Raw genomic sequence first — 113121 nt, forward strand, 5'->3', positions numbered from 1 at the left:
CCACAGACTGGACTTTCAAACGCTATCTCTGCTGGAATTGGAGACCCTGTTAACACCTGCACCGCAGAGGCGGCCACCTGGCGTTCAGCCTCCATTGCTTTTAAAGTGTTAAACACCACACGCCAGGTCGGTCCGAGAGATCGGACCAGTTTCTCTTCTTCACCTCCCGTAACAAGGGCACCCCACATATGATCCCCGATCTCTTGCCATTCGGAGATGCTAAATATTAGTGCTACCTCCGTCAGATGTCCGGAGCGACGAGCCCATTTTATCAGCTCCGCTATGCCTTCTGGAGACACGTGCTCCTCTCTCTTAGAGAGAATACTAAGGAGCAGTTTCTCCGCAGCTTCCCACTCCATCGTGGATGCGGAGGACGGGGAGCGACCCCGCTTTTCCAGCTACCGCAACACTTACTTCTGTCAGCGGCGCCAGCCCATCTGCTGCAGCCTCTCTGAAGCGCTCCTCCTGCTCCGGCCCGGCTGCTGCAACCGTCTCTGTCACCTTCTTCCCGGTCCCTGGTCGTTCCCGGTCTTTGTCCGTCCGGGTCCCTTGTTCAGGCACCAATTGTTGCGAGTTCCCGTGTCCAAAATCCAGATCTTGGGAAATAATTTCTATCCAGCGGCTTTGGAAGCGCGGATCCGCGCTGGGAAGAGACTGCACACCAATACGGTTAAAAGCAATCAGTTCACTTTGTCCAAGGCGGCTGCTGCTTAAGTACATCTGAGGGTCACATAACTAGGGGCCAGGATAGAGTGGGGGGGGGGGGGGGGGGGGGGGGCGGGGGGAAGCCATCTGCACGCTATCTGGTCTTTATCACCACAATGGAATTTCTAAGTACTGTGTGATCTCATTACAGGTTCTCATTCCCAAGCTTTTCAGCCCCTTGTTAGTGAATTCTCAAGGCTGTTTGTTTAGCTGTGGCCTTGATCAGCTAGCCAGGCTCCCACTGTCAAGTCTTCAGCGGAGCTCCCACAGTACTTTAGAACCATGCACAGTATTGCTAACTAATGTTCAGGTACTACCAAGCTTTCAAGGAGGCAGTGCACAAGCAGTAAATCAGACTTTAATATATGTACCGAGTGTTCTGAGAAGGCAGGAAATAATGAGGGGACAGGAGAGGGTAAGTGTCTTGTACAAAGTGTCTGTGCTGAGGGACAAAAGCTGCAAGTGCCCCACCAATGGTTCCTGTCTGGGTCCAGTGCAGTCCCCATCTCCCTGGCAGTGTGAACACAGAGCAGCTCTGAAAGCAGAATTGTCTCTGTGCTTGTTCAAGGCGCTTCCCACTCCCGCCCTACAGACACAATCTCTCAGGAGTTGCCAAGGTTTAGTTTTATTTAGGATTAGAAATACTGAACACCAGAAAACTGTTAAAAGTAATGGAGGTTGAGTCAGGCCTGTAACAGGAGGGTGCACAGATGGGCACGGGGTGTAAAACTGGCAGCCAGCAGGAGGTATTGCTGCACCCAGGGAAAACACAGCACTGCTCAGAACTGCATGCTGTGCTTTTCCATCAAAGCTGGGGGGAAGAAGGGGGGAAGTGAAATGTTTACTATGTATCAAACCCTTTAGAAACAAACTTTTTTAAAAATCTAACCATCCCTGGAGAAGCTGTGGTCTAGCCCTGGGCACTCCCGGTGTTCCGCTGTGGCAGGGCAGGTTCATCTCCTTTGCTGTGTGGGAGGGCAGGGCAGCTTGCTGTTCACCTGCGGGGAGAAGCATTGTGAGCCTGACAGCGGCGGGCTCTGGGCAGTGGCCTCTGCACCGGACACATGTGCTGGGATGTCCCCGAGTTGCAGGGAGGAGGGGGATTCGCTCACCGCGGAGCTGAGGTACTTCTCCAGCATCAGGCTCAGCTCCGAATTCTGCTGCCGCAGGGTGGCTGTCTTGGCGAGCAGGCTGGCCCTGCGCTTGAGGACCTTGCTGCAGGAGGATGACAAGAGGGTTGAGGTGACCGGCCAGAGCCAGCCCTGCTGCGGTTCCCCCAGCCCCGCCAGCAGCCTGCCCTGTCCCCAAGCAACACTGCCAGGCACTCACTAATATTCCTCCAGTGCCGCCGCCAGCGCATCCCAGAGCTTCAGCCTTGGCTCAGGGATAACATTTGCCAGGGCTTCCCAGTATTCGCCATCCTTAGAGTTGTCCCTGTGTGGCAGCATCTCCTGTACTGATGGATCCTTCTCCCTGGGGACAGAGAACAAAGCCCTGGGGCTCAGGTCTTTGTCGGAGAGGCTCCAGTCAGGGACATACTCCCAGAACTACTCCCCGTACTGGTGGGGCTGGCAGGGACCTCTGGAGATCACCAGTCCAACCCCAGCTAAGCAGGAGCACCTCAAGCAGGTTGCACAGAATCATAGAATCATAGGGGTTGGAAGGGACCTCGAGAGATCATCGGGTCCAACCCCCCTGCCAAAGAAGGCTCCCTAGCTCATATTCCACAGATAGGCATCCATCCAGAGAAGGAGACTCCCCAACCACTCCAGGCAGCATGTCCCACTGTTTGGGCACCCATAGAGGGAAGAAGTTTTTCCTCATGATGGGGTGGACCTACCTGTCCTAGGGGAGGGACCCTGCACTTGCCCTGGCTGAACCTCATTGGGGTCCTCTCCACCCAGCTCTCCAGCCTGTCCAGGTCTCGCTGAACAGCAGCACAGCCTCCTGCTGCATCGCCCAGTGCTCCCAGTTTGGGCGCTCGGTGCACACTCTGTCCCCTGTGCAGGACACTGATGACTGCAGCCCTGCCTGCACACCCCCACAGCCCCTCTGTGCCCAGCCTGCCTTCCTCCCACTCCCCGCTCTCCCTGGGTCCTACCTCAGCACAAACGCTTTCAGGATTTTTAGGACATCATCAGCTTCGAAGTGCAGAGATGGAAGGGAGCCTGGTGAGCTCTGATGGGATTGGAGCCGATTCCCCTGTGCACTGGAGCCACTGTCCTCTCTGTCCTCTGCTATATCCATTGAATCTTCTTGACCCTGGCTCTGGAGGGAAGGCCAGCAAACTGGGCATTGTGCTTTCCACCATCTCCTCCTCCCCAAGAGCCACTTTCCCCCGGGAGCATCTTTGTCCCTTGGAAAATTTAGGGAGCTGAGACACCAATTAGTGCATGAGAGGCTCTGTTCTGCCATGGCTGCACAGATGATTACAAACCCTCATCCCTGGCACATTTCCCTCCCTTGTCCGCTCCCAGGGAAACAAATCAGGGTCAACGTGCTTGTGCCCCGCTCTGCCTTCCCTGGGTATTGAGGAGATGTTCTGCTCCCCCTTCCCTGGAGCCCCAGCTCTGCTGGGCTCTTCCCACTGCTGTCCCTGCTGTTTCCACCTGGCTGACAGCCACCTCCTGGCCTTTGGACTGGAGGAAAAATTCCAGAAGCTGGTATAGGTCATCCTCAGTTTCGATTCGGAGGGCCTGGGGAACAGCAGAACCAGGTTAGCATCCCTCAGAGACATTGCACGAGGGGGGCAAAGAAACAAAGAGCATTTCCCATGTGGCGCCTGGCCACCCTGCTTCACACCCTCCCACCATGCTCCTCCTGCCCCACAGTCCCGCCAGCAGCCCAGCCAGACCTCCTCAGGGTGGCTCAGCCCTACACCACGTGGACATGGGGCTGAGAGCTCTTCCTCATGACCGCCAGCCTTCCCTGCAGCCCCGGACGTGCCAAGCCACAACTCACCGCAAAGATGGAGCTGAGCTTCGCGAGGGTGTGCTCGTGCTTCCCGAGCGCGCACAGAGGCTGCAGCAGCTTGCTCTCCATGAGGAAACCCTTGGGAAACATGTAGAGGAGGTAGGGGGGTCAGAGAAGTAGGAAGTGTCTCTGTACCTGCGTGGAAGCCGAGCTGTGCCATGGCATGGCCATGCCATCCTGTGATGGAAGACTGCATGGGGAGGCTGGGCAGCGGGAGGCTGGCAGGGCCAAGAAGCTCTGGAGTAGCCACCCAGCAGGCAGGGAAGAGGGAGAACCCCGGACAAGTCATCAGCAGAGCGATGCCGGAAGGACCTCGTGACCTGAAACTCTTGCTGGCTGTCCCCAGAGATAGGGAACAGCCTGGAGCACCCGATGGATGGAGCTATTTGCCTTTGCTTATTCTGGCCTGGGGAGCTGTGGAGTTGGGCACTGGGGTTATGCCTGTCACTATCTTTCCTCAGCATCACGTGTGTGGCACACACAGTGGAAAGCCCTGGGCATACTCTCCTGGCCCCTGGGGCACGTTGCTGATAACGGGCTCTCTGGCACAGCAAGGCAGTGCCGTGCAGAAGCCGTCACCCCGAGAAAGAGAGCTCGGAAGACATTCACTACGAGCTGGAGCAAGCATGGCCCAGCACGCCTGCTACCCCATCAAGGGATGCGGTACAGCATCACACACCAACTCATCACTCAAGAGCTCCAGGATCCTCTTGGCAGTCTTCCTGGGCATATTGAGCAGAGGTCTGACGCCATCTCCACCCTTGGTTCTCCTTTCTTTGTCTCCTTCTCTACTAGACCCTTGTGAAAGAACAGCACAAAGATCCTCAGGTGGGGGACAGCCCTGGCCTGGGCTCTCAATGTCCCTCCTCCCTGGAAGACCCCACCTTACAAAAGCAAGGAAGGAAGCAACAGAAGGGGCTCTCAGGGAGGCAGGGGAGGGTCTCCCACCTGTCAGGACCTCTGCAGCCAGTTTGATTGCCCTCTTCTTTGCCACAGGATGCCCGAGGGGGCCGACGTTGTTCAGGCACCAAGAGCGAGGCTCTTCCCAGGGCAGGCCCAGCTGCTGGGTGTGAATGATGCGGTCTGCATCCAGCGCTTTCTTCAGAAGCGCTTTGGCTTCCTCCTCGTTCATCCTCCAGACCTCTTCAAATTTCTTGGCATCGCTGACAGCAAGGTGCCTGTGCAGAAGGGAGAGGGCTCGTGGCAGGTGGCTCCATGCCCCGAAACAAAGAGTAAGCTCCCCCTGCACCTCACTTTGGGTGCTGCGAAGCCGCATCGAGAGATGGATGCCCGTGCACAACCCACCTCATCCTCCTCTGCACCTCCTTGCACTGCCTGGTGATCTGCTCACAGTCGGCTGCCAGGCGCTGGTTCTCCTCCCTGAAGCGCTGCTCTTGCTGGGCCAGTTTTTTCCTGAGGCTGTTGAGCAAGCTGCGGAGCCTGGGGAGGGGGAGCAAAGCTGGGCATCCCTGAAGGGGCACCTTCAGGCACACCCAGCTTGGACAAAGGCTCTGGGACTAGGGGCTACTCAGAGCCAAGGCCTGGCTACTCATCCCGATGGCACAGCTTGGCTTCAGCCAGCTCTGGGCTAACCCCTGACCGGGGCTGGCGTGTGACAGAGCTCGTTGGCCTGTGCTAGGTGATGGGCTCCACAAAAACTGGCATAGACAAGGTGATGGCAGCTAAGGCAGAACCCAGCTTTCAGGGAGGGGTTTTTACCGGTTGAGTTTCCTCTTCTGCTGGGACAGGATGATGGTGTTCTCCTGGTCCCTCTTCTTAAGCACCTCAAGGTTGTAGGCCAGCTTCTCCTGGTTCAGCTGGTAGGCAGCTTTCATGTGCTGCAGCTGCCTCTGCAGGTTCTGGCATTTCAAAAAGCAGGAAAACAAGCCATGCTGTGAGCAAAGGCCATGCTGAAGGTGTGCAAAACATTCTAGGCACCCACCCTAGATCATATTTTCCCCAGCTCTTTAGGAGGACATCCCATGGGACAAACACTGGATCTCCACATAGTCCAAAAGCAATGTGTCCCGATTCTGCCAATGCAGCCTGGGAAACAGCACACAACAACTCGCAGGGGAAGTGTTGGTGGCTGAGCAGAGGAGGCTGAGTGACCCTGGGGTGGAGGGCCCAGGGAGAGGGAAGGGGAAAGGGAATAGGGGAGAGAGGAGAGGGGAGAGGAGAGGGGAGGAGAGGAGCTCCATCACCCTGGTGGCACAGGCTGCGACTGTGCCTGCTGGAGACCTGAGGTGGCCAGACACCAGCTGCACCTTTCATCCCGTCAGGCTGCTCCACAGAGCTGGCTACACACACAAAAGCCCCGGGAGGTCTGCTTCACTGCCTCCCCAGGTGGGACACACCAGGCTCTGCTGTACCTGCGCATCAGTCTTCAGCTGCATCTTCATGCTTTTATACTCTTCCTCATCCTGCACCCGCAGCCGTCTCAGTTCTTGTTCAAACTCATCCATCTTCCTCACTCGGGCATGCAGGTATTCCACCTGCAGGAAAAGGGAGAGCATCAGCCATCAATAGTGACTGACAGCTTCCTCTGGGGATCATGGCTCCTTTGGCCAGCCCAAAGCAAGGCCAGGCATGGATACTGGGAATTTCCCGGCAGAGCAGGCTGAAAAACCGCCCCTTTGCCCAGCGCTCCCAAAGACTCAGTTGCCTCCATGCCCATGGGTCTATCAAGGCTGCTGGACAGCAGTATCAGGCCTGGCAGCCTTTGGCCCCTCACTACAAGAAGGACATTGAGGTGCTGGATCATGGCCAGAGAAAGGCAAGAGGGGAGACCTGGTGGCTCTCTGCAGTTCCCTGTGAGGAGGCTGTTCCCAGAGTGTTCTGTCTCTTTTCCCAAGGAACAAGCAATAGGAAAGAGAAAACAGCCTCAAGTTATGCCAGGGGAGATTTATATGGATACCAGGAAACATGTCTTCCCCCAAAGGGCTGTCAGACACAGGACAGGCTGCCCAGGGCAGTGTTGTAGTCAACATCCATGGAGGGATGGAAAAGATATGGAGACACAGGGCTTGGGGACATGGGTTAGTGATGGGCTTGGCAGTGTTGGCTTAATGGTTGGACTCAATGACCTTAGGGGTCTTTTCCAATAGAACTGATTCTGTGACTCTAGGAGTCTGCTTTTCCCCTGGACCTTACCTCCCGCTTTCTGTGGGCTTGAATGGCTTCTTCCCACTTCCTCCTGTTCCCATCCAGCAGCTCTCGCCGTTCGCGCTCAAAAGCTTTCTGAGAAGGAGACAGAGCCCATCACCGTCACGTTGGCACCACTTGTTGCCAGCCTTACTCCAGGCCAGGCCATCAGTCTCCAGGAGAGGACTGGCTGTGGCTTGACATCACTGTGCCATGGACACAGCCCAGCCTGATCTCTTCTCTCCAGGCCAGGATGCTGCTAGCAGAGACCTCACGCTTGGACACTACGTGGACTGCTGCCATCAGCCACCCAGCACCACGAGGGACACTCATGGTGCTGAGCCTTGGCTCTGCCACTTCACTGCAAATCCTTGCTGGAGGGTTAGCAGTGAAGTTTGGCCACACAGCCACCTGAAGTCACCTCACCAGTCATGACACAGGGACAGATGCCCACACTAGGCAACAAATGCGGGTTTGATCCGCAAGCTGGGACTTCGGGCTCTGCAGAAGGTAAGGCTGAAGAACTACAACAGCCCTTCCTGGCCTTCAGAGATAAGAACAATCAGCCAGCCAGCAGCCACGGCTTTCACATGCCACCAAGTTGCTCTCTACTGACCCACAGTCATTCCCAGCAGGGTACAAACCAGCCCCTCAGCACCACTCCATGCTGTTGCTTGGCCAGATTTCAGCCTCATTCACCAAGACATCAGCCCTGCTGCTGCGGACAGGAGTCGAGCCAGACAGCACAACGGGCCTGAGGCCTTTTGGCCCTGGGTGGGAAGAATGCTGTGGGTTTTATCCTGGGTACTCTTCCTGGCTACCTCGATCTTGAGGAGTTTGCGGCGGTACGCCTTGAGCATGACCCGGATCTGTTCCTCCATTCTCTCTAAGAGCAGATGGATGTCCTCTGACTGTTTCTTAATGGCCTGCACATATTCCTCATCTTTGCATTTCAGCTCCTGGAAGAGAAGAGCAGATGCTGGAATCAGAGAGCGGTGTTGGAGCTGGAACCCTCATGGCTGACTGAGAGGGTCAGACCCATATGCTGCTTTTGCCAAAGGACAAGAAGTGGTGAGAGCAACAAGCTGGAAAGCCAAGAGGTGCTTAGGAGGGAAGATGGGAGGAGAGACACATCACACTGCCAAAAGGTGGTCCAGGAGAGATGGTCCTGCTGAGACAGAGTGTGCAGACACACCGCTCATTCTGTGGGTGGCAGGGGTCCTGATGTGGGGAAGGCTTCCTTGCCTCATCAAAACCACCCCCCCTCTCTACTCGGTTGCCTTTGTGCTTTGTTTCTTTTCCTGGGCCACTTTTCCTTAGAACAGCATCCCCCAGAGCTTGAACCCCCCTTGTCCTTCCCGGTTCTACCAGCCTGTTCCTCATCCTACCTGCTGCAGTTCAGTGATGAGCCTGTTCTTCTGCTGCAGAAGCAGCGTGCACCGCTGCTGCTGTTCATTTAGCAGCTGCCACAGCTCCTTTGGGATTGTCATCTCCTCAGCAGAGGCCCATTTGGAGGTGATCTCCTCAAACTGCTGCATGCTAGACTTGGCTTCTCTCTCCAGCTTCTCCACCCTGCCAGCAATAATCAGTCACTCTTAGAGTTTGGAAAAGACCTCTAAGATCATCAAGCCTGGCAATCATCATGTCTGCTAAAGCGTGTCCCCAAGTGCCATGTCTACACAGGTTCTGAACCCCTCCAGGGACTGTCCCTGCTCTGGTCCTGCTGGCCACAGCACTGCTGACACAAAGAGGGAGGACAGGGCAAATGGGAAGCTGGGACTGGGCAACAAGTGCTTCAGACGTGGCTCTGTGGCTCAGCACCTGGTTCTTTCACGAGATTCCCACTGGGAACCCCTCTGAGCAAGGGACTTGCAGCCTTCTACAGCCAGCCTCCCAATATCTGTTCCTGCAGTGCCCTGCAAAGGCAGCAGGAGCAAGGACTCTATGATTCCTAGCTCATCTTACAGTTCTGGAGACGCAGGCCCGTGGAGACTGCCCATCTCTGTGCCCCAAGCAGGACAGCTTTGCCCAGGAAGGCACACAGAGAGGATCAGAGAATAACTGAGGCTGTAAGGCCTTTGGGCAGTCTCTGGCTCCTGGTCACAGCGGGATTGACTTTCTGCATGAGGGCATCTCTGCCCACACTTCTGGAGAACAGGGACCATGAGCAGACATGGTCCAGCCTCGTGGTGGGAAGCTGAGAACCAGCTGCGTCTCTCACAGCCTGGAGCAGAGGTGGTGGTGGCTCTGGAGGAGATGGGTGACCAGACAGTCCCCAGTACTGCTGCTGTGCCACCTGGGGAAGCCACCAGCCTAGGCCTGTGGAGCTCTGGAAAGACCCAGCTGTGGCAGGTAGGATCTGGAGTCTCGTGTGCCCACATTTTCCTCTGGAACAGAAAGTCAGAGCTGCTGTAACCACTGGATTAGCATTCCTTGGATGAGCAGGCTTGGGACATCCCTGGAAAGCTGCACCACGTGTCCCACTCCTTCCCAGCAGCGCAGTCCCACCCTGCAATCTCTTACCTCTGCAGCTTCAGGTCTGCCTCCTCTGCCCTCCTCCGCGCTTCCCTCATGTCAGCAGCCACCTGGATGTTGCTCACCATCTGGGTGCCCTCGCAGAGCAGCTTGGCCAACCTCTGTGAAGCCAGTGGTACACAGCTCAGCCCCAGAGCCTGGAGGAGCTCTGGGCCTGACTTCCTGGAGGAACTCTGGCTCTGCCTGCCCAGCACTTGGCTCCTGTCCTCGTGCCTGAATGGCCCCATAATCCCTGCCAGTGGCAGGACTGATGAGCACCGCAAGGACCTCAGTGCACTCGTGGGTCGCCTCTCTCATCAAAAGCCCCGCAGACCAGCAGCACCAAGAGGAACGTGCTCAGAGCCCCTTCTTGTTTTGCTTGCCCTCCATGTGCTTGTAGGGCTAGGGGCTTGGCTTGGGCTTTGGATGCAAGGTGCCAGTCCCAGAACCTTCCAGTCCAGGGGCTGTTTGTCCCAGGGACATGGTCTCCCTGGGAGCCAGGCCAAGAATCGCAGCCTCCTCCAGGCCTGAGGAGTTCCTGTCACTGCTGTTTCTCACAGAAATGCTGTGGTGTGACACTGAGCACCACACACAGACCAAAGGAGGGCAATGGCAAACTTGTCAATGTCAGGGACCCGGGAGGACTTTCCTGTCCTACTGCCTCACCTGCCTGCTCTCCTCAATCTGCTGGCGAGTCCTCCTCCGCCATTCTTCCTCCTCAGTCTCCTTTGGCTCCACATCTTCTCCAAGAGCCTCCCTGGGCAGAAAAGGGGAAAGGAGAGATCCTTTTACACCCCAGCATTTTCCCAAAGCTTGGAATTTGGATCTGGGATGCCAGCCCAGATCGCGGGGTTCAGCACAGCACCCTTTGCTCTCCCTTCCCACTTTACCCCACGGGTCGGTAACAGGATGCACAGGCATCTGCCTGGGGTTTCCTCACACTTTGGGGAGGAGCCGACGTCTGCCCCAGTTTTCCCCGGGCTCGGGGGAAAGATGGGGCCCCTGAGCCAGCCAGCTGGAAGGGACAGCCAAGGCTCGGGAGAGAGAGGAGCTCGCTTTGGGAAGGTGTGCTCCATTCCCGGCGAGTCCCAGCCTGGGCCCGGGCTGCCCGTAGCCAGCGGGGCCGGGGCCGGCACGCACGGACAGACAGACAGACAGACAGACAGGCGCAGAGTAAGGAGCCCCGCTTCTCACCGGCGCTCCGCTTCCAGGCGGTCGGCTATGCGCCGGCGCCGGGCTGCGATCCGCTCCTCGGCAGCGGCACGGGCGTCGCTGAGGGCCGTGAGCGAGGCCCGGCAGCCCGCAGCCTCCATGCCCGCTCTTCGCCTCACGCAGCCCGCAGAGACGACCGAAGCGCGGCCATAGCGCAGCCGGCACCGGAGCTGCAGCGTCCAGGCGTCGCCTGGCAACGCCGCGCCCGCGCATGCGCCCTTAGCACGCCGAACGCCCTGCCAGCGGCTCCTGGCACGACCGCGCATGCGCCGCTGCTTCCCGCCGCTGAGCGGGAAGCGCGTGAGGCAGTCTGGCCGCGGGGCTGGGCCCGAGGGGAAGGGGCGGGACGGGCGGAAAAGGGGGGGAACGGCCCGATCCCGGTGCTGACACAGGGGCACGGGGTGCTGTGCGATGCCGTGGAGGTCCTGTCTCACGGAATCCCGCAAGGGACCTCTGGAGCTCACCCAGTCCAAGCCCTGCCAGAGCAGGGTCACCCGGGGCAGGTCCCACAGTAGCTCACCCAGGCTGATGGGGTGTGACAGTGTCCACACAGAGAGACGCCGCAGCCTCTCTGGGCAGCTGGTTCCAGTCTCCGTCACCCTCCCAATAAAGAACTTTGGCCCCGTGTTGAGGTGGAAAAGGATTTGGGAGAGATTTTTACCAGTTGAGCTTCCTCTTCTGCTGGGAGCCCATGATTGTTTTTTCCTGGTCCTGCTTCCGAAGTACCTGAAGGTTGCAAGAAAGACCTCGAGTCCCTGGCATGTGTCCAGAGAGGGGCAATGGAGCTGGTGGAGGGGTCTGGAACGCAAGTGTGATGAGGAGTGGCTGAGGGCACTGGGACTGTTTAGCCTGAAGAAGAGGAGGCTCCAGGGAGAGCCCTCTCTGGAATGGAACAGGTGACCCAGTTACCTGGGATATGGAGAAGGCTGAAGTACTTAGTGACTTTTTTGCCTCAGGCTCCAGGGAGACCTTCTTGGTCTCTCCAATTACCTGAAAGGAGGTTGTGGTGAGCTGGGGGTCAGCCTATGTCAAGCGCTTTCCTCAGTAGCTCCTTGGCTTCTGAAAGAAGAGCCTTTAGAAGATGCTCAAGATTCCTGGTTCACAGATGGTAGTAGTTTTGTCCAGCAAGTTATCCATAAGGCTGGATATGCAGTGACCACTAACAACCAGGTAATAGAATCAAATCCTTTGCCTGTTGGAACTTCAGCTCAAAAGGCAGAAATTATTGCCTTGACCAGAGCATTAGGACTTGCAGCAGGAAGAAAGGATAAATGTACAGAGAGATACTAAGTATGTTTCTGGAGTTGTGCAATTTGGAAAGAGCGTGGAGTTTCAATGTGCAGTGCAAATAGCTCAGAGACTCCCTGACTACTAAGATTTACATGTCCAAGATCTGTGAGGGAACATGATCAGCAAAGGCCTTGGCAGGTGAGCGGCCCTCAACATTCCTTCAGCTGTAGATGTGACTGTGAATAGCCGAAGTTCAGTGAAAACAGTGTCTGTAACTGGGATGCCAGGATATTTGTGTGTCATTGAGCTTCTGTCTTAGAAGTAGCCACCTGATAGCATGGGAGTTCTGGATGGTGATCTGGTCTGTCAGTCTGCATTCCAGGACTGCTGTCCCTAGAATTCATCTGGGAACTTTGTACTTTAGTCACCTAGGCACACTCAGACATGTGTATTACAGGACAATGTGCGTGCTGTGTCCTTCCTGTCAGCTCCTGTTGCTCTCTTCCCTGCTGTTAGGCTTCTCCTTGTCTTTTTTCCCAGATCTCAGTCACCCATGTCTTTGTCACCAGGCCATCACCCCTTTCCATATCTATTATTCTTCCTCCTTTCTCCCTCTCTGTCTCTTTCCCCCCATCCCCTCAAACCAACCCTTTTACTCCAGTCCCAAGCCTTCCACCGTTTTGCACTTCTTTCTTCTGTTGGACTCCCCAGTACTGTGTCTCCCTCTCCTTGTTCTGATTTTTCCTTCAAGTTCTCCGTTGTCTTTTGCTTTTCCGAGCTACTTCCCCCCCCGCTTTCTTCCATTCCCCTCGTTCTGGTTAACATTCCCTGTCATCACTGTCCTTACAGGTTCCTCCATCTGCCTGCTCACTTTTCTGCCTCCTTTTCCATGCCATCTGAACCTTCCTTCTTTAGCTCCCTTCCTTGACTCTATTGTTCCAGTGACAGGCCTGTACGTAGGTTTTTTACCTTAAATCAGCCTCCTTTTCACCCCCATTGTCACCCTCTCTGTGCCCAGGCTCAGGGACACTGCCTGCAGACACATGATCAGACGGTTGGCAGGGCTCAGCACGGGCAGAATTGCCTCGCTGCAGCCTGCAAGGAGGGGGAAGTTTCCCTGGCCTGGCTCGCTGCTGTGTTAGCCACGACTCAGTTCCTCACAGTCCGGGATGTTGAGGGCACTGTGTGCTTGAAGCACTGAAGTGGGAGATACCCTTCCAACTCGGCTTTAAGAGCAGGCTGTTACTCTGCTTTCTGTTGAGGGGGTGTGTGTTAGTAAACGACCTGTGTGAAGGGATCAGACAGGCACACAGCACGATGGGCTGAGGGCTCGGTAATGGGGTGACACGTAATACTAACCCAAGGGGTGGCACTACAACTCTGCAAACTGGGGAACATTAGGGCTTAAAGCTTTCCAGGGACAGGCACAGGAGGTGGTGAGTGGGGCTGCTGCTTGCTGTCTGGAGAAGTGCCAGATCCTGGGGAGCAGAGGCCCCTGCAGTTGCGCTGCAGGAGCTACACACCACTCCAGAGAGCTGCATCCTATAGCTAAGCTTCATAACAAAGTCAGGGTATTTTTTTGCCTATGGGCTGATTGGACTCAAAATGCAGAAGAGCTCACCAGTGGTGAACTGGACTAGAGCTGTGCTGCAGCTGCCTAAGCTGGGAGCACTTGAGAGCCCCCCTGACCTGCCCTGAGAGAGAAGCACTTGGGATCAGTGAGGAGTGGAAGGGTTTTTTTTAAAATTTGCTGCTGTTTTTTAAGTGCCAGGTGCTGTGATCAGCCCTTTTGAACACTCACAGGCTATGCCACTGCAGGCCACAACTCCTGCTTCCTCATGACAGAAATGCCAACGCTGTCCTGGGGTCCTGATGTCCTCCTGACCCAAGCCCACCCTCTTGCCCCCAGCCCCTGCCACTCACTGGACCAAGGCTTTACTGAGCACCTGCTAGGAGAAAACTGGTCCCAAAGAAAGACAAACATTTCAAGAGTGACTTGGTGTGGGAAGGAGGTAGCACAGGAAGCTGTGCAGGGTGACAGCAGCCTTTGTGTTGCATGGGCTGGCACTAGTTTTCACTTGTGTTTAAAGGATGAAAATCCTCTGCTGCCACAAAGATGGTGAGAGCCCCTAATGCCACCTGTCCTCCAGCTGGTGATAGGAACAAGTCCGTGCTCTACAGGCCAAACCCTCCTATGTCAGGAGGTTTGACTTAAGTTCAGCCCTACAAAGTGCTGCTGTTCTCTGGGTGATGGAGTCTTTGTGTTAGAGATGAACGTGTGAGAGAAGTCAAAGGTCTGCCAGGCTCCTCTTGGACGTCATGCAGAATGTATGTTATCCCCAGCTCTGGCTACAGCTACAGCTCAGAGCTTGCTATGTTTCATATTACACGCAGTGTGAATGTCAGCAGTGGGCAGAGGGAATGGCAAAGCTCGCACAGTTTTAGCTACAGCTGTTGCGATTGTGCATGAAGCTGAAAGAGGTCACTGAGATTTGAGAACAAACCCTCTCTGTGAATGAGAAGGAGGAGAAAGGGGTGCTCCTGGCTACATGCGTTGTTAGCTGATGGATACAGAAGGGTGGCTTAGAAAGCACTGATCAGAGAGTCACAGAATCGTAGGGGTTGGAAGGGGTCTCAAGAGATCATTGGGTTCATCATAGGGAACCTGTCAAAGCAGATTCCCTAGGACAGGTCACACAGGGAAGTGTCCAAACGGGTCTTTAATATCTCCAGAGAAGGAGACTCCACAACCCCCCTGGGCAGCCTGTCCCAGGGCTCTGTCACCCTCACTGTGAAAATGTTCTTCTGCATATCTTGTGCTCCAACTTGCAGCCATTGCCCCTTGTCCTGTCTCCACAGACCACTGAAAAGAGCCTGGCCATTTCCCTGTGTCCCACACTTGAGATATTTATAAACATTAATAAGATCCCATCTTTGCCTTCTTTTTTCAAGGCTGAACAGCCCCAGTTCATTCAGCCTGTCCTTGCAGGGGAGATGCTCCAGACCTTTAATCATCTTTGTAGCCCTTTGCTGGACTCTCTCCAGGAGATCACAGTCTTTTTTATACCAGGGAGCACAGAACTGGATAAGATACTCCAGGGGCAGCCTGACCAGGGCAGCATTCCTTTCCTGATAAGGAAAGAATGACTTGAGTTTGTTCAAGTCTTTAGCAGAGCTCCCACAGTACTTCAGAACCATGCACAGTCTGGCAAAAGCTGCAAGTGCCCCACAAATGGTTCCTGTCTGGTTCCAGTGCGGTCCCCATCTCCCTGCCAGTGTGAACACAGAGCAGCTCTGAAAGCAGAATTGTCTCTGTGCTTGTTCAAGGCGCTCCCCACTCCCACCCTACAGACACAATCTCTCAGGAGTTGCCAAGGTTTAGTTTTATTTAGGATTAGAAATACTGAACACCAGAAACTGTTAAAAGTAACAGAGGTTGAGTCAGGCCTGTAACAGGAGGGTGCACAGATGGGCACGGGGTGTGAAACCGGCAGCCAGGAGGAGGTATTGCTGCACCCAGGGAAAACACAGCACTGCTCAGAACTGCATGCTGTGCTTTTCCATCTGGGGGGGGGGGAAGTAAAATGTTTACAATGTATCAAACCCTTTAGAAACAAACTTTTTTTTCTTTTTTCTTTTCTTTTTTTTTTCTTTTAAATATAACCATCCCTGGTTTTGGTGCAAGGAGAAAGTGTTCGCTTAAAACCACTCTCATTTTACAGATTGGCGTCGGCATGTCAGTTCCCCCAAGCAAACCTTCTAAACTTGCAATAAACTCTTCTTGACTTTAACCCTAGAAGCTTTTTGCATTATTCCACATTCCCTATACAATAAAATAGACTTTTTAAAAAATCACTGTGCATCAATAAACATCTGTAGACAAATTACATTAATAAACTTATATTTTACTCTGTATATACATGTTGGCAATGTCAAAGCTTCAAGATTCACATGGAGGTCTGTAAGACCAAGGAAATGTACACAAATAACTTATATTTAGGAAAAAAAAAATGAAGCTGAAGAGCATTTTTCCACATTAGTGTGGGTCACAGTATTTAAAATATTTTTTTTTCTAGTTATTCTTCACCACCACATTGTCTCAGCAGAGAATGATGAATCAAACCAAAGCAGAAAGAAAAATCAAGTAGGAGCTACTGATTTCAGTGCAGAACTAAGTCAAGTAAAGAACTACGCTTGATTCTTAAGGGATATACAGTATGTCGGAGACTGGCTCTCCAGTGCTAAGGCTTCTTCAGCATTTTATCTTTAAAACTATCGTCCTGAGAGGGGAAGATTCCAGTGGATATCACTTTTCAGGTTTCAAATGGAATGATTCTAGTGCTGAGCTAAACCATTCCTCAGTCTATACATTAGACTAAGTGGTAAAATATGCAGACGCCTTGATGCCACATTTCTACTTCACACTCTCCACAGCCCTGAAAATGGAAACATTGGCATCTAAACCCAACGTGTTCCAACACAATAAAAAGGCACTGAGCTACAGTATTGAATATACAGTAACATTTGTCTTTGCATAGATCAACAACAACTTTGAACACCGCAAGGAAGTAAACGCAACCAGTAACTAAGAGGAAATATGTAAGCAGCAGGAACTCTTGCTTAATAACCAGCGTGGCCACAAGAAGTCTTTCACAAAAAAAAAAAAAGGTTCAGGCTGTTGGCTTCCATTTTCCTTCATAAATAAAGAATAAAGTTGTCTTAGAGGAGTGTTTTCTGGTCAAAGAGCTGCAGGTCAAAACGGACCCAGACTTCGCCTGTTGGAACTTCATGCAGCAGCAAGTGTTTCGTCGTGGGGCCTTTGCTTTCTTGTTCAGTTCTGATTTTTGCTACTGGAATTTCAGTGCGACCCAAAAAATCTGTTGGGAAGATTAGTAAGAAAGTTCATTAAGCAAAGAGATTAAGCTTAGAAAAAATCTGAAAGTGGCAGATGAAGCAGCAGTGCTGCACAGTGCGTATTCAGTTCCAGAGCGTTGCTCCCAAGCTTCCTGTTTGAGCAGCTCTCAGCCCTGTGTACATCAGCCAGCAGTGACAGAAAAGGGTCTTTTTAGAAGACAAAAAAATCCCACAGAATTAGGATGGAAAGCATGCTTTTATGTCACAGTTTGATCTAAGGGCTTTAAAAATACAGTTCCCTTTCAGAAACACAATTTCACAGAATCACAGAATCACAAGGTTGGAAAAGACCTTTAAGATCACCGAGTCCAACCATTCCTGTCTGCGATAAACCATACCCCTAAGTACCTCATCTACTCTTTTTGTAAACACATCCAGGGTTGGTGACTCAACCACCTCCCTGGGCAGCCTGTTTCAGACCCTGACAACTCTTTCAGTGAAGAATTTTATCCTAACACCTAATCTGACCCTGCCCTGGTGCAGCTTTGTGCCATTTCCCCTTGTCCCATCTCCTGTCACCTGTCTGAAGAGACCATCGCCCACCTCTCTACAACCTCCTGTTAGGTAACTGTAGGTGGTGATAAGGTCTCCCCTCAGCCTCCTCTTCTCCAGGCTAAACATCCCCAGCTCCCTCAGCTGCTCCTCATAGGATTTGCCCTCCAATTTCAAATGTTCTCCTGCCTTAGAGCTGGCAGGTCAGCGTTAAGTGATGGAACCTGTTTACAAGTCAGCTGCGGTGCTACAACAAGAAAAAAAAAATCAACTATTTGGGCTCAGCCAACTTTTAATTAGGCTTATGTGCCATCCTTTTCAGCAGAACAGTGCCCTTGAACAACAACTGGCACTCTGAGGGCTACAGTCACGTTTAGAAATTACACACCCTCTGTAGCCATTTCATAAACAAACATCTTTGTGTATGTGGGTGCTTTAAAAACTGACCATGAACTGAAAACAACCAGGCTCAGCTGTCCAGTGGGGAGATACAAAGTCACATTACCTCACAGGAGAAAAGACTGAGCTATAGTTACTCACAGGGCAACTCAGGCTGAGGCAGTACCATGCAAATCTGAAATCATCAACTGTGTGTCAGAGCCCTGAAAAAGCACTTCACCTTTTAAAGGGTACCAGAAGCTACTGACTGCCAAAATATGCTTGGTTTCCAGGTGAAAAATAAATGTGTACCAAGCTGTCACTGTGCAAATACAACCCAGCATCTTAATTTGGGGCATCACCTACAGTGAGAGAGAAAAACTTCTGCTTTTACTGTCCCTGTCTCAAAATAATCATTTTGGCTGCTACAAAAGCCAGAGTAGGATCAAATCTGACTGCCTGAGCTGCTGGCTCTGGAGGGCTACTGAGGGCATTGTTGTTACAACATTTTTTGGGAAGCAATCATCGCACCTACAGGCTCTTGGAACTGCTGGTGTGGAGCTCTGTACACCAAGTCCTAAAACCCCACTGTTTTCCTAAAACACGTGTTCACACTTACCATCGGGTGAGAACTGATCTCTGTCAAACATGGTGATACACAGGACATCCTGATAGAGGTCCTTAATGAAGAACTGGCAGTTGAAGTTCCACTTGGGGTTCAGGGTGTCCTGCAGGGTCCTTGTAGTGTAGCTCTGGGAGCCCATGCTGATTTCACAATATGGGTTGCTCTTCCCTAAGCACAGAACAAGTAGTGAAACACCTCTGCAGTGCATAAACCTTCCTCCCCATCTGGGGGCTGCCTGGACACCCATCAGTGCTGCAGTCCAGAAGACGTGGGTCAGGCAAGCCCTATATCCTAGAGCAGCACAGCTGGTTCTTCCCTCAGTCCTCTGAGACTGAGAAACAGCTGATTTTTCAGGAGCTGTAGCTGAATGCACAAAGCTACAAACCACCACAGTCCACAAGCCTTTCCAGAGGTGTAGAAAAAAGTGATATAAAAGGAATAAAAGTGATTCAACACCATTTCCTTCACTTACCATTGGGCTTACAGGCCTTGAGCTCTGTTGCTTCGATCACATGCACCATCAAGCGCCCTATTCCTGAGGTCTTCTGCGAGCGAGCTGGGAACAAAGAAGCCAGAAATTAACGGGTGGGTCGCAGCCATAAGAACTGGCAGTAGATCTGAAGGGGGAGATTGTACATAGACAACTGTGGTTGCTGCTGGGAAAGGCCCTGACCATGTGTCCAGGTGGATGAGAGGGAAATACAGAACTCAGCAGGTACCTTGATAAGCCTTTTCACGTTTCTTCTTCTCGGTTTCAATGTACTGCTCTGATGCTGCTTTGATTTTCTGGACCCAGGCAGTGCTGCAAAGAGTAAGCCCTATGGTCAGGGTCATACCACAGGCAGGAAATACCTCAATACCAGCAACTCTGCCCCAATCTCTTTTGCTATTTCTTTACCCACTGGGTTTCAGAGGCATCACAAATCCAGTTAGTTTAAGAACTGAAGTGATGGAGTCCTCGGATTTAGTCTTATGCCACATTTCCACATCAGCCTAAAAAAAATGACGGTGGAGCTGCTGTTTTATTAAAGGCTGCTGGGTCACATTAGGGGCTGGGGAATCACAGAATTGTAGGGGTTGGAAGGGACCTCAAGAGATCATCGAGTCCAACCCCCCTGCCAAAGCAGGTTCCTTAGGACAGGTTGCACAGGCAGGTGTCCAGATAGGTCTTGAATATCTCCAGAGTAGAAGACTCCACAGCCCCCCTAGGCAGCTTATAAAGGGAAAGACCTGTGGGATGCTGGAATTTGCAGCCCTGAACTGTTCTATACAACTGTAACATCGAGGAGCAGATGTGACTGGATTCCACTGCAGGAGCTCCCACACAAGCAGAACAAAATCAGACAAAAAACGCAATTTAAATAGGAGTCAAATTAATTTATTTCCTGACTGGGAGACCAAACCCTGTTCTTGAACTCTGAGACCCCCTTATCTGCTCACTGGGAACAGGCTACAGCCCCAATCAGGTTAAGCTCAGACCTGCATTTTCACTACTCACCGCTCATTAATGTTGTCAGTTTTGAGTGTGTAAACTCTGTCAATGTGTGATATGTGGAAAACTGGCTCATCGCTTGAAGGGTCGGTGGGCAGTTTCACCAGGACTTCATTAAGGAAAACAGGCTGAAAGGAAAGCAAACATCACTGTGGCAGAGTCACCCTGGCCCTGAGTGAAACCGCTACAGGGATCTTTAAATTCATTGTTCTACTGTGGGGAAAATGAAAGTCATAGGACAAAGGACAAACAATCAGTTCACCCATGTGAGAAAGGATGGAGAGAAAAACTATGCTGGCAACAACCCCCAGTCTGATGAAGATGCTTTTGAACAGGGCAGAACTGTGTAAGTGGAGCTGCAGTGTAGAGCTTGGAAATCCTGGGAATCTCTCAGGTTCCCTGTCAGAAAGCAGCCCTGATACTTAAAGTTATCTCCCCAGCTCCGTTATTTTGACAACATGCACCATGTGGACTCAGACTAAAGTTTTGCACCTTTTACTGTTTTCTAAAGGACAGGTATTTTCCTGGGGATGTAAGAAGAGATGCAAGCTTAACCAAGGCTTCTGCTTCTGAATATCCCACTCATGGACGATGTTATTTCTTGACCTTCTACCCCAAAGTGGACAGAAGTGTCTAGTAAAGCAAGACACAGAAGCCTTCCCTTTTCTAGGGATTAAGCCAATGGCATTCATGCATGTTGGCTGCCAGATCGTGCCCCTATGATGGTAAAAGATCAGATCAGCCAGGCGGATAATCCCAGCAGGCAGAACAGCATTCCTCATCAGAAGCCAGGTCTGGCTGCATCAACATCCCCACCAAGCGCCTTGGTTCACTCACCATTTTGTACATTTTGAACTGGGAGTTGGATTTGGGGCTGAAGAGTTTATCGGAGCCAGAAGAGACGAACTGTTTAACCATGTAGGTGAGCAGGAGGAAGTCATTGAAAAGGAAGCCGTACAGCTCCTTACTGCTCTTGGCCTTGTACAGCTTGCCACTGTGCAGGAGCTTCCGGGGTCCCAAGCAGTTCGTGAGGGAGTTGAACACTGGTTGCTAGGAGAGACAAAACCCATTAGTGACAGCAAGTTAATGCAGGCATCACTTCCAGCTCCTCTTCTCAGTGTAGATTGCTCAAGCTGCTCAAAACGCCCTTCTGTTTTGTGTAATGAGTTTGGTTACAAATGAAGAGAAGGGAAGTGGTTTCTGATCTGCCACGGTATCAGCACTGCTCCCAACTTAAAGCAGATGTAAGCCTTACCAACAACAAACACATGGGTCTGACTGGATGAAGGCATTTATCTCATAGACACTTCCCAGAGTTCAGGAAGAACCTGCAGAGTCACCCCTTACGGGTACTCAATTAGGTGACGAAGCTAGGACAGACCTTCTGGGCCTGCCAAGCTGTGGCTCCCAGTGAAGAACTGTCCTAACACCTCACTTTGAAGGCTGACCTGAAAGCTATAGGAGCCTGAGCCCCACATACCTTTGAAGATCTGGCAGCGAGGGCTTCTGTGCCCTTTCTGCCTGAAGGAAAACCCTGGGAAACACACTCTAAGTAAGTAACACCTGACTTAACCCAGGGGCAGCATGAGCAGAACTTCAGAGGTTGAGAGTATTTCTGTTCACTGAACATTCAAAAGGTACCAGCTTTAAGGTGACAAACTGAGATTCCCCCCCTGCCCAAATCATGCGAAACAAGGGCTCATCCATCGCTCTACAGCTGCGAGCAGAATTCAGTATGAGCTTCTCTGCCAGAGCTCAGCAGTTGGATCATGTTCCAGTAACAGATGTGAGCCCGGATCCCCCGCACCTCCCCCAGCTCAGAAAAGTCTCTGCCATACGCAGCTACCTCTGCAAGACCTTCACACTGGACGTGGGACTGTATCCATTCCAGCCTGTCGGAGTTCTCCTTCTCTCGCACCCCTTCGTTGACTTGAGAGCACAGCTCCTCCGCACGCTCCAAGGCGAGCTTGAGGTTACTGTGATCGGGGTGATTTTCTGGAGTGTTCTCTAGAATCTGGTATGGAGCAAAAAGGTGAGAAAACAAGATAAAGAGAGAGGTAAGCACTGGTACTGCTCCTCTGCGCTCTCACAGAAATCCCCATAAAATGACAAAGGTTTTTTTTGCTTTTGCTATTGAAATCAAACTCAAAAGCATTCACTGCCAAAACCTTGTTTAGGGTACTCACACTCTTTATGATCAGAGGGTAGCGGGTTATTCGTTGCATAGGTTTCAGGAGGAAGCTGGAGAGGGGCATTCCTTTGCAGCGAGGGTCCAAGGCAAGTTTCTATGGTGTAACCCAGAGATTTAACAGAGACATCACATTACTCATCAAGAAACAGTTGCCTCACCGCTCTGAAAACTGATCAGATTCATTTTTCCAGGCATTCCAAGAAGTCTGGGATTTTTGGGTAAGCAAACAATACTTGTATCTAGAACAAACAGTGACACTGGCGCTGCCATTGTGCTCACATGCTTTGCTGGTGTAACCTGTGTGATCACTGTCCATGCAGAATCTTTACATTCAAAACCACCCCAGCTTTTATTCTGACATTTCAGGCTCCACTCAGGTAAAAAAAACCAACCAAATGGAAAAAACAAATGTCTGATGTCAACAGTTCCAGTTGTTTCTCTTTTCATGGCTTCAAAGCCACCACATCAGCTGCAGCTCACAGCAAACCTCTGGCCCCAGCTGCAGCCTCACCAGTCAGCCCCACTGCACACCCTACAGATTCAGAACAGCTTTTTTATTTCAACTCCACAGACTCTTACCCCTTCTGACAGCGTGAATTTTTGGGAAGGTGCTGACACTGGCACCATAGTTTTGTAGGGTTAAGATTGCACTGAAGTAACGAGGAATGGAATGGGAACCAGAGTCATAAATTAGCTCTAGAGAATGACAGGTTTATAAATGAAAAGCACACAGTGTTAGCTATGGCTGACATATAAATACCCCTTGGAAAGTTCTTAGCTGTTTTTGCAAGATTTTACTCTGACCCAGCCAATGTTGGTTAGACGAGCTCCTATCATTGAGGAAAGGAGAAGGCACAAAAGCTACTGAAGAAGATACCTTTAAGTAGTCTTTGAAATCAGCATCTTCATCCGTTTTCTGCTGCAGCAGCGAAGCTCCGTTAAGCTGGCAGCTGCAGAACCGAATGTAGGCCTGCATGTGAGAGAGCTCTGCTGCCAAGATGTCCCCAATCATCTGCACTGGCATTTTTTCTCCTCCTGTTTTCTTACGCACTCGCAAGGCTCTGAAGAGGGGGAAAAGAAAAATCACCATACAACTTTGCTGCTGAGTCTGCAAGGCCCAAACCAAGATCCTTACACAATCCATCCCTGAAAGAATGCAGGCCTGCAAGGGGAATCCTCTCCAGCGGTGCTGGGGCTTCCAGGCGATGTAGGCTCCAGCCTGGACCCCAGGAAGACACCAGCACAATGGGCTGAGCTGAGGGATCTACCTGATGGGGTCTGTGGGACTGAGACTCTCCTTTGAGGTTTCTGGGACAATCGGCATTGATCTCTACATTCAGCCAGCATCCTATTTCAAGGAATTACTGACTGCTTTGTCTCTCCAGAGTTTATTTTTAGAGAACAGGAGGTTGCTTTGCAGAAAGCTGGGAGGAAGCCTCCCCTGCACGTGCTTTTGTGCAGGCTCTGTGTCTGAGATGCTATCACAAATGTGCACCTGTTCTTGCTATTTATTGCCCTCTCTCTCCTAACAACTCCTTTGTGAGGCAGGCTGAATGCACGCAGCTGTTCTGAATGCATGCACAGGGAGCAGCCCACAAGGACAGAAACCCTTACTGTAAAATCAGGAAACTTCCTGGGAAAAGGAACAGGAGAATAAAGATGAACAGGAAAACAAAAAAACATGGGTGAGTACTTACTTCAGCAACTTTGTATTTGACATGATGAGCTCCTTCCAGTTAACAAAGATCATCCCCATTTCTCCTTCCATGAGACAGCCCGAATCAGCCATCGGCTTCTGGAACACCTACAGTCACAAGACCAGAAAGGGGAGCAGTTCTTCAGAGACAAAAGCAGCTCAACCTCCTGTTCAGCCTAGCAGTGGTTGTGTTTTTTTCTGAATGCTCAGCGTCCAGCTTCTCAGGAGCAATTGAAAGCAATCCCTTACTAGCAATTGTGACAGCTGCTGACACTTTTCCAAGGCGTGTGACCTCATTCTGACACCAGCATCATCACTGGTGAAGCAGGGAGAAGCACTGGGACCTGCGGGGTGACTGTTCAGCAGAACATTCCCATGCTACACAAATTACACATCACACTTCACACACAGATCTCTCTTTTACACAGAGAGGTCAAGTCAGCTGCCCAAGACCACCTAACGGTGGCCAGTTCCCACCCTGCCTGGGGAGGTGGTCTTGCTTCCAGAAATAAAACCAATGGCAATAAATATTTATGGTGCTTATACAACTTCTGCCATGAGCCTGTGTGGCTCTGCTGGACTCCTCGCCAGCCCTGTACCTGTATGCTGAGCCCAAACACCTAAGCACAGGATTTAGAGAGCAGGAAGGTCCTTGTGAGGTGGTGGCTTTCACAACGTGATGTTTTGGCCCCGTGGATGACCACGTAACCTGTGCTAGAAAGGGAGGTGCTGACACATCCTCTGACACAACCTCGCTTTCTGCCTCCAGCTTCTCACAACTCGCAAGAACCCCTTTATTGCCGCCCTTCAGCGGGACAGAGATGTTCTGCTCCCCAGCGCATTTCACCTCCAAGACATCTCACCTCTAAGACGAGCTGAAGATCGTCCATATACCGTTCTTCTGTCTGAATGAGCTCGTGAATGTAGCCCTGCCTCTTCCTTTCCATCGGCTGCATGGTGTCAAGGCTCTGGAGATCAGCACACCCTAGGAGAAGCAAGCCAGCAGTTTAGATGCCACTCAGGCCATCAGATGAATTAACAAACCTGCATCAACACACACCCGGCTGCGGGTCGGACTATATACACAGTGGATCGCTTTAAAAAACCCCTCCCCAGCAGCAGCAGGTTTAAAGTGATGTAGTGATTGGCCCCTCTCCCCCTTTGATACCCTTTTTTAGTCTGTCACCTTTTTTATTTCTTCAAACATCCCTTGTTCTTGCACCTCGATGCAGAATGGGAATTCCTGGCTCCCTGCCACTCCACGTGTCTCATGGTTTTTCTCCTCTCTTCTCCTTTTCTGCCATACTGTTTTGAAACTCTGACTTCCTCCTACCTGGTGCAATGTCTTTTGTGAGATAAGAGTTACCTATAACATGTCTGGAAGTGACATATGACCTCACACCTTTAATCTTCCCCCTGTTTCTGAAGTACTCTGCCTCAGTTACTCACTGATGATATGAGCCACCAGTACCAATTTGTAAAGTTACACCGCGTTGTGTTATAGTTGTGTAACCTCACAGTTGCAACGGTGAAGTTACACAACTTTTCCTCTTGTTTAGAAACAAAATGAGCCTGAAATACGTTGAATTATTTTTATTCAACAAGTAAGAGTGAATAAAGTCATGCAGAGGAACAGAGAGACGTTCAGTGACACAAACCCCAGGTTTCTGTAGCAACACACAGACCGTGCAGCTTCACACTGATGCTTCTTTACCGAAGCAGGTAACCAGGACAACAACGCCTGAAATGTAGTAACTCAGTCGAAGAGTGGTAAAGCCACAGCAGTGTTGTCTGTTTAGATGGGTAAAGGAGAGCACAGAAACCCAGGCTGATCCCTCTGCTCGCCAGCGGAGTACCGCAAAGTGGTGGGGCAGAGGGGGAAGTGAATCATACATCCATCACTTGGTGTGATGGCATCAGATTTCAATGCGGCGTGAGCCGTGGATTTTGCAGGACAGCAGAAAGGACATCTGCAGGGACTCCTTGAGATCCAGCATTTCCAGGGGAACGCCACTTTCTGAAAGTTTGGGAGAGGTGTTGTGGAAGGCAGCGTGACCAACAGCACTAAAGGCTGCATCTCCCTCATCCCCTAACACATCTAGGACACCAGAGTGACCTCATTCTAGTCTCTTCAATGTATCCATCTGTTTATGGGAAGGCTGTCATAAATAATCAAACAAAAACGAGATGGTAATAAATATTTTTTGCAGGAAAACCCCCAAGAAACACTAAATATTTGGCTGAAGTTGTAACAGTGACCTAATGGGAACCTCACAGGCTTGTGCACATCCTGCTGGACAGGCTTCGAGCTGCTGTGAAGGAGCAGTGTCCTTCAGCAAAGGAGACACACTTGTCAGAGGAAGTTTCATTGTACCATTCAAAATATTCTAACAGGGAAACTGTTTGCATGACACAAGGAAGTAAAACAGCAAAAGCAACAAACAGCTGGATGTAAAACCAGGACTTCTCAGTTCTGTTTTGTACCCCCAAGGAGGATCAGAGGTCTCAAGCTTTCTGACAAGACTTGAAAAAAATGCCAGTTTATATGATGAGATCTGGGATTGCAGCACTTTTGATCTCATAGAACGCTGCTTCTGACCTTCAGTTATTCCCAAAGTTACAGTCCTGCCAAAATTAGATGAGAAGAAGGAGTAAAGTTTCAGATCAAATTGATTCCTCTGAAGTTTGGCATCTCAATCCATCTCGCATGCTACTTCTGGATTCTAGCATCATTCTCCAGTCTGTACAGGACTGAGCTGAGGCCTGCCTGGTCCCTGAGACATACAATGTTATGGTAACACAGGAACCAGATAACACAGCTTGCACAGTAACCAGACTTTACTTGTTGGGATTTGGTAGCCTCAGCTTTGACCACGTGGTTCTCCTACCGCAGGGCGACTGAAGCTCCTGCGGCTGTTCGTTTCTATTGCAGCTGCTGGGACAAGCCACAGGCTCAGACTTGTGCCTGTCTCATGCTGTCTAAAGTTGCAGCAAACACTGGAAGCAAAACAGGCCTTTTCTTATGCACCTAAACCAGATTCATGAGCTCACTATCAGACAGAAAAATGCTGTTAATTTAACTGGCTCCTGCACCAACCTTGTGTTTTTGGGATGAACAAAGAAGCCCTGGTTTATATTTCAACAGGCACCCGTGAAAGCACCCCAAATTTTGTAGTTCTGATGATACCAACATAAAAATACAGCACACAAACCAGCCAACTGATTTGAGAGGGTGAATTCAGGCATTTGGATCTGAAAGGAAAAGACCAATGAGAGAGAGTGGAACAACCTAAGTAAGTGCTTTTGCCAACGCGCTCCCGAAGAGGCCATAGGAACCGTGGCGTCACCAGTACAGAAGGGCTGGACCTGTATTTCTACCCACCCCCCTCCCACATTCCTGCTCCCTCCTTTCCTTGCATCACTTCTGGCACTTCTCTGACTCCCAGCTCACACCCTGACATCAAATAGATCCAGAAGGAGAAAAAGAAACCAATAACTCCCAGCTAGCTTTGTGGCTGGGAATGCACAGGGTAACTGTCTATTTTGGCAGCAGAAAGCCCTTGGGTTGGTGTCTGTCTGGTGAAGCCTCATCCCAAGCTCCTCACACAGAGAAGGAAAAGCAGTGATATTTTGGGGAGTGCCTGAAGGGGAACCTCAGTGTTCTCTGTTATCTAGGTAAGAGGTTTATGTTACCTTTGGAGGGCAAGAGCTTGCCTCTTCCACAGAGAGCTGTTCGGACAGTCTGGGGCATGACCTGGCTCCCCCCAACCCGAGAACCACATCTGAGGGAGCAAGCAGTGGGGGTCTGGCACCCTTGGGATGCCTACTCCAGCTGTGGTACCTTTTCTGAGGGACCCTGCTCTCCAAGACAAGGAAGCACCTGCATCGCAGGGGCTGGGACAAACAAGCTGGAGAGATTCAAAACAGGAAATCCCAGTTTCTAAAGTGAGGGTTAAAATTATACTTCCCTCTCCAAATATACCTGAGCAAGTTCTTCACTATGAGGGTGGTGGATCACTGGAACAGGCTGCCCAGAGAGGTGGTGGAGGCCCCATCCCTGGAGATATTCAGGGTCAGGCTTGATGGGGCTCTGAGCGACCTGTTCTATTGAAGATGTCCCTGCTTACTGCAGGAGGGTCAGACTAGATGGCCTTTCAATGTCCTTTCCAACCTTACATGTTCAATGACTCTATGATTCTAAGAAATATTTTCTTCCAAGTAACATAACTAATCCTGCACGAAAAATGACCAAGTTCCACAGTCAAAAGATGTTCTACTCTGCAGGAGATTCAAAGGCCTGAAAAACACAGAGAGGGCTGGGACAGAAAACATTTCCAGTTACTGATGTATTTTGGATTTGAGAACGTACAAGGGGAACTATGACACTTTTGGATGAAAAGAAACCCTCCAAGGAAAGAAAGATGAGTGAGTCTATCCGCACTTAAGAAAAAAGAAGAAAAAAGAAAAAAAAAAGAAGAGAAAAAAGAAAAAAGAAGAAAAATAAATCCATTTTTTCTGTGTTAAAAAGGGGAAATTAATTAAAATGCTTCACGTAAAAGCTGATTCCAGAGACCTGATGTAAAAAGAGATGGATAAAAGGCTTTCAAAGATACCCAGCTCTGCTCAGACACCGAGTGCTCTGTCCCTGTCCCCAGTGAACTTCCCCACTTAATGAACAAAGCACATTAAAAGTGGCAGCTTTGGAAAGTCATCTTAAGCCTGGAGCATCAGCTCAAGCACTTGCCCTGAAGGATTTGTCTATACCAGAAGCATCACTACTTTGGGTCACCAGTGAAGACTTTATGGTTAGAGGTGACCTACATACACTGCATGGGTAAAGCAATAGCTTGTTTTGTTTAAGGTTGGGGGAGTTTCAGGGGTGTGGGATTTTTTGGTGGGTTTGGGGTTGGGTTTTTTTTTACTTCAAGCCAGCTGATACAGCTGGAAAAAGCAGATAAGGGTTTTTTTGGCTGGCATTAGCCTACCTCTGTTTTCCCAGGCTACCACAGAAAGGCTGCATCTCACTTTAAGCACCGTGGGCTGGTATTAAAATAGTCCCTGTAGTGCAGCCAGAGAACAGACTAATGGTACCACGGGATGTCACCTGCAGCCATTTCACACACATGTGGGTAATTGTCTTGCAAGGTGCTCCTGTCACCGCTGCTGTTTGCTGTCAGCAGCTGCTGTGCCTACTGAAACCTGGGTAAGAAGCTAATCCACGACGTTTGGTGCCATGGGAAAGTTGGTTTTCATCAGGCCCTGGGAAACATAACAAAAATGTTTACCCCATCTCCCTAATCAGAAAATGCAGTGTACTCCCTTTCCCACAACAGAAGGAATTTATGATACAATTTTCAAGAGGCAGAAAGCAAACTGAAGTCTCTCTGTCACAGAGCTAGGTAACTCGATGCTCATACCCAGCTATTCAGGTGAGAAATTACCCTCCCCAGCTAGAAAAAAACCACACCACAACAGACAAACTAGATCTTTTTATGCGTCCCTTTAATAAAATACATTTGCATAGTTATCTTACAACTTTGTTCAGAAACAAAGGTGAACAATTGCTGCATGCTAAGCACAGCCTGCATTTGCATGTCTTAACGATCATCCTCAAACATTAGCACTCTAGCTTGAGAAGAACCACAAAAGAGATTTTAAGGCAGCACACACCATGATGCAGCAGTTTTATTAGTTCATGACATTAAAGTAGCGTGGCCCCGTAGCAGCTCCCAACGCTACTACAGGATGAACTCCTACAAAGAGACGTATTTACAGGTGTTTTCAACCCAACTCAAGAAAACCACACAGGGATATGATCTGACCAAGCATCGAGACAGCATAAATATTCAGTGACGGGCAAGAGATGTTTCAGCTATTAGTGTGTAACTTTTTGGATGGAGCTTTATGCTGTCCCTACTCCTACCTGTGACATCAGCATCACTGACATTACACTAGCACATCAGATGCTGTCACAGCCTTTCATGAGCACTGACTACTCGCACACCCCAGCCATGCAAACAGGTCTCGGAGGTGGCACAACTTTCCTGCAGGGATCTGGCTGCTGGATGGGGAACTCTGTAAACTAAGCTCTTGTAGGTCGTTAGGCCATTTTACAAACTAGATGGTTGTAAAATTAGGAAGTGTTTCAGTACCTGATCTTGTGCCCTTTCAGCACATTCTCACCCCCAATTACACCGTGGCCCCTATTCCCTGGGAAACAGTATTAAGCAACTACTATGCTGCAGGCAACATGTTACTTTGCTTTCCTGCTTGGCTTCATCTTGTCAGCTCTGAGCAATGCTGAGGCTCTGGACTCTTCACTGGGGACCATCAGGTCAACAAATAACTCTATTTTCCACCTTGTCCTTAGCTCCCAAGCCAACCTTTTTCAATCAGTTTTACTTGGCTGGCTGGGATATCAACTGACCCCAACTCTGGATTTTTATCAACAAGGGAGTGGATTGCACACAGCCAGAGAAAAAGTGACATATTTGAGAGAAAAAGTCTGATTGAAACTGGTATAGAACATTATATTAAAATAATGTGGCCTTAAATACACCCACACCAGTCCTTCCTACCAGTGATCTGATGTATATACACAGTTCTTCCTGCACCAGCGCGGGAAGGAGAGCAGAGCTCTCAGGATTGTGTGCCAGCTTTGTCAGGCAGGCTTTTGCAGTAGAGAGAAATACTGAATGCAGGGACTACACCTCTTGCAATCAGGGTGTATTATTAGGTTGTTGTTACAGTTAGGGAATTTGGAGTGTGCTTGGATAACACTGAAACATGAAACGGTAACCACAAGAGGCAAAAGGTTTCGTAGGAATCATACTCATTGGCTCCGAGGGGCAGCTGTTTCAGTCCTTGATGCTTGTATCTAATCACCCCACTATGTATTGCACACTACTCCTGTGCAACTTGACCTCCTAGCACCCTAATCTCTAATAAATGGGAAGGAATGCCAGCTGGGTTTGGAAAACGCCATGTAACCATCGCCTACAATAGCCCAGGTGGGATGTGAAGTTGCTCTTCATTTATTTTAAAGACAATTAGTATGAATTTGGCTTTCAAGGAAAACTGTCACTGAACACTGGGAAGTCAGTTTGGCACCAACCCCAGGGGTTAATAGTGCCTTTTAGAAATGGGACAATTTATAACATCACCAAATTATTAGACATCAAGCAAGTGACTGCTTGATGCCACTGGTGTAGCACAACACGCTGCAGCCTGTAATAAACAGGCTTTCAAAGTCAGAAATTCAGAGAAGGCAAGTCAGGGTGATTAGCATATTTTAGTAGAAATGCTTTAAATGTAAATTCATAAGGGAATTAAGTCAGCTAGAATACTTGAGGAACTGTCTAGCACATTACCTGCCCACAGTCACATGATTTCATTCTATAGCAAAATACCAGTGTAGACAAAATACATCCAGAATAAAAATCCACTCGTAGTTTTACGCAGGCACATTGCTGTAATCTGTATTGCACAAAAGGTACATCTCTCAACTCCAGGGCACATCTACATTATTTGATGAAGTTTCTTAAATACATAACATCCCACTCTTTCTATAGAAATTCTGGGGAAAGGCTTTTACAGCTCTGCAACTGGACTAACCTTTTCCTGATAGTACCTTCACAACATTCATTTTGATATATATATATGCATATAGTAAACAAACAGCGCTTTGTAAACATTTCTGATTGCATAAGTGACCTTTGCTGTTTCGTAACCAAGTTCAGGAACCCAACTAAATTAAATACTGTGTCTACTACATCTCTCCTGCTGTTACAGGAGTGCAGAAGTATTCAGTCAGACAAGTACTCTGCTGTTAAGTTAATCCTTTTGTTTGAAGGGGTATCAGAGTTACAGTCCTGAAGTCCTGGTCCCTCCCACCCCCAAACTCATAACCAGGGAGGGGTACAGTTCCATTTTCAAACCCAAATGCTCTGCCTTCAGCTGCAGGTATCTGTTAGTGTTTCTTTTCTGGCAACATCTCTTCACAGAGGTTACCTCTGTATCAGGCTGCTCGTTTATGGAACAGAAAGAAGAGCAGCAGCTTTCAGGTCATAGGTGAAGTCACAGACAGATAAAAACCCCATTCAGTACCGGTAACTATTCAATGAAGGAAAGGGGCAGGGGGAGTCTGTATGAGCATATACTGCAGGAACTAGCACATGTCTGCTAAAACTGAAAGCAAACATTAATTATTGGAATAAAGGATTTCAAGGAAGGAAGTTGTTTAGGGATAGGCTACTGAGCCAAAACAACCTGAATTCCTGCCATAGCACTACCGTGGAGGAAGTTAAAACATTAAACCATCCTCCACTGCGTGCTTAATGGGTCCTTCCCCTGTTGAAAAGGGTATTAAAGGCTGGATGGACTGCACCAGATCTAAACCTTAGATCTCGTAGCAGGTTTGCAATCACAGTGACTACCAGCAGCAGAGACAGGTAGGGTTTGTTTTCTGGAGGAGCCTTGTAGGCCACCAATTTAAAAGCTCAATAGGTAAGAGACTGAATCAAGTCCATCAGAAACAGTAATCAGCAAACATTTTAATTCTGCAAAGTACGTACATTACACCATTAAAGGAACACAACTGCCCATTCAAAACAGCTCACATAAACTGTGCAAATAGTGGGTCTTTGTGTGTCTGCAATCCCACCATGCAAACGATAACTTGATATGCATGCTAATGATCTACGGTTATCAATACCAAAGAAAAATGCTAAAGGAAACAAGAATGAACAGCAGTGAAAGCCACACAAAGACCCACTATCCTTTCTGCTTTTACAAATCAACTGTAACTGTAGATGATAAGAAAACCCACAAAAAAACCCTAATTTCTTGACTGGATCTAACGTTCAAACGAAGCAAAAGGATTGTGTCAGAGATACGTGAGCGGGGCTGGCCACCCTGCCTCCACGCTACAGTCAAACTCGGATAGTGGGTCTCTGAGGTGCTTTCACACTGGAAGACAACATTGGGTCCTAAAAAAAACAAAAACAAAAAAAAAAATGAAGGATAAAATGAACATAAACTTGAAGAGTGAAACTTATGAGTTCTATGGACAAAGACAACACAACACCAAAAGGGTCAGAAAGGAATGACTAACATTCAACTTTCTGAAAACAGACATCCTGAGCTTCTACTCTTGCAACTTCATATTTATAAACACACAGAGTTTTATATGTACTTGCCACCAGCCATCACTGACTCTGAGACTCTTGGAGCTGATTCATTTGAGGAAGAAAGTTTGTTCCCACAGACAGCTTCTGTTACGTAGACTCAACAACACATGGTCAAACCCTAAAGGTTTGGGGTTTTTAAAGGCAACAGCAAAATTCTATGAGGTTTCAACAAAGCTGGGGTTTCTCCTGAGAAACTTGTAATGAGACATTAGAAAATCAGACCAAAGCTAAACTCGTAAAGAAAAGCCTCCTTGGAGTGTATTCATACCGGCACATACAAATTAACTTGCCTGACTCTGTTTGAAGCCTGAGAAGAAATGAAACCTTGTCTCTAGCAGTAGGAAGGAGGAAGTACCACATCACTCGATACACTCATCAAAAGCCAACGTCTGCACAGTCTGTAAGAGGTGCTCCAAAGTCAGGTTAAAGGCAGATGTATGACACGGGCTGCAGCTTCACACACTTTGTGGGCGATGCGGAAACTATTCCGCACCCCAGGATTTCAATCTGAAAGCTTAACCAACCTGACTGACATTCACCAAACAGCTTTCAAAATACACAGTTACTACCTCACCACGAACTAAGCGATTGACTTGGTATTTGGTCCTTGGTGAAGGGGTAACATTCTGAAGCTGCTGAGTGAAATCTTAGAATTCATCAGTAATCTTCATGTGTTAAAAATGAATGTGGACCTGCAGCATGCAACACCTCAAAGCCATGAACTCTTACTCCATAATCATTTAAGGAAGTTGCTTGGCAATAACTAGAGAACTTTAAAACACACAGTCCATAAACAGACACAGAAATGCACCTGCCACGAGCAAGTTCAGAAGTTGTTTTTCCACCCTGGACACTCCTGGAGCTTGGTCAGCTTCATGCATTAGACAGTGGGGGACAGGAATTACTAATGATCTTTGTGCATGGAGATGCACATCTTGAAAAACAGATCCTTGTTGAAAGGACAGGACTTGCCTCATGTCTCCTAAGTGTCTTGGGGAGGAAAAAGAAATTAGGTAGATCTAGATCTAGTGGTATAGCACAAGCATGAAGATTGTACCTAAGGAAATTCACACCGTTGCCGTATGAGTGGCAAGAAGGGACTTGGAACAGATCCTCTCTCCGCAGACTAACCAAATTTTGCCACAGCATCAGCCCAAGGCAAAGCAGGTGGGTTTATGTGGGGGAAGAAGATGCCTATCAGGCTACGAGGACTACCTGGAGCTCACATCTAAGCACCTGAAGAAGTAACTCAGATGCCCAAGGAACTGCAGCAATGCTGGGCTATGAAAAGAGTGAACAGAAACAGTAACTACACACACAGAGTGAAAAGAACTGGTACAGTGTTCAGCTCTGTGAAAGATCAGTCTCACAAAGGGAGACGAGAGACCTCAGGTAAGATGAGCTAGAAGCCTCTGCACACTGAACACAGGTATGTCCACCAAGTTGAGTTGCCCGGCCCTTAGCAAGAACATCTCAGAGACAAGCAGATGTCCAACTCTAAGAGACATCCAGCAACCAAGTATGCTGATGTAGCTCGAACGTATGTCTTGCCTCCACCTGAGGTACAACTGAGGAAAGCACAAGGACAAGGCTCAGATCGGTCCCGTGGATAAGATGACAAGAAAAGCTGTCTTGCTAAAGAAGCCAACAAATAGGAAGAGAACCAGTTTTTAAGAGCAACTGTTTAAGGCAGACAAAGACTGGCTGAGGTATCAAAATCCTCTCCAGACCAGGCCATTGGGAAGAACTGTAAAGCTAGAAGTGCACATGCCTACCCTGCCTTCCACACCCTTTGGGAAGAACAGGAAGAAAAACTGGTAGACACATCTTAGGTACCAGCAACACACAGAAGGTCTGACCCCGAACAGCTGAGCAAACACTCAACAAAGAACATGAGATTAAGCATATTCCTTTAAATCTATAACTATTGTATTCTGAAGCGTCATGTGTGCCTTACTTATTCTTTATGATGAATGCTGTGCAAATATTAGAATAAGGGCTATTAAAGTGTCAGTAAAACATGAGTAAGTCGAACCATCCCCGAGGTCACTGAGTGTACAAGTACTCTGTGCTCTGCAATCACCGGGCTGTACGTACAGGACCTGCTGACAGCCCTGTGACACCTTTCATTGATTTCTTTTCTCTTCTCACTGTGCCAGGATGTGCAGCTACACCAACAAGAACTGTGATCGTGTCTGTACAGCTTAGTCTGTCCAGATAGCTGTTTCAGCAGCTCAAGAGAAGAAACATCTCACTGACCAAAGTTCCTTCCATGCTAGGGAAGTTTGCCATTACAGCTACAACTAGTGAGTCACAGGCAGAACTCTGGGTACAAAGGTGGTCCACGTAACAGAGTTTAAATCTGAGGAAAAAGCAGAATTTTCCTAAGCAGCAAAACTATTTGAGTAAACCAAATCTGCCTGCTCCCTTTCAAACACCTCAAATACCTTTTCATTACATCTGGCCATCTAGAAGAGACGGTGGGAGAAGCTGCTGTTCTTCAACAGAAACACTGCTCAGATTAACAACTCTTATTAAAATATAATAATGCATTTTACACTTCTGTCCTATCTCCAAGCTGGTCCCTAGAGGGCCACATCAACATTTCGGTGGCCCACATCACAGCTCCTTAGTGACTCACAAGAATACTAGCTATAGTTTCTCCACTATATTTATATATAAGACCAAAAAATATGCTAAGGAAATCCAAGCAAAGTTTGGAAGTTCCACCAGCACATACTGAAACATTCCTCTGGTTACAGGAGAGTGGCAGGGCACTAGCTCACTGCTAATGCCACTTGCTAGCTCAGACTTCGCACCGCACAAGAGCAGCCCAGGGGAGATCTGGGTAATGATATTTGCACAATGCTGCGCTTGAACTAACAAGCTGTGTTGGTTTTGAGCAGGCTCTGGACTTTCAGCAGGATTTTCCCTGCTTAAGCAGAAGTTTACAGATGCCTATGGTTTAATATCACAAAAAAGTGGCAAATCCCAGCACAAAACTGACACACAAACCAGCTTATTTGAAATGTTCAGGGATTTCTTCTTTTAAGAAAAATTCAACATACTCTTCATCCATCAACAAGTAGCCTTTGTTAACTATGCACCAGCAGAGCTGCTTCATAGCAAACATACTATTTCTTAGCCAAAAGCTTGGGCACAATGTAAAAATGACCAAGTGGTGGCTGACCTCTGACAGTGTCCTTTCAAAGGGAAATTCTGTTTGCACAGCCACAATGTGACGTGGAGGGGAAGCATTTTTACTCCACAACACTGGAATTGGAGAAAAACCCAGCCTGATGACATACCTGCAAGCAGTGAGAGAAACTTAATTGTCTTATCAACTGCTTCCAGTTACATCTTAGTGCTGGTTTTGCTGGAAAGCAGCAGTATGTGTAATCACCTTACACTTACTACACTCAGGTACATAACTCTAAACAGAAACACTGCCAGTGTGGTAAGCTGGGATCTGTCACTTCTGCAACTGCAGAAAGTTTTAATACACAGCCAGAATCTTCATTTTCAAGCCCACTTGGATTTACTCCATGCTCATTCTTATCTCTATTTAAACAAAAGCACAAGGAAAAACTTTCCAATGATAATTTTAACGATTTAGGTATGCCTAAACAAAAGAGTATTAAGTGCAATTTAAAGAGGGTTTTGACATCACAGCCACACCAGCTGGAGGATGTAAAAAAAAAAATAAAATCAATGTGTTAAAAATGTGGGCACAGCTGTAATTTAGCCAAGAACAGAGCCTCAGGAATGGTGCATACTGTATTTTACCCAGGCACTGTATAAAGCTACCCAGGGAAAATATTTTAACTTTCCAGCCCAAGCTGTACTTTCACTATCAAGTCACTGAATTCCTCTGTAAGAACATGACTCTGCTGATCAAACCTTAAGCACAAACTGGTCTGACATGCTAGCCATGGGCTAGTAAGAATCTACCTCAGCCAGGCATCTGGATGCGTGATTTTGTACCAAGAAAACTACAAATGATGCTTAGGGGAAAAGAAGGAAGGGACAAGGCTTGTTAAGTCAAAGGAGCAAGGTCTGCATTAAGATATGTTCTCAACCCCAGTCACATCGTGGGTTGATATGAAAGCTGGTTTAATCACAGTGCACCAGGATGAAAACCTGAGGGAGTAACAACGGTGCTAATTTTCTCTGGGGAGAGAGGCCAAACAAACAAGGTGTAGGGAGAGATGCCAGAAACCTTTACTGTGCTTATGTGTGAAAAAGGCTGAGAAAAAATCTCACTGTCAGAGAGGTGTATGTTCTGGCATTCAGTTCTCAGCATGCTGCTGACAATTTTCAGCTTAACCTGCGTTTTGATACGTATCTTGTTTCCAGAACTGGATGAGAGCTGGATTGCTGGCAGCAGGGTATTTACCATAGGATAGATCACTTGCTAACGCTAGAATCTTTTCCCTATCCTTTCTATGGTTACTTTAATGATAAATAGTTTAAATATAAGCTAAAGACACTATATCAGGCACTTTTTTTGCATGTTACAAAACTTATTGAAGTTCTATAATGGAGCAGGGTATGCCACTGTCAGTGGCAGTTATCAAACACCAGCACCTTCAGTGGAAGGGAACACCTACCTGATGTAATATTTTACCTCATAATAGCACTTCTACTATTTACACACTGGCTGGTTGAGTAATGTGCTGGTTGTAGGTTAAATAGAAATATATTTAAAGTACTTAGTACTATAGCAAAGCATTTAAAGAAAGAGTACTTAAAAGTACCAGTAAATTCAGCTGATGCCTGGAACTCCAAATTCTAAACACAAAGCAGAACAGCAGCAACACACTTTGGAAATAAAGTAACAAAATTGATTAAAATAAATGAAATTTGCTTACACTGCTGACTTGGGTCGGAATCTGTGGTCATCTTCACGTAGTTTGAGGGGAAGAGACCTGTCACACCGTTGATTTCTCCTTGCCACCAGTCAGCATCATCTTTGTTCAGTACATTAATAAGTTGCCCTTTGGAGAAACTGAGCTCATCTTCATTGTTTGCCATGTAATCGTACATTGCTATCACCTGACACACTAGGAAGAAAACCCAAAAATAGCAGAACACTGTTACACAAGTATTAAGACTGTTTTCGGAGTGTTTTACATAACCACAGGAAAGAAACAACAATTTCACATACTGTTACATAAGGAAGGAATGCCACATGGTCTGGCTGTGACGTGGAACTGTCCTCCCTCTTCTTTTACTACTTTTAAACTGGGCCAGGCAATCATCTTTATTTCTACTTTCTATCTATGCACTTACACAGAAAATTGATTCAGTTGAACTCACTGATCTAAATCTTTTAAAATACAATCAAGTGTGCTTCTCTCTTTTACTGGCTCAGAAAATGAGTCTGATTATCTTAGAGCTGATATTTGTGAGAAAAACATAGCAAAGGCAGAGGAAACGGCATTAGGTGGCTGTGAAGGGCTAGCGTGGTCAAAGGGAAGCTTTGTCCAGTTATAACCAGGAAGCTGTTGTAATCACAGAATCATAGACTGGTCTGGGTTGGAAGGGACCCCAAGGATCAGAGTTCCAACCCCCCCCGCCACAGGCGGGGCCACCAACCTCCAGGCCTGGGCAAGGTTGCCCAGGGCACCATCCAGCCTGGCCTTGAACACCTCCAGAGATGGGGCATCCACCACCTCTCTGGGCAGCTTGTTCCAGCACCTCACCACTCTCTCTGTAAAGAGCTTCCCCCTAATATTTATCTAACCCTTCCCTCCTTTAATTTCAATCCATTCCCCCGTGTCCTGCCATTGTCTGCCCTTTGAAAGAGCTGATTCCCCTCCCATTTCTCTCCTCCCTTCAGGGACTGGAAGGCTGCAATGAGGTCCCCCCACAGCCTTCTCTTCTCTTCTCCAGGCTGAACAAGCCCAGCTCCCTCAGCCTCTCTTTGTAGGGGAGGTGCTCCAGCCCTCTGATCATCTTCGTGGCCTCCTCTGAACCCTCTCCAACAGTAACAGCTGTGAACAGCACAATTTCAGCATGCAGAACCAAAAAAGCTCCTTTTCCGTGAAATAATATTATTTGTACCTGGCCGTTTAAATAGAAAAATCTAGTGGAAAGGTGCTGCTTAATCTTCCTCCTTCTAAGGAGCAGTGCCTGTAATTCCAAGGGTTTTGTCAATGATGATGAGTTCTCTGCAAGGTTTCTTTGCTAGCCTTTGGAAACGTGGAGTTTCCAGATGAGAAGAGTGTGGCCCATCAGGGTTTTCAGCAAAATTAGAAGCTCTTGCCATAGAAGATGGGCTGCTGCTCCTCACAGATCTCTAGATTTGAATTTTTTCTGTATGACTGAGCATTTCTGCTGTAAGTTCTGTAGAGGGTAGTACATGCTAAGGAGGGACCCTACCAAGAACTGTTTTGGTGAAGAAGTTGTGACATGTGACCTTTCTGGGACAGAGATAAGAACTGAATGGACAAGTCTGTGAAAAGACCCTGATTCTGACCAGGACTTTACCTTCCACAGTGACACCACAAACATCCCACCATTACTGTTTTTCTAGTTATGTAATTCAGATACACATAACAACTATCTGAATGTCTGAAGAGGTTACATAAAATACTCTAAATGAAATATATATTTATTCTTTTTTGTTTTACCTGAGGGAGCAGCAGACGTGGTCCTTTCACTGCTGGGACCCAGTAATTTCACATGGCTGGCAGGAAACCATCCTTTCTGTCTCTTTTTCCCTCTTGCCTGTAGATGTTTAAAATGGTTATTACACAACTGAGAAACCAAACAGTCACTGCACTGGGAAAAAAAGCAACAAATGTCACACAGATTTGCCAACAAAAAAAACAGGGTCAGGCTTCCAAACACCAACAAAATACTCAAAAGATCTCAAAAGGAAAAAATCTGGCTAAAGGATAAAACAACCCTATTCAAATAAAGCTGCACTCTAGTGTGTTTAGGCAAATTAATAATCCAAAATTTTCAAGTGCAGGTAATTATTCCAGCACACAATTTAACTGTAGGGCTGAAAACTCGCTCTATGAATATTCCACTTATCATCATATAAGGAGTCTCTAAAAAGATACTAGAACAGAGGCAAAAATTACCATCAACTACTTTTGAAAACCCTGACCTAAGCATTTGATGCCACTTGTTTCCTAGTACAGCCTGTGAGAGTTTGGAAAGAATTTCCTCATTTGTAGACTTTGCTTTTTTTAGTCCCACAGGTAAAGATAATCTCTGTACACACTAAAGAAACAAATATACTTTGAAGTGCACATAGAAAAGCCAGGATGTAAAAGTGAGCATGCATTTTAGAAAACAGTAACTGTGCTGTGAGCTCTACTCCTGAGAAAAAGAAACTCTAACTAGCAAGAATTGACAATTATGTACCTTAATTCCCACCATCCCCCTGGTTTTGGGGTTTTTTTGGGGGGAAAGAGCGGTGGGGGGAATCTTTGAAGCTTCTTCCTGGGCCAGCCCTGGGCCTACTTTTCTTAAAACACAAACTGTTGTTTTCTGCATTTATTTATTTCCTTGCACATACTATAAATACATTTCCCACTGCTGTTAACTAGCAGAAACTCAGTGCAGCAATTTCTCAGCTTGCTCACCACAATGTGTCCTCCTGCGTTTGTAAAGCAAGATGGTGTGAAAGAGATGCTAAATGGTTCCATCAGCCCTATTCTAACTGTTGGAGAAGGAAGATTGGTCTTAACAAGAGTATTCACTCCAGGCAGAGTGTGTATGGCTGTAGAATACCTTGGGAAAGACAAATTAAGGGATACTGAGAGGATGGAACTTCCTTTCCATTGTGCTGTTTGATCCCAGCACTGGAAATAGCAGTCGCTCCTCAAAGTAACAGGCTTAAATTCAGACTCTGTGAAATTCTGAGATGCTGAGACTCAGTTAAAAATCAGTTAAAGAAAAGGGTAACAGAGACATTATGAGATCATGGTTTGGGACTGGAAATTCATCACTTTTTTCCTCAAGCCAGCTGATACAATGGGGAAAGGAGAAGAGTGGGAGCAGTAACCTTCACACTAAACTAGCTTCCAAGAATTCCTGTTCTTTCATTAGAATAATTTTACAGTTTAATGCTTTGCCAATTAAACTGTAGTCAATATATGAAGTCTCAAGGTTCCTCTTCCCCTCTCATGCACGTGTTCATTGACAGTTTTACTCATTTCTATGAACGATACAAACAAAAAACACTAACCCAAAAACCAAGCAACCCAAGGTTCAATTAAAAACTTGGTTTTCCCCAAATATAGTTTATCAAGGACAAAAATAACTTTCTAGCCACTTTCAGAATGCTATACTTAGTAGTTTTCTCTAATGAAACCCAAGATCACCTCTTTGCAATCCACGAAGTCACTTTTTTTGTCCTTCAGTAATTACCTGCAGCTCTCCTTGCCACCACCCAGTGGCATTTTTCTTCAGAATAAGTATTAGCTGTCCTGGAGCAAGACTAAGCTGTTCAGTTCCTGATGCAGCATAGGCAGTAGTAACCTGAGCAATTTCTGAAAAGATAATAAATTAATTGCATTACTTTTTCAATTACAGTAAGAGCTACATCCTGGCACACATCTTGCAGCTAAGCACATTAGCCACCATTAAAACACTGCTGTGAACCTAAGTGCTCACAGTCACTTATGAAACAGTCCTAAAAGTTAGTAAGTCACTGCACACTTACCAGGTTTCTTATTTACTGTTCCAGTTTTGCCAGCATTACTAGAAGCCTACAAAGACACAACAATCATCTGTTAATGTGCAATGAAGCCAGTGGAGTCTTCGCCAACTCTAAGCATGTGGACAGAAAAGCAAGGGGAGAGCTTAATTTTGAACCTGTATTTAAAAAATAGCATCCTGCACGGAGAGGGACAGTGTGGCTACAGCACCAATTTAGGACTCAAGCTACCCAGGCTTCTCCTTTCTGTCAAGCATATTAAAATCTGCCTAAAATCACTATCTAAGAGCTAGATGCCAATCCAATAAATTTGAGAGAAAGCACCATGCATTAATTCTCAGAACACAACTCACTTCTTGATCCTTTGGTCTGACATAATTGGAGGGGAAGATTCCAGTTCTGCCATCGATGCTCCCGGTCCACCATTCCCCTTCCTTCAGGGTCACTAGGATTTCCTCCCCTTCCGTGAAAGTCAAGTCACCAGGCTCAGAGCTCGAGTACGAATAGAGCGCAACATACTCTGTGCAAACAGCACATACAAAGGAGGAGACAATAGTTTCAGATGAGAGGATAAAAGCACATTGGATTAAGGAAATCTATCTTTGATACCAGTGTGTTTCTAATATGGATCATGCCTTCACAAGGTTGTCAATCAACACAACTACCTGCTTGATTGCAATCACATCTCACTTCATGCTTACAACTCTGAGCCACCAGTGCACAACACTGTACACACAGAGTAATTTGGCACCATGAGGTGCTACCCTGAGATCATCCTGCAGGTCAGCAAGGTCTCTAGACCACAGCATGAAAACTCATCTCTTGCACTAAGTATTCCACCCTACCTCTGTGCTTCACAGCAATCGTATTCCTGATTAAAACCATTATTATCTATGAAAAAACACAAGTGGAATTAAAATATAATTGTGGAAGCATGGAGACACACTAGATTAAAAAGCTTAGAAAGTACTTCCCGTAATTTTCTCTCCAGTAATACTTGTTTTCTCTATTCCCTACTGATTACAAGAGAATGATCCACGCTCAGGAGATTAAATTCCCTTCGCATGTCTGTACCCTATAGCATAAGACAGTAGAGACCAGCAGGAAGAGAATTTGGCTTATGGGTATGAGACATATTTACTTTTTCAGAAATAAATTGATATCTGAGGAAAAATCTTAGAACAAAAACTAAACCCCAGGTCTATACTCAACCAGAAACAGCTCCTGGTTTAGGCTTCTCACAACAGTAGCTCAATATTTGCACTGTATCTTTTGGAGAAACATTAAAAGGCCTGTTCAGGAACTCTTCACATAAGAGTTAAGTTCACTTATTAAACTTATTCACACGCTGTTAAGCAGAAACAAACTGTATCATTAAGTAGCACGCTTCATGCTGTCTTACCCTCTCCTGCCGCATAAGACTGTGTATTAGCCTTCTTGTTTACAGCTGCATAAATAGCTTCTGGTCTGTGGAAAGGAAAAAAAGAAGTTAGATTAACTAAAAAGACTGACCAAGAATAAATGTCTTTATTAGGATGAGCTTAAGCTGCCTTTCATAGAATCACAGAACGTTGGGAGTTGGAAGGGACCTCGAAAGACAGTTGGACTAGATGATTTGGAGGTCTTTCCCAACCTTAATGATTCTGTGAATTACCCCAACAGTCACCTTGTGCCATTGGTACAGACACAAAGATCTTTTCAAGCAGAAAAAACCATGCTCTCTCTGCAAGATGTGCATTAGGACCTCACAGTGCTTTGTAGGACACTTAGAAACTGGGCCCTTCTGAGGCAGAAGACAATTACATGTTGCAAGAGAGCTGACTTGGTAATGAACTAAAACAAAGCCCGGCACTTGATAAACAATCACACCATTGATTTTTCACAGCACTCAGCCTCTGAAGACTATTTACACAGTAGTGAGACCAAAATCACTCATGGCTTGCCAGAATGAAATAGTAAAAGCCTAAACTGGCACCCTGTGAATTGTAACTGGTATTTATGATCTGCATTTCAAAGCACTGCAAGAATTTTGCACTTCAAGCCACCTCTTTTTGTAAAGCATTGGAACAAAACAAAAGCAAGTCACACTTACTCCTCCTTCTTGGTTTCACTCCCAGGTAAGAGCTTGACATAAGACTTTGGAAACCAACCCCTTCCTCCGTGTACCTCTCCAAACCACCAGTTTTCCTGCTGCTCCAGGACAGTAATGATATCATGTTTTGAAAAATTCAAGTGGTTATCTTTTTTTGCAGTCCAAGAGCAAAGTGCTTGTGCTTTTAAGTTCTCGACAGGCTGCCCCTGTTGAGACAGAAGTGGAGATGTCAATTGATCACACTACCCTAAACTGGTGCAAGTGTTAAAAAACATCCACCAACTACCAAGCAAGCAGTGCCTTATCTTTTATTGATGTTCAAACAACTTAAATTCCTATGTGACAGCTGAGTAATTTCTTGATACATACAAGCTATTGATGACGAATAATCTCTCAATTCTGTTTCTTATTTGTTAGAAATACCTTGTGTGTCTAATTACAGGTGAAAACTATTTAAGAAGTATGAAACATACTGCATAAGTCATCTTGGTCACATGGCATTATGTCAATGCACACCAGGGCAGCATTCAGACTAGCTTCCTTATCCTCTAGCTTGTTCGGTGCACCCAGCATTAGAAAAGTCCAGTTTTGTTTTCAGCTTTTCCGTAAATCAGTTTCCTTAACACAACCCTAAAATGCAGCGAGCTCTCCAGTCTCACACAACGTACCTGTCCATGAATGGGTGAGACAGATCCAGGGGACACGGTGCGAGTAAAAGCTGATTTCTGCTGCCATGCTGTGTTAACATTCAGGCTAGAAAAAGGGATGTTTTGGTAATCAGATTCTTCTGCAGATTTACTCTGTGAAAGTGGTCTGCAAATTGAACACAGGCAGAGTTAAATGTATCACAATTTTTATTTCACAGAATCACAGAATCACAAGGTTGGAAAAGACCTTTAAGATCATAGAGTCCAACCATACCTGTCCTATGCTAAACCATATCCCGAAGTACCTTATCTACCCTTTCTTTAAACACATCCAGGGATGGTGACTCAACCCCCTCCCCGGGCAGCCTGTTCCAGGCCCTGACAACTCTTTCAGTGAAGAACTTTTCCTAACATCTAATCTCAACCTGCCCTGGTGCAGCTTTGTGCCATTTCCCCTTGTCCTATCTCCTGTCACCTGGCTGAAGAGATCATCACCCACCTCTCTGGAACCTCCTTTCAGGTAATTTTGAACATACCTTAAGCAAAATCACATTTGGTTTTGTTTAAACATAGAGAAAAGATACTCTACACAATGTGAAGCAGGCATTTCCCAGCTAAGACTTTCAGGTAGGTTCATCAGTAAGTTTTCTGCATTTGTATTTTGAAAACAAGCACAGAATGAAACTACACAGCACATCACATGTTGGCTAAATTTAGAAAAAGCAACTGATAGCACAAACACAACAAAAACTCACTCTGAAGCAGCTGAGGTAGTAGATAAAGATACTGTAGGAGGAAGTAAGGCCTTCTTCGGAGATAAAGATTTTTCTCCTTCTGGTATTTTTTCTACATAATTGCATGGGAACCAACCCAAATGTCCTTGAAAACTCCCATAAAGCCAACCAGGCTCTCCCACAGTTTTCTCATCGACCTGTGGACAGCAGGACAAATACAAAGAAAACAGGATTAGCAGCATGAAACAGACAGGGCACCTGCTGTCACTCTGAACTGAACAGTGTGGGCAGCCCTCACACACAGATCAGCATTTTCATACTCTTTCCTTTCAGAATCGAGCTGATTCTGCCCTGGCCCAAGAAACAGGGTGATGATGCACAGGGCACTATTTTTAGCCAGAGGTAGAGACAGGCCTCCTTCAAACAGCTGCCAAACATGCACACTGGGGACTGTGAACTACACCTGGAGCCATTCTGGCTTGCCAGGAATCAGAGTACATTGTGTTGCAGCATGCCCAATGCACAGCCAAGAGGCACTGTCTGGACAGCACACAGAAACTACTGCTGCAGTTCTGCTTAACGATATAATTAACTGTGTCATTGGACTGCAAGCAAAACACATCCCAAAATTCTGTTATTTACTATATGATTAAGTATAGAAAAAGGCTTTAAGATCATCAAGTCCAGCCATTAACCCAACACTGCCAAGTCCATCCAACAAACCATGTCCCTAAGCCCCACTACACAGCTTTTAAATACCTCCAGGGATGAGGACTCAATCACTTCCCTGGGCAGACTGTTCCATGTTTCTAACATCCAATCTACACCTCCCTTGGTGTGACTTGAGGCTGTTTCCTCTTGTCCTGACACTTGTTACTTGAGGATTGCACCCAGCCAAGAGCACCCTTAACATTCATAGCTATTCCAAAGTCTCTATCATGCTGCAAATTAGTTAGAATTTGCTAAAAATTAGCAGCTTATCAAATAGTACTGGCTAGTTAGCTTAGTTGAGCTTTGGGTATAAGAGGAGAACAAGGAAGAGGCAGCAGCTGCTAGCCTATTTCTAAAATATCAGCAGTTAAATGGCAGTTAATTATATCTGAGAAGGAAGCCAAACCAAAATCTACTTCTCTTGTTTCCTCTTCCATGCTTCACTGGTATGAAAATGCAAATAAATGATTTAACACTGTCAAACTGAAGGCTAACACTTGACTGTTTTAATATTTTGTACCATACCGCTGTCTAAATTCTCCCTTGTCACCAACCTCTGAATAAGGAGGAACCATGTGGACTTAACATCTTGACTGTGTTACCACAGTTGTGAATCAGTTTTCACAAGCCCACCTGAATCCACATGCTTTCAACAAGGTGTATGCTAACAAGTGATGTAATTACATCAAATAACAGACTTCAACTGAGAAACCAGAAGATTTCTCAGATCTTATGGTCTTGCTATAGTGTTGCTGATAGCTGAATCCAGAGAAGTGCCGCAAAGAACAGGCACAGAATAAACTGGAGATACCTGCCTGAGGGAGAATTTACAAAGGCCCAGCCAAGAGCCAGAAGCCTACGCTAACAACACATTACAAAATGGTATCATGACTCAGAAGAGCCTTTCACATCTACTCGTTAAATAACTTGATTTGAATTGAAATGGCATTAATATTTTTTTCATTTTATGTAGCTATTTATGTTTCTATTTTATAAACTCGTATTTCAAGTAATTTAATTTTCCACTAGGTCTTAAAACATACCAAAATGATGATTTTTACACTTAAGACCTCAGTGTATCTCAAGGTTGGGGAAGTGGGGTTGGGTATTTACAAGTGTAATGTCAATAGCAAATCTTACCTGAATTATATCCCCCGTATTAAAGCTCATCTCATCGTGATTCCTTGCTTCAAACGGATATAAAGCTCTGTAATTTACCAAGGCAACTGAATTCCTAGACTCTGAGGCACTAACCACAGTGCCTGAAAGGATAAGAAAACTAGTTAGCATTCTGGTACAGGTGACAGGTATGCTCTTACAGCCCTACCCACACTGGGAATGAATACAAGGAGACAACTACACAAGCATCAAAGGAGGTCACCACCCACACCAGGCTGATAGGATGCACACAGTACAAGAGTTTAACATGCTCATCATCAAGAAACACAATGCAGGCAATGAAATGCATTGTCTTCTGAACAATAATGACATCTTTATACTCTCAGCTTCCTTGTCAAACCGCTGCGGCTAAGCCAGGGCTTTAATATAGTCTCGTTTAACACAATTATCATTTCCCAAGCTGAAAAAGATACCACTGCTACAACAATAAGTGTTGAGCAGCAGTTGTGTAGGTTTTACATAGAAACATAAAATGCTACACATTTTATTTTCATTGTGCCTACATTCTCCAAGCTTGCAACTGCTACTGCCAACAGTGATGTTTGATAAGGTACAGCTAAGGTGCGCAAGGATTTTTCAGCACTGCTCTGATTTAGTTCTCACTGAACTTGGTGATAAAAGTGGTCAGTAAGAACTGACAAGAACTCAAGAAGGATGGTATTAATTTTGATTAAAACCACCTTTAGTAAAAATACTAGTAAACCTGTATTTTTCAAAGTCCAGCAACTAGAGTTAGGTTGACTTCAGGGGTTTATTGTTGGTTTTTTGTTTGTTCTTGGTGTGGGTTTGTAGTTTTTTTTAATAAGATGCATGCAGAGGAATGCAGAAATAAACTGGATTTCACTGTTAATGTATCACTTTGCTGAGTAGTACCTGCTAAAGACAGAAAGCGCAGGCCTTAGGAAAAAGCTAAAATATTGCTGTTCCCAGCATCTGCGATTTGTTGGCTGTGACCACTGGAAGATTTGTTATCAGTCACAGGTACTGAAAACTGATAGAAGTCACCTAAGTTTGTAGGGTTATTTATAGTTAACTACAGACATGAAACACTCAGGGGTTTTAAAATAGTATTTCAGACAATAAGGCTGCCCTATTATCACATTAACAATCATACATTTCAGAATGAAATACGGCTCAGGAAAATAAGATCCCTTAAAGCAAAAATTTAACAGGCTAATGTTACCTTCATTTTTCCAGGGTGACTTAAGACTTTTACCTTCTGTTGGTTTCAACAGATCTGCAAACTTCTCACTTATGTTTAATTTAGAAGTGCGTTTCTCTACTTCTTGAGAGTTGTTCACTTCTTTCATCTTCTTTATTTCTTCATTCTGCTTACGCCTCTCCTCAGCTTCTCTTGCGATTTGTTCTTTCTTTCTTTTATCTTCTTCCAGTTGCCTTTGCCTTTGTTGTTCTGCTTCCCTCAAGTTTACAGCTTGCCTGTTTTTCTCCTCCTCGGCATGGAACTGTTGTTTATTTTCCCTTTCTCTCATCAGAGCAACTGCTTCTTCAGCTTTCAGCTTTTCTTGAACTTTTTCCTGCATCCGTTCTTCCTCCAGTCGCTTCTTTTTCTCCTCTTCTTCCCTTCTGATGTTTTCCTGCCATCGGTTCTCCTTCTCCCGTTTTGCTTTTCTGAAAAAATGAGGGGGGGGACACACGACATGGGGGAAAGACCATTCAGGTAAAAATGAGTGAGATCGTGTTCTTAGAGTTATCAACTGCAGCTGTCAGTAAAACTGGGTCTCTGAAATCAACTCCTCTCTGGACAATAAGCTCTTCCACAGGAGATCATGCTTTCTCTTAACATGAGGGCCAGTATATTTCACATATAAATAACAAATGGAGTAAAACTCTGGATTAGAAACACTGCCACGTGGTTACTTGTGCTCACCTACATCCTGATGAGCAAAAAGTGATTGGTTCATTGAACAGAGATGGTTTTAAATTGCCCACCAAGGTAATATCCAAATCTCATGACTGGAAACTAAGATTTCCAAACAGATTAGCAACAAAATTTCACTCTGGTACATACATGAAAATAGCTTTTGCATACTGATCTTTGCTGCTTTAATCTTTGCCTTCAGCAGCTGTAATCTATTGCATACGCTTATCCTGGCCACAACCAGAGTCTTCAGCAGACAGAGACTGGAAATTGCATTGTGTTCTCTGAAATGATTCAGATTTTAGGCTGTGCCTCATCTCTCCAAAGAGGTTATTAGCCAATTCAACACCTTTAAAAAATCATTGCATTTTAGCTGGTGATACTTTTCTTCTGAAAAGAGCAGAGCTATCCCTTTGGGCTGCTTTCTGAAGAGGTTGTTGAGGAGTCATCAAGCCTAGAGCAGACCGCTTCACCAAACAAGTGTGGGAGGTCCGCTGATCTGATGGTCATTTCATTGTGTTTTTAAGCACGTGACAGGATCTGATTGGAGCTGTGCAGTAATAAATATTGTTACTCCATCAGATATATATTCAATGAAATTTAAAAGGGCATCACCATACAGACAGTGTATGGCTCTCTTAAAGATGCCTGGCACCAATGTTATGAAATTGCTATCACACTTGTAGAAGAACGTTGCCATGAGTTAAGACCATGGAACACACATACTAGAAGGTCACTAGCTCTGCTTCATTAAAACCTCCCTAAGCAAATATGAATTGTTGAACATCTCTCTCAAAAAGACAAAACATGGCAATTTCCTGAATGAGAAAGAACGTCAAAACTAGTACAGCAAAGCAACTCCTGAGCTGAAGATTCTCCACCTAGAGCGCCCATCAATCCAGACCTGCTAAATAGGCAGCTGATGGCACGAGGTCTGGAGAGAGGAAAAACCAGAGTGGGATCTTAAGGCAGCCAGAATCAAACCTTAGAAATTATGGTTTCTTAATCAGTGAAAGAAGAGAAAATAAAAATCAGCTGGGAACAAAACTATGAGAAACAAAATGCTGAGGCCAGCAAAGTCTGAGGGCTTGATACAAAAGTGAGCTGAGCAAAACCAGGTGAGCTGAGCAAAACCAGGACTTTATATGGGAAGGGATGGGTCACTCAAACGTGTATTTGAATTTTCTCATTCTCCTCTTAAAAAAGGAACCAAATTAAAACCTCAAAGCTTACTCCTCATCCAGTTTTCAAGATTAACATAGGAATAAAGGAGTCAATGCCCTTCCTATTGTCTTAAGTACAGCTCTCACACCCGTCTGGATATCCATGACAAAAGGCTAGTAACCACTCAGTTAGAAGTGCTTTCATAGGTCAGATATTTCAAGGCCAGCAGAACAAGGCAGAATATAAGTGGAATTTTAAATGTCTAAGGATTATCTCTTAAAGGAGCTAAAAATCTTAATAGCAAAAGTGACTGCTTGGTTTACTAATCCATAAAATCTGAATTATAAGGGCTTTTTTATATAAAACAAGATAAAAACCAATTGTAAAAAAGAAACTAAAATCTTACATCAGTAATGCTTCATATAAAATATTTTCACTAAGACAATTCAGTAGGATGTGCTTTTACCATTCAGGCCTCCTGTTTAACACAATCAGTATCTTAAAAGTCACCGCAGCATAATTTTGCATTACAAAACTGCAATGCTGATACATTTAGACATGGTACCTTGCAGCTTCATCTTCCAGTCGCTTTTTCTGTGCAAGTTCAGCTCTTCTTTTTTCTACCTCTCTTACTTTGTCCTGTTTGATCCTGTGGAGCTGCTCCAAGGCTAATTGCTGCGTGCTGTAACTTTCTCTCAGGTCCTAAGGAGAAAACACAATGAAGCACATCAAAAGGAATAAAGCCAACCTTTTGAGAAAAGCATCCAGGCATTTTAATGCTTTGTGAACCACGTTTTAATACAAATGAACAAAGTAATAGTAAGTTATTAATAGTCCTTGGAGGTCACTGCAAAGAAAGCCAAATAAATGGAAGTATGAAAGTAGCTGGCAGGTTTGCAAAGCCTCTGATGTAACTTAGGCTTTCAAAGAGCCTTTCCAGTCCCTACCTGCTGGAAATGGCAAATATGACAGAGAAGGGAAGATACAAACCTGAGTGTTCAAACACATTATCTAAGGACACAGAAGGTAATGAAGTCTATTTTCAATAGCTATGAGACATTTGCCACAGAGGCAGACTTCAACTCAAAGCCAACACAATACCATCAACCTGCGAACGTATCCCTTCAGCAGGGTGTTCGCCTGTGAGATGATGTCAGAGTGATCAGAAGAGCTTTATAAAAACATCCAGTGACCTTACCACTGTGGGAAGCCACAGCCTAAAGACACTCACTGAGGCTGGAGTTTTCCTACAGTGGTTATTTTCACAATGTTACGCTTTCTTTCGAACACATCCTTTAATTCCTGTTCCATCTCCTTCTGATAAACTTTTTCAGAGTAAAAAAAAAAATCAGCATGAATCTTTGGGATAGTTAAATTTACAGAAGAAAAACAACCAACAATATCAGAATTACTTCAGATTGGACTTCATGTTGCAAAACATGTGTGAAATGCTACATTATTTTTTTCTTAGGAATCCGGTCGATACACACCAAGCAATGCAACGTGTAGACACTGACTGCTTCATATCTGATCTCATAAATGCAAGTAAAGCCATTAAGACTGATCTAATCCCACTGCAAAAAGCACCTCTGCCAATAATCACGTTGCTCAAGAGATATTGTGCAATATGAAAAGGGCAAGACAGCAAGATTTCTGTGTGCATCGAAACTGAGGATCACCTCAGGGTGATCAGAAGGAAAGAAAACTGCATTATGAAATCTCTTGTATCTTTGATTTAAGGACAGAACAAGCCTTATGCCAGATGGAATGGTTAGCTAAGTAATTTTGAGAATAATTTATGAGTAAATTTTTTTTTTCCCCTCGACCCCAGCAGACAAAAGCAGTGTTGAGGAAGAATACCAAGTAGGTTTTAGTAGGGGGTTAATCTGGAGGTTTAATAGCATTGCGTTTGCCATGTCCCGTGTCAGACTCTGGGCACTGATGCTATTTCTAGAGTCTTCAACTCCAATGAGAATTCATTAACCTTACTCACAGCTTCAGATGTATGGATACTGGCAGAGCGAGACAGGTAGAGAGCAACAGATGGAAAAGTGGGAAGAGGACACTGTTTCCATCTAAGACAGTATTTTTTTGGTTGATGTTATCATAATATCTGTAACCGATGTTACTGAGAACATCTGGGTAAAACAACTGAACACAGACTGCTAGGAAAGAAAATGGCTATCAGTATTTTGCAGTGTGCCTTTCTAAGCAGTTAAAAAAATCTCAAGTCTTTAAGAGGACATAAAAGCCAGCAGAAATCAAAAACAGCCTACTGATTTTCTTTTAGGGCAATTTATTTCACAGAAATTGTAGATCCAAACAGAAAGGGTAAGCAGAGAAAAATTGCGAAATAATTAAAAACCAAAAGAGCCAAAGATTAGAAAATAACCTTAAGTAAGAGGAAGAGGTTGTTGAGACAGCTTAGCAGAGACAAAAGGCACTGAAGAACAGAATCATCCATATTCTCACACTGTAAGATAAGGCAGATAAAAAGCCAATTAATCTTTGCATTGTATTTTGAAAAACATATTTTAGGGAAGACTAAATGTTGGATGCAGCCACTGAACACAGCAAGCCATGCAATAAGCAAGTAACTAAAAATGCATGTTCTATGCCATTTTTACAAGTTTACAAATTTGTCTTTGTGTTCTTTATATTGGCAACTGCAGAGCCCTCACGCTGGCCCAGCATAAATCCATTACTTAAAAATAAAGTTCACATCAGTGCCACTAAGCTGGTAAATAAAGTAAACTGGATGCATGCTACCCTGCCTGATAATTGCATTTTTAAACAAGTTAAGAGTTGCTTCTGAAACAAAAATGCCTTTGGGGCCAGTGGTCGATATTTCTTAACTTCTACATAAATAAGAGCCCTATGCTTACTTTTAGGACACTATTTAAATCTGCTACCAAATCTTGCACAATACACTATGAAACTCTGTATTACATTCAGTAAGAGTTACATGTTCAGTCCACAATCTAAAAATCATGGCCAATATATCCTCAGTACAAGAACAGAATTTGCAAGGGCCTGAGAAACTTCAATTCCAAATCAAAATTCATTCTAAAAGGCAAAAGTTGATCCATGCAAAGCAGTGATTAGCAAGAGATTTATATTTTAGTACATTAGTAATAATTTTAGGTGCATTTTTTATTACATTATTTACTCAAACCTTTAGGAGATTCTTATTTGATTTTGGAAGTTGAGGAAACCTTTTTGGAAGCCTGGTAGAAGTGCCACCAATGTTTATGACTGGATGGAGAAATAAAGATACTGCTTACCAATGTAAGACTAAGTATTAGATAATGCATATAATACCTTAAGCTGACTGTTAAATGCATCCATTTCAGCAAGTTTAGAAGCAGTTTCTTTCTCAAGGGCATCTAGCTGTTCCTTAAGTCTTTGGCATAATTCTTCCTTTTCTAGGGACTTCTTGTGCACTGAACTGATTCCTGTACCTGCATAAGGAAAGACAAGCAGTTTTGTAATGATTTCTCTTTTACTAATTATTATTTTGCTAATACATACCCATTCCCAACTTATCTCCTCACAAAACCTCCTTGCTTTACCTTCCTAATCATATACAGGACAAAGAAGATACTATTCCCAACACCTGAGATATAGTGGCATTACATGGAATACATACAGATTAATTTGTAAGGGTGAAGGGTTTTTTTTGTGTTTTCTGTTTGTTTTGTTGTGGGTTTTTGTTTGTTTGTTTTTTTTAAATCAGACTAATTCATAGCAATCTTTGCCAGATAATGAGTTCAAGTGTGATCTGATGTAAAGGCTGGTCTAAGTTTAACATAAATTCTCTCCCTTGAGGTTACACAACCAAAAAAAGAGACAAGATGTAATAGTATCTGTGGGCTTTGCAGTCTGTGTAAATAAAGTTTCAAGCACAATCTGTGCTTTGTCACAAAAATTTGCGTTTACCCTTTATTTAGAACGTAAATAAAGGAGAGGAAATAATGGACTGTGGATGCAACAATGCCAAGATGGTACTAACTGGAAAGATCTAAAAGCAAAGGTGTGATTTACACCTCTGCATCCTTCAGCCTGTTTTACAAGGGATGAAAAGCCAGCAACGAAAACCAAAGAGAATTTATTTGAAGGCACTTACTCTGAGTGTTTTCAAGTTGAGTGTTTTTAATTCTTTCACTTAACAATTGCTTTTCAGGAACTAAATAGATTAGTTTGTTCTGATATTCCTGTAGATGTTAAAGAGAAGATAACAAAGTTTCAACATTGCTTGTAAATCAGGAAGTAAAAATGGGTAAATTTTCAAGCAGAACTTCAACTCATGTTAATGAAAAGTGGATGCACATTATCAGTTACACTGTTTAGAGGCAAAAAAGAATTCTATACTCTCAACATATGCACTATTAACACCAAACGCTTTTTAACCCAAAAACATTAACACACTTGGAAAAGAAAAAAAAAGACATGCTAAAAGTGTAAGTATTATCATGAGAACAGTGAAGTTGACTACCCCCAGCCTAACATAAACTTTCTGCAGCACACAGAAACGAGAAAATAAGTTTCCCTGATGTTCAGGGACATTACATAAAAATACAGCAGATGATAATTTGTGGTAGTCAACTGATTTCAACTAATTATGCCTTGCTAGTCAGAGAGAAAAAAAGAAAAAAAGAGCAGCAAGGTTCAGTCCAAAGACCAACTTGGTCTCCATACAGGAAAACATTCATCATAAAAATTTGAGTCTGAAGCCATGAAAGCATTCATAATTAAAGAGAAGGCACTATTATTTGCTCACAAAAGAACAGCTGAGGTTTTGACAAGTGTCCTCATTCAACTATCAGCTTGTTGTAGTACATGTAATCCTTTCCTTAACACCCCAAATAAAACTAAAAACCTCTGCAATGTTGATGGCCTTGCCAATTTCCTCTCTCCCTTAAACAGATTTACTATTCCTCCCTATAGGGATATATTAATCAGCAGCGTTATAGAAACACAGAATATGAAATAAAGGAAAACTACCAGCTTAACAGAAAGTTACACACCTGAAGCTGCTGTTGTAGTTGCTGGACTTCCATGATCCCTTGGTCACATTTCTTATCTAAAGCCTCCAGTTCAGTCTTTCGCATTTGCTTTTTGCTTCGAATGTCCTGCAGTCTGCCTGAGATTTGCTGATGTTTGTCGGTCTAGACAGAAATCAATGACAAATTACACCACATACAGCAAAAAATGGCTTCTCTGCTAAGTCTGTAGGCAGATTACTTCATGAACGATTCTTCTCAAACAACCCACTATTTCTGCTTTAGATTCCTCATCCAAACCATGGTGAATTTCCTTGTGGGCCATTAATGTAGATTCTAAGATTTGCATCCTTTGAAATACTGTATTTTAAGATGTGCAGTGAAATTTCTGTCTTACCAGAGCTTCTAATTCAAGATTAAGGCTCTTCTTCTTAGAGGTCAATTTGACAATTTCTTCTTGTTCCCTGTTACGTTGGTTAAGAAGTTCTTGGCGACGAATTCTCTCCCATTCCAATCGTCGCTGGCGCTCAAGTTCTTGCTTTGCTGCCTGCAGAAAAGTTACATTACCTTAAATTAAAATGGAGATGCAGAGCTCAGAGACCACGATTTAATATAACGTGCTCTATTTCTAAGTAGCATAGCAGCAAGACAACACATTGTCTTTTGTAAAGTGCTTTTAAATCTTTCAGCATTGAAGAATGATGTGATCCTGTAAGATTCTTCATGCCAGGCTCTGAACTCTGGATAAAGAAGAGGTACATAGTGCTGAGAAAAGGTCTGTTTAGCTTGGAATACTGCCCACAGATGAGCATGCTGATAGATATTGCTCATAACCTCCTCTGAGTACAGAGCTATATAAAATATGCAAGTCTTATGCATGTGCTGAGACACCAAGTAGAAGCAAATTTGTCCCCAGTTCAGCTGTCAAAATATTATCAATTATGAATTCAGTACAATCTTGTTTGGTATATAGATTTTTGCATAAATCCAAGAAATCTGTCCAAGAAAACTCTCATCTGCCCTGTGAAGTATCTTAAAATCTTCAGTCTATACCAGAATCTGATTAATTTATAACAGACAAAATGCTTTCAGAGAAAAATGATCTTCTCTCTCCCAGACAACCTGCCAACGGCCATGTGAGGAGACAGAACCAAAGCCAGCATTCAAATTCTGAGTGCTGTGTCAGGCAAACACTGTATGCATGTACAGAATCCTTAAAACATAAAAATATAATTTCAAGAAAACAACCTCCCGCCTTTCTATTTCTTTCCTCCTTTCTTCTTCCCTTTGTCTCTCCAGCTCTCGTTGTCTCTCCAGCTGCCTTTCCATTTCCAGTTGTTTTTTCCGCTCTTGCTCTTGCCGTTCCCTCTCTCTTCGCTCTTGTTCTTCTCTTTCTTTCTGGGCCTTACGTTCAGCCTCCCTCTGCTGCTGCTCCAACAGGACCTGACGGCGTTTTTCCAGCTCCATATTTCCCCTCTCATAGTTGGCTTTCCTTTTGTCCTCAAATGTCACTAAAATAAGGAAAGGCAGTTATTTCTGTCCTGTGCAAAACAAGCACCTCGGTTATGCCACTAAAGATAGATACTTTCTTTCTGGCAGGCTCAGGTTGTTGGGTCATGGATGATATAAGCATCTTGCATTTGTTAAAGTATTATTTTTCTTTTCAAAAATACCTCCAAGTTTTCCTAAGCTTATTCCAACTGTTGCAATTTAAAACTAACCATGAAAATGACTTGAATTTTAGAGGAAACATAAAAGAACAGCTTTTATAAGCTTAGCAGACTATCAGCTCATTGAAAAACCTTTTCCACCATGTAAGAAAGATTAACACACAGAGAAAGAGCTTAGTTTTTAAGGGTGTTCCCTGTAAGATCTCCTGGAGGTAAAACCAGCAAAACTCAAAACCAGATCAAGCTCAATTACTGCAGCACAGGATAAAAAGGGATACAAAAGAATGGTTTATGCTCCCAGCAACCACCCTTCCAGAAAGAGAGGCAAGTTGTGTCTCGTAATGTGCATGTAAGAGAACTTTGCTGGTAGCATTGGGAAGTCAGTAGTAGAATCTATGTTATATGCAAACTGCATCTAGTCTACAGAGAATTAAACCTCACTGGAACCCTTTGTTTTCACGATATCCAGGGCAAAGTAATGCCAGGAACTTTCAAATGAAAAAAAAATTCATAGTGGCATAATAGTATTTGGCCATGAAGGATTTATCTTCCAAAATACATTATTAATCAGCACACTTCTCCTTTCCTATAACTAAAAATAGCCTCTGTCTCTACCTTCTCAATTCTATTAGATGTAATAGGCTGAGTACATCAACTTAACAACCTTCCTACCATCCACAGTAAAAGGGATCTAGCTCCCTAGGCATTATGTTCTCCACTTTCTAAAGGTTTCGGTGCCCTTCAAAGACAGCCCTATACATTAAGAATGTAAACTCTATTTTACCTGGCTGTTTTTTCTGTGGCTCCTCCTCCTGCACAGGCTGGTAAGATGGCAGAGTTCCATTTATATTTTCAGTATATTTTCCACCTCTGGAGGGAAAATAAAAAAGTCACCACCATTGTTAAAGAAACAGCACAGTTATTTTCTTTGCATAAAACACTTCCACTGAAATTAGGTTGTTATGTTTCACTGCCCTCTGTGACATACCTGAAAGAAGGTGGTACCAGTTCCAGAGGCAGAGTCAGTGGCAGAGGTTGCCCAGCTTTGGCCATATCAGTTAGGTGCATGGCTAACACAAACTCATCGGCTTTCAGCTGCCCATCTCCATCAATATCAGCTAGTGACCTGCACAGTTTTAACAGCAATAATAATTAGAACCAAACATTACAATTATTCACAAACAATTTACTAAAAAAATATTTTTTGAAGTAGAAAACTGTTGTGAAATGTTCTGGCAAAAATAACCACATGTAATTACATGAATAGTTGATGAAAGGAGGTATTACTTTGGTTAATAATGCACTACTATACAGATGTTTCCATAAAATACAGCAAAAAGTGCAGGAAAGGTTAAGAGACATCTCTTTATTTACTGCATCACTAAGAGAACAGCTGGGAAGAGAATCCAGGACTGTTCTTAACTAGCTCAAAAGGCTATAAGCCACTCTTTCTTACTTTTATAAGAAAAAGAAAACATTATATAAAATTACATTCAATTCTACAACAGAAACCTTTACATAGAATTCTTTTTTTCCCCTTTGTGTCTCCTCAACAGTGCAGGGAGCATGTGAGCTGCCCCAAGACCCCTGCAATGGGTAGCAAAAGCATCACCTACAAACCACACAATTATATTGTTAGCTTATAAAATACATCACATACAATTGGGAAAGAGGGAGGAACAGCAACATGTTTCCAGAGATGCAGGCAAGAAAGCAGGAGCCTTTTTCCAAAAACGATCTAGGTAGATACAACTGCAGGAATGTGTCCTTAGACTGCACTTCAGTGAAATCACAGAATCACAGAATTGTAGGGGTTGGGAGGGACCTCAAGAGATCATTGGGTCCAACCCCCATGCTTAATGAAAGAAATGGTTGTTAAAGAAACCCCCAAACAGTTAAAAACCCCACTAAACCCAAAAAGGAAACAACAAAACAAAACAAAACCAGCACCATCTCGCACACCACAGTGAAAAACAAAAGCAGGAGATGATGAAATGAGATTTTTATGGCCACAGACCAGCACTATTCACACACAGCAGTACTGTTATTACAGTGATTACTGAATACAGTACCCCAGAAGAAATATTCCTAATTCCTTACTTGGCAAAACTGTTAACCCTCTACATGGGCAGACAGACAGAAGAAAGCAGATGCTCTATGTCTGCTTTATTTCCCCTGACTTCAGAGTGGAGGAATAAAACCCAACACTCCCCTTTTTTACCTTCAGAGCACGCAACCAAACAAGCTGAGGGAATATGAGGAGTACTGCAGCTTGCTGCTGCTAGAGACAAATGATTGCTCTGGGATAAAGAGTAGAAGAAGAAAGGGGACTCAGAAAGGGCTGTAAAGCACCGAGCTATTGTGAATTCTGCTGGGCCTGTAAATTTTATGTGTAATGTGAGTTATGCCTGTAGGCACAACCCAAACTACCATATCTAGCAGGGCAGAAGCAGATTATTCAAGCCTTCAGATAACTGTAACCATTTCCATCACTGCAGTACAGGCAAGTTTTAACAAACTGGTAATATGCATGTATCTTTATGGAAACTGCAGTAAAACTCTAAGCATCCAAAGGGTTACTCCATTTTTCGTCTTTCTCCGTATTTTAAAACTAGCAAGTTTGATCTCAGAATCCTACTTATGAAATGAACAAGCCCTCATCTCAGCTAAACAACTGCACCACTGAATTAGAAACTGAATTTATTATATGCAAGGTTATAGGGAGTTTAGCAAAGAGTGAAAAAAGTAATTTATTACATCAAAGTGTCTTGACGTGATGAACAAAACTAGTTTAAGAAGCAGCTTAGTTTCAGTTCACACTGTTAGATCTGTGGTGTCCATCATTTCTTATTAAATGCAGTTCCTCTCTTAACACCATAAACATGTTGAATCCATAATCAGTACCTGAACTTACCAGATAGTAGCCAACTGAGTCTGTGAAAGGTTTGATTGCAGAAGGGCATTCCTTGCTTGAAATCCTTGGTGAAAGTGTAAAAGATTTTAATAAAACGGAATACTTTCATCAAAGATTCACATGTAGCAAAAAATGGGTCATGAACTGGGGCATGTTTATTTTTAATATTAATCTAATCCATTTTCATCAGTGGCTGACAGTTGGCATTACTTCCAGGCTTAACAACAGGCATTACAACCTGAACACAATGAAGGCCTAACTATTCTTGTGTACTCTTTTCCACTCAGAGCACCGAGCAGAAAAACTGATGTGAAAAATGGGTATTTATGGTAATCCCCACAGCTGTTACAAAAGCACAGCTGACTGTCTACCTAAAGCTTGAGCTCTCAGGCTGGAAAACTTTCAGCTTTCCTTTGATAACTAAGAATCAAATACCTTTCTAGGTAGGTCAATGAAACCTTCAGCCCCAAAATCAAAATTAAGAAGATAAAAAGCAATGAGTCTCTTCCTTGGAAGAGAGAATTGCCCTCCTTTTTTTAAGGTTTGGAAACCTGAGGCAGAAGCTTGGTAAGTGCTTCTTCAGAAATTGGAACTCTAGAAAGCTACAGATACACATAATAACTTTGTATCTACTAACTGTCTGGCCAGCACTCTACTTGCTCCATTACAGGGAGTAATCCAGTTGTTCAAGAGCATTCATAACACTCTACTCTCATATTAACTTTGTGTGAAGCCTTTTGAATCCACCAAAATGCTGTGGCACAGCACAGACGTCACTCAAAGTCAACAAGGAATGATTCCCTTAAATTCCTTCTGAAAAATTCCATCCCATGGCTGCAGTACTGCAGTGTTTCTCCTGACCAACTTTCTTTGGAAGGATAAAGCCCAAATATCTAAGCAATTACTGATACATAGACATAGGAGTGCATGGCACAGAAATAATTGAGACATCCCCCATTTTACCAAGTCATACGAAAAAGTCTCAGTCCAAAGAGTGATGCTTGAAAAATTACTGCTGACTTTCTGGAGCTGAATTCCCCAGCCTCATGGTTCTCAGACTCTTCTAGTCAGATCCCACCACTGCCACTCTTTTCTTCCCCTGAATGCTGCTATAGCTTCCCCAGTCTACTTGGGGAGACCTCTGCTTTCTTGGGCCCCTCTAAGTCTAACGCAGAGCCCAAGGAATAAATAAATTGATGGCTATATCCATTTCTTGGCTGACTGGAATCAACCAGCAGCTGAAACTCAAGTCTCTCCTGCATAGGTCTGAATGTCAAATCCTAAGCTGGGATTCCACCCCTCAGCCTGCAATGTACTAGAGGCAGAAACACTGCTGGTTTTCCATCTCTGTATCAAATGCCGTACTCACCTGATAAATATCCACTCATACTTTTATCAAGACTGTTAAATTTCTGTCTATACTTTAATCTGGAGGCCTGAGGAACTGCCCAGTCTGAGGATGTAATCTTTGGTGAATTCCCAGCTAGTGAAGCACTAGAGGAAGAATTTGAACTGTAATGCAATTAAAAAAAAAAAAAAAGAAAAGAGAGAAAGAAAGAAAGAAAGAACAAACTCTTCAGTTATTTGGCTTAATGAACATGCGTTGGAGCAGAAGATATATAACATCTTCTGGTAACATGAAACAACTTCCACAGAGTTCTACCTCTGCTAACTTCCTATAACTATTTTCATCACTAATATGGAATTTTACTGTGAAAGTAGGGACACATATCAAAAGAAACACTTGAATTCAAGACCCAGCTCCCTTGGTATCACATGTACATAATTCATTGGTCCACCACTGCCAAACACCACCATAGGAAACCACAGGAAAACATCAACTTTCACAAGAATGTTTAGAAGGCTGTGAAGCCTGTGGATGTCTAAGTAACTTTAAGAGGTATGCAAAAGAATAACCATGAGCATAAAAATGTATCTGATAAACTGACAACCAAAAGGAGATCCTAAAGCTGCTAAGGCCATTACATTCCACCTCTACCTATTATTTCTATTAGTGGCAATGACAGGCCAAATGAAGCTTTTCTGACTCATTCGGTTTTTGCAGAACAGCACTTGATGGAGTGCTTAGTTATACCTATAAAACTTGTACTTGCAACTCCCAGAATTTTCAGTGTCTCATCTTTGAAGATCAGACAAAACCAGGTACATCCAGCCCATCTTAAGGTAATCCCCTCCTCTGTCAAGTAAAAACCCTATTTGCAGGGTTATCCAAGATAATAAAGAATGCTGCTATAAACAAAGACTTTTGGGCACAATGTTGGACCCTTTCAGGGAATTAGATAAAAACAGGAGAATGGTGAAAATGCTGTCAATGGTAACAGTGAAGAAGAACTACTTTGCAACACTACATCACCAGCAAATTAAAGCTTTCCAGTAAAAAACCAAAATATTATAGGCACACACCATGTCTACAATCATCTTACTGAACATCTGCAAGCATCAGGTGTCTGTCAGTATGAGGAGCCCAATGCTAGGCATGAGTTCATCCAAGATGCCTTGTACCAGCATCAAAGATGTGCAAGCACTTCTGAGTCACCTTCTGGAATGAAGCTGGGGCTGAGATGCCCTCTGGATTGTCTTTTGGGACACAGTTTGTTCCCTGGGTACCCAGTCACATAGATAAGCCTAGTCCCTCTCTTTGTCTATGGTGAAGTTCTAAGGTCAGTGAAACAGAGCAGCTGATGACAAAGCTGCATAACCTTCTATTATTAACAAAACAAATTCTCACATAAATATTTATAACAAACTGTTCTTACATGCTTGCTAATTACATGGTACCCTCTATAATGAATGAGCACCCCTATGCACATACATTGCTTCCATAACCCCTTGGTAAGTTCTATTTACTAACAAGGTACATTGCCTGCTTTTTGGCACTGGCTTCTCTCACTTGAATTCCTCACCTACTTCAGGCAGATCTGTCAGATTTCCTGGAAATACTGCTTACTGTGCATATCAAACTATTTTAATTCTTGGTAGGTCACATTAGATAGACTAATTGTTAAGGAATATACTATGAAAATAGAAATGCTCTGTAAGTTTTGGAAGGTATACTATTGAAGTTTAAGATACAACTGTTTTAAACTTAAATTTCATACCTGCTAGATCCTAAATCGATCAGGGATTGTGCCTTCTGCATACTAGTACCACCAAGCCCTCCTGCCATGGGACCTAAAGAACCAGTATGAGGCAGCGCTGAAACAAACAGAACAAACCCAAGAAACAGGTATAAGGTAAGGCTTTGTAATAAACACTCAGGGCTTTGACAGAATCACAGAATGATTGGGGTTGGAAGGCACCTCTGGAGATCATCCAGTCCAACCCCCTGCCAGAGCAGGATCACCCAGAGTGGGTCACATAGGACAGCATCCAGATGGTTTTTGAATGCCTCCAGAGATAGAGACTAATCAGTGACTTCTTGTTAAGATTAACTAGTCAGAACTGATTTGGGAATAAACCCTTTAGGTTTTTATTCCCATGCAAGTATTGGCACTCTTGTCTGAAATCAGCCACAGAGAAAATAAGATTCACAAGTCTGAGAACGAGAAGTGGATGGTACTATACTTACTTGAAGAGAAGGGTACAGACAAAGGCTGCAGAAGGCTGGACGTTCCATTTGGCAATGAGGAGGTGCTGACAGAAGGCACCAGGGGAGTAGAGATAACCAAAGGAGGAATGGAAGTCATGGAGGTCAGAGACATGGGAGCTAACGGTGTGATCGTAGACATGGACGTTGGCATGGACAGATTTGGCATACTACCCATTCCTAGAGCAAAATCCAACAATGCATGACTTAACATTGCAGAGGCTCCAGCAAGAATCTCACTCCGTTATGCTAGGCAGAAACTACACAAAACAATCTGCATCCTGACACATGAGTTAAAATAGATGATCATGTATCATATTTACATTTTCTCTGAAGATTAGCCAAGATAGCTCACAGAGGAAGATATACTGAAGAACATGAATTGAAAAAATAAAACAACCCCCTTACAAGCAATTAATTATCTAAGTAGACTTAGCTAGCATTTCACAAAAGAAGAAGATTGAGTTTTCTCTAATTATATCTGTAACTAGTTCTTCAACAAGCCTTTCCACATATGGCCCATGAGAAAGAATTACAACACAACCAAGAAGTTGTGACAATCCTCTACAGGACAAAGCTGACACTGTTTCTGAAACAGCTCTCTTCCAAGCACTGGCCACCTAGTCCAAACCCCTGCAGTAAGCAGGGACATCTTCACTAGATCAGGTCAATCAAAGCCCCATCAAGCCTGACCTTGAATGTTTACAGAGATGGGGCCTCCACTACCTCTCTGAGCAACCTCTGCCAGTGATCTACCACCCTCATATTGAAGAGCTTTTTCCTAATACCCAACCTAAATCTCCCCTTTTCTAGTTTAAAACCATTACTCCTTGTCCTACTGCTACATGCCCTTGTGAACAGTTCTTCCCCAGTGTGCTCTGTGCAAAGACACAGGATTTGCCAAGATGACATTTTAAATCATTTATGTAATTCATGTATGTATACTCTTAATTTCAGCATAGAGGTATGCATTCATTTTGTAATCCAGCTGAAGTTGTTATGTGTATTTTGTTCTACAGGCCAACAAACAACAGGCATGCACTGAATCCCAATACACTGTCAGAAAAGGACAAAAAAGTTGAAATAATTCTATTTCTTTGATCATATAATTAAAATAGGCAATTTGACTGATTTTGAAAAAATAATTAAAGTAAGTGTTTTTCTAAGACTTTCACTATTACCAAGTTTAACTTTGAAAACCCCAAGTATAAATAGGTGAATGAGTAGGAGGGACCCAAAAACCCTTCAGCACAAGATGACAGCCTGCACGTCAGATGGCCATTCTGAATGGCTTTCTTACACCTCATGTCAAAATTCAACATAAGGTTTTTCATCATTATTATTAAAAGTTTTCATAGAATGAAATTATCAAAAGGGACTTTGTGTATTTCCTAAATCTGAATACCCTTGGATTTTTTTTAATGATTCACTCAGCTGTTGTGGTCAGATTAACTGTGGTTTTTTACCTCCTAACTCTAAGAAATTATATATTCATAAGTACCAAAGCGAGCTGACATTAGTGGTGAAAATACTGGAGTTTGTTTCATGACAGGAGGGAGAACCGCAGGCAAATGCTGTCCTTGCAATTTCAGCTTGATGAGTTTCATGGCTATAGAGAACTCCTGTTGATCCATTTTTCCATCCTTGTTCAGGTCTGACAGTGTCCTTAAAAATAAAAGAAAAATAAAAGACATGAGAAAATCTATATAATAAAAAAAATTTTAAAACTAAAAATAAAATATTAAAAAATAAAACTTCTTAAAGCCCACAGGAAGAAATGTAAAATTAACTTTTTCACTTAATGAGAAGCATTTCTATCAGATTTATTTACTGGTTTTGTGCAAGAAAAGAACAAACCTACTGCAACCATTTGTAGATTTTCTACTTTGCATAGAATCGAAGAGTGGTTTGGGTTGGAAGGGACCCCAAGGATCACAGAGTTCCACCCCCCCTGCCACAGGCAGGGACACCAACCTCCAGCCACAATCTAGACAAGGTTGCCCAGGGCCCCATCCAACCTGGCCTTGAACACCTCCAGGGATGGGGCATCCACCACCTCTCTGGGCAGCACCTTACCACTCTCTCTGTAAAGAACTTCCCCCTAATATCTAATCTAAACCTTCCCTCCTTTATCCTTTCCCCCTTGTTCTGCCATTGTCTACCCTTTTAAAAAGTTGATTCCCCTCCTGTTTCTCTGCTCCCTTCAGGGATGGGAAGGCTGCAATAAGGTTCCCCCCCAAAGCCTTCTCTTCTCCAGGCTGAACAAGCCCAGCTCCCTCAGCCTCTCTTTGTAGGGGAGGTGCTCCAGCCCTCTGATCATCTTTGTGGCCTCCTCTGAACCCTCTCCAACAGTTTGGACAGACCCAAGACAGATCCCTGGGCCACACCACTTGTTACCAGCCTCCACCTGGACATAGACTTTTGACAACATTCAAACCCACAGGAGTTTGCAGATCGCAATTTTTCTAGTTTGCCAACCTACAGATATCAAAGATCAACCTGGACTTCCAATTATTAATGTCTGTCTGGCAATTCACTTGGTAGTCTTCTGCAGAGTTCAGTTGTGAAGTTGCTGTATATTTAGTATTTAACACCTGAGAATGTAGGAAGACACTTTGAAAAGCAGTAGGCTTTCCAAGTAGTGGATAAATTTGTTACAGATACACCTCTGCTATGCCTCCTTCTATGTAATTTTAAATAGTCTGGCTAGTTAATGTCTGTAATTGTAAGGAAATGGTGCCAGTATCTGAAACAGGAGGATGCAGAAACCTGCTGAAAGCACTAAACCCCACCATGAAAATGGTGTTATTTTACAGACAGCACGGGTATCCACACTTCCTCTGATGCTTTTCCAAATAAACTTAAATAAAACAGTTCATGCAACAGTGCATATATAAACAGATAAAAATTCTGGTGAGACAGAACATCTGAAATCCTGCGAATACTTAAATATGCAAGGACCAGACACAGGAATGTAAATAAAGTTAGGAGAAGAAAAAAAACCCATCAACAACAACAAAAAAAAACCCAGAATCAACATTAAGCTCCATTTTCCCTTCCATAGCTTCATTCTGTTACTATTCAGTCAAAAGCCCTACACAAAAGTTTCCTTACCTCTCCTTCCTATGCACTTTAAGTGTCTGAAGATGAAACTACCTCTGTATGCAGTTAGTGTCTGTAATATTCTTTCACAAGGGAGTTGCAGTTAATCATTATGAGCCCCCACTCTGTGCCTTTTAGCACGAGCACATCTTGCTAATGAAATACCCCAAACGAACAAAGTAATTGAGTAAAGACTGTGGAGTTACAAAGGTGACAATGTCTGTTTCTAGAGTTCCAACTGGAACATCCATGCTGCAAAGAACAAGGCTTATCCCTGTTCCTGGACTGCATGCAGCATTGCTTGAGATCTTACAGCACACTACAACTGACCTAATAATGTTTTCTGTGGCTTTAGATTTCACCTCCACTCCTTTCCTACTTTCAGTCTGTTTTCCACCCCCAGTTCATCAGCATACAATTTTTCCCACGCTTAATCCCACTACCATTTTTAGTGGCTGCTACTATTTCAGACACCATTCAATTTAGTATCTCCAGAATTTTATTAACACATTATCTACCCCTCTTTCCACATTATTAAAAATATTAAGACAAAGCCTAACAATGACCTTTGTGGCAGTCCAACAGGCACTCCCCTCTACTGAAGTCTTGCAATTTTTCATCACTTTTTCTCTGAAGCACTCACTATAGTTTAAATAGGTGGTGGTCAGTATCACATCCTAAGAAGGATTTAGTAAGATACTGGGTTTTAATTAAGTGTCCATACACATATGGGCTCAATCCTTTCTGTAAATTTAATAAAATTAAAACAATGTTTAAGACAACTCTCCTTTGTTGAACACCTCTTCCAGACAACACAACATAACAAAAGTAGTATTCAAAAGCTAAACATCTCCTATCTTAAAAAAAAAAAATTAAATAGTGAAAAAGGAAAGGATATCTTACCATATTTCAGCAAGGACTGAAGCTGGTAGACCTGATTGTAAAAAGAAGGTACGTGCTTGATCACCTGTGATAAACAAGAAAGACTTTTACACTTGAGACCTAGATTTTCAGAATACCTCAGGACTCTGTAGAGGGCCAGATTTTTGAAAGGAACCTGCATCCTGAATGCCAAGCATTCTGGTTTTGTACCACCTAACTCCTTCCCTGGTGACACAGATCATCCATATCCATATATTCTCTAATCCTTACTTGTTGCTCTGAGAAGTGATTTCAAATAGCTATAAAAAGCTTTAACAGGTCATAAATCAACAGCTGCCAACAGTTTAATAGATGCAAGACTTAAAGAAGTAAAAATGACTGAAAATTTAGTCCTGACCCAATTTCTTTTGCAGGAAAGGACATGCATGCTATTTCTTTCCTTCTCCACACAATCTAAGTCAGCCAGTACTGCCTCTCCAGAAAAACTGGAAGAATATTGTGTCCTAAATAATATGAGAGAATATCCAGTATTTCAGGAAGGGAATGGGAACTGTTGTGCAAATTCCATACCAAGTTCTACATCAATTTTGACAGCAGAGTCAGTACCCAAACTTGTAACAAAACATAAAACATGGACAGTGGTGTTTATACTTCCCTGTGATGGAATTAGACACTTAAAGTTAAGATTTCAAGTTATTCTTTCAGCTCTTTCTCCCCCTACATTCATACATAGCCTTTCATTTCAAGCACTTGCCAAATAAATAATGAAGCCTGCAGATGTACATCCAGGATGTGGCCTAAAGGGAGTCCCTGGGACTGCAGACTTTTTACCTGATGGTAAACAACAACCTGGCAGAGCTGTTTGGCAGGAGATATGTATCACTTAGCTAGAAGATGTGCATGTTCTGAAAAGGTAATTCCCTACTCTTTCCTTAGGTGTTTTTTGCACCAAAACGAGGAAAAGCAGCAGCAGTAGAGTCCCCAGATGTGCCATCAGCAGGTAAGTTTGGAGGGTAGGAGTGATCACAGCTGGTCCTTAGTGCTCATGTGCACACAAAGAATGGGGCATTCCTAAGTCATCTTTGCCATTGACATTGAGCCTTTTCTTGATGACACAAGATGATTCTTAAATTCACAAATTCTGAGGTGTGCAGCAGCATGACCTAACTGTTTTGGAAGAGAAAGAGCTGAATGCAACTAGAACTGACTGCAGGCCACTGCTAAATGCCATTATTCTATCTAGAACTTGCTGAAGGCCCAAGGGTTGTTAAATTTCAAACGGCCACTATCAGGGACAAACTGCCAGCATCTCTCTCCCTGCCTCCTGCTCCAAAACAAGCACGGTATTCTCTAAAACTGTTCAGACAGAGGAGAGGCACTTCTGCTGTCTCTGGTGTCACTTGACACAATAGCTACTCTCAGGGCTCTTTGGCAGCCTCCCATCTAGCCTGATACTCTTTGGTTTTTGAACCTAGGCAGAATGACAGCAAGTAACAGCTGTCTGCAGAAGTGATGGGGTTAATAGAAGAGCATTCCCGTGCCAGACAGCTTGGAGAAGTTCAGAAATAACCTGTAGTTGTTTGCCCATATAGTATGCTTATTAGTCACACAACAAAGGGCTAGAAATAGGATGTCGTTTTTGAAACTGTTCAACAAAGATAGTTATGTGTACACAGAAGTTAATGTGTAATGCAGAATCTCAGACTAACCTGTAATGTAGCCTCCTGTGGGTTTAAGGCTATCAAACTGCTTGTCATGCTTGGCCCGCTCTTCAGAGGTGATTGCCCATATGTTTGGGCCTCCTGAAGAAACAAAAATGAAACCATAACAGATTGGTGACTTTTAAAAATCAAACACTTCACTCACAAAAGAAAAGCTTGGCTTCTGGAGGGAGAAAGTTAGGTCTAGACACACCCAGCTCCTACCAGTTTGGCAAGGATGTTATGAAACACAAACTTGCTTCCCAGATGTGCAAGTGCTGGCTGAGACAACTGCTCAGCTAGATTGCTGGCCTTCAAAGCTGGTGCAAAGCAGTTTCCTGTTGCTGCTGATTGTTTGCAGCCGGGGCAGGATGCATGTTACTCACCATGGCTTGTGTGAACCAAATACTCCTCTGGTTCACCGGTAAACAAGTGCAATTCAATGTCACTTAAAGGTTCTCACAGAGAGGGCTGACACTCTACAGCTGCCAACAAAACTTAGTTTGCCTTGCCAATACTTGAAAATCAAAGTTGGGACTGCTAACAAAAATGTGTTGGTTTTGCCTGACGAAGGAATAACATTCTGGGTTGTGTTTCTGTTTCAACCTACCATATTTCAATGCTTAAAAAAAAGATAAAGATTGCAATATTATAGCTGCAAAGTGAAATCATGTTTACAGAGCTGTGCTGATATACCAGGCAGTGACTTTCAGAAATACTCCAGCCTACTGTATGAAGGTCAGGGTGTGTGCCCTTTGCAGGAAAAGCACTTTGCCAGAAATAATTGTTTGGGTTTTTTTTTTTAAGTAGGAGGAAGTTTTAGTCGGGAAGCTCTTGACAAAAATACAAATCAATGAATGCAAGAATTTGCAAAAATTCTGAATGGAAATCCCAGAAATTATTCTCAATAACCTCCCCCCCAACAAACCCACAAGGCCAAAACTTTAAAACCACATTCTATTCAGCATTACCACTTCCAGAGAACTGCTAATCTGTTCTTCAAGTATTTGTATTGTTCACTAAAAGATAGCCAAGGGAATAAAGGAGTCTCCTACTAAGATATTAACAAGTTGCTTTAAAAAGCACAGCACTCTGAAAGAAACATTACTGTAAAACACTGCTCTTTTCCTCCTTACAGCTAATTTTAAAGCCTTGAACCTACAAAATCTCAATAGCTCTCTCCGTTTTTCAGAGAGTAATTGTAATGATAAGACTGCAAGCTGACATACATGCCAATACACATGTATTAATGATGTTAATCATCTCTCATTTGCATATCCATATATGCAAACACATTTTTCAAGAAGACCCAATGTCTCCTGTTAGGAAGGTCCTGTTCAGACCATCATCCTCCTCCCGTACGTACAGAATTCTTTCCGCCTCCTGCTCAGTAGGGAAATACAAATAGTTTTTAAAAACCAAACAAAACCCAGAAACTCTCTGGGATATGAACAGCAAAAAAGTTGGGAGGGCACTAGGATACAACCTTTGAGCACATGAATCTGGACCTTTACTTCCCTTTCATGAGGATCCACCAGTTTGGTTTTTTTACTGTGGCCTCAACGAAAGGATCTTGCAGGCTGCAGGCTGAACTGCACTTCAGGAACCTCCCTTTATTCTCTCTTCTAATTAAAGGAGACAGAATAAATCTAAATTAGATACTGATAATTGAATAATTGAATAAATTGATAACTGAGTAATTGAATAAGTCTAGATACTGATAAGGAATGGAAATAAGTCTAAGACAGATGCCTGAAAGCCGATGGGCAGTACAGGTATTGCCATAAGGCACAATTGAGGACAGCTTGTGCCCAATGGCAAAAATCAGAGGCACATTAGTACTTTTAAAGCATTAGTTTTAAGATAGAAATGCAAAGTGCATAATGTAGTTAATGCTTCTAGAAATTATCTTGACAAGAAGTGCTCCTAAAGCTGTCAGCAGCAACTTCAGAAAACTTGAACATTTCTTTCATATATGAAAATTAAAATAACAGTGACGTTGCATTTCTCTTGTATGAAATACCGAGTTCTGATCATCTTTTGAAGCAGGTAACTGCAAAGCTCCCCAGCTTTTTTATAATGAAGGACAGAAGGATTAAGACTACCACAATACATTCACACAATCAGTGGCTGTGAAATGCTAAAAACACAGTAATAATTCCTTGATTGGTGTTAACAGCACTGCTGTAGCTTGGTTTAAAAATTCACAGAATCACAGAATCACAGAATTATCAAGGTTGGAAAAGACCTAAAAGATCATCCAGTCCGTAAGAGAACTGAAATTCAGAGTTTCCTATTTATATGTCACAAAGTAAGCAAGAAGATGGCAATCAGTCTTGAAGCTTTTCTAACATATTTCAGCAAACTATCTCTTTGTATGCAATCTGATAAATTATGTTTCCCCCAACTCTGAAATTCAAAGTTCTGCAAGACTCTCTATCAAAACCGTTAAAATTCCCCAGCTCAGCAAAACCCCAGATTCACACCTGTAGCTGTATGACAGGTTAACATCTCATTCAAGCAGCGTTGCAAGATCAGCATTCACCCTTCATTCTCATTTTTGCCTTCATTAACACTCCCGAAGAGTCTCTCACTGATTTTTGCATGTTAAATATTGTGTGTGCCTTTGCTCAGAGGTCTACAATCGTTGTTTTCTGACACGCTGAGGTGCTGAGCCCCAGGGTGCTGCCATTGCCCCCATAACCTCAGGATCATCACTGAGCTCGCTGAAAGGTAAAGCATGTGGGGTGCATGACTGCTCATCCCAGCACACACTTCACACTGCTGATCCTAGCCAGGCAAAAAAGCAAAGTATTATCGGCGCAAACACACAGAAGGCCTTCAGATGCACACTCTACTGCTAAAAATACAGTGTTAGCATAGGTTATTCACTCCTAGATTAAACATGAAAAAGCATTTCTTCAGCAACCATCTTCAAGAGAATTTTCTTGCAAGTATAAATTTAATTTTAAGAAAATCTCTGTGTCTACAACCCATGTTATTATAGCAACAAGTGCTTCTGGCATAGTCCTAGAGAGTCAGTGCAAGCAGCTGCTGTCACAGAAAAGGGATAACTACAAACATGTTATCAGAAGTACATGATGTGAATGTCTCAGGAGACTGAATATATACCCTGAAAAGGCCAACTTGCTAATCATGTATTTTTAAAGGCAAGAAGAATTTCAGATCTTCCCTATCCCTGAGGACAGAAACTGAAATTCCTTTTTTCTGGTGACTAAATCCATGAAGATATGTTCTTCACCGAGGCTTTTTTTATAGGCATGGAAGAGAGCAATGTAGTAAGACTTAAAATTCAAAGCAGGCCCCCTCCCACACAATTCAACTGTTTTACTTAAAACATATAAAAATAGACATAGTTTGTAAATATAAATTAAAAAAAAAAACATATTCAGTTCAGACAATTTTAGCCACGTTTCTCTCAGAGTCTATCAACATTCAGTAACACCTCGAAATTTAAGATGTTTGAAAGGAGCTATCAGAGCACCTTTTAATTTAGAAAGCTGAATGAAAACATGTACTCAATTCCACCCAGAAATGAGTTAAACTGGGGGTGGGAGCAAGGCACTATCCAAACACAGTCCTTCCAAAACTGGGATTCCTCACAAGCTACGCCTAGAAAGTACGAGAAACTGTGTCGGGCATTTTCAGGCAGGTTGTGGTTTTATGAATACAGGTTAATCATCAATGGACAATGAAAACATTTATTTAAAAAAATAAAATTAAAACCCACGCAATATTTGTGGTTGGGATGCACAGTCTGGGTGTTCAAACCCCACCCAAAACATATTTAAAGGTTTCACTGTTTATTTGAACTCCTACCCCAATACACAACAGAAAATAAAGAGTGTAGCACAGGAGAGGAGGTGCTGTGGGCACTTACTGTTAGCTTAACCACTTGCTCATGACCCTTGATGCTACCACTTGGTGATACAAATAAGAAAAGAAAGATTTCTGTATAGAAATTGTCATTTTAATTAAGTTCCCTCAAAATGCTGAGCAAAATTACATCAGTCTATCTGGCCTTTTCTGCTCCTCACATCACCCCGCCAGTGAGTATGCTCGGTGTGCAATAGAAGTTACAGGTCTTACGAGGAGAGGCTAAGGGAGCTGGGGCTGATTAGCTGGGAGATGTTTAGTAGTTTGATGGTGTAGGACTGAACAGTTGGACTTGATGATCTAGAAGGTCTTTTCCAGCCTTGATGATGCTATGATTCTATCTGAAATTTGCACTTTGAACAACAGGGATCACAAGGTCTCGTAATTCCACAAAGTGCATCACAAAATCATTCTTCAAAGTAATTGCCATGTTTACTTATAGCACAACCAAGACCATCACAATAAAGGCTCACCACAAACAAAATTAGTTTGAGATTCAGTCCTCCTGTGCAATCACCATCAAAACATGCTACAATCCTCAGAAATACTGTGGTTGTCTCCCAAAGCTACTACCAGAGGTAAAAGTGGCCACTGCTGAAAAAAATTACGCTGCCCGGTTTACAAGTGACCAAGTTTTGAGCACACTGAACTGTGACAATGGGAAGATCACTCCTTTTCTTGGAAGCACAAAGTTGCAGGAAAAATCAAAAAGAAACATCTGCCATCCAAGGTGTATCACCTAAACTTAGCTGGTTTAGCTCAGTATTTTTTGCACTAACATGCCTTCAACCCAAGGGCTGGAGAAACCTCTTGCTCGTAACCCAGATCCAGCTAAAAAGAACAATTAATTTTGCCCAGAGCCATTGTTTTTCCTCATCCTTCCTCACCAATCCAGCCCTTACTTGTGGCATGTCACACACAAATCACAATACCAAACTACAGGCATGTGCTCTTCGCAAACACTTCTCTGATCACAGGATGAGGCAAGAGGCGTGCATCTCCTTGATGGAGCAGTAGTGAACCTTTGGCACGCCAGACATCCTGAGCTGGCACCAAGTAGCAGTGAATTGCAATACTTTTAAAAATTAGCTTAACATCAAGAAACCAAAATACAGTTGCTACTGCATGCTTTCATGACAGTATGTTACTACTACTTTGCTGAATTAGCTTAAGTTTCCTGGACATGTTCATGAGACAAATAGTTTTTTCCGAACTGCAGATGGTACAATTTTGAAGGGGTAAAAAAAAATACAGTTCATGAAGCCACTATTTTTTGAAAGATGTTATTTTGTAATTTGTCCACTTCATACACAAAGCAAGACCCACCTGGATGAAGCTAACACTTATATTTGACTATGCTGCAGCTTTAAGAATCAAAACTCGTGAAATGCTGAACTTTGAGATTTTTTCCTCACAAAGGCTCTCCCTAGAATAGACCAACTACTGCCTTCACTTGCTTTTTCTGTTTATATAATAAAAAAAGAAAGTATTTCTAGGTTAGTAACAATTTTGGAAGACAGATACCAAGTTTTCATTCTTTTCTACAGAAGGCTGGTATTTTCAGAGAAGATTCTGGATAACCATTCTGACAAGTGTTCTTGAGATCCGACATAAAACCTGGACTCAAGGTCCAGAAACCAGATCCTTATACCAGATCAGAAAACCAACAGAGAAAGCTTCTTTAGTTGCCCACAAGACGTTCAAGAGTTCAAAGTCGTATGTGGATTCTACCCCACGTACAAAGTCTGTACAGAGTTACAAAGACTCACACAAACAACCTGGAGCTACACATCATTGTAAAGTACCTTCAAGACTTCTCTACAGACAACAAAACACATACCAACCTCACCTTCATGTAACAGGTATTAGCATGTAATTCAATGTGGTAGCATTCGCAGTTTTTTGTGTTGGAAACAATAGACTTCCCTGGTGATTAAACAACATTTTCTGTTCCTTTAAGCTAATTTTAAATAAAAAAACCATCTTTCTACAAGAGAGCATGAGGGTCTGTTTATGGCAGGATCCGATTTGTTTGGATTGCTCCAGAAATGCCTTTACAACACTGCATCAGCCGGATGATTTTCTGAAGAAAATCAAAGGACTTGCTTTGATGGGCTGCCAGCATCAGAAACAGACACAAACACAGTTCTTTCCTCAAAACCATTGAAAAAGAAGGGGGAAAAAAAAGCAGAGCTGTACAAAAGTAAATGGATTTGAAAATGTTCTGTAAGACCTCTGCCACTGGTTGGTATTACCCAGGCAAGAGGTAGTTGTACTGAGACTGGTACGACTAGTGACAGGGATAAAGGCAACTTTGCGTTTGTAGAAAACCCTAAGACACCGCTCAAGTTCTCCCAAGATCTGTGTGTGTTTTGCACTGAGAGGCGTTGCTTGTTTTTCTCTAATAAAAACTATGCTCCTATGACCTACAAAGTTAATTAACTCCACAGAGATAATAAGCCTAAATTGAAAGAGCATTCCTTGTACACATAAGTCACGAGGATGAGCGATTATACCACCACCTTAACCATCCAAAAAAACTAGCATTAAGCTTCATAATGACCCTAAACAAATATTTATAACTATGTTTAAAGACGGGGAAATTTCAACACAGACATGCAGCAGCGTGCCTCAAGCTGCTCAACAAGGGGGTTTCCATAACCCAAGCAGCAATCACATTACTGTCTCCCATTAGGACACTCCAGGGAGTTGTTTGATGTCAGACATACTGGGATAAATCTAATAATTCCAGTCTTCTTCTGTCTGTGTTTGCAGACAATTTTACCACAGAATTATTTACTACAGATTGGATTTAATGTTCCCAATTGAGATCTTGAGTGGATATTTCTAATTTTTCCTCAGTGGTGCGTAAACCCTCTCTAAGTCTGAAAATACACTGAACATTTTACCATTAGTCTGAATTTCCAGATTCCTCAACAGTTATTGCTATTTTCAGTATCTGCTTCCCTTCTTTGTTGTTGATTCTTTATATCAAATGTAGGAGAAAATGCTGACCAATAATAAGCATTTATTTTTATTTAGCTGTGTAAACTACTACTGTGGTGGCTCTGGGTCCATTCCAAAACACCACAAGCTCTTCCCCAAGGAATCCATCCCCTATTCTCAGCTCCCACATTCTCAGCCTATGGCAGGAGCTCCGTGGAATCTCAAAGAATCACAGAATGCTTTGGGTTGGAAGGGACCTTAAAGATCATCAAGTTTCAAAGCCCCTGCCATGGGTACGGACACCCTCCACTAGACCAGGCTGCTCAAGGCCGCATCCAACTTGGCCCTGAACACCTACAGAGAGGGGGCTGCCACCACTTCCCTGGGCAACCTGTCCCAGTGCCTCACCACCCTTGTAGCGAAGAATTTCTTCCTAATAATTTCTTTTTTTCCTTGAGAAGACTAAGATGTGATCCTATTACTGTTTATAAATATCTTAAGTGTGGGACACAGGGGGAAATGGCCAGCCTCTTTTCAATTGTCTGTTGAAACAGAACAAGGGGCAGTGGCTTCAAGTTGGAGCACAGGAAGTTCCACACCTATATGTGGAAGAACTTTTTCACAGTGAGGGTGACAGAGCCCTGGAACAGGCTGCCCAGGTGGGTTGTGTAGTCTCCTTCTCTGGAACTCAAGACCCATCTGGACACCTCCCTGTGCGACCTGTCCTAGGGAACCTGCTTTGGCAGGGGGGTTGGACTTGATGATCTCTGGAGGTCCCTACCAACCTCTACAATTCTGTGATTCTGTGAATATCCAATCTGAATCTACTCCCTTCCAATTTAAAACCATTCCCCCGCATCCTATCACTACAATCTCCTTTCACAACACACACTTTAACCCCATTACTACTTGTACCAGAAATGGAGGCTCTCAGCATATTAAGACAACACTGTGGCAAATGCCGGAGGAAAAGGGTCTATCTGTCCTTAAACGACTACACCAGCTTCTTTAACAAATACCAAGTTAAAAGGAAAACACCTGTAGCCAAAGCTCCTTAAACAGAGGGAAACAAGTTTCTCCTTCAATTTTGTATTTTCACTAAAATTACAAGAACTGTGCCCATCAAAGGCAACAGAATTATTTAAGGTCTTTAAGTGTGTCTGATGCACTGTCCAAAACAGGCAAGTGCAGGACTACACAGGTTTGGCAAAAAAAAAAATCATTTAATTCAAAAGCATGCTTAAAGAAATGTGATCAAAGCAGCAGCAGACATGTATGTTAGAGTACAATTCCTATTATCTCCATTATGTACAGGATTTCTAGGTATTTAAGTGCACGAGGAATTCTTAGGTTCAGCAGTTCACTAAAATCAAATACTCAGCATGTTTAACCTAACTCCCTGCTACTACAAAACAGGAGCAGAGCTCCAGAGGATGCAGTATTTCGTCTGACTGACATCCCCCCCACTTCAATATAAAAAAATCTATCTGCAAAGGAAGAACATTAGCATTTCTGTGTCATATGATGATTTCAATGTAGAAACATAATCCTTGCTTTTAGATGGAACATAATCCCCAAAACAATTTAGAGATACGTAATAGTCCGGTCCCTGCTAACAGTAAGGATCTGGTTGGATTCTGAATTTTACAGTGCAACTTGACTAGTCTGAAGCACTTAAACTATCATTTTAGAATACCAGGATAGTATTTCTGTGCTTTATAAAAATCACACAAGGATTTAGCTCATTATGGCTATCCATTTTCAGAGGCTTCTTTTTAATTAAATTATTGCCAAGCTCCACTGAAACATAAAGCAACGGCCAAGCAAGGAAAATAAAATTAAAAAAAAAAAGACACAGACATAGGCCCCCCTGCAAACTTCTCTTCTCCAGGCTGAACAAGCCCAGCTCCTCAGCCTCTCTTTGTAGTGGAGGTGCTCCAGCCCTCTGATCACCTTTATGGCCTCCTCTGAACCCTCTCCAACAGTTCCACATCTTTCTTGTACTGGGGGCCCCAGATCTGGACACAGCACTCCAGATGGGGTCTCATGAGGAATCGTGTATAAATATGAGGGTACTCAGCACAGACACACTGCCTCTTACACTAGTTTTCCATAGAATTTGTGACAACTCTTTCAATAGTATTTTCTGAAGTTTTAATGACACCAGTTTTCTATTTCTCATCAAAAAGTGCAGTTCCTGTAACCAGTGGTGCTAAACTCACACTTTCTTCTTGAAAGAAAAAAGTAACTTTTCCTTTCACAAGAAAAAGCTGGCATGTAGAGCGGGCTTAACTTAAGCCTTCCCTCTATCTAGATTCAGTACTGTCTGTAAATGTATTTTCTACCTAAATCTAGAAAAACAATGCCACTGAAATAACCTGTAATGAATTGTAGTAATGGCTGAATTACTAACACATACAGCACTTGAAACAGGCCCGTTCTTCTGCCCAGTGACACAGCCATGCCCAGAATTAATATTTCTGGATAGATTTAGAAACAGAAAACAGAGAGAAGGAAAGAGTCACACCAACAAGAATCTTCCCGATGGAAGGTATGAAAAATTCAAAGTAAGGAATATTATCAAGTCACAAAATAGGCACAGCCTCCATTTGTTTTCAAGCTAAGCACATTTGCAGCTGGCAGACTCCAAAGCCTTCCTTTGCAGCATGACACCGAAGATGCAAGGTATGCTTACCCTTCAGTTTAGGACAATTTTTTGAGTAAATTCTGGCAATCTGTATAGCATCCAAGTCTTCACTGAAGAAAACAAATTTTTTTATCACTATGGTTGAGGACAAAGCCTACCAGAGCTTAGACTAAACTTTTCTAATTCTGAAAATGGATTTTTTAATGCCACTGCTACTCACTGGCATTCGTAACCCCCCTACAAATTAATTAAAAATTTACAAAAGGATAATTTGTTTAATCATTGTCTAGCAAGTCTCTATGGAATGCAGCAAAACTAATAAGATTCAGGTGAGTTTCCATCTGCAGCAGCTAGTAAATCTTTCCACAGCAGGAGAAATGCAGGCAGTAAAAACACCAGGCAAGAGAATGCAAAATGAACCTTGAAATTAGGTGGAGTAAAGGAAATGATTCTCCTACAAAAACATACAGTGACATAAAATCAGAGCAGAACTCTGTTCAAGGAATATTAGATCCTTTGTAATAATTTTTATAGTTCTCATCATTATCTGGCAATTAGCATAATGCACATTTCCGGGTTCTCAGACTTGAAGAGGAAGTCTGCAACCAGGAGGAAGGCTGATGAGCTATATTTACAATAGTGAGAACTGGAATACAGACAGACCTGAAAGGAAAGAGGAGAAAAGAACCACCAAATTTAAAATATAAAATATTAAAAACCAACCAACCGAACAAAACACCCAACCCCAACACACGAGACGGGTGGGAGAGAAGCAAAACAAAAAGGCATTTCCCAAATGATCTGTGGCATAAAATTAAATGAGGGGATAATTCAGGAAATAAAAGCCAACCACCACCCTGCCAGTTCAGACTGAATATTCACTCAGCTAAGCTCCCAGCACAGAGCGACAGGCTGAGGCAAGCACTTGGTGATATTTGGCTAGGATGTCTTCTCAGCCCCCAGAGAATCTCCTGAACCAGAGATTCCTTGTTAATGGAAGGAAAATCCACCTCTCTCTCACAATCCAAGGAATTTTTCAGCATCCACAGCTTCCTATGGCTTTCACTGTTTATTTGATACTGTGCAAAGTGCTATTTGTTTGATATCTGCCAATCTCTCAATGGCATTTTCATTTGATACTGGCTAATTCTTGTGTTATCAGAGATAGAGTGTTGTGTTATCAGCGAGACTTAGCTACAAAGTGACAAATGACCTTGAGAAGGTGACATCTACTGTATCCACCATCCTCATTGTTTCTTCTCCAAGACGAAAAATACCCTACTCAATGCAATTATTCCTCTTTGTATGGAATCTTTGTTTATTCTTGTTGCTTTTTGGTAATTTCTAATCCTGACAGGAAGAAAACATGTAGGGAAAATTGGAAGAAAACATAAAGCTAAGAAAAGAGAGTTTGTTTAGACAGTATTCCTTATAACGTGAAATTACTAAATAGCATACCCTGGCAACTATATCCAGTACATAAAGATACTTTTACAGTACATACAGTACTTTCAAGGCACACTAGAGAGTTTGATTCTAAGTATAATAAACCAAAAACTGCCTAAATTATGAACATAAGACTTTTTGTATCAGTTTATACCACAGTCCCATATCCTGTCTCCACAGTGTCTCAGAGGGAATAGAATTAGGAATAGAGCTCTTCCCTAGGTACTACACTCTCTTAAATGCGATTTGGAGACTTGTTAAGCCAAAAAGGCACCAACCTCCCCTGCATTTAACAGCCATGCATACATCTTTCCTCCCCAAGTTTTCAGTAGTTGGAGCTTTGGGTTCCCAAGCACCTTGAAACAGTGAGTCCTAAACCCAAGTTGTTCATTTTGTGAAAACAAACTCCAACAAGCCAACCAAGCAAACAAACCAACCCACCCACCTATTTTATTCTGCCTCTTTCTTTTTCAGTTCTGAAAAACAATGAATATTCTTTCCCCATTATCCTTTTCTATGCTGGGATGGCTTTACAGATTTTTATTGCATCCTTGACTGTCTCTTCTCTAAACTAAATTAAACAGCTCTAATCCACGTAGTCTCCCTGAACATAGGGGCCATGTTCTCTCCTTGGCCACTCAGCTCACATGTAATCCTTGCTCTGGCTCTAATTCCAGGTTTTTTGTGTCCTCCAATGTATCCAATCCTGACAATGGCAGGTTGGATCAGTTCCAGAAATGTGCCTGTAGTGGCTGCTGGGTTATCTTTTTCAGCTTTGGTTAAAAAGTACTGCCTGTGTATTTCTTAATCCAGCCTCAAAATAGGTAAGGTGAGATGTAAGAGGAATAATTCTGCTGGCCTTTCAACCCACATCATCTATATCAGCAACAGTTTATACACTAACTTGAATCTGCAATTTTGTCCCCCCAAAGCTTGACTATTTCTTGTGAAATACAGTGTTCCAGAAGGACTATTACTTGTTGCATGGCAAATTTTACCGGTGGCTCTTAGGAAAATAGGAGCCTACTCTTGTCCACGTTGTTATAATCCACATACGCTGTAACAAGTGTGGAGTTGGTCAGTAAGAGTGAAGCCACAGCTTTCAGGAAATACATGCCTCATAGAGAAGCAAAAACTGTACTGCAGACATCACAGTTCAACACAAAATTATGGTTATGAGAAGAAATGCAGGGGAAGATGTTGGCACTTCTTTAAAACATACCAAGTATTATCAAAACCACCCAAAACGTTTAAACAAACTACTCTAAGACAATACTTGATAGCCTTCCTTAGCTGTTCTTGAGACTTGCACACAGAGAACTTCTCCCAACCAAACCACAAATGTTTCCAAGTTATTAAAATATCTTGGCTGAAGATACCTGATAGGAATGCAATGCCCATGAACACTGATAATCTTTCAGCTTTCAGGGGTGTCACCCCTTCTAGCTATCCCCATTACGATTTAAGGCTACTATTCCTTTGTAAGAAAACAACAGATGTCCTGAAGAACTGATGTGGGATATGGAAAAGCCTGAGCATACAAGATTCCCAATTAAAATATCACAGTGTTATATAAATACATGTGACAGACCGCAATGCCTAAAAATGCGTTTATTCTTGTCATTATAATTAGTGGGCTAAACCTGAACTCATTCTGCCAATATCAATTAATATCATCTATGGCCAGTTCAACGTGGCCACAATGATCCCAGATTACATGGAAATTAGTGGATATTAGGATGTTACCAGTTCACACAATGCTCCTCAACACTAAACTGCAACAACTACTTGGAATGGGTTCTCAGAGGAGCACATCTCCCAAACTTCTGGAGCTAACCTTCCAAGGAAATGAACGTTTTAACTGTCAAAACCCTTTGAAGCTCATCCATGTGACAGATTTACATTTCTGTGTCCTTCACAAGCCTTCAGGCTCTGGCTCCATTTTGGGGATGTATTTGCAGATTTATTTTTTCTAAATTTATTTTTAAATCCTTTGAAGAAAAAAACATCAGGAAGTCTCAGGAACATCCAAAATTAATAAAACAGCTTGCATTATAATAGTATTATTCCAGATTAAAAACTGTCCTCGGTTCCCTACTCAGTGTAATCTTACTTTATTAAAGCTAACACATGATATGAACAAACTACAATCTTAGCCAAAGCACCTATAGGCTTCAAGGAAGTTAATGGATAAGATGTAGTACTAATGTTCACTAGGTTATACTCTAATTTTGTATTTAGTTAATTTTTTACATTTTAGGAGCATAAGATTGAAAGGAACTTCCAAGGTCACCATGTCCAGACTGCTGCTACTCCAAGAAACTCATTCATTCCTTCCTTCCTAAAATGCAACCCCTGCCTTAAGGCGATCAGACATTTTCCTTGACCATGATCCAGAACATCACAGCTGAAAGAACCGTTCCCACTGCCAGACCAACTGCACCAACTGCTGCTTCATGTCCATTTAACCTTGTGCTAACATTGTACTTTATTTTCCCTACTTAATGTTTCTCTTTCTAATCAGAAAGGAAAGGAAAAAAAAAAAAGAACAACTTTATTTACTGTAAATACAATCAAATAACTAATTTTTTAAAAAGCCTTTATTTTGGTAGCTAAACAAAGCCAATCTCTTTGGTCGTTCTTAACACTTAGTTCATCTCTCTTGGGGAATGCTGAAGCCTAACTCTTCATCTCTTACACCTCCTGGGGCTTTTTTCCTCCTAAGCTGATAACCCAAATTCTACCCTATATCCCACAAGATGCCTGACCAGCACCTTGTCACAAGGTACTCTTTATTTAACCTTCCACCTGTTAGGATGTATTTCCTTTCCCTCAAATCACGTAATTATTACGTGATTATCTAACGCATCCACTTGTCTTCCTCCTTAGTCACAGCCAACTGCTGAATTCCCAGCATGCAGCAAAAATTCTTCCAGCCCATAATGGCATGACTAAAATGTTATTTGAAGACAGCACCACAGAAATGTGATGAAATTTAGCCAGTGATAGGCAGTTTGTACTATATAATTCTGGCTGGAAAATGACTCCTAAATTTGTGTCAGCAACCAATTTAACCAGCATACATTTGCTATTTACTGATGAGTTGCCATAAATAATAACAACTAAGACTGGTGTCTTCCTAAAAACCCACGAAGAATATCACTGCTACAACATCCTACTGCAAAATTTGCATTTTATCCCCGCTTTAGTCCCTTCATTTCTCTAATGAAGTCCAAACATGGGATCAGTTACACTGTGTCTACAAAATTTGGTTACTGAAGAAAGCAAAAGGTGCAACCTTCCTTTGTTAAAGATCCTTTGTTAAAACCTAGATCTATTTATTCCATTTAGCATTTACCTCCATGTCTAATTGTTTCTTCCTTCCAAGACTTTGTCTTACAGATTCTGCATGAATCATATTATCCTCATAATTAAATATGAATAAGACACTTTGTATTCCGCAATCCTATAACACTATTTCTAACTTACCAGGATTAAAGAAAACATGTAATATAGCACACACAAATGGAAATCTTATTTTTTTGCAGGGTGTGATAGCAGAAGATATAAGCCACTGTCTTGGGCATATGAATTTTAGTCCAAATCAACAGACACCACTGTCCTCACTGAAAAGTGAGAGGAAGGATTAATTTATAAATAAAGTCACAGAAAATACTTGTCCTTGGCCTAGAATTTGTTTCCTTTTCCTTCTTTTAGATGTGAGAACAAGTTCTAGTATTTTCTTCACAAAGTCTAATTCAGCTTATTATCTCTATCTACACTTGCTGATAACCCAGGTCTACAGTTTCCATATCTACAGTGCACACAAGGTTAAGAGTCAGGTTGCATTCAAGTGGTTTTGGATTGAATTGTGATGACCAGAGTTCCCCCTCATTCAAAAAAATTCAGACCATGGATCGCGAGACAGACTTTTTTAATAAATAAGGTGCAGCAGAACTTAGCATCAGTGAGTGTTTGGACATTAGTGGAACCAGGCCTTGCTCAACCCATTCATGTCTGCCCTAGTCTTCCAACACACTGAAGTGCAGGATCACAGAACTCGATTCTATTCACAGCAGCGTAAAACCCAGCTCGACTTCCGAAGGTTGAAAAGCATGAGAAATGACTTACTGCACCTCAGTTTATCAGAGGTATTTTCCTGCTGGACCACAAAATATTGTATCAAAAAGGAAACAGGTGGTAGAAGGGAAGAGGCAGGACAAATAAAAACATAAACAAAAAAAAAAGCACAGCCCAGAAATTCCAACTGTACTTAAGGAAACAATGTGAAAGATATTGATCGGCAAATACTGCTTTCCTTATTCCGCCTGGACCGTCAAGATTAAGTCTCCCCAAACCAAGATCCAGCATCAGCATGGATATGAAATCCTGAAAAAGTAATCTAACCTACAAAAGGTAGTGAGTTAGGAGAGCAGCAACAGTTGGGCTTGTTGGGCTTGTTCAGCATGGAGAAGAGAAGGTTCTGGGGGGACCTTATAGTGGCCTTCCGGTACCCAAAGGGGCTACAGGAAAGCTGGAGAGGGACTGATTACAAGGGCACACACAACAAGAGGATGAGAGGTAGTGGCTATAAACTGGAAGAGGGTAGATTTAGATAAGATACAAGGAAGAAATTCTTCCCTGTGAGGCTGGTGAGGCCCTGGCACAGGTTGCCCAGAGAAGCTGTGGCTGCCCCTGGATCCCTGGCAGGATTTAAGGCCAGGTTGGATGGGGCTTTGGGCACCCTGGGCTAGTGGGGGGTTTCCCTGCCCATGGCAGGGGTTGGAAATAGATGGGCTTTGAGGTCCTTTCAAACCCAAACCAGTCTGTGATTCTATGATCTTTGGACTGCACTCCAGCTGTAAAGAAGGAATCCTGTGGCAGCAAAGGCTACTTCTTCCTGCTCTGTGATAAAGAGAGCCATCATGGAGACAAATTAAGCGGAACTGCCTTTTAACCTATCAAAGCCTTTATCCTTTTAACTGTTGTTTGTGGTAAGTACATTAATTCTTCCTTTAGAAATACAATTGTTGAAGGTATTTAGTGTAACTAAATGCCATTTCCAAAAGCTTCTGCCAGACTTGGGATGAATTCCTAAGAAAGTTTTGTCCAGAAGGAGAATCAACTACCAGAAACTGGGTTTATCATTTTCACAGAGATAACGATCAATAGTCAGACAGTTACAGGATAAAACAAAATCCTCAGTAGGAAATCCTTGATCCCATTTGTAGACTGGGGAGCTGATGGATATGCCTGGAGTGTCTCTTTGATAGAACTGAACTCCACAGAGATAAACATCTGTTATCCATCTGGTGGTCTATGTATATTTTGTAACCGACAGACTTTCTACCTAAGAAGAAACATGTAACCCAGCCCTGCCTGCTCATGCAAAATGTCATTGCAACCTTTATGTTTTGCATGGGAGAGACAGTCGTAAAAACTGGCAGGTCTACCCTGAGACCCAGGAAAATGTACTCAAGTTCTGCTTTCCCCCTTTGAATTTCCAGCCTCCTCATAAGGGATCTACAAAGGTCACCTTGGACACAAATGGAGAGCCAAAGGGAACTCCTTTCTGTTCATTGTGTCCTTTCATGACTTTAAAGAAAGGAAAGCAATCTAGCAAGAGCATACACCCCTAGAGCACACAAGACCTCAAAGAGCTGAAGTTTGCATGTGGCCACATAATTAAAGAAGAATATGCCAGTTCTCAGTGTAACATGCAGTTTGGCCATCAGACACATGCTGAATCTGGAGTCTTGTAAGCTTGTTCTGGTGGAGGTACATTCTCAGTAAAAGCTCAAGGTGTCCTCAACAAAGTTGAGTCTCTCAACAGGAACTCAAGCACACAACTGGCCCTTCCTTCTTGAGGTCCTGCACAGACTTCCCTTTCTCTGTATGTTAGCAAATAAAGTGTTGCAGCATTTTCTATTTGTTTATGTCAGAGAAGACCCAAGGGTTCATGATATGAACCCTATAATGCTTTGTCATATGAACCTGCAGTTCTCAAACTCGGTGTCCACCCATGTCATGTAGTCACTCATTTGTACATACATCTACTTCACACTCTCCACTAACACTAAATGCCACAAATAATCCTCACCCAGAGACTAGCTCATGCCTTATATTACTAATGAAATAAAAGCTAATGATACTGTAGCTTGACAGGAAAAAGAGGTTTTTTTCCCCAGAAAAAAAGAGCATTTTCCACTAGCAGGATACAGAAGGAAAGGGTCAATGCTCTGCTAATACAAAGGTGTGGCAGGCAGCCAGCCAGTGCTCTCAAGCTGCAGCAATACCTAATGGTTTAGTTGCCTCATGCATAACCTCATTCTTCATCTCATGCTTGAAGTCACTACCAAGGTCTAGCAACATAATTAGCAGTTTCCATTGAGCAATGAGTGGTAAATGCAGGTGATCGGTTTCGAATGCAAACAACAGTGGTAGGAAGTAGCAGGAAAGAGGAACACAGATTAGAGAAGAACAATTTCAGCAGTAAAGACTGTTCAGAATGTACCAAGAAATCACATTAAATTACTTTTATCCCCACTTGCTTGAAATTAAATCAATCCTGATAAGAAATACGACTGTAAAAGTACACAAAGTTATTGTGAAGATATTTTTGTGAAGAATAGTTCAACTATTGTCTGGTATCTCTCCTACTCTTCCTTGCATCCTCTTACTATGCTTTTCAACACAGTAAAATACCACAAGGGCAAAGGCTGCATCTTGTGGCACTGTTCCTTTTGAGGGTGGTGGACAGTCCTGCCCAAGGGATTTCAAAACAAGAAAAGGATCGCTCTCCCAAACTAAGACTCCTGACATCATGTCACATATATGCTCAGCACTGTCAATACCCTCACAGTCCTCCATCAGAACCAAGGAGTAAAAAACATCAAATCAAAAAGACACTAAATAGTTTATGCGTAATTAACCACGGAGACAAGCAAGAACATAAATCTGTATCATTCTCGAAGAGAGGTTTTGTTTGTTTATCTTAAATTGAGCAGCAAAACACATGCAGCAACTCAAAAAATGCTTCTTCATTATATCCATGAAAGTAGAAAAAAAAACCCAAACCCTAGCGTTTAGGTTTTTCACTGTTATATACATTATATTGAGTCCTTTTATTTCTCCCACTGTTAAGTCTGTGAAACAAAGTCTGGAACAAACTGCAGCTGACTGTGTAAAAAAGGTGCTGATCATGCCAATTATTCTTTCATAATTTTTTTTATGCACTTGTGAAACAGATACGTGGAACTGAGACTTACTTTGAAAGCTGGACATTCTTCTTCACTCCCCTTTACCTAATATAGCTCAGCAGTGATTATTTTCTAAATTAGTTAAATAAAGACCTCCCAGTCCTGCAGTAACCTTCAGAGATAAATGAGATTAAAAAAAACAACAAACTAAACCCTTCTTCTTATACCTATTTCCCTACTTTTATCAGGAGAAACATTCCCTATCTGGACTATCTGAAGTGCAAAGCATTGTTCCTACACTTGTCTTACCCTTTCAACCAGCTCTATAACAACACGCAAACATGAAATTTCTCAGCAAACTATGTCTTCACAAAAAAGCTCACTCTAGAAATAGGGAGCTCCCACACATGCATACACACACACAAACAATTTAAAAGTTTCATCTCTCATAACATCTTTGAAAGGAAATCCCTGGAAAACAAATCCAAAAGTTTCAATAGGAGGAGGACAGAATTGAGAGGAAGAATTTTGCTTTTTAGTTTTTTGAGATAGATTGATTATTTTAGCCAATGTAACAAATTGCTTAGCACATTCAAATACTTTGTTTTAAAATAAATAGGATAATATATCATGAAGAAACACATCTTGTGCTGAATTATGTAACAGAAAAGGTATGTGAGTTTAATCAACTATTATTTAGCATATTCCGTACTTGAAGGCAGCCAGTATTCACACTACAAGTCACACATTCCTCAACCCTTTAAATGATCCCAGATTACTAGATGCTCCAGGCATATCTGTACTCCAAATTACACTGCAGTAATGCTTCCACCGAATTCCTCCGTCTCACAGTACAAGTTAGGCTACAGGAAACGATCTGCAGCAAGCTGACCGTAACGCTGCTGCAGGTAGTAAAATCAGTATATTTTAAAACCCCAACAAAACAATAAAACAAAGACAAACGCTCCCAACCCCTGCCTAAACCAACCGACCCCGGCTACTCACCATTCACGGCTGTGGGAAACTGAGCCATCACGCTCCCGAATGTGCCTCGCTAGCTCTTAGCCATCTGCAACATAAAAACATCGTGCCATTAATAATGCAACAAGGGCAAAACGCAGCTCTGCGCCCCCGCTGAGCAGGGGGAACGTCTGTCCCCTTTAGCTCACACTTCCGATAGCAAACAATGCCGGGCTTCAGGCTGCTGCTGAACAAGCTGAATTGACATTTGGGAGGGGGTGGGGGGAATTTTTTTTTCCCCCTTCTATGTTGTTTTTTTTTTTTTAATAGGGTATGCAGTGCAGTTCTGAACCTACTGACACATTCTTAAAGGAAAACAGTACCAACTGTTTAGCAACTGCTGCGTAATGTACACACACAGTTGACAACATGTCAGAACATATGGCAGGGAGAACAGCCCCCTCCTGGCAGGGGGATAGGCTGGGGGTCCTAGCAGATCTTTTCCAGCTCTCCCTAGTAAAAGATTTATGTACATCAGGGAAGAAGAAAAAAAGTTCAATGCAGAGCTCCGTAGCTGAATGCTTCTGCTGAGGAAAGTGGAAGAACAATTATTATTCAAATTTACAAAGAAAATGCTCTGATGTGACGTATTCCAAAAAATGACTTGTCCTAATAAAAACCTGCAGTCACCCAGTTTTCTGCAACCATCACAGCAAAGTTATTGCTTCTCTCGAGCTATCACACCGAGACTCAAAAGCAGCACTGGGAAAGGTCTAATACAATTTTATTTTCCCACCAAGTATCAGAGTACCAAGACTTGTTTTTCTAGTACCTATCTTTTCAAGAGTACCTGTACTAGTGTTATTAATTCTTTAGAATTGTAAAATATTCACTAATACTTATCTGAGGGTTAAGAACAAGTGTAGAACTAAGGGAACGCAGTGAGGTTTTGCTTTGGATTAGGTATATTTAGTTAAATAGTGAAATTTAGACATCGTTACCCTGTGCTCCACATGGAGAGACTAATCTTCAGGATGCAGCTACCAAAATGAAATTTTTATTTTAATTTAAGAATAAAAATAAGATTTCAGATCCTTCTTTCACTGCCTCTTCGGATACCAAAACTTCTGCCCGCACCAAGAAAAACCCCTTCACCAGTCAATATAACCACAAATTTTAAAACTAGGTACAGAAATATCACACCCCCCACACCCCCTCCCCTTGCAAGGAAACTCCAGCACAAAAAAAAAATTAAAAAAATCACACAACTCAGTCACAAAAATCCCACAACTGGAAAGTGCTTTGCTTACAGGTGTGGCCAGGAAAGCCATTTTTGGATCTACTGCACATTTCTGCAATGAAAATTCAAATGTGTGGGATCAGATGATAATCCTCTACATTTTACATCATTATTTCTATATTCATTTATATGCTTACATATTATTTGTATTGCTATTTATATAACCCATAAATAACATCTACAGTCATGTTATTGTAATAGGCTGTAAATCAGTCATTCTCACTGGTCATTTCTGAAGCTCACAGCCACACGTGCACCTCGCTTGCCTCAAACAAACAAAGGACAGTATTTTAGCTGTGGTTACCTTGCTCTGTGTTGCTCTATAACTGTCTATAGTGAGGAATAATTTTATTTTTTTTTTAATCTGACATACTACAGACCAGTGTCATTAAGACACTTGACATTCCTGGGTCTTTTATATATAATGTATATATACATCCTGAAGTTTGTGTATACACACATACACATATGGAAATATAAATGGAATGACTGGCGAGTCCAAATGATCTCTCAGGGTGACATTAGGTATCAGCTGCAGAGAGATGAAAAAAGGAAGCATGGCTCTATTCCAAGACATGAATTCTAATACAAATTGGAGTATTTTTAGGTTGCTTCCTAGGCCTTACCAGCAACCTACCAAGAGACACTTGAAATCTATATACAGCCTTGCTGAAAAAATGCTTCCAATGTTGTTAAACATTTCTACAACACATTTCTCTGCAAAACCTGCTCTGTCAAAGAGAGCTAAAAGAGAATCCAAAACCATGACACAGAAGCAGGATGCTGGAGAACATCCCCCGAATCAACAGAGCAAAGCTCAGCAGAGCTTTACATTGACACAGATTTCCAACTGCACGAGACTTGTTCTGGATTTACGATCCCGTTGGATAAAGGTTACATGTTTGATCTTGCCTCCAACATTGAGTCACCATCCCTGGATGCGGTTAGAAGACGGGTAGATGCAGTACTTAAGAGAGATGGTTTAGCATAGGACAGGAATGGTTGGACTTAATGATCTTAAAGGTCTTTTTCAACCTAGTGATTCTGATCTTTTATTCTCTTATTTTCAGATCACTTTTAGGGATTTTTTAAAATTAGGTTGTTGTTTTTTTTTTTAAATTAGTAACTATAATAGAAACACTGACCCATAGAATATCTCAAGTTGAAGTGACTGAAATGGACCCGTGAGGATCACTGAGTCCAACCTCAGACTCCAAAGAGGACAGCCTAAAATCTAAACCATATGTCTACAAGCACTGCCCAAACCCTTCATGAATACCAACCGGCTTGGGGCTGTGACCACTTCCCCTAGACTTCCTGCTCCAGTGTGTGACTCCTCTTTCAGTGGACAACTTTTTCCTTATACCAAATCTTAACTTCCTCTGACACAGCTTTAGGCCATTTCCACATGTCCTATTACCAGACAGAAGAGGCCAACACCTCCCTCACTGCTCCCCCTCATGAGGAAGCTGTAGACAGCAATGAGGTCACCCCTTGATCTCTAACTTGAACAAACTTAGTATCCTCAGCAGCTCCTCAAAAGTTTTGCCCTCTAGTCCCTTCACCATCTTTGTTGCCCTTCCTTGGACACATTCTGGCATTTTTAAATCCTTCTTACACTCTGGAGCCCAAAACTGCACACACAACTTGTGGTAAAGTCTCACAATACCAGCCAGATAATTATCAGAAAATACAAGATTGACAATAAGCTCTTCCAGCCCAAAATTTAAGATTTATTTTTAGAATACTTTATGCAACTTACAGCCATAAAGTTGGACTTTGCCTTATTTGATTTTGCTGAAATGGCTTGTGTAGAGTGGCCTTCTAGACTCCCACCCACTGACCACATGAGTGGGAGGCTTAATATGGGCAGCTTCAAGCATACAGAAATTGTAAACTCCCGCTCCCTCATTTTAATGTCCCCAGAGTCTCAACTGTACACTATTTTTCAACTGAAGTTTTAGGTCAAAGCCCTCACCATAGTCTAGTGAGTGTCTTTCCTATTCATGAAAGGTCTGCACCTATGGAGAACATGTATTCCTGGGTCATTTTCATCAGCAGGGGGTAACTCCAGCCCACTGTTACTGGCAGCTATGCATACAGGCAACTGACTACCTTTCACTAACCTGTAAGACAAGGGAACTCTGTCAAAAGCTGAGTGACCAGAAAGTTGAGGGAGTTGATTCTGCACCTCTACTCTGCTCTTGTGAGACCCCACCTGCAGTGCTGAGTCCAGCTCTGGGGCCGCAATACAGAAAAGACAGAGCTGTTGGAGTGCGTCCAGAGAAGGCCACAAAGATGATCAGGGGGCCAGAGCACCTCTCCTATGAAGACAGGCTGAGAGAGTTGGGCTTGTTCAGCCTAGAGAAGAGAAGGCTCCAAGGAGACCTTACAGCACCTTCCAGTACCTGAAGGGGCTATAGGAGAGCTAGAGAGGGACTGGTTACAAGGGCATGGAGGGATAGAACAAGGGGAAAGTACCTTAAGCTGAAGGAGGGGAGATTTAGATACCAGGACGAAAATATTTTCTATTAGGGTGGTGAGGCCCTGGCACAGGTTGTCCAGAGAAGCTGTGGCTGCCCCTGGATCCCTGGAAGTGTTCAAAGCCAGGCTGGATGGGGCTTTGGACAGGGTGTCCCTGCCCATGTCAGAGGATTGGAACTGGAAGGTCTCTGAGATCCCTTCCAACCCAAACCAGTCTGTAATCACAGAGGTTTCACAGCTCACATCAAACAGAAACCGAAACCATAGTCACAACACTGAATACAGCACATCATATCGCTATCTATCCTCTCAAAACAAGGAGTCCGAGATCAGATGTTTCTCATAGCACTCTGGTTAAGATTCTGCTCCAGTGCTGCACTCAGAAGAAACGCCCAGCACAAATTATCAACACAGGGGTTTTTTCAGCATACCTGAAAATTCCCTGAGTTTCCCAATCCTGGGCTGACCCAGCCTACTAAGTCTGTACCAGGCACTGCCATGTAGATGCACCAACATTAACTCCAAAACCAAGAGGGAATTGCCCAACAGATCTGCACTAAGGGTACATTATGCCAACATGAGGAGACTAAACCGTTACTTACCTCTGTCGTCTCACTACTATGCCTATAAGCAGATCACACCGTATTTTAAAATACCAGACCTGAAAGGCACCAACCCCCCCCTACATTAAGTCCCACAAATAATACTGAAAACTACAAACTTATAGAAACCATAAACAGGATTGTTCATAGAATCCCACACTGGTTTGGGTTGGAAGGGACCTCTAAGCCCGACTAGTCCCCACCCCATGCCATGGGCAGGGACACACTCCACTAGACCAGGGTGCCCAAAGCCCCATCCAACCTGGCCTTGAAGCCTCCCAGGGATCCAGGGGCAGCCATAGCTTCTGCAGGAACCCTGTGCCAGGGCCTCACCGCCCTCACAGGGAAGAATTTCTTCCTAATATCTCATCTCACAAGATCTGTTGCTTGAGCTTAAACCCATTACCCCTTGCCCTACTGCTACATCTCCTTGTAAAAAGTACCGTCTTTGTGGTTTTGGGTAGAGTTTTGTTGTTGTTTTGGTGGTTTGTTTATTTTTATTTGGGTTTTTACAGGATTTCAGATCACACCAGCACTGAGACTCCTTTCTTTCCCTTTGCAGAGATTCATTCCATCAGGGTTGCACCAAGGATGCCTGCTTCTGCGGTGACAGATTCTGAAGTTATACCGAAAGTTAAAAAAGAGGAAAGTACAAGTATTGCTGCAAGATAATTTCCCCTCCTTCTTTTTTTTTTTTTTTAAGGAAGGAGAAAACAGCCCAGTAAATTGGAAGTCTACACATATTTTACAAAGATCTGTGGAAAAAATCCTTCCTAGAGAATGGAGCTTGCCCTCAACTAGTATTCTGTCTTCTACCTTTCCACAGCATGCCCCAAAGGCTTAGCTATTATGTATATATCAAAGTTAAAAGCAGCTTATTTTCACAAACTCCAAAATAAAGTTGTTCTAGTCGCCATCTGTAAAAGCACCTTGCACTTTAAGGACATGGATGTGCACCAGTTATTTACCAAAGGAAATGTCAGCCAAACATTCTTGCTTTTGGCCAAACTTACTTTTTTTTAGAACAACTCTGATAACTTTTAATCATTAATCGAGGTGAAAGCTGTAAATTTCCAAATAACTTTGTTACACAATACTACAGAGAAACCCAATGCTATGTAAAAAAATTTACTGAGAGGAAAAAAACCCCTCAAAAAATAGTACAACTGGTATCCCAAACAAATTATATAGGTGGGAAAATGGCCATCACAACCAGAGTATCTCACAGAAAACAAATTGTTTCTGCAGAATGTTCTAGGAGAGGTGCTTGGTGAAGTCAGTTATCAGTCCTTAGAAGCTGGCAGTTACCACACAAAATCCATGTTGCAACAAAACAGGATCAAACATCCCTGCAGATGACATTAAACCCTGCTGCCATTTTAAGGGTGAAAACAGGAAAAGTTGGATGTTAAGTTTAAACAGCAGAACGGCAAGTTCTTGTAAACAGACCAGCTGACTAGTCCCAATGTTTAAAGCACTAATTGTTTTCCCAAACTGACCTGCCAAACTGTGACTTCGGCTCCCTGTCTCAGCATGTGTTATAGTGGATATAAGCTGAGAAAAGAAACAAGATTGAAAGGAGGGGGGAACTTATAACCATGCTGACAGCATCAGAAAATGGTAGAGCTGGGCAGGCTGCAGGAGAAAGGGAAAAGAAAAAGCTGCGTTTCCATGACAGGACTATTGCTGTTTTATGAAGAACGGCCTTACACAATCTTTGTTAATATTTATACTTGAATCAGGCTTTTTTTCCCCAAAATATTTCTCAGAAAAACCACAGCCACATAGTAGGAATGTAAGTCTGGTGCATCAGGCTCTGTCCCACCAGTTTTAACTGGAAGAAAGCAAATACCGTAGAAGCAGCATGTGTGGACACGCTACTAGCTTTCTGCTTTTCTCAAGGACAGAAAGATACACTGCAGATTTCTGCCACAGGAACCAGTTAGCAAGGACAGATTGCAGTGCTAGCCGACTGACTGACTCTGCAACACCTGTAGATCTGGACAACAGAAGGACTACTCATCAGCACTGGCAAAGCAAACAGTGACAGTGCAATAGCCCATGTAATTGTTCTGTGCTTTTTTTTTTTTCTGATTATCCTCTTGAAAATCAAATAATAAGCATTAGTAAGGCATTAGAAACCAGCACAGCCTAAAATTTTTCTTTGTTAAAGACACATCAGCAGAAAAAGTTTACCAACTGGAAAAAAGAGAAACTAAAACCCCACGGTATTTTGGCCAGCCAAGAATGTATCTCCTTTATACAATGAAGTCCCACACAGTGACATGAACTTTTCAGAACGTGCTGTGGCCAGCTTCACGCAGTCCACCCGCTCTGATAACAAATGAATGACCTCAGTTACAAAATGAAGAAGTTGATCCCCGATCGCCAGCTCTTCCTGCTCCCCTCTGTTACTGTGGATAAGAGTACCGCAAGAAGCCTTAGTTAATATTTTGACATTTCAAAGGAAAACAGAAAAAAAAAAAAAAGAGTATTGTAAATGTTTTACTTCTTAACCCTGTGGTACAAAGTCCCTTCCTTTGCACTGGTACAGAACAACTTGCTTCCAGTGATTCAGACGGAACACACAAAGTATTTTTTTCTCACAAATACCCTTCTGCTCACCTTGCCCGACTAAGAGGCTTTGTGAACATACCAACCATGCAGGATGGATGCCACACAAAATACAAGAATCTCTGTTTCTGTTTAAAAACCATAATCGTGTGGTCAGCATTGATGGGTTTACTCCCTTTCTTACACAGCTGCTCAGCTGTGAAAGCACCCACTCAAAATATTAAGACCCAGCTCAAATCTCTCCTCCAACTCCGGAGACTGAAACCTCCTAAGAGAAGGCTTTTCCACATTTTATTGCACAGTCATTTAAGGAGATTCTTGCAGAGTTCAGAATAGTAACATCAACTCAAGACTTCAACCTCCAACATGAATTCTCTACCTTTAACCCAAAGCATCACAGGTCCCTCTCTGTCTGTGCCCCTGCAGCTCTGATGCTTCTTTGCAAAGAGATTTAGAAGAAAGGAATGAGACTCCAACGTCAGGAAGCTCACTATTTAAATCCCTGGCCATTCTCCCAGGAGACGTGTACAAGAACTTCCTCAGGAAAAGATGGGAATTGAACCCAGCTCTGTCACACCCTGGAAGAATACATTCACTAACCCGATGCCAGACACAGCACCACCTCTGCTTGCTTTGCTTAAAAAGGAAAAGAAAAAAGGGAAAAGCACAGGGTAGGTTATTTATAAGATTAGTTTTTTTTAAAGGCTCTGAGCTTCTTCCTTCAAGAAGGAACTCCATGCTGCATATCATAACCTTTCCAGAGAGCTGCATGAGATACACTTGCTCCTGAACGGGCGGTAACTTAAAATACACTCTCATCTTTTTTCTTCCTACTTTCTGATTTACATGACTCCCCACTTCATATGCTGTTTTTTCTAGATCCACTTTTGAGACACATCAATTCTCACACCTAATTATTTGCAAGAAATGTACAAGAGAGAGGTCCACACACCTGGAAACCTGCAGTTCTCCACTTGTGCATTACAACTCCTAATTTATGTCAATATGGATTTAGGCAAAATATACATATTGGATGAGTTTTCTCTTCTTTTTGTTATTTTCTTTCTTCAACCATGACTGGAAATAGTCAGAGCACATTACTTGAGTGCTCAGCCTTTTGAAATCTTGCCATCTTAGAGGAAATTTTTGAGCCCACTCTGCCCTTCCATCAGAAGCACAAGCAAAATCTGCCCCCTAACTGAGCAAAAAAACCTCCACCAAACCTAACAGAAGAATTCTTATGTTATCTTCTCCTTATGACACAGGAGCTGCAACTTAACTTGTTGTTCAGCTTCCAGATAACAGGACTGCTCTAATTAAACATAAAATGAATGATGCAGTATACACAGGGAGTCTTCTGTGCTCAGCAGGGAACAATCTTTCGCTACCTGTAAAATGAAGGTAAAACCATCAGCGAGACTCCCATTCACACTGTAGGTATCTGCTCTCAGGCTGGGCAGGTGCACAAAACCATCACAGGCTTAACTTCACCAAACTGAATGAGAGGAGAGAGGAGACAGGCCCAAAGAGGCCTTTAAAAAAAAAGAAATGCAGTTTAGTTTTGATGAAACAAAACCCAGGGAAACCTCACTAGAGGAGAAAACAAAGATCTGCACAAGGCAGTCAGAACAAGGCTAATTAACTAGGCACATTATTTCAGACGGGTAAAAACACATTTCCCAAAGTGAGATAGAAGAATGTTGATGTAACGGAGGTCCAGTAGAGCATGGGAGCCCCCAGGAGGCACACAGGTCCCAAGCAGTGGGGCCACAGCACCTCTTACGTGCCCCAGCTGAAGCCTCCTGCTTCTGGCCCCTCTCTCAGCCCCAAGTCCCATCCATGCTGCCTTACCAAGAATGGTCCTTCAAAGCATCCAGTTGAAATCTGGTCTTCTAATGTTTAACACAACGCTGAGCTCTGCAGCATGCAGTAACAATATTTTGACCACTACAAATGAATTACATGAACTTAGGGAATCAGTTATCTCAGTAAGACACTTGTCCTTATCTTAAGAAACTCATAATATGACTATGCTAAGAGCACAGTGGAAAAAAGCAACAGAGTTTTAGATTTTGAGTAATAAAAATCTTGACCTTTGAAAGGTAAGACTAAAAATATTGCTAACATCAGTTCTCACAGATTTATTAGTATAGCCATAATAGGTTTGTTTCGGGCTTTTTTTTGCATTCCAGACACAAAGAAGAGTAACTCCCATTTCCTGTTTCTCCCTTACTTTGTGCATATGCTGTTGAATCTCTAGCTGCTGATAACACTCATGACTGATGCCACAGCATTTCACAAGCTCAACTTGCATCAGCCTTGAAAATTTTCACTAGAAGAGCTAGATCAGAATCATCATCTGCTACTTCTGAAGTAAAAACATCGCGTATCAAAAAGTCTCAAGTCACACTGCTTGCTGTCAGAACCACCATTCCAAAGAAGCTGTGACCTATCTGGATCAACCATGTTTTTTCAACTGTCTTTAACCACAAAAATGTTTAAAAATAGTTCTCACGTAATTGTCCTCTATTACATAATTCAAATGTGTTGTGCTGCCTTTGTCATCATGTTACATCATTTGAATTTCATGTGGTGTTCTGAAAATAAGAGTTACACAACACTGCTCACCTGTACCTTAGTGTCCAATCCTTTACTTCAGGATCCAAGTAACCAACCCGGCCAGGCTGCGTTTCTATACTGACAAAGTCTTAAACCTTCTAAATTTGAAGAAAAATGGCATTTCATCAGCTCCACTTTTACTTCATGATTTTTAAGTGACCTAATCATCACTGTTTCAACATCTGGTGTTAATGGCACAACAGTACCCAAAAGACAAGTTATTACAGTCTTTGTATAACCCTGCAATAGGTGATAAACGAGTACGTATGGATGTAAGAAGGATCAAAGATGCCTTGTGAAATAAAATCGCCTATCTTGTTTTCTAAAGAAAGGCTTACCCTTAAATACATCTGAGAATAATGAAAAAAGTAAATCCTGATAGACAAGTTAATCGAAGAAAGGAGCTACAAGCTAGTAACCAGCATGCTTAAATGCTTAGCTTGGCTTTCTAAGGGAATGAGACAGGAGTAGCTGTTACGTACTTTGATGAATCCCATCATCCAACATGGACCAAACTTAACAGAAGGGTGCAGTTTGCAAAGATATTAACTGGCCACAAGATTCATGAAAACAGAAAACCAGAGAAGAGACTACCAAATTCAGTGCCTCCCTTAACAAGAAAGACCTTTACATGTTTGCATTAGGCAACAGAGAATCCACAGAGCTGAAAGATGCTCTGAACCTACTGACAAGAAGAAAAACTTCAACCCAAGCTCACATCTGATTAGATTCAGACAGCCAACACTGCAGAAAACAAGGTTTCACCAGTGGCACTGCTTATATTGGTCCATCACTGGAAGAATGTTGAGGTAAGCCTCCCAGTTCTATACTGATCAGGATTCAAAACCAAATTTCCAGTGCAACTCAAGCATCTGCAACATTTGCAACTATGCATTTGAAAATTTCAGGGTGACTTACAACAGCTGCCTAGCACTTCCAAAAACCTGACCAAGGACACTCTAACAAGGGTGCTTCCCCTCACAACTGTTGCATCATCTATCACCGAGGGTTATGTAAGGAAAATGCAATTTAAAATGGTAAAGTTAAAGGGTGATAACACATTTTTAACACCAGAAAGAATATAGTAACTACCCCAATTCACCCCATTCTATGTACAACCTCTGAACCTCATGGTAGACTTTGTGTTAAGCAGCTTACTGACAAGTGAATGCTCAAGATAGGTCCATCAGTCATAAATAAAGAGAATTTTCTCATTAGCTCTACAGTATCTTTTTTATCTTTATAATCAGCAATCATCACTTAAGAGGAGAAAAGTAAAAAAAGGTCACTGACTTTCCCACAGAGTTCAGCCACATGAAACAAGCCTTCCAATCTAAAAGCACCACCACATATTCACAGAGTGAGCAACCTACTGCTCTCAGAGTTTTCACAAAAGGCCTACGTTTATGTCCAGCTTCTCCCAAAAACATAGAAACATGGCAGGACCCATCACCTCACCAAGGGATGTGGCATTCCACTCAACCAAAAGCAGCTTTCAGAAGTCAAAATAAAGTCAACTTGAAAACAAGGAAGTATAGCGATTGCATTCATGTATGTGGAACAAATCACAGCACCAGGAACTCTGGCTGATGTCACTGCAAGACCAAGCTCTATGATTTTGGGAAGGTCTGGGTGACTGGTCAAGGATCCTGACGACTAGAAAGAGGCAGATGCCACACCCATTTTCTGGAAAGTCAAGAGGGACAGTTCAACAATACAAAGTTGACTTCAATCCCTGGAGAGATTATGGAGCAAATCCTCCAGGGAGCAACCTACAAGATGCTTGATGATGGTGATAGGAAACTGCCAGCATGCATCTACCCAGGATGAATCACACCTGGCACATCTCATAGTTTTCTGCGTTGAGATGACTGGCTCTGTGGATGAGGGCAGAGCAACTTCTTTTAACTTCATGAAGGCTTTCAGCATAGTCTCCCATAGTATCCTGAGAGCCAAACTGGAACTGTAAACTGGGTGGGAAACTAACTTGACCACTAGACTAAAAGGGCTGACATCAGTAGCCCCAAATCCATCTGGCTAGAACTAATGATGTTCTCCAGGGGCTGATACCACGGCCAGTACTGTTTAATGCCTTCACTGACAATATGGGCAATTGGATGAGATGCACTCTGAGCAAGTTTGGATACCAAACTGGAGAGGGCTGCTCAGTGGGGTTGCGCGATCTCCACCCTTGGACGTAGTCCAAAGACAACTAGACATGACACTGAGCAACCCAATCTAAGTTGGCCACGCTTTTAGTTGAGGTTTGGACCAGATGATCTCCTGAAGTTGCTTCAAAACGAAATTATGACTACATTTTAAGAAAATGAAAGCAAATGGAAGCAGTTAAAAACTTAGATATTTGAGACTGTTACTTTGAATGTTAATTTCTGGCCTATTTTCACTTGAAAGGAAGTATGTCCAACTTCTGACCCAGTTTTAAAAAGGCAAAGTGAACAGCTCCAGACTTTAAATCTCATTAAATGCTCTCTTCACAAATTTTACTTGCTGATGAAACCAAATCTGTTGGGGTAAAAGCAGAGACTTTGCTTGTAAATGGTTAATGAACAGGTTATCTCTCAGACCAGAGACTTCTGCCTCAATTTGCAACAGGAACTACTGATCTGGACTACAGTGCTCTTCAGGACCTAATAACAAACTCCTTTCCTTTCAGGCACCAGTTTTCAAAGGGTGTGAAGCTTTTCGGTAATGCCCCAAGCAAAGCACATATATCACCTCTTACTTTTCACATGCTGCCGTTTCCCCCTCCAGCTCCAGAAGCTCAATGAAGAGTTTCTACTGCCTACAGAGCTTACCTTCTTTTTTCATAGCTGTTATTTTGCTATGGCGTTAAATTAATTTGCTTTGCAATATTAAAAACCACAATATGAATATTGGTAAAAAACCTGTACTGTAAGACCTGCCCTAATCGCTGCGCTACCCAAGTCTCAATAAATAAAGCCTTCTCAACAACGCATTTCAAATCATCCATGGGTCACTTCTGTCTCACTCTGCCTGGAAGAGGAATGGTGGAAAAAATAAGCAGTCATAAAGCTCTGATAGCAGCCCATGACCTGTGGTAGGTAACCTCCTGCGGTGATTAGCAGAGGCAAGCCCTAGGTCCAACATATTGGTTACTACTAGTACTACAGGATCATACTCTTGGTTTGTATGACAATGGCAGTTAACAGCCAGGAACACATCCCGTACCCTGTACCTTGTATGGAAAGAGGAGGAAAAAACTAAACACAATTCCCCCAGGACAGTAATTAAAAGGAGAAGCATATTCGCTTGATCTAGTTTAGGTGCCTCAGTTAGGATGGTGACTACAGTTTCTGTATCACAGGAGAGCATGAAGCAGCCTAAATCCATGCTTGCAGGGACACATGCGATTCTCCTATCAGAGCCTAGAGTCTGAACTAAGGTTTCCCTAAACATGCAGAGGTATGGTGGTGTGAATGCCTCCAAACAAGGAAGGTCGAGTGGAAGCATGAGAACCAAAATGAACAAAGTTTGGTAGAAGAATTAAGCCCAGACAGCTATTTATCCAATTAGTTCCTAATGCTCCTTATTTCTAATCATCATTGCACCAGTACCCAAAGCTGTGTGTCACAGCTAGAGTCTTGGAAGCACAGATGAATTCCAGCTGAACAATTTAAAATTCTCCAAAGCAAGCTGCATTTTGTGTGCCGCTGATGCCACCCACTCCACGCCGAAGCCCTACGTACCGCTCCACACACTTCCTCTGTTTTCCTGTGCACGTAGAAGCGTGGGAGCTGCTGCCACCACAGGCAAGCACGAACAGAAAGAAGTTTAAAAAATACCACATTCCCAAAAGAGATGCGCACGACAGGGCGGCCTAAACGCAAGGGCGAGCAGCTTGTAGCTGCAGCGAGCGTTTCAGAGGGGGAATTTCCAACTGACGTTGAAGAGAGCTGCTGTAAGTTAAAGATCACAAAGCACTGTAGAAAGCACGATGTACTTTCAAGTTCCACAGCGTGACAGATGACAAAGTGCCAACTGCTATAAAAAAAACATTTAACGTATTCAAAACGGTGGTTTAGGGCACTGTTTTGAATACGTGCCTCTGTACCGGTTTATTTGCTGAATTACTACGTGCTGTGGTGTGAAGCTGAGACCAAGGCAAGGCAGCCTATTTGCAGCCAGAACAGTTTACTAACGTTAACTGCAGGAACCAGTTCGATTTCTCCAAACTCGAGGTTTTCAGAGTAATCACAAGAAACAACGTCACCATCATCAAGACAAGCAGGGGTCTCTTCACACGTCCCAGTCACCGCGCCCGGCCAGGGCTCTCCCTGAGGCGCCTGAGCACTGACAGGGCTATTTCTACCCCTTGAGAGCAGTAATAAAGCGAGGGCGAGCGGCAGGAGCTACCGGCAGCTCTGCCCCGATGGCCGCCTCCCCCGGGCAGGGGAGCTCACCGGCCAAACTTCACGGCCCGGAGATGCAGCCGGCTGCGGGGAAGAAGAGTAGTTCCCATAGAAACGCTGGAGCGGCTCCCGCCGGGAATCGGAACTGCGGCGGGGCCGCGGGGGAGCCACTGCCCAGCCCGGCTGCCTGACGGCTCTCGGCCTCGGCGGGGGCCGGGCAAGTCAACTGCTCTCCTGCTAGGGGAAGCGTACGCAAATCGCCGCTTTTAAGAGGAAAAAACCCAAAACACAAGCAAAGCCCGAACAAAAATCCCACCCCCAAAACCCCGAACCAACGCACGCAAAAATCCCCCCGCCCTTAAAGAGGGAAACAAACTACAAACCAGGCGCTTAGGGTGACAGAAACTACGCCCGGGCGGTTGCGTTGCTTACAGGGCGGCAGGAACAGGCGCTCCCCTGCACCGCCAGCCGTGCCTCCCCGCGCCAGGCCCGCAGCGAGGCCCCGCGGGGCAGCCCGTCTGACAGCTCCGCGCCGCCGGAGCTCGTCCCACCCCACACCGCAGCTCCCTTCCTCAAGCCGTCCCCCCTCTCGCCCTGGGGACGAGGCCACCCCCCGTGGGTCGGGGCCGGTCAGAACATGGCCCCACTCCTCTAGGAACCGCAGGCCACCCCGCCGCTTGTACCTGTTGCGCTGCCCGTGAGCGCCTGCTCCACACGGGCTGTCTCCTCCTCCGCCTCCCGCGGCGGCGGCGTCAGCCCCACAACATGGCGGCGAAGGCGGGCGCCGCTCGGGAAGGAAGCAGGGGAGGGAACCGGGGCTCGTGGGTACGGGTTGAGGGCACCGCTGGGCGCCGGCTCCGCGTCCGGCAGTCGTGGGTGAGGGCGGGGGCTTGGGGACGTTACCCCCACCGCATGCCCGGAGGCGGGCAGGCAGCCCCGGGAGAGAGGGGTTACCGGTACTTGGGATGCGAGGCCGGAGCCCGCAGGAAGGGCAGCCTTGCCCTGAGGTGCTGCCTGCCGGGTCTGGCCCGGGCTAATCGAAGGGCTGCGCTGGGGTCCGGAGGTGGGCACGGCAGGCCTGGTGTCAGACCCGCCCGGCCTGGCGCTGCTGGCGCGGGTTGGGGTCCTTTGCCCCACAGGGCCGTTTCTGCGAAGCTGTAAGCTTCACTGACAGAAAATCTACCTCAGCCTTAGTAAATTTTTCTCACTATTGATTCTGAGCCCTGCCTCTCTGTCTGCCCCTGTCTGTAAATCACTTTTTTTCTTTGGTTTTCTAGCTGTATATATGGGGGGGGGGGGGGGGGGGGGCGGGGGGAAGGAAAGCACATTATATTCTATAATAATCTCAGTCCTAACTTGGCTGTTAACATCTGTGGAAGCTGGAAAGCTGTGGGCTCTGGTCTGATTGCTCTGCACAGGCAGGGCTCCCTGGTTAAGTTCATTTTTCCACGCTGTGCACCCCAGGGAGAGGGATGATGGACCCTGCGGGTGCTGCTCAATAAGGGTGTTCTGCTGGGGCACCGGTACTGGGGAGGAGGAGGAGGCTGGCATGAGGAACTAACCTCAGCTGGTGCCAGGAGCTGCTCAGCATGCTGAACGTTTAGGGTTTCGAGGATTTAGCTTTTAAAAACATTAAAGAAAAATGCACGGGAAACGCCATCGTGTTTAAACATTAAACATTTTCCTGCTTCAGCGAGCGGGTTGTGCTTTGCACAGAGATTACAGCACGTTTCTGCTGTTCTTACTGTGCCGATAATTACACATCACCTTCGTACAGAGATTTTTCCACTGACTCATTCTTCTGGGTTCTTAATGAGCCTTTCCAGGCTGCTACACCTTTTATCATGATTCCAGAGTAGTTATGTTATTGTGCCATGCAATGGTCACAACACATACTAACACGTAACTACTCCTCAGTGTTTTTGTTTAAACACCTAATGTTTGCATTTGCTGTTACATCTGCCACATGGCATTCGTATTTTTATCCCTCACAATCTCCTCAGCCCTCATCTGGTTTAGTGCTTTTGAAGATAAGGTAATCTCCTTCCTTACTCCCAGCCTAAAAGTGTGCTTTGTATTTTTGTTCCTATGCACAGCCAGCAACCTATGATGTGTAGGTATTTGCCACATAGGTATTTTGCCTTGTAGGTGCATGAAAACTCACGTTGTTCAAGGAACATTTGCTGAATTTGCTATTTAAATGACTCAGTGGTCACTGGCCCCTGAGTCTTGGACTGTTTCAAAGTCATCTGCAGATCTCATAAGCAGTCCTTCTATGGGTCAAGAACAGACTTCTTTGGAGCACTGTTAAAAAGTCTCTCATCTGATGTTTTTTATTTGAATTTAACATCTCTTAAAACACCTTTAATCCATTTGCTATGCATTATAGTGACATAGCACAGTCTAAAACGTGACTTTGTTACGTAGGCAAGACATACAGCCTGCTTTGGATTGAAGGTAAATGCTTGCATCAGAGGTAGCACTCTACAGATTCATAAAGGCTATTGTAGAGAGGATTAAGATAACAATGAACCAGATAAGCATGTTTCTTCTAGGAAGAAAAAAGGTTACTGATTACCGTATTGGGAAGGGCACAGGAAAAATCTTGTCAACAAAAGTCTCTCAGGACACATTAGACAGATAATCTGTGAGGAGTTCAGCAAATAACTCCTTGAACATTGAACAGAAGTGTCTTCTCAAGGAACCTCATGGCTCATTTCTTCTATAATTAATGTTACTGCCAGGAAAACAGGCTTGGGCCATGCACTGAGTGACATTGTCCTGCTGGACAAAGGCCACGCAGAAAGCCGGGCAGGAGAGTCAGGAAGCTGCGCTGGGGACCGGGTGCGTGGTAGGGCATGTGTTCGGTGCACATGATCCAAAGGAAGGTGAATCATAGAGGCGTGAGTTTTAATGTCTATTTAATTGATTTTAATTTCATATGCAGTTCTGCAACTACTTAAGGCAAGGCTAGAATATGACTAGGGTGAGTCTCATCCCCTGCTTTGCTGCCACCATTGCCTCTGTTGCCAACTCCAGTAGAAACAAGGGAGCTACTTGGAACTGTAATATCTCAGCTTTGAATACTGCCTCAGAACACCCTGTGCAAATCTTGTTCCCTAACAATGTTTACAACTGTTAATTACATATTTTGGTATTGCGTGTCCTTACTGTGAAACATTCCTCTCTCCCCACACTAGATAATTAATTTGCTAATGGTTGCTTTTCTTAAGGTTTGCTGATCTGTGCAGACGAAGGAAGACACATAATCACCTTCTTCACTGCTGGGACTGAGAATCCTTACATGATATTGAAAAAAAATCCCAAATTGCTTCTCTACCCTGTCTGAAAGCATACTTCCATCTGAAGATAAATTATTAAACTTATTTTTAAAAGATGACAGCCAGGTATCGTGCTCAGCCTTTGCCAGGAAGTGTACAAAGGACACTTGGACACTTGATTCTGTAAATATGACAGATGGGGAGGGACCCATCTGGGTTATTAATGTTATGTGAGATCCCTATAGAAAAGCAGCAATGTAGCTCATTTTGAGATAACTACCTAATACCTCCTCAGATACAAAAGTGGAGTCAGGAAAACCTGCAATATTGTGAGCTGGGAAGGGAGAAGTCAGAGGTAATGCAAAATTTAGCTGACTCCCTGCAGAGAAAACCTGGTGTTGGTAATTAGCATATCAAAGCTTTATGCATTTTTATTGTCACAAGCTGAGTGCTGTTTCATCTGCATTACCACAATCAACCGGAGTTAATCAGAGGTATTAGATAATAAATATCTGTAACATGAATTAATTAGCAGGAAGAGGAGCAGGACTTGCAGGCTGCTGTGAAGACATACTTGAGTGCAGCAGCCCTGCAGTGACTCTTCCTTGTAATTGGAACATCCAGAGTTTAGCATAAGCTATAAAAAAAGCATCCTTAAAGTGAAGCTGATGTAACACTTACCCAACCTGAGAAGATTCTCATTGAGATTTTTTTTTAGTGATGTCTGAAGGATGAACTAGTGTTACATCTACTTTGTCTAATTTTTGTTTTGTTTTAATTAGTACCTACATTACCCTTTCTTTAAAATGAAGGATTTTGTGCTCCGGTTTGCTAGAGGGATATTTGTTTTCATTCAGAGTTTGACTGCTGCTTAAAGTAGGTTCAGAAGAAAAAAAAACCTATTCTACTTGTATGAAGGTGGAGTTTCAAAAGGCACTCGTTGCCTTTGGGCGTCTCAGGGTTTGGGGAGAGTGCTTTCTGCCAGCTCTGACATGCAGTTTTGGGGGGTGATGTCAAGTAGTGAGTAAAATACAAGTCCCTTGTGTTGGTAGTTAGTACCCTTCTACCAAGGAGTAGACAGTGCCAGAGCAACTTTAAACTGCAGGAATTAATTTCTTTGTCTCAGAAAGCCATTAAGGTAAGGGAAATTACTCGATAATAACTGATGAGTAGCAGAAAAAGCAGATGAAAGGAGAAGAAACGGATGGTATGATAGCATAGAAGCTTGTTCCAGACATAAGGGCAGGGTTGCAGCGCAGCAGCTACCCAGAAGAGACCAATTAAGATGAAATGTGTGGGAGAAGCAGAAAAGGATTTACTATAAGCAATGTCTCATCCTCTGTTATTACTGTGTTATCATTTACTATCCTGCACATCCTTGTCATATCTGAGCCAATGCCAACATACAACAGCAAAAGCTAACAAGATATAATGAAGATGGAGAAACTAGAAATATTAAAAGCAACTCAATTTTCACATTAAGGCTTTATTTAATCATTACTCATACTTTATACTCAATTTCCTATTATGGGCCATTTTGCTATCTGTAGCGTAATAAGGGAAGATCTCTACTGATGGCAAAAGACTTTAAGAATAAAGTTGCTTAGCCTGAACCATGTGGCAATGGATAATAGGACTTCTTCCCTGCTCTCAGTTTATCCCATAATATTGCTTTGTTTCTCTGCTGTGCAGCAGGAAAACACACCAAAAGTGAATGCTTTATTCTCCCTGTCCAAGCAGTGTCTAAGCTGTTGACAGACATGTTGCTGCAAGCAGGAGAGGGACTGTTCATCAGGGAGTGCAGTGACAGGACAAGGGGCAGTGGCTTCAAGCTGAAAGAGGGCAGGGTTAAATGAGGTGTTAGGAAGAAATTCTTTACTCTGAGGGTGGAGAGGCCCTGGCACAGGGTGCCCAGAGAGGTTGTGGAAGCCCCATCCCAGGCAGGCTAAAGGCCAGGTTGGATGGGGCTTTGGGCACCCTGGTCTAGTGGAGGATGTCCCTGCCCATGGCAGGGGTTTGGAACTAGATGGGCTTTGAGGTCCCTTCCAACACCACCACCCCCCCCCAAAAAAAAACCGAACTCAAGAAAGGGTGTGTTTACATACAAATTTACAACAGAACATAAAAACATAAATGAAGACCAGTTACTCCAAGAATAAGCTATGCTTTGTGTACAGTTACTCATCAGGGACCAAGGAATGTAAAGTAAAGCAACAACTATTTCTGAATAGTCAACAAGCAGTAATTGCAGCACAGTGAGCTGCACAGGTTCCTCATGTGGTGTCCTGTTTAACTGTGCCTGCTAGCAAGAGGCATTTCCTCATCTGGAGAGTCCAGATTGGTGTCCTAACTATAAAGAATACTTAGAAACAGCCACACCTACCTGATGAGTGGCAACTCTGACCCCTTTATGAGATTCAACTCTATTATTCATGCTAAGTTTCCTTTTGCACCTCTTCTTTTTCACCTCTGCTAATGCAGAAGCAATGACCACTCACTCAATGCTGCTGCCAGGTTTCATTTTTACTTCAGTATTCAACTGTGTTCTTCTTTTTGAGCAGATGCTAGATCCCATCTTTGGCCTAGGCCTTTATTTAAATCTGGAGACACAAAACACAGAGGGATAAACAAACACATTAACGTTTATTTTCCACACCTAACACATTTCTGCTGCATTTCTGATGTTGATTCTGAATAATAATTTATCAAAAAGGTACAGAAGGCACAAAGCACATGCTGCATCAGAAATAGTACTTCTAGAAGTGCTGGTTTGGTTTCTGAACCAGAAACCCACACAGTTTTTAAAGCAACAAATGGTACCTGCCACCGTATTCACTTGCAGGGTTTTTCTGTTACTTAATAGCAGCATGAAATAAAATATTCATGTCCCAACTTTGTGCCCTGCCGAACACAGATATTATTTTGTACTGTATCTGTTCAAAGAGTGGCAAGGGCGTCTCTGCCTACCGCACTGAAATGGTTTTGAGATTTATAGAACATCTGTCTAACCATAAAGAAAGTAGATTTCCAGACAGGGCAGCAGAACGTGTTGTGAAGGAAGGCAGCGCTGACTCACCCAGACTGAATTATAGCAAATAAAATTTTGCCAACTGCTGAGCAGACACAAGAGTTCCACTTGCAAAAACCTAGCTGCAGCACAGTCAGGCGGGAATATCCAAGCATCCACACATTTCCCAAGATTCCAGTGCTGACAATAACACAGTGGTGGGGTTATGCAAGGTTATTTGTTGCAATTTGCAATCCTTATGCTATAATTAGTAAATAATAGCTTGGTAAACCAGAGCTGCAAGTTCATTTTAGATGCATTTGTTTCTCCACACTCATGTTTTAATGTGAGCCAAGAAGCTGGTCTAATCCCAGCGGGCTGGTATCCTTACTGCATTAGCTATAAATGCTCTTTTCTCCAAAGCTTTCAGGTTTAGATACTAAAAAGATGTCATTGGGTACGTGCTGTTAGGTTCTGTGATAAAAGCTCATCTGCATGCCCACAGGAAGACAATGGTGGGGAAGACTGAGCCTAGCTACTCATCACAGGGGCCATCTGCCCATCGAAGACACATCTCCAGGAGCCCAGAGGAGCACAGGGACACAGTGGCAGGTGACACCCCAAGTTAAAGACTCCTGAGGAGTGAGCATCTTGTTCAGGCCCTTCCCAGGGCTGTCCCATGAAGAGCCATCAGCCCCAGTGTCCAGATGTGAGTCCTGGGAGCAGTTCTCCAGGGGGATGTGTTGCACCTTATGGGATGCAGGAGAGGGCATTTTAGCATTGCACAGGTCTTACTATGGAATATTTAGGAGAGGAACAAGTGTGGGAAATAAAGGGGCCTTAGGGGATCGTATATTCAGGTGCCAGCAACTGGGGAGACTGGTACTGCTCTTAAGTAGTACTGGTACACGGTGTACCTTGTACCTGTATTTTATGAGGTTCTCTGGAATTATGTGTCGCTTTTAAATGTTAAATGGTATAAGAATCAATTTTGAAATAAATCTTCTCAGATCTTTCAGCACATTTTGCAAGTTGCTGTGAAAAGGAATTTTTTCCAGATTCACGGATTTCTGGAAAGATGTGGAGGAAATAAGTACTATTGATACAGACTGGCAAAGCAGTGTAAGAGAGTAAAGTAAATGTATGATTGATAACATAATTAATAAAATCAGGGATTTGTTTACAGAGTAAACAGATCACTCTGATTTGAAGACACCTTATGGAAATCTACAGAAAAGCTCTGTTGATGAAACACTGAGGTTTCCCCTGACTGTGACTCGTTTGCCAGGTGTGAGGCTGACAGTCTGAGGCACTACTGCCCTCCTCTGCCTTCATTCTGCTGGACTTTTCCACAGGAGGCAACAGAAGCAGACAAAACTCTTCTTCCCCCAGCTGCTGCAAAGAACGTCCTGCAGTGGCTCCTACCAGCACCTTGAAGTTGTTGCACTGAGAGGGTTGGATCTAATTTTGCTGTCTTTCACCAAAACTGAGCTGATCTTTTAGATTCAGGGTTCTTTTGCACTTGTGCAGAGCACTGTGTCTTTTGGAGGCAGTCACTTTGTAGCTTACATTGACATTAAAGTTTAACAGAGTTCAAATCACTGAAATCAATGGAGTGTGGAATGAGACCATGGCATCAGTCACTAATGCTTCCCTTCAGTTTCCAGGCGAGCTCTGGCTCGCTTTCATGCTGCTTCTAGCTTTGGGAATGGAAACCTGTAACAATTTGCTGATCTACTTCTCCTCAGAGCCTTTCTTAAAATTCACTTGCCTGAATAATGTTATAATGGCTAGAGTGCAGAGTCATTAAAACAGCATCAGTGGTCTAATAACTAATTATTCTAGTATTTCTGTCCAATAATCCTCACCTGTCTCTCTGTTACCTTTAACCTTCCACTCTAAATAGTTTAAGACACAATTATCTTATCGTCCTATGTCAGCAGTGTCAGGAAATGGGCTTTGACTGCCTAACAAGATAATTTAATTGACACTTGGCACTGCCAGTCCTTCAAATAGATACTATGCTGTATTCCTAGAGCTGAATTTCCTTTTCCTCTCCGCACTGGGATCATCTTGATTGGATGCCACTGCCTGGATTCACATCTTGGCACTTAGTGAGCATATTGTCTGGAGTGACAACTGCAAACAGGGCAGTTCTGACCTGCCAGAAATACTGAGTGTACAATAGCTGTGTCCCATGTTTCTGCCATGCTGAAGCCCTGGAGCATTCATCTTACAATGAGCCAGCTCAGTCCTGCCTAAGTAGCACCGACTAGAATGAGAGGATTTAACATCTGATGAAAAAAAACCCTCTTCAATACAGAGTCAAAGGGAAGGCAAAGGAAAGGAGCTTTCTCACTGTTACAAGGACATCGTAACAACAGTAGATTCCTCATAAAACTTAGAAGATCTTTCCTTAGCATCATGAAGCCTTCATCAATCCCGGAGCAGTCAACAAGAAACAACTTACTTCATTAGCATTATTCCAGGTCAATCTACATCAGCAAATTCTGCCTTGTCCAGGTTGCAATGGAAAAACATATGCCCATGCATCCCCAGACTATCCTTGACTTCATCCCTCAGTCAGAGAAACTGTACAGGGAAAGCACATGCTGATTCTGCACCTGCAAGGCAGCTTTGAATCAGAGCTCACAGTAAGTCAATCTTAGGCACAAATTCCATAGAAAAGTTTTGTTCCAATGCTTACAGAACTTTGTTTTTTGACCAGACCCCCGAGCTCTTTCAGTGCAGAAGATGAATAATACTTGTAAGATGAATGGTGCTTACTGAATTGCCATGTTCAATTTTTTATAATCTTCATTATTTCCTTCCATAGCCTTGGGCTTTATTTAATATATACCATTAAGAACCAATGATGAGTAGAAACATATTTTAGTTTTCAGTTGGCTTTTTTTACATTGTTTGTACTGTAATGAGTGCTTCACAAACACAGCTTTTTCTTCACAAGATTCCTGAGGCAAGTTAAGATTAGTATCTCCATCTTACAGATGAAGGACAGAAAGGTGGAGCAGTTTAAGGAAGAACATTTCAAGCATCCGCTATTTTTGGATATTCCTCTTGAAACACAAAGGCCTTATTTGAAGGACTTACTCTGCATAGCTGTCACACTTTCATTTGAAGCTGGATGTGTTTTCTTTCCACAAAGCTCAAATCAGCACCACAGAAACAAAAGGCTGGTAGAAGCTACAGCACAATGCTTCACCATGCAAAGAGATTTAAGTAATCTGTGGGATTCAAGCACTTCCTCCTATAGCCTTGTGGTGGTTTGGCCCTGGCTGGAGGCCAGACACCCACCAAAGTTGCTCTATCACTCCTCTTCTCAGCTGGCCAGGGGAGAAATATATATTGAGAGGCTCAGGAGTCGAGATAAGGACAGGGAGAGATCATTCCACAATCAGCATCATGGCCAAAACAGACTCAGCACAGAATAAAGGGACGAAAACTCCCTAATTTATGACACTGCCCTGCACAGCCAGTGACTCTGGTGTCGGGTAATGAGAAGTATGACCAGATCTTAACGCACCTCCTCCCACCCCTCCCTTCTCAGCAGACTTCACTTTAGTCATGATTTCGCTCCCTTCTTCCCTCCCACATTGTGACACGGGAGGGGCAGGGACTGGGGAAATGTGGGTTTCGATCAGGTCCTCACAAGTTGTTTTCCTTCTTAGGCAGAGGGACGTGGGGGAGGCATTCCTCACACCCTTTCCCTGCTGCACCATGGGGTCCCACCCAGAGGAGACAGTCCTCCACTAACTTCTCCAATATGAGTGCTTTATGTCAGGGCTTCAACTCCTCACCAATTGCTTCAGCATGGGTCACTTCTATGGGGTGCCAACCTTCAGGCCCAGACTGCTCCAGCCTGGTTCCCCATAGAGTCACAAGTCCACCAGCAAACCTGCTCTAGCATGGGTTGGTCTCTCCACAGGCTGCAGGTTTCAGTGCCAGGGCTTGCTCCAGTGCGGGCTTCCCGCGGGGTCACAGCATCCTTCAGGTGTCTCCGCCTGCTCCAGCGTGGGGTTGTCCATGGGCTGCAAGTGGGGTCTCCGCTCCCTGTCATCATCCATGGGCTGTGGGGGGGCACCTGCTTCACCATAGTCATCTCCATGGGCTGCAGGGGAATCTCTTTCTCCAGCACTTTAAGTGCCTCATTTTCCCCCAGCTCTGCCCCACACTCCTTCTTCCCTGGCCTTGGTGCCTGCAGAGTTTCTTACATCTTCTCACTCCCTTCTCTGGGGGCAAAAAGCGGCTGCTTGCGGTTTTTCCTCCTAGATGTAATTGCCAGAGGCGCTGTGACCATAGCTGATGGGCTCAGCCTTGCTCAGATACAACTCTGGCCTTCAGCCAGCTGGTGTTTGCTCTGTGGGGCCTGCAGAGAGCTTCTGGCTGCTTCTTGCAGAAGCCACCCCTGCAGCCCCCTCCTCCACCAGAACCCCGCCATGCAAAACTACGACACTTGCCAACAATCCCACCTTCCTTCTGCTCCCAGCCATACGCTCCCCCCCTCGCACCAGCACTGGCACCTGCCTGAGTTCCCTCGTGAGCCAAACCCAGAGTGACAATCTGCATCAGCTCCTGACAGCAAGCCACAGAATAAACTTAGTATTCATAATTATGTGGTATTATAAAGTGTGTTTATTATGAGTGTACGTTGCCACTTCTGAAATAGCCATTTATGACTGATGTGCGTTTGTAATTAGTCTCATCTTGATTTACATAATGCGTCATTATAAAAGATCATATGAATAGCCACTGGTAATTATGCAGCTTTACTTATTATATATATAGTTATTTATAGAAGTTTTATTTATGAATGATGATAAATTATATCTGTAACAACAAAACCGGGTATGTTCTTGATGACCACTCAACAAGGGAAGCAGGGGCCATGGCTGCCCTTACACAAACAACCCCTTGCAACGAATCTGATTGCTACGGGCCCAGGATCAATTAATTACCAGCAAAACAGCCGCTCCTTTTCACGCACAGGAGACCGGCCCCCGCCGCGCCCCTCACGGCACCGACTCCCGCCCAC

General features: G+C 43.7%; 1 protein-coding gene across 1 annotated transcript; it reads right to left on the reverse strand.

The window, feature by feature from the left end:
- Nucleotides 1-16273: 16273 nt before the first annotated feature.
- On the reverse strand, nucleotides 16274-103626 carry ITSN2 (intersectin 2; the record flags this gene model as incomplete). The annotated part of the gene is made up of 39 exons (XM_084261175.1): nucleotides 16274-16655; nucleotides 18182-18355; nucleotides 18660-18743; nucleotides 18907-18989; nucleotides 19686-19807; nucleotides 20517-20729; nucleotides 21526-21693; nucleotides 21866-21964; nucleotides 22748-22931; nucleotides 23568-23674; nucleotides 24430-24551; nucleotides 37626-37817; nucleotides 39390-39486; nucleotides 41143-41264; nucleotides 41438-41483; nucleotides 41785-41951; nucleotides 42834-42898; nucleotides 43524-43729; nucleotides 44192-44336; nucleotides 44926-45101; nucleotides 46756-46877; nucleotides 47978-48423; nucleotides 50403-50539; nucleotides 53159-53298; nucleotides 53964-54051; nucleotides 54865-55005; nucleotides 55238-55387; nucleotides 56089-56351; nucleotides 57295-57380; nucleotides 57499-57636; nucleotides 59425-59488; nucleotides 60794-60936; nucleotides 62544-62640; nucleotides 63014-63211; nucleotides 64533-64696; nucleotides 67037-67100; nucleotides 68725-68817; nucleotides 102464-102906; nucleotides 103541-103626. 39 exons carry the CDS (start codon nucleotides 103624-103626, stop codon nucleotides 16498-16500), a joined length of 5793 nt encoding a protein of 1930 aa, XP_084117301.1. The 3' UTR covers nucleotides 16274-16497.
- Nucleotides 103627-113121: the final 9495 nt, after the last annotated feature.

Source organism: Gallinula chloropus, assembly GCF_964237585.1.
Source record: "Gallinula chloropus genome assembly, chromosome: 3".
NCBI lineage: Eukaryota > Metazoa > Chordata > Aves > Gruiformes > Rallidae > Gallinula > Gallinula chloropus.